This window comes from Anomaloglossus baeobatrachus, chromosome 2 (genome assembly GCF_048569485.1).
Source record: "Anomaloglossus baeobatrachus isolate aAnoBae1 chromosome 2, aAnoBae1.hap1, whole genome shotgun sequence".
NCBI classification, from domain to species: domain Eukaryota; kingdom Metazoa; phylum Chordata; class Amphibia; order Anura; family Aromobatidae; genus Anomaloglossus; species Anomaloglossus baeobatrachus.
This window is the reverse complement of record NC_134354.1, coordinates 381,926,194-382,070,372: the sequence shown is the minus strand read 5'-3', so window position 1 is coordinate 382,070,372 and position 144,179 is coordinate 381,926,194. Positions and strand designations below refer to the sequence as shown.

At 46.9% G+C, this 144,179-nt stretch overlaps 3 protein-coding genes across 6 annotated transcripts; 2 read left to right on the top strand and 1 right to left on the bottom strand.

Moving 5' to 3' along the window:
* Nucleotides 1-24,532: 24,532 nt before the first annotated feature.
* AIRIM (AFG2 interacting ribosome maturation factor) lies at nucleotides 24,533-56,822 on the bottom strand. Its single transcript, XM_075336052.1, has 5 exons — nucleotides 56,356-56,822; nucleotides 39,861-40,133; nucleotides 34,444-34,623; nucleotides 33,427-33,548; nucleotides 24,533-25,336 (listed from the first exon to the last, which is right to left on the bottom strand). The coding sequence occupies exons 2-5, from the start codon at nucleotides 40,130-40,132 to the stop codon at nucleotides 25,293-25,295; spliced, it is 618 nt and encodes a 205-aa protein (XP_075192167.1). The 5' UTR covers nucleotide 40,133; nucleotides 56,356-56,822; the 3' UTR covers nucleotides 24,533-25,292.
* Nucleotides 56,709-66,883, top strand: SNIP1 (Smad nuclear interacting protein 1). The gene is made up of 4 exons (XM_075336051.1): nucleotides 56,709-57,135; nucleotides 59,779-59,884; nucleotides 63,066-63,577; nucleotides 66,341-66,883. The coding sequence occupies exons 1-4, from the start codon at nucleotides 56,966-56,968 to the stop codon at nucleotides 66,609-66,611; spliced, it is 1,059 nt and encodes a 352-aa protein (XP_075192166.1). The 5' UTR covers nucleotides 56,709-56,965; the 3' UTR covers nucleotides 66,612-66,883.
* A 15,915-nt stretch (nucleotides 66,884-82,798) lies between these two features.
* On the top strand, nucleotides 82,799-143,955 carry MEAF6 (MYST/Esa1 associated factor 6). Of its 4 annotated transcripts, XR_012750218.1 has the most exons (9): nucleotides 82,799-83,007; nucleotides 92,072-92,187; nucleotides 94,012-94,099; nucleotides 94,468-94,513; nucleotides 114,899-115,091; nucleotides 120,455-120,484; nucleotides 128,878-128,931; nucleotides 129,569-129,602; nucleotides 142,153-143,955. XR_012750218.1 is itself a non-coding variant. In XM_075334077.1 (8 exons), the coding sequence occupies exons 1-8, from the start codon at nucleotides 82,918-82,920 to the stop codon at nucleotides 142,159-142,161; spliced, it is 606 nt and encodes a 201-aa protein (XP_075190192.1). In that variant the 5' UTR covers nucleotides 82,801-82,917; the 3' UTR covers nucleotides 142,162-143,955. The 4 variants fall into 4 exon arrangements, 2 of the variants coding, with proteins under 2 accessions (XP_075190192.1, XP_075190193.1); XR_012750219.1 differs by lacking the exon at nucleotides 120,455-120,484 and having other exon boundaries at nucleotides 82,800-83,007; XM_075334077.1 differs by lacking the exon at nucleotides 128,878-128,931 and having other exon boundaries at nucleotides 82,801-83,007.
* The last annotated feature ends 224 nt before the right edge of the window (nucleotides 143,956-144,179 follow it).

Below are 144,179 nucleotides of genomic sequence, written 5' to 3'. Positions count from 1 at the left end.
TTGTCTGGGTCTCCCAATGGAGCGACAAAGAAAGTAAAGATGAATAACTTCAGCTAGAGACATCCCTGGTAAGTCAGTGTATTACATGTACATACACACTATACACTGTATACACAGCTCCAGTGTATAATGTCACTAATTAATGTCACTGGTAATCACTGTTTTACATTTACACTGACACTATATACAAAGCTCCTGTGTATAATGTCACTGATGGTAATATTAGTGATATTAGTATTGTGGTTTTTATTCATGATCATTATTGTAGTATTATTCGGACACTGTGTGGTGGTAATATGTGGTCTGGTCACAGTGTGGTGGTATTTCTCTATTGTTTGTGGTATTATTTGGTCATTTATGTGGTCTGGTCATAGTGTTGAGGTATTTCTCCGTTGTATGTGGTAATATTTGGTCACTATGTGCTCTGACTATGGTGTGGCAGTATTTCTTTCTTTTATGTGGTTCTATTCGGTTACTATGTGGTGGTAATATGTTATTGGTCACGGTGTGGCAGTATTTCTCCCTCGTATGTGGTATTATTGGTCTTGGCACAGTGGATTGTGTTGTGTCGGGAGGTCACTTTTTCTCTCTATCAATAAAGGGAAGATTATTTCCAGTAGAGATTAAATACTTGAATGTTTAACCCCCCCCCCCCTCCTGCGACTATTACACTGTAGCAAATATGCTAAGTAATCGTCTATTCTAAGGCCATGTGCCCATGTTGAGTATTTGGTCAGTGTCTTACCTCAGTATTTGTAGTCAAAACCAGGAGTGGTAAAATCAGAGGGAAAGTATAATAGAAACACCTCTGCATTTCTCACCCACTCCTAGTTTTGGCTTAGAAATACTGATGTAAGATACTGACCAAATACTGAACGTATGACCGTGGCCTAAGGATAAGTGATAACTTATTCATCTGTGGGGACCGATTGCTTAGACCTGCACCGATCGTACAACTTTTATCCCCTTGAAAGTGGAGCTCATGTCTCGTCCCCTGATCCATTCATTTAATAAGTGATCACCTACCAAACCTGTGGATCGCTGATCACTTGTTTTCACCAAAGATCCAATTACTGCAAACTACTGTAATTGTACATCAGTTATTGTATGCACAGGAGATGTGCAGGAGCTGCCTGTGCTTCACAGTCAGCGCGCCACTATAATCGGGATAACAGCTAACAGGTATTTGCATATCGCTGTAGGGTGGGCCCCTGGAGTCAATTCCTCTGGTGGGCCCCAGACACCCAAGTCCGACTCTGCGTGCATTTGTATTCCACCCCTTGTAGTTTGATACCCATAAATAAAATCCTGAGTGACCAATTTTCCCCAGAAGTCACCTAATTAGTAAATTGAGTCCACCTGTTTGTCATTTATTCTCAGTATAACTACAGCAGCTATTCTGTGATGACCTCAGAGGTTTGTTTCAGAACATTAAGGATCAAACCACATCATGAAAACCAATGAAGACACCAAATAGGTCAGGGATAAAGTTGTGGAAAAAAGCAGGGTTAGGGTATAAAAAAAATAGCTCAAGCTCTGAACATCTCACAGAGCACTGTACAATCCATCATCCAAAAATGGAAAGAAAACCTACCAAGACATGGCTGTCCACCTATACTGACAACTGACAAGAATAGCACTAATTAGAGAAGCAGGTATGAGACCCATGCTGTGGGGATGTATTCCTCATCAGTAACAGAGAGGCTGGTCAGTGTTAATGGGAAGATGGATGGCACTCAATAGAGGGAAATCCTGGAAAAAAAACTGTAAAAGGCTGCAAAAGACAAGAGACTAAGGTGTAGGTTCATCTACCAGCAGAGCAACAACACTAAACATATTGTCAAAGTAACAATACCGTGTTGTATTAATTAATGAAAGTCTAAAGAACCCCTATGGGATCAATGCTGGTGCCCTGTCTGTTGAGAGTAAAGAATGTTCGGTTAAAAAACATTCTTTGGTGTGTCGTTTCCTGACTCTGAGAGAGAATGTGGTGTAGTATGGAAGACACAGAAATCTCCCTTTATTTGGAGCAGAGACTGGGAAGCAAAGGGTTAACCGCCTGCCGTGCTGCGGCCTGGTAACCCCATACGGCCACTACTACCTGCCAGTCTGGCTCCAACATCTGAATCCATTCTAAATTCTCTTGGCCTGACAGTGCCTAGTATAGCGTCATTATTCTACTATATATGTACCTAACATTATTTTGACAGTCCAGAACTCCTTTGGAGAAAGGAAAGCATACCAGGAGAGCCCGGTATGAGCAGACACAACTGTTCCCTTCACTCTGTATCAGGTGAGATATGATGAAGGTGAGCATCCCCTTATTAGGTAGGTACCTCTGCTCTACATAATGATTTGATGAATCGTATCACAAAAGGCGCTGTCCTTTTTCATTTTTGACTAATATAACCCAGTCATGGAGTGAATAGATGGTGTATTACAGACTAATGCAATTCGCTTATGTAGTAAAAATGTCATAAATGTTTAAGGCTTACAAACTTTGTTGTTTTTTTTTTTAATTCTTGATCACTTTTTTTTTAAGAAAGGCATCCCGACTAGCTGATGTTTGGGCATCCCACGACTTAGACCAGCAGTCATCAGGGAAATCCTGCTGTATGTGTCTAGTTGGAACCATTACAGATATTCCCATAAAGATGTCCATGTACTGTGTTTCCCTGAAAATACGCGCTACCCGGAAAATAAGCTCTAGCAGGAATTTTCAGCATTTTTGGAGTAGGGCTTAAATACCATATTTTTCGCTTTATAAGATGCACTTTTGTTCCCCCAAATTTTGGGGGAAAGTAGGGGGTGCGTCTTATAAACCGAATATATGGGGGGTGTATATTTTTATACACTGCAGGGTCCGCTCTGGAGCGCTGCTGGGGGCAGGTTAACGCTGCGGGCGGCAGCGTTAGATCTCCTGCTCCCGCTCATATAATATGCACAGGCGCTGTCCATCACCATGGTGCTGAAATCGCACTGCAGTGACGGGCTGGGGGAGCGGTGCATATTATATGAGCCTGCACCCCCCTGTGATCGCACATGCCCCCCCTGTGTTAGACATGGCCCCCATGCTGCTGCTCATCCTAAAATAAAAAAGCTTTACTTACCTCCTCCAGCGTTTCTCCCCGGTGTCCCTGCTTCCACTATGATCAGGCAGGCACGCAGAGATGAGATCACTCTGCTGTGCCGATCACATGACCGGCACCAAGAACCAGGAAGTGGAGGAACAGAAGCACGGAGGGAGACAGGAGGGAGATCAGCGCTGCAGGAAGTAAGGAAAGAGTGTTTTATTTTACTATGGGCAGCAGCATGGGGGCGATATCTAACACAGGGGAACGTGTGTAATCCATAGGGGGCCATAGGCAGCACAGGGGAACGTATGCAATCCATAGGGGGCCATAGGCAGCAAAGGGGAATGTGTGCAATCCATAGGGGGCCATAGGCAGCACAGGGGAATGTATGCAATCCATAGGGGGCCATAGGCAGCACAGGGGAACGTGTGCAATCCATAGGGGGCCATAGGCAGCACAGGGGAACATGTGCAATCCATAGGGGGCCATAGGCAGCACAGAGGGATGTGTGCAATCCATAGGGGGCCATAGGCAGCACAGGGGAACGTGTGCCAGCACAAGGGGGCTATATTCAATATAAGGGGGCCATATCCAGATTAAGGGGGCTAATTTTAGGATGGGGGGGCTATGAGGGACATATACCCTATATGATTTGTTAGACAGACACTGGCATTATAAGATGGACCCCATTTAACATAAAAAAACCTTCTCTTTTCCTTCACCAAATTTGGGGGGGTGTCTTATAATCAGGTGCGTCTTATAAAGTGAAAAATACGGTATAAGCCCTATTCTGAAAATAAGCCTTTCAATAATGAAGCGTCCATGTCACTAGAAAAGTTAACGCATATTGCAGGACATTTTATTATAGAAAGCAGACACACCAAAAGAGAGAAGAAAGAAGACATAAGACCCTGCAATCACAAACACCAGACACCAAAGGGAAGGACCTGCAGTGGAATGTGTGACGCCCTGGACTAGCCAGGTAGTCACAGATAGACCCCCGCACTACACCTGTCCCCCAATAAGGTGTCATCAGCCAACCATTAAAACCTAATCACCTCCCTCAGTGCTTGATGGACACACAAGGGGGCGGAGCCAGGTGGTTGGCCATGCCCACTGAGGAGTTCAGAGAGCCTGAGGCAGGAAACACAGTCAGTTGTCAGTTGAGTTGGGAGTTGAGTTTTAGTGTGGAGCAGTGGAAGAGGTCAGGCCTGTAGGACAGGCCTATGGGGAGATAAGGTATGCACACCAGTGGCTATGTAAGGGGAATACATGAAATAGCAGAAACTGCTGTGTGAATACTGACTTGAAAAATCCAATAGCTATATGTAAGAGTGAAAATGTGAAAAATGGAATCTGCATTACTGCCATGAACATATGAATCAAGAGAAATTTAGCTACTGAATTGATCAATGCAATAGAGCCTCAACACTACGCCAAAGTATTTCTCTACGTTGGGGTCCCTAGCTTGTGTGTGTCCTCTCATGCAGTTAAAAAACTTACCGTGTATGGGAAGCTAAGACCCAGGCTATTTATGCGTATGATATGGATTGGCAATAGGTGTGGTTGGGGAGGGTTCACAAACGAAAAACTACTAACAATAAGGAATAACGTTTGGAACACCATTCTAAGTCTGAACTGGGTGCAAAAACCTAAAAAAAAACAAAACATCACTATCGGGAGATAAGGTATGCACACCAGTGGCTATGTAAGGGGAATACATGAAATAGCAGAAACTGCTGTGTGTTTTTTTTTTTAGGTTTTTGCACCCAGTTCAGACTTAGAATGGTGTTCCAAACGTTATTCCTTATTGTAGGACAGGCCTGTGACAGTCTGACAGTTGCCAGGGTTGGAGCCCGGGCACCTTTGGCTAGGAGGCATACAGTGGCCTTAGACTGCAGGAGTCGGGAAGACGGCTCGGTGGAACTGTGGTGGACTGGGACAGGGTAGTGGCCCGCCAGTAGCGACCCGGGGAACCGACTCGGAAACCGGAGCACACAGTGGGGTACTCAGACCCTGAAACGAGGTCCAGAATCCACTGGACTGAGTTAATTAACTGATTGCGGTCTGGACTATAGGTCCTTTCCCACCCAAGTCCCGACTGAAGACAACAGCCCACTGAGGGGGAAAGAAAGCCACCGCACAGGCAGAGAGATCCCACGGGCCAGCATCTGTGGGCAAAAGGGCTCTCCCGACATCTACCAAGCCGGGGAGCGGACTCCCGTCACTGAAGCGCAGGCAGTCCACAGATACACAACACGGTGCAGGAGAAAGGCCAAGACCACCGACCCGGTTGGGGGGACTAGACGCAGCCGGCTGTGGGCACCGACCACCATCAACTTGGTTTACCAGAGACTTGTGTGTGTCAATAATCGTGAGTACAACAGTGCCATCCGGCCTCGCACTGCCCTGCACTGCCCAGCTATCCCCAATGGGTCCCGGGGCCATCACCCCTACCCATGGAGGGGTTAACATCTTGCTGCACCACCATCTCCCCCGGGTGCCTAGTAATCGCAGCGGTGGTGTCCAACTTCACCACAACCCGTGGGTGGCGTGACGAACTCAAGCGCGGCTCCGGCCGTGCACCTACCTAACCCCCACCAAAAGCGCCAGCACCCCCTTCCAAAGCGAAGTGACCCCGGGTCCGGAGGCGCTCGAGCCACCCACCAACGAGTCTGGATCCAAATACAAATGCATCAAGGGCCTGCGGTTGAACGCACACCCACACACATTAGATCGCACACACACATTAGATCGCACATCGCGCTCCACTGCACTGCATCCCAGGTTTCCCTGCCGGCAAGAAGCAATGAATTTCGACTAATGTGGTGTGTGTGTGCGATGTGATGTGTGTGCAATCTGATGTATGTGAGTGTCAGCCAGAAGCAGGGGAGGTCGGCATGCAGCATACTTGCTGGGAGCGCCCGCCGAAAATCGTAGGAGGACCTGGGAGCAATGCAGACATGCGGGGTCTGGTAAGTATGATTCTCATGGAAAGGGGGTCCTGATTTTTTTTTTGGAGGGGGGGGGGAATCCCGAGAATAAGCCCTACCCCAAAAATAAGCCCTAGCACATTTTTCGGGGCAAAAAATAATATGACAGTGTCTTATTTTCGGGGAAAAACAGTAGACACAGAAATGTTGTGCCCACCAGTAAGACATTCTATACAGCTGTCTCCACGCTGCCTTATAAATCAGGAGGGACCCAGTTACAATATGATGATGTCATGTCAGACTTGTACGCGGCTGACAGCGCATCACCGGCACAGCCGCAGACTTCTGACAGGAACATGCATGTGTTTCTGAAAGACATGCATGTTCACCATACTAACCCGCAGACACTTGTACTGCTTTCCCCACCCACCGGCCATCCTGCCGCCTGTGATTGCTTGCAGTCAGCTGCCACGCTGCCACTCAGCGCATCTAGCTGCAACCAATTAAACACGCTGGTAAGTGGGCAAAACAATGAATATTGAATTGTCGGCTCCGGAAGGGAAAACCGCGACCGCCACGACAAAGCCCTGGGCGAGTACACCTCGCGCGCTCCTTCCCCCCTATCCCTTCCACAAACATTTTTAATATCTGGATTCTGGTCCCCATGGACTTATATGGGTGCCGGAATTCGGAGCGGATCCAGATTTTTTTTTTCAATCCGGCAGGGATCCGCCGATCCCGGATTTTGGTGGATTCGATCAACTCTACTCATCAGCCGTTTTCAGCACTGTTCTGATGTGTAACAGAGCTGAACAGCAAAGAGCAGTCCAATTGTTCAATGACCACTGTTGGGTATTGTAGATCCTCCACTCTTTATTTTAAAACTTGGTCTGCAGTGCCCACTAAACAGTTGGCAGAGCTGTGCTGTTCTGTATGTGGTTCCATCCAACCACTGTTGGGGCTCAGAACAGCAGATCATGGCGGTGCTGAGACCAGCTGATCATGGCGGTGCTGAAACCAGCTGATCATGGCGGTGCTGAGACCAGCTGATCATGGCGGTACTGAGACCAGCTGATCATGGCGGTGCTGAGACCAGCTGATCATGGCGGTGCTGAGACCAGCTGATCATGGCGGTGCTGAGACCAGCTGATCATGGCGGTGCTGAGACCAGCTGATCATGGCGGTGCTGAGACCAGCTGATCATGGCGGTGCTGAGACCAGCTGATCATGGCGGTGCTGGGTGTTTGACTTCCATTGATCTAATTTTGATGACCTATAGAAAGGATGCATAGTGGAACAACCCTTTAATAATATATTTATTAAACAATACATATTTTATTGTTATTGGTCTTTGAAAACATACAATTGACCTTTAGTTTTGCAAAAACTAATGTTCTCTTTCAAGGGAAGATATTGCCTATTTGTAATTATTGTTTATTGTCATCTTGCGTTTTAAAACTGTACAATAAAACATATTAAATTACATTATTCAACACAGACAATGTTATGTCTTCACATTTCTGGGTTTAATAAATTGATTGCAGTCATGCTGTACCCTTGGCCCGGGTTAAAAGGAATGTTATCCGCACAGTGCAGTGAAATAGTGCTCCCATAATCAATGCACTGTAATAGGGCCGTGCTCAGCTTTGCAGTGCATTCCCCTATGTATACGCATTTTCTGATGCTAGCACATGACCTTGTAGACCTGTTCCAGCTTTGGGCCGACAACTCCATTGTAATGTCTGGAATTAATTCTTGTCAAGCCACATTTTATAAATCAAAGAAATAAAATGTCAGCCAAGGCATCCAAGTTCACACTCACTCCATTACAGCTTTATTTTAAACAAAGAGCTTTAAACAAAAGGCTTTTATTAAAAATACACATTTTTAATTAGTGAAGCCATAAGCGGCTAACATAAAAAAGCTGCAGTTTATATTTGGGAGTGTTTGATAATGAAATGTCCGCAACGTCATATTTACATAGCTGTGAATGCTTTTCATTTTTTATTATATATATTTTTGAACTTTACTGGAAATTCAATTACAATGCACAATTCGTTTTAGCTTTTGTACTGTAAAACTACACATATATTATATATCTCTTTTGTGAAATCATCATAAAAATGATAAAGGGAATCTGTCACCAGGTTCCTGCAACATAATCTGAGAGCAGCATAATGTAGAGGTAGCGATGTGTCACTGCCTCGGCTGTTTGGTATAGTATTAATAAAATCAGTGTTTTATCAGCAGGAAATTATCACTAGAGGACTAGTCAACCTGCTGCCATGCAGTCCAATCATGAGCTCTTTATAACCCCACCTCCACTATTGATTGGCAGCTTTCTGCCTATATACAGTGTGCCTAAAAAGTTGGTAATCAGTGGTGTGGGCGGGATTATGCAAAGCTAAGTATTCAGAGAACTGGTAGATCTGCTGCAGAAAAATCAGTGATTTTTACCAAAACTACCATAAGCAGCCCAGTAAGTGAAAGTACTGGAATCAGGGCCTGTCTCTACATTATGCTGTTCTTAGATTTGGTAGAAAAATCGTGCTGACAGATTCCCTTTAAGCATTTTAAATATTTTGATTCACATTTTATGCAGATAGAAAAACTTAAGGCCCCATTACACGCAACGACATCGCTATTGAGATGTCGTTGGGGTCACGGAATTCGTGATGCACATCCGGCCTCGTTAGCGAAGTCGTTGCGTGTGACACATACGAGCGACCGCTAACGATGCAAAACTTTTACCAAATCGTTCATTGTTGACACGTCATCCGTTTCCCAAATTTCGTTGATGTTGCAGGACGCAGGTTGTTCGTCGTTCCTGAAGCAGCACACATCGCTACGTGTGACACCCCAGGAACGATGAACAACACCGTACCTGCGTCCTCCGGCAACAAGGTGGGTGTGACTTTCATGCGGCTACTCTCTGACCCTCCGCTTCTATTGGACGGCTGCCATGTGACGTCGCTGTGACGCCGCACGAACCGCCCCCTTAGAAAAGAGGCTTTTTGCCGGGCACAGCGACGTCGCTAAGAAGGTAAGTTGGTGTGACGGGTACTAGCGATATTGTGTGTCACGGGCAGCGATTTGCCCGTGACGCACAAATGACGAGGGTGGGTGCTTCGTTGCATGTAAAGCCCCTTTTAAAGTGAATATTCACATAATTGAATTACAAATGAAAGTTTTGCACATAGGATGGGATTTGCTGCACAACAGTTCTAACCACTGAGCTGAAGTGTTGCCCACTCGGAATTAATTTTACGAGAGCAGCTTAAGCCTTTAAAGGGGATTTCCCATGAACTAAGTTCATTTTAGTCAATAGATGTTGGGACAATAATAAGTTCCTCACTTGGATGTGTTTAAAAAAATGTTACTATGCTGAGATAATCTTACATATGTGTCCCTGCTATGTACTGTGTAATGGCTGTGTCTGACCGCATAGGGACTTGGTCTTGTAAGACCTTCCCACTCCCATTGTACTGGGTCTACACTTGCTGGTGAAACATAATCTTGTAGTGGATTGTCAATCCAGAGAAATTGTGGAGTTGGGAAACTGTTTTGATAATTGTCTGAACATTTCTCTCTGCGGTATCTACGGAGACCTTACCTGGCTTTTCTGGTTTTGAGGATGTATTTTCAGAGAGGGGGTATCAGGCTTTGCCTCCCATCATGTATGTAACTGTCCCATTAATCTGCTTCCTTTAGCAAAACTTTCCAAGTCCAGACTGTATAATCTTTCTGGCCCAGAGAGACAGGCCATGCATGATTACATTGCTGAAAGTCTGGAGAACGGACATATCAGACCCTCCTCTTCACCCATGGTGGCAGGGTTCTTCTTCATTAATAAGAAAGACAGGGGTCTCCACTCTTGTTTGGATTTTCAGAAATTGAATCAGATTACTGTGCAAGACCCTCTGCAAGACCTCTCCCTCTGATTCCAGATCTATTCAACCAGATTGTGTGAGCTAAATGGTACTCCTAGTTGGACTTAAGGGGGTTTACAATCTGGTTAGAATCAGAGAAGGGGATGAATGGAAAATCGCTTTCAATACACCTGAGGGTAACTTTGAAAGGCTGGTCATGCCATTTGGTCTCACTAATGCCCCTGCCATTTTCCAGCAGTTTGTGAAAGATATTTTTCACCATTTGGTGGGCAGATTTGTGGTAGTTTATGTGGACAATATTTTCATCTACTCACTCGATATGGAGAAACATCAGGTACACATGAAACAGGTATTACAGATCTTGAGAGATGACAAACTGTATGCCCACCTGGAGAAGTGTGTTTTCACTGTCAAGAGGTGCAATTTTTGGGATACTTGTCTGCTTTAGGTTTTCGGATGGACCCTGAGAAGGTTCGTCCGTTACTTGACTGGGATGGTCCAAAAAACCTGAAAGTTTACCAGCGCTTTATAGGGTTTACCAATTTTTACCAGAAGTGTATTCAGAACTATTCGGTAATTGTAAAACCTCTCACTGACAAGACAAAGAAAGGGATGGATTTCTCTAAATGGTCGGACTCCACCCAGCAGGCTTTTTCCTCTTTAAAAAGATGTTTTTCCACTGCACCTATACTCAGGCAGCCTGCTGTTTCGAAGCCTTTTATCGTGAAGGTTGATGCATCTGAGGTGGGGGTTGAGGCTGTGTTGTCACAATGTCCGACTCCTGGTAAATGGTATCCATGTGCTTTTTTTTCCAAAAAACTGTACTCGACCAAGATAAACTATGATGTTGCAATAGAGATCTCTTGGAAATTAAGATAGCTTTTGAGAAATGGCGCCATTGGCTGGAGCGGGCAAGTCATCCCATTACGGTAATCACAGACCATAAAACCCTGTCATATCTCGAGTCTGCCAAAGATCTCAATCCCAAGCAGGCTAGTTGGTCTTTGTTTTTTACCAGGTTTAATTTTACTGTTACCGTCCAGGGATTAAAAACATCAAGGCAGATGCATTATCCCGGAGCTTCCCTGGTGGTAGTGCTCATGTGAACCTGGTATCCATTTTGCTGAGGGGGTGGTCATCTCAGCCTTGTGCCCAGACCTGGAGGAGGAGGTGTTGGAGCCTCAGGGGGACACCCTGGCCTCTTGCCTCTTGCCCTTCAGGGAGGTTGCTTGTTCCACCAAATTTCTTCCATAAACTAATTGGGGAACATCACAATTTTGTACTTGCGGGTCATCCAGGTAGTAAAGTAACCTTGGACCTTTTTACTTGCCGTTTTTGGTGGCATCACAATATGGTTAACTATGTGTCTGCGTGTAGTATTTGAGCACATTCCAAGGTAATGCATACTCGTCCATCGGGATCTCTCCTGCCATTGGCTATGCTGAATAGACCTTGGATGCATTTATTCATGCATTTTATTACTGATCTACCTTTGTTTTTGAGAAAGACTGTGGTTTGTGTGGTTGTGGATAGGTTCAGTAAGACGCATTTCATCGTGTTGCCGGCTCTTCTGAATGCCAAGACTCCAGCTCAGGTGTTCATCAATGAGATTGTAAAGCTTCACGGGATTCCATCTGATGTGCTCTCAGATTGCAAACCCAGTTTGTATTTTGTAATTTTGGAAAGCTATTTGTGCTTGGTTGGGGGAGCAGTTGTCTCTCTTCGGCCTTCCATCCTCAGTCAATGGGCAGACTGAGTGCATTAATCAAAATTTTGAAACTTACCTCAGGTGTTTTGTCTCCGAAAACCAGGAAGATCGGGCATCTTATTTACCACTGGCCGAATTTGATAAAAATAATCGTCACCAGGAGTTTACTGGCAAGTCACCATTCTTTGGTGCATATGTTTTTTATCCACAATTTGGCACCTTTAGTGGTAAAAGGGCTTCGGGAGTTTCTGAGGAGTGTTTTGCCACATTGCTCTCTTCTGAATGGGAAGGGGTTGAGTAATTTCAGGCTGATGGGAGACATATACAAACATATAGCTGACAAAAAACGCTTGTCATGTCCGGACATGTGAAGTGTGAATGACTATGTGTGGTTGTCTACCAGGAACATAAAGCTGAAAATTGCTTCCTGGAAGCTGGGACCTAGGTTTATTGGCACTATAAAATAATCACCATCATTAACTCAGTAGCATTTTCTCTGGAGTTACCTCAGGCCAGACCTGGGCAAGGGGCGGCCCGCGGGCCACATCCGGCCCGCCTACTGTCTGTGACCGGCCTGTCCGTCTTCAGCCGGTGCAGTGGAGTCGGACCTGCTGCGTGCTGGGCAGGGAGAGATCCTGCAGCTCCGCACAGTGTAGGCAGCGGAACGCAGGAATCTCTCCTCTGTTCTCTACCTGGCACCTTTCTCTGTGACACACGCGAGCTCTGATGTTGTCAGTATGGCGCGCGTGTGTCATTTCAAAAGTTCCCGCCCGGCAGGAGAAGAAGCTGCAGTAGCTGGGGCCTGAAGAGAAGCAGTGGCGGGGGCCCGTACAAAAACAGCATCGGCGCAACCAGGGCCAGTACAAGAGAAGGAGCCGCTCAGCGGGGGGCCTGTACGGAGGTGCCTGAGGACGGGGACCATAAGAAGGGAGATGTAAGTAGTGACTAATAAGCTGAGGAAGGGACAATGGGGGGGTGTGGACTGGTGACTAATACCGGGCGTGTAGTGGTGTAGTTTTACAGGTGTGGTATATGGTGTTGTGTATATAGTGGTGTAGTATATAGTGATGTAGTATATCGGGTGTAGCGATGTGGTACTGTATATTACAGATGTAGTATATAGGGGTATAGTGGTGTACAGTAGTTTATTACAGGTGTAGTTTACAGTATATAGGGGTGTAGTGATGTAGTTTATTACAGGTGTAAATAGGGGTGTAGTGATGTAGTATATTACAGATGTAGTATATAGGTGTGTAGTGGTATACAGTAGTTTATTACAGGTGTATATAGGGGTGTAGTGATGTAGTATATTACAGGTGTATATAGGGGTGTAGTGATGTAGTTTATTACAGGTGTATATAGGGGTGTAGTGATGTAGTATATTACAGGTGTATATAGGGGTGTAGTGATGTAGTTTATTACAGGTGTAAATAGGGGTGTAGTGATTTTATTACAGGTGTAGTATATAGGGGTGTAGTGGTGTACAGTAGTTTATTACAGGTGTAGTATATAGGGATGAAGTGATGTAAGGCTGGACCATATATGACAAGCTTTTCTCCCCCCATTCACCTTTTGTGTCTCCCCTATTTCCTCATAGACTGTAAGCTTACGAGCAGGGCCCTCACTCCTCCTGGTATCTTAATTTTATTTTGTATTGTCTCATATTGTCTGTACATGTCCCCTCTTAATTGTAAAGCGCTGTGGAATATGTTGGTGTCGCGGGCGGAGGAGGGGATGCTGCGCTCACCCACTGCTCGGGTCCGGCCGCTGCTGCTGCTGCTCGGTGGTGGCTCGAGCGGTGGGCCGGATCCCGGGGACTCGAGCGGCGCTCCTCGCCCGTGAGTGAAAGGGGGTGGTTTGGGTTCAGGGATATTGTCCGTGACGCCACCCACGGTTGTGGTGAGATTGGTGACACCACCGCTGCTCTGGACGGGGATCCCGGGAGCGATGACAGGGAGCAGCTTGGATGTTGGTTCTCCCCTCCGTGGGTAGGGGGGTGGTTGTCCCGGGGCCCGGTGAGGGGTAGGGATGTATGGCAGGCGGGTTACGGGGCCTGGTGAGGTGCAGGGTCGCGGGGGCAGCGCTGTGCCGCACGGCACGGTGGTACTCACTCAGCCAATGACGAATGCAAAGTCTCCGGTAAAACAAACGGCTGGATGGACGGGTCCCACAGACGGCTGCGGTGTTTCTCCTCCCGGCAGGTTGATGGTGACTGCCTTTCCCTGCACCTGTGTAGTGTGTACGGTTCCAATGGGTTCCCACCGGTAACCCGTTCCCCATCTTGGATGGGTGCTGAAGGAGCCCCTTTTGCCCGCAGGCTCTGGCCTGGGAACTGTAGCCTTGGCGGTGACTGTGTTTCCCTTTACCGTTTGAGCTATCGCCTTCAATCGGGTCTTGACTGCTGGGAAACCCCGGAGGTTCCCTCCGCTAACGGATTTGACAAATTCAACGGCGACTCCTAGCCTTGTCGGGGTCCGTAAGCCCTGCCGGATGGTGCTGGCTTCCCTTTGTTCACCGGTCCGGTACCGCCGGGCCACCGCCCGTCCACGGTCCTTACGGCTCACTCTAATCAGCCTCTCCTGCAGACGGTCACCACTGTCTGCCAACCTTGCTGTTTGTGCCCGGGCCACACACCCGGACCACCTTCAGACTGCTCCACTACCACTTTACTCTTCGACCTCCAAAACTAATCTGACTACCTTTTCCCGCCTCCAGGACCAGAACCCCTTGGTGGGCGGGACCAACCGCCTGGCCCACCCCCTGGTGTGGACCTCAGCACCTGGAGGAAGGCAACAAGGATTTTGTGTTTGGCTTTGGTGTGCCTAGCCGGGGTGTGGGGTGTGTTGGTGTTGTTCTGTGACGACCTGGCTTGTCCAGGGCGCCACATTGGCGCTATAGAAATAAAACTTATTATTATTATTATGTAATATATTGCAGGTGTATATAGGGGTGTAGTGATGTAGTATATTACATGTGTATATAGGGGTGTAGTGATGTAGTATATTACAGGTGTAGTATATAGGGGTGTAGTGATGTAGTATTTTATAGATGTAGTATATGGGTGGTGTAGTGATGTAGTATATTACAGGTGTAGTATATGAAGGGGGTGTAGTAATGTAGTATATTGGGTAGAACTGAGTTAATTATATTAATCCGGCCCTCTAAAATCATGCCAACTTCTCATTCGGCCCCATGGGAAAATTAATTGCCCACCCCTGCATCAGCCTCTTGGGATCCACAATGTGTTCCACAGCGCACTGCTCAAAAAGTATATGATACCTTTGGAGCCAAACCACTTACTGCCGGCCCCAATCATGGTTGATGGTAATGTGGAGTTTCAAATAGCTAAGATTGTTGATTCTCCCTTCCTACATCATTCCCTTCAATGTTTGGTGCATTGGAAGGGTTGCAGACTGGAGGAGAGAATCTGGGTCCCAGCATCAAATCTAAATGCCACAAGATAAGTTGATTCATTTCATGCTACCCATCCACATAGGCCTAGTCTTCAGACCACTCGTAGAATGGGGTACTGCCACAGGTGTGTCATGGGTGAAAGACAGTCTTGTGGTGTCCGGCAATAGAAGGTCACAACATTTGGCTGCACAAACTGCTCCCTGACTTTCTATTATTCCTGCTGTCAGTATTCACTGAATTAGGTATCTCCTCTGCTGGATTTTCATCCTTTTCCTTTAGGACCCAGGGGAGCTCCTCTTGCATTCAGCTGCTAATCATCTGTATTTCCCCTTGGGTTTAAATATTTAAATACTCTCATTTTCTCTGGAATTGTGCTGGTGATATTCAGTTCCTTCACAAGCTCTGGATGCAAGCAGGTGACTTGCACTCATCAGTAGCATTGTTGCTGCTGTTTACTGAACTTCTTACTGAGTCATCTAGTTATGCTTCTTCCCCCTGGAAGAAGCATAATGCGAAATGTGCATAGGGGTACTTCTTTTGACTCCCTGGTTGCCACTTTTATCTGGGCTCACATATATCTTCCATAGGTACAACTTTCAGTTGTTTCCTTTTGTCCTATAGTCGGTCTTTTGCATTTTTCATTTGTTAAATGCCATTTTGGTGTACCCATTTGGGAAAGATCACCTCTATTAATGCTTTGACCATTATCATTATATTTTCCTGGGAACAACCAAATTCTTATTTTTCAGTTGAATTGTTTTTCTTGTCCTCACCCTCTTCTTTTGGATGTCTATCTTATATTTTTTTACACAGGATAAATCATTTTTTTGAACATTATAACATCCCCTTTCTACCTACGGTTGTGAAGGACGTGACTTTTCCAGCTTCCCTGTGGAATATATCTTTATATATGGGTTCTGGCATTACTTGTCTTATTTAGGGCAATATCATCCTTCTGCCTCCTGTGGGCAATATAAATCTAGCCCTTCTGATAACAAGAAGTGTCTGTCCTTGGATGGGTGCTTGTTTAGTGGCACCAAAATATTTTTTTGTGTCCTATAATTATTTACAATCTTTTCCCTAGTATATATTATGCAGAATTTATGAATTTATTATGTGCACCATGCTTGGATTGGCAATAATATCCTTCTATGATTACATTCTGGATTACTTTTTTTGTCTCTTTTGGTCTTCTCTTTCCACGTGCGCCTAGATACTGTAAAATATTTATGTATTACTTATCATTGGAACAAGTATTTGTGTTTTGACACCCTTGGACTTTCTGTTAGTGTCCTCTTCTTTTTAAGTTCTTTTAAAACAAACAAATGTTCAAATAAAGATTTTTTTCTTTTATTGTATTATTTATCTGGCTCCCTATACTCAGTTCGCATTATAAGTTATTATTATTTTGAGTAGAGCCTTCATCTTTATGCTCTGGGTCTTATATAGGTTTTCATCTAGAGATCAGTAGTTTGCCTTTGTTAGCCCTGTGTGTCCTATAGTGCCTAGTGGGGTTGATGAAGAGCTCATTCCATATGCTCCCTATCTATAGCCCAGATCAGGGTCAGTCTAGGGTCAGGTATCCGGCTCAGCACATAGGTGCAAAAACTATCTAGGGCAGTGAGGGAACCCAGGAGCCAGCAGTAGGCTTAGTCGGGGGTCACAATCTCCCGTTTCCTAGACACAGGGTTTTCCTTTCCTTCCCTTTTGCCATCCTTCTTTGGATGAGGAGAACCACTGTGCCTCCATTCTTTTGAGTGCTCTTTGTTTTCAGGGTCATACAAATAAATCCAGGTCTCATCCATAGTGACCAGTCAATCTAGGAAGTTCTTAACAGTCCGGAAACGCTGACTAATGGACCGGGAATTTTTCACTCGCATGCTTCTCTGATCTGTTGTCAAACATTTGGGGACCCACTTTGCAGATAGCTTCTTCATGTTCAAATGTTCGTGGATAATGACACAAACACGTTCACGGGAAATCCCCATGATGTCTGCTATTGCTTTAGCTGAAATTCATCGATTCTCCAGTATGAGGTTGTGCACAGCATCGACGATCTCCAGAACAACAACAACCACTCTCGGTAGTCCAGGACTTTCCTCTTCATTGGTGCTAAAGTGGCCCATTTTAAAATTGGCCATCCAGTTTTTAACTTTGGAATATGAAGGGCATTGATCCCCCAATGTCTGTGACATATCACCATGAATATACTTCATTGACTTTTCTTGCAGAAACAACAATTTTATCACTCCTCTGCTCTGAGTTGCTGTGCATATCGCATTAGACTCCGCCATTTTGTTTTCCCGCGTGCGTAGAACACTGTTGCCATAAGCAACAAACACAAAATTTTGAGAACCTATATTAGACACATAAGGCTTTCATGTGATGTAACATTCATTACCATAGAAACAAAAAAAGATCACAAAGCCAAAGATTTATCAGCAGCCCCTCATAAAACGAGGAGCACTACTACTACTTGTGGGAAATAATGACATAACTTCTTGACAAACATTTTTCAAAAAACATCACAGAAAAAGAAATAGCCTGATCAACACAAGGTCTAATCACCAATGCACTTGCAGGAAGCAAGAGAACACAATGATAAAGGTGGAAACAGCAAAGGTAGAAAAAAATACTGATCAAACAACCTCTCACAACCTACTAATTCATGGAGGGAGGGTTGCCTATTATAAATACATACAGATAAGGCTTCCATAGAGCACCAGTCACACAGGTATGTGTGAAGCACAATGTCTGACTTACAGCCTATTGATGAGGCCCATACTATTTGATCAGGTGACTTCCCAGCACTATATAAGTGCACCCCACAAAAACAGACATAACAATTCACCCAACTACGACTAAAGGACTTGACTGCATCCTGCATCAAATTGAAAAGATGTGCAACAAAAAGGTGAATTATGTATAAAACACACCAGGTACTGGTCGATATTTTGGCCGAAATATGCAAGTTGACAACCCTTGTTGAGGGTCCTCATAATACACTAAATTAAAAAATTCATGTTTTTTTCAGCAAAGATAGACTAATACATGAGCCCTTTGATGTCCAACATAAAGTCCTCTAGTCTGTGGTATTAAATAGTGTCTGTCAGCCAAACTTTGGAGAGCATATAGCACTTCTAAAAATTGCACCTTTTGTAGGACCGCTCAGGGAAGCCAGCACTGTCAATGATGAGTGAGGGAGGTGTGGGCAGAACGGTCTACAGATTCTTTTGGCCACACCAAGGGTCCATCGAGCAACCTAATAAAAATATTTGATTAAACTTCAGTGTCTGCAGGATGAAGACAACAATTATGGGCTTTATAGTATGGCTTAATAGTATGGCTTGATTACCTCAACTGTAGTATCAGATTCCCGTTGCATCACTTGACCTTTTGAACACCAAATGCAGACTTCCAAGGTAGACCCATGGTTTGTTGGATTTGTGTCTTTTTACTATGGCCAAAGTGGCTCTATTCTACTAGTGCCTGAGTGGAACTCAGGAAGGTCAAAAAGGATTGAGAAGCATGGCTGACTTTTTCTCATTGGGCTCATGCAGACAACTGTAATTTCAGAGAAAATACAGTTGCGTGATCCTAGCCTAACAGGACAAAAACATTTGTGTAATGAACTGCAATCAATGAATGATGAACCCCCAAAAACTCCAATTGAGCTGAGCTGAAATATCCCGCAGCCAACAAGTAAAAGAAATATTTTCGGAATGAATGAAGGTGTGAATGTGCCAATCTTCCAGAGTAAAGATGGTTTTATGATTTGTGAATTTGTCAGCTGATTCAGACACTGACTGCCTTATTGCATTTGGGTAAATCTTACCCTTTAATGCTGCTGTTTCAGAGAATACACAATTGGAAAACCTGCCTTAGGACAAAGCATCTCTTACATGGGCTCTCTCAGACGTCATCCACCGAACTTGCTCAGGCGGGTTTGAATTAGAGCCGAGCCGGATCCTATCTCCTCCCCAGTACATATGAGACCTTCAGACACAAAGAGAGGTCAGTCAGGAAGGCTTGGATCCATGCATGAGGTCATCTTCCTGTTGGTGGATGGCTTATACTTTTTGATCAAAAATAGTTAGCTAAGTATCTAACAATTTTATGTGTAGCAATACTCAGCGCAAGATGTCCAGTGTAACTATTACATATATTTTCCCTTCATGTGTTGCTTATAAAGAAGTTTAGAAATGGACACCATTTCAACATCCCAAACAAGCACCTATTTGTCTTCCAAGATGTTTCTTCTTCTTTAGGAGTAGGCAGATTGCTGTTCTGTAAAGCTGGCTGCCTCATACTAAGCCATAGCAAAAGCAGTTTGGGTTACCGACCAGGTAACTGTGTGTATTAAGTTCTTGTCTTAGACTGTTGAATATTTCTCTCTCCACTAAACCAGTATAGAAGCCTCAATATATCAGCAATCATAGGTGACCAGAGCTTTTCCTAAGCTTCTCTACTCCAGGTAAGATGCTTGTACTCAGTAGTGTGATGTTATGGTCGGTCCTACTGTCAACCTCTACATGCATAATAAAGAATATTGCTCTATTTCTCTGGCAGAACCACAAACTACATGTTATGGCCTATGTTCTATGGGTGCTAACTGCTGGGTTTGAAGAATTGGGTGAAAACAGAAGTTATGATTTATGTACAGTATCTGGGAAGACGAGATTACACTCCACAGGCATTTCATCACATCGAATGTTCTTCCAAAATCACATCATAAAACTGCTGCCGGAGAAAACAGCGCAAACCAGCTGATAAAAAGGAGCCCATAACATGCAGGTCGGAGTGCCTGGCATTACGTTAACAATTAGTCTGTGATCTGTGACTCATACAGCACATTAACAAGTGGTAAAATGAAGATCATATACCGTCCTTAGAGCCGCTATCTATTCTGACAGATTGCCACTAAACTCATTATTTCAGAATATTACAAAATGAGAGCGTGTAGAGAATAAATAACTGCAGATCCCGTAGGATGAAAGCACCAAGACCTGTAGTCATCAGATCAGCAGTGCTTGTCCAGTTGGAAAAACTCAAAGCAAGTAAATATTCACATGTACTAAATCTGGTTACAGATCATGAAATGTAGAACAAAAGATATCTTTATGATTATGTCTTTTGCTATAAATGCATAGTTGTAAAGTACCGGTCAAAAGTATAGACACACCTGTTCATACAATGGCTTGTCTTTATTAGAATGTGCATAATATAGATTCAGACTGAAGGCAGCAAAACTACAAATGAACAGACATGGAAACAAGGAATGAAGAAACACAAGTGAAACTAACCAATTCCTCAAAGTACCCCCCTTCTACTCTGATGATGGTTTTACACAGCCTTTGCATTCTCTGTAGCAGCTTTATCAGGAAATAACCTGGAATGGCGTCCAATGAACTGCTATGCCTTTACAAGAGTTCATTTATGGAATACATGGTCTTCAGAAACAATTTGCTATCTTCAGGTGTGTTGGTGCACTGTTCCATGCAGTGCTGAGCCCTATTCCACAACTTTACTGCTTTTACTTTAGCATCTTGTATACCCCCTTCTCATTGAGCTGGGCATTTCATCTATAGTTCTGTCCACAGCTGGGTGTCCATAGTCGGGACCCAGTCACTGTCTGTCCTTATTCACATTGAGGTCTGTTCTGACATATGGTAATGTTTTAATATTAGAGAGTGTAGGTACCATCCCGATTTGGGTACACCTTGTCGTGCTGGGATGGCTTTACTCTTTTTTTTTAATCAAAATAGTGTTTACTTAGTGTCCTATGTTTACTTATATGCACTTGTGTTTTACTTATTTACAGTACAGTATACTGTATGTCCCTCTTATTTTTATCTTGAGTTTTGCTTGATAGGTTTAGGCCTGATGGGCAAAGACTTATGACACATAGCTGCCAGTATAAAATTTGTGGCATTACTGTCATGGGAAAACTGCTGGAACCTGGAAAGGAACCTGAGGTAATGCCATGATGACAGACCAAATTGTAGGCGATTATGTGTCTCTGTAGCAGCCAAACCTTAAGGGAGAGATTTTACATTTTTTATTTGCCGATAGATATTTGTCCATGAGCATGGGGATCTAGTGCTCTACATGCATAAATCTTATTCCCATACATTTTACTTTTTTTTTTGTAGAATTTACATTCTATATTTTAAAGCTTAAAGTGGCTGTCCACCTAGTGCATGCCGATTCTTAACAGTGCGTAATGTATACAATGTTAAGAATCAGCTCTGCTTGCCGGTTCGAGTCATCATCACGTAACAAAAGAAATGTAATTTGCAATTTTGGATCACATGCCGACTAACTTCTCTTAGTGTTCTATTGAGTAAAGAGAATGAGAATGTAGTCGGTATGTGTGCACATCGCATACATGTTGTTACACGCCGAGGTGCTGCCGCGTCTCTGGCGCCACCTTCCGTTGCTCCTTCTCCCGATCCTAATCGGCGGCATTCTAGTCGTCTTGCAACAGCGCATTCTGTGGGTAGAACATTTTACAGTTCTGGGACTAAGGTTTTTTAATTAGAAAATTATTTTTTCAGTAGTCGCCGTAATATAAACGGTAACCTCCTAATTTGCATATTCTAATTTTGGGTTGTCACTGTGCGTTAACAGTGACATTCTTACTCCTGCACTTCTCCACTGTGAAGTAACAGTGGCAAGTTAATTTAGTGGATACTACTGGTGTGACAGATAACACCATATTAGTATCTTATACTCTCTGGTATCTGCCATTAACCCAGCAGCGGTAATACTATCTCCGCACAGTGGACCCTAACTGTCTATTTGAATTACTAACATCTTTATCAAATAGACAGTCCTACCGTAACACACATAGCCACAAAATGACTGCTGGAAACTTCCAGCAGAAGCAGATTCTTGACATTGTGTATAATACGCACTGTTAGGAATCAGCAAGCTGAGGGACTTGCCGGAAATTTGCCCAGGGCTGAATAACCGATTTAATTAAATAAATGTAATATTGTTGTGTCTTTGCACATTTAATGATAATAGATATGTTTATATTTATACTGTACATCTTCCATATAAGAATACATTTTACCTTTAATAGTTTTCATGTAGCAAAAAATAAAAATGCTATTGCTAATAGAAGTATATATCGCCATGGCCATGACAGATTAGTATGCTGCAGTACACGTGAAGCTAACCGGCAGGATACTTTAGGACTAACCTTGGAAGGATTATAGAATTAACATTGTATTTTCAATAGCATTATATAAAACTTGTAATGTTGTTTGTCACACAAATCACTTTTAAGATTAGAAAAAGAATGAAATGTATATTCATAAAAACATGCATGGAATACATTTCTAGATTTATGGGTAGCTACGCATAGAGGTAGGAACACAAAACAATAGCATCACCTGCTGGTCAGTTTGTAAGTTGCAGATATTGCCAAATATTTAATAGTTTTATGTCAATGTGGCATAAGCTATTGGTGAGATGTAAAAATTATATAGTCCTGCCCGCTGATTGTGCACCCCTCTCCCATTAGCCACAGGTGACTATTCTCTATAGCAGGTTTCTACATGCCCATACACATGGAGGTTTTTAACCCATAGAAAGGCTTATGTGTAGGTTCCCAGTAATATGAGATTGCCTTGACAAGGCGACTGGGCAGATATAGAAGTGGCTATTTTTTATGCTAATTATCTCATTTTTTTCTTAGATTTTCTTTAGCAGTAATGCAGGTTTATATTCTTACATTCACGGTTTCCATGTTTTAGCATTTCAGAGTGTAGCTGTCTCTTTTTGTTGTTCAGATGTAGTTATCCTGCATACTAATACACAGGAGTGGACTCAAAGCTGACGTGCCGTATCGGCCACTAAATAATGTGAAAGAGCAGTTCCGCGCCGTACAGTTTACATATGGCGTAGCTTGTAATAGCTTATCGATGGGTGTACTGGATCTAATGAATAACCCATCCTACATGCCCACGATCAGGAATACCAGCGTTTTGGAAGCAGCATGTTCTTGCTGGGTCCAAGACACAGCGTTCTCCAGTACAAGCACAGTGGATGTAGTTTATAGAAATTCCATGCCCACTGTCTTCTTTTCTACGCTCCGTAATCTGACATGTGGCGCGGTTTCCCAAGCTGCAGCATATCAATTTATGCTTGCGGAGATGCGAGTGTTCTCAGTGGGAAAAAACAGTGAAAATCCAGCGGAGAACACTGGCGTCTCTGCAAGGGGGATGACACTGCATCTAGAACAGTGTCTTCCTGATCGTGTGCACATACCCTAAGCCCAAAACAACACAAAAGGTTAAAGGGAACCTGTCACCACTTTTTTGGCCTATAAGCTGCAGCCACCACCAGGCACTTATATACAGTATTCTAACATGCTGCATATAAGAGCCCAGGCCAGGAGTAGAACATAAAAAACACCTTATAATACTTACCTAACGGTTGCGCAGTGGGCCTTATGGGCGTCTCCATTGTCCGGTGTCGGCACCTCCTCTTTCGGCCATCTTCGTCCTCTTTCTGAAGCCTTGGTGCATGACATGGTTATGTCATACACGCTCGCCGGTCCTGCACAGCCACACTACAATACTTTGATCAGGACCTGAATGCCGGCGAGTATGTATGACGTCGGACCCGTCATACACCGCGGCTAGAGAAGGAGCACAAAGATGGCCAAAAGAGGTGGTGCCGGCACTGAACAACAGAGACGCCCATAAGGCCCACCGCGCGACCGTTAGGTAAGTATAGACTGTAAGCTTACGAGCAGGGCCCTCACTCCTCCTGGTATCTTAATTTTGTTATTTTGTATTGTCTCATATTGTCTGTATATGTCCCCTCTTAATTGTAAAGCGCTGTGAAATATGTTGGCGCTATAGAAATAAAACGTATTATTATTATTATAAAGTGTTTTTTTATGTTATACCCCCGGACTGGGCTCTTATATACAGCATGTTAGAATGCTGTATATAAGAGCCCAGTGGTGGTGGCCGCAGCTTATAGGCCAAAAAAGTGGTGACAGGTTCCCTTTAAGACAACACAAGCAAAATGTTAACAAAAAGAGATGCTACTATAACTAAACCTTTATTAATATTGTTGCTGGTCATCAAGGTTCATCTAATTTTTTTCTTGTCTTCTGTAGTTATTTATTATGCTTTGCTTATATAGTACTATCATATTCCACAGCGGTTTGCAGCCGTGATCATCACTGTCCCCATTGGGGCTCACAATCTAAATTTCCTATCTGTGTCTCTTTGGAATGTGGAAGGAAACTGGAGAACCCGGAGGAAACCCATGTAAACATGGGGAAAACATACAAACTCCTTGCAGATTTTGTCCATGGCGGGATCTGAACCTAGGACCACAACGCTGCAAAAAAACAATGCTAATCACGCAGTCCAGTGCCAGAAACAGGAGCTGGACCACTACTGTAGAATATCCAAAGTTCTATTAATAAAAATGTCTGCGCATGTCGAACTCTAACTGTAAATAGATTGACAATGTAATTGAAAAAGCTTCATTCTGTATCAGATTTTTATTTCACAGATCAAGTTTTGAGTATAGATAAAGCAAGGAAACATCACCTGAAAAGTAGAATTCATAGCAAGCTAAGGCTACGTACACACACTGTTGTGAGCGTTATCATCCGTGATAAATGGACCTTTTTTATCTCAGGTTTCCGAGGTGTCCTAGTTGCATCCGTTTCTTTCTCATCCAAACGTGCTTGTTCTGAAGCCAAAAAAAGACGTCTGGAAGATATTTTTTATTTAAATCATATTCAAGTTGATCACTAAACAATGGATCTGTGAGACAGAGAAGCAAATGGGAAACATTCTGATTTTGTGTTTCACAGACCCCCATTGACTTGTAAGGCTCACAGCAAAGTCAGATCAAAATAGGACGTTTCGAGCCTTCCCCACCTCACACTCAGGTCTGTGATTTTGACAGGTGTTTGTATAGATCCATTAATTCAGCTGCCTCCTTTTTTTGGGAACCCATTTTCTTCATCTGTAGCAGTCCTCAGTGTTCCCCTTATTTAGCATTTATCTTCTACACAGATAATAGTGCAAAAATATTAATATAAGAACCCTTCTATAATGAGATTTATTAAGCTGAAGGAATCCTACAAACTCCGTAGACCGGTCAGGAAGTACATCCAGTACTTCCGCTTCTCTGGTGAGCTGTACTGACCATCGTTACGATTCTTCATACTGACCAAAAGAATAAACCTCTGGAAACAACTGGCAATGCCAATATTAAGTCTTTGTGTATGACTCTAGTTTGTGGCTTCTCGGAAGAAAGCTACGTTCAGCAACATATCTGTAGGTAGAGAAAGGAATTATTAAAATGTAAGTTCAGTAGAACAGAGTAAAAAGTATATCTAATATATAAAGCTGAGTATGTAAGTACTGTATGTCCGCTAAAGGAATCCGAACCGTCGCATGTACAATCACAAAATTGTGCACAGACATTTGATTCAGGGAACATCATAGACTACCGTTTTGAGGGGAAATTTTAACCCCATGCTTTAGTTATTTGCCAAAAAATTGCCTCCATTAAAGTCAATAGAACTGGGAGCCACAATGCAGCCAGAACTTCAGAAGAATGTTGGTGTGTCATAATGCAGACAGGGAGAGAGACAGTCAGGGAAAGAGACAGGGAAAGAGAAAGAGAGACAAGGAAAGAGACAGACAAAGAGAGAGAGAGAGAGACAGACAGAGACTGGGTGGGAGAGACAGTTACTATCCACACACATCGGGCGGCACGGTGGCTCAGTGGTTAGCACTGCAGCCTTGCAGCGCTGGGGTCCTGGGTTCTAGTCCCACTAAAGACAACATCTGCAAGGAGTTTGTATGTTCTCCCCGTGTTTGCGTGGGTTTCCTCCGGGTACTCCGGTTTCCTCCCACACTCCAAAAAAACCCAAAAACATACTTCTAGGGAATTTAGATTGTGAGCCCCAATGGGGACAGTGTTGGCAATGTATGTAAAGCGCTGCGGAATATGTTAGCGCTATATAAATGAATAAATATTAATTTGAGGTGAAGTCACTGAGTTCACAGACTTGCATCTCCATGTTTTTCTGCCAGGAGTTGCAAATTTGGTGCTGAAATGTCTGCACCAGAGTTTAGCACCAAATTTACACCTCCTGGCAGAAAACCACTCCGAAACTGCATCAAAAGCATTTTTTGGGGGGTTTTTTTGCCAAGAGATGCAGATTTGGTGCTGAAATTTATACACCAAAATTCCTGCACCAAATCTGCATCTCCTGGCAAAAACAGTTTTGATGCCATTTTGGAGCAGTTTTCAGGAAGGAAGTCCAAATATGGTGTTAAGATCTGGTGCAGACATTTCAGTATCAAGTTTGCATCTTCTGTTAGAAAACCGTGGTTTTCTACCAGGAGATGCAGGTCTGTGAATTCACCGACCTCATCTGAGTTTAATGAGTTCACATGAGGTCAGTTTACCTGCGGTCAAAGTTGGGGTACCGTGTGAACCTCCCAACTATAAACTATAAATAAAAAGCTGTCAGCTTTCTCATGGCTGGTATTAAAATTGGGGAGGACTGCATGCTTGTTTTTTTAATTATTTATTTAAATCATTTTTTAAAAAGTCAAATGCGGTCCCACTTATTTTGATACACAGCCAAGATAAGTATACGGCTGGGGGCTGCAGCCTGTCACAGTATGCTTTATCTGTGCTGGGTAACATAAAATGGGGGGACTCTACACCAGTTTCTTTATTTTTACACTATAGACACAGACAAAGCGACTGTGATTGAAAGCAGTCGGACATGCTATCATAGCACAGCATCGGGGCGCACCTGCTGCAACCTGAGATGCCGGAACTGCAGTTGGGTAGGGGAAGCAGTGCATATGTATGAGGTTAATGAGCAGCCCCGGAAGTAATGTGAGAGACCCGGAAGCAGTGTTACAGCCATGCGGGAGACTCAGATACTATAACGCGCCTGTTTTCCTCCTTTTTTTTCTTCATTTAATTACCCAAGTTTCCGGATCGTTACTTGGTGCTTCTTGAGAACTCTGGGCTCGGGGTTAGTGTTCGAGTACTTTTGAATCCGCGCGGATCCAGACTTTTACAGTCCGGGTCTGCCCATCCCAGCAGTATTATTGGTAATGCTGATCCTGTAATAAATATGGATTTCCTCTACAGTCCCTGACAGAAGTTCTGTTGCTTATCCATGTTATGTAAATAAAAGTTTATAACCTGACTTTAAATTAATCCATTGGTTTTATAAATTACTCTTTTGAAAACTGAAACCCTCCTAAATTTGGCTTAGGTTATGAAAATAAAGTTGCTGCAAAGCTGAAATATTGATCATTTAATGAACACAGAAAGGTCAGATTTTGGCAAGACAAAAGTTTTGTCGCCTTGTGATATAATGCGCCCGATCCTAGTTTACATCCTCACCTGTGCTCACTAAACGATCGGTTAATTAGTGGGCGTGTATAGAAAGAAACCCAGCACCCCAGACCTTCAGTTGAACTGCAACTTGACCTCTAACAACATGCCAAAAATCCACCCTGCGACCAAAGCTTTGATTATCAAGAGGCTGAAGAACAGATCCACTGCAGAGGTGGCTGGCACCTTTAATGTGTCTCAGCGTCAAGTACAAAGAATTAAAAAAAGATTTGAAGAGACTGGAGATGTTTTTGACAAACCCAGGTCCGGCAGACCCCGCAAGATAACTGCTCAAGAGGAACATTTGTTAGAAAATCCAAAGCCAGCCCCTTTTCCACTGCAGCAGAGCTCCAAAAGGCCTGGTCACCTCAAGTCCCTGTGTCAACTAGAACAGTTTGTAGAATTCTGTCTCGAAATGCCGTCCATGGTCGAATCAGTGCCCAGAAGCCAGCACTAAACAAAAGCAATTAAAAAAAACTGTGTGGCATTTGCCAAATTCCACAGCCTGCTAAAGAGATGGACGCTGGAAAAGTGGCAGAAGGTGGATTTCTCTGATGAATCTTCAGTTGAATTACACCACAGCCGCCGCAAATACTGCAGGACACTTACTGGAGCCCGTATGGATCCAGAAAACAGTTACGTTTGGTGGTGGAAAGATCATGGTCTGGGGTTACATTCAGTATGGGGGTGTGCGAAACATTTGCAAGGTGGAAGGCAATATCAATAGCCTGAAATATCAAGAAGTATTATCTACCTCTTACATTCCCAATCATAAAAGGGGTCAAATTCTGCATGAGGATGGTGCTCCATCTCATACATCCATCTCTACAACAAAGTTCCTCCTGGCAATGAAGATCAATGTGCTCAAGGACTAGCCAGCCCAGTCACCAGACATGAGCATCATTGAGCATGTTTGGTGTAGGATGAAAGAGATAGCTTGGAAGACAAAACCAAAGAATCTAGATGAACTCTAGGAGACATGTAAGATTGCATTCTTTGCTATTCCTGATGATTTCATCAATAAATTGTATATATCATTGTTGAATCGCATGGATGCAGTCCTTCAAGCTCATGGAAGTCACACAAAATATTAAATATGGCTCTAATAGCACAACTTCATTCACCAATGTTATGCAACATATCTTTGTAGTAGAAGTTAATTATTTCTTTGAATTTCACATTACTTTCTGTGGGCGACAAAACTTTTGTTTTGCAAAATCTGACCTTTCTGTGTTCATTAAATGATCAATATTTCAGCTTTGCAGCAACTTTATTTTCATAACCTAAGCCAAATTTAGGAGGGTTTCAGTTTTCAAAAGAGTAATTTATAAAACCAATGGATTAATTTAAAGTCAGGTTATAAGCTTTTATTTACATAACATGGAAAAGCGACAGAACTTTTGTCAGGGACTGTAGACAGGGTAATATTTGAATTAAAGACCAGCCATATATGCAGAAGGGGGAGACAGAATGAGCGTCATGTGCATGTGTGCTTTCAAATTCCAGGACTAAACTTCAGGATCATATAAATAGAAACTTACCATATTTTTCGCTTTATAAGACGCACCTGATAATAAGACACCCCCCCAAATTTGGTGAAGGAAAAGAGAATTTATTTTTTTTTTAATGTTAAATGGGGTCCATCTTATAATGCCAGTGTCCCTCTAACAAATCATATAGGGTATATGTCCCTCATAGCCCCCATCCTAAAATTAGCCCCCCTTAATCTGGATATGGCCCCCTTATATTGAATATAGCCCCCTTGTGATGGCACACGTTCCTCTGTGCTGCCCATAGCCCCTATAGATCACACAAGTCCCCCTGTGTTAGATATCGCCCCCATGATGCTGCCCATGGCCCCTATATAGATTGCACAAGTCCCCCTGTGTTAGATATCACCCTCAGGCTGCTGCCCATAGTAAAATAAAACACTCTTTCCTTACCTCCTGCAGCGCTGATCTCCCTCCTGTCTCCCTCTGTGCTTCTCTTCCTTACTTCCTGGTTCTAGTGCCGGTCATGTGATCGGCACAGCAGACTGAGATCTCTGCGTGCCTGATCACAGTGGAAGCAGGGACACCGGGGAGAAACGCTGGAGGGGGTAAATAAAGCTTTTTTATTTTAGAATGAGTAGTAGCATGGAGCATATCTAACACAGGGGGGTGCATGTGCCATCACAGGGGGGCGCAGGGACATATAATATGCACCGCTCCCCCAGCCCGTCACTGTGGTGTGATTTCAGAACCACCGGAGATGGACAGCGGCTGTGCATATTATATGAGCGGGAGCAGGAGATCAAACACTGCCGCCGCAGCGTTCACCTGCCCCCAGCAGCGCCCCCACCTCCCCTGGACCCTGCAGTGTAATATATATATATATATATATATATATATATATATATATATATATATATTATATATATATATATACCCCCCCGTATATTCGGCTTATAAGACGCACCCCCTACTTTCCCCCAAAATTTGGGGGAACAAAAGTACGTCTTATAAAGCGAAAAATACGGTAACTATAATATCTATCTGACTATAAGGAAAAAACAAATACCTAAATTCAAAGCTATATTGTTAGATTTAATCCTGCAATCAATTTCCAGATACGGAGTTGATGGAAAGATCAAATCGGAAGGCATTCTCACAGATGCCATATGCATACATATAGCCAAAAGTAATGTGCATGAGTACTCACATTTCACAATACTTTATTTTGTTATCCAAAGAAAATAACAGATCTCCCTTTGCTGAGCCAGGCATGACCATGTGTTAAATGAACACCCATTAATTTACAGTGTTAAGTAAAAGGGTAACAATGCTTTGAACTTTTGATTTTCAGGATGCATATCTCACCATCCACTACTGCTTTGGGCGTAAGATTACCTTCAATTCATAGACAATCATCTTGGCTATCTCACACATAAATTTGACTTGCAACTACTTAGCATATGATTCATTATGTAGATTCTTGTCATGTCACTGCATTGTTACTGTTTTGCTCCTAAAAATCTAAATTAAATTTGTATTATTTTATTAGTATTTTGTAAATCTACTTTTAACTTTCAACAATGCCTGAATCCTTCTAGGCATGCTCTCAATCCAATCCAAGCGAGTCTGGACTGAAAACTAATCCTGGGTCTTTGCTACACATTCCAAATGTTGGTACATACTAATTGACTCACTTGGGTATGCATACACTTTTCTTCAACTCTGTCTATAAGTGTTCGATTGGGTTGAGGTCTATGGACTGTGATGGCCAATCCAGTACCTCTACTTAATTTTCATTGATCATTTTTGTCACCCCAATCTCGACGTATGCTTTGGGTTGTTGTCCTGCTGGATCACTTTGCTGTTCTTTTCATACTCATAGTACTTGAGTGTACAAAGTAACTTGGCTTGTAAGATAATGACATATAGCTTAGCATTGAGATCATCATTGATTCAAGTCATGTATCCAATGCCTTTGGCTGTGAAACAACCCCATGTCATTAGGCTTCCTTCACCGAACTTGACAGTTTCTTCGATTTCTTGATCCATTAGCCTTTTTTTCCCTTGTTTCTTCCAGACCCATTTGCCCCTATCAGAGCCATTGACTTTCGTCTGATCACTCCAAATCATCCGATTACAATCTTCTACTGTTTACGTTCGTACTTCAGTGTAAAGTCGAGACGATGATTCTTATGATATTTAAGTTGAGGCTTCGTCACCTTTTTTCAGGCCACCATTCCAGAGTTACAAATATCCAAAAAACTGACCCGCACATCCAACAAATGTGAACAGGTGCTAGCCGAAAAAATATAGTAAACTATAAAATGCATACAGCTGCACAATGAAAAGCCAAAAATGTACAAGGGAAAATATGGCACTGCATTACTGCAAGAGAGAGATATTTAGTTTATGTATTGGCTAATGCATGTAAGCCCGGAAACCAACGGGAAGGTATATCTCTGTATTCCGGGAACCTAACTTAAATGCCACTATCTAGGTTAAAAACATCCGTGTCTGGGCAAATGCCATTCCAGAGTTGTGTAATGTGCGTTGCACGGTGCTTACATCCACGTCTGTGATCTCACTATTATGAAGCATACAAGCCACCTCTACTGCCGAGTTTGTCATGCCAGAACTGATAGATTTTGTGATGGGCTGACTTGTTGACGCCAATATTTTGCCTAGACGTCCACCTCTGGGCTTTTGAGTGCATGAACAGACTTCATTTCGTATTCTTTCAACTGTCATGGCACTCACATGATGCAGTTTGGCAATTTTCTTGGCCGAGAGATCGCGATCGATGAGCTGGATGATGCGATTACTCTTTTCTTGGGAAAACTTCTTCATAGCTGCTTCTAGATTCGAACCAGTGACCTTTCGCTTGGGAAGCAACCTAATAGACAAGGAGCTATTACGGAATATGACAACAGGTTGGTATTTGTAGTACAGGCAGAAAAAAAAAATTCAAACACCAGGAGCAAAACAGTAACAATGCAGTGACATGACAAGAATTTGCATATCTAATGCTAAAATACTGTTTTTCCAAAAGTAAGACACTGTCTTATACTTTTTTTTCCCCCAAAAACAGCACTAGGGGTTATTTTTGGAAGAGGTCTTATTCTTGGAGAAACACGGTTGGGGGCAAGTTTATCCCCCTAAAAAGCAGACCCCCCCCAACTTCCCAGGAGACTCATACTTACCAGACCCGGACATCTGCGTGGCTCACAGGTCCTCCCTGTGATCTCCGGTGGGTGCTGCACGCCGTCCTCCCCGGCTTCTGGCTGACACGCAGCAGATTGCAGATCACACACACACACATCACATCCAGCGTTACAGAATGCTTCCGGCCACAGGGAATGATGGGAGGAAGTCACGTGTGTCCGCAGGTCTTGTAAGCTAGAATTGCAGCAGGTCCTTGTGCTCCACTGCACAGCCTCTCAGGATTCTGCCAGCGAGAAGAGATCAGTGTCGCTGGATTGGTGAGTATGTGTGCGATCTGATGTGTGTGTGTGATCCGATCTTTGTGTGTGTGATTTGATGTTTATGGGTGTGATCCGATGTTTGTGTGTGCGAGATCGGATGTGTGCGATCGCTGCAGGTCCTCTGCTCGGCGTCAGGTGAGTGTGATTATGGGGTGCTGCTGTCTATAAAGAAATGTCCTGAAGTATTCTTTAACTTTTTTAGCTGCACGGACACTTCATTATTGAACCGCGACTAGGGCTTATTTTCGGGGGGAGGGCTTCTTTTAAGCCTTGCTCTGCAAATGCTGAAAATCCCTGCTAGGGCTTATTTTTGGGGGAGGTCTTATTTTTGGAAAAACACGGTAGTTAAAAGTCAAATGTATGTATGAGATTATGTATGAGTAAAGCCTGCTTTACACGTTTCAATATGTCGTGCCATTGCACCCGCCCCCATCGTTTGTGCGGCACTGGCAATTTGTTGCCCGTGTCGCACAATGCTGTAACCCCCATCACAAGTACTTACCTTCCAAACGACCTCGCTGTGGGCGGCAAACATACACTTCCTGAATGGGGAGGGACGTTCGGCATCACAGCGACGTCACACAGCGGCTGGCCAATAGAAGCGGAGGGGCGGAGATGAGCGGGACGTAAACATCCCGCCCACCTCCTTCCTTCAGCATTGCCGGCGGGACGCAGGTAAGCTGTATTCATCGTTCCCGAGGTGTCACACGGAGCGATGTGTGTTGTCTTGGGAACATTGAACAACCGGACGTTCGATTTTTAGAAAATGAGCGACGTGTCAACGATGTACGAGAAGGTGAGTATTTCTGCTCGTTCATAGCTGTCACACGCTACGATATCACTAACGATGCCGGATGTGCATCACTTACGACGTGACCCCGCCGACATCTCGTTAGATATATGCCCGCTTTACCCTTTTGCTCGTCAGTGTATTAGGTGCTCTTCAGAAACACATATCCATTGCTTTAGTGCTAGACTCCTGTGTTCAATAATATATATTCAGTCATTTATACAATACCTTCAACAAGTTGTTGCTTTGTTGTGCCTTTATCATTTAATCTTTCCCATGAATTAGATAAATCTTTGATATCTGACAATCCATTATCCTGTACATGTAGGAGAAGCTTCCTTTGTAGGTATCTATCACATAGTTAAGGCACATTTTTTAAATTACTATTTTTTTCCTCAAATTTTTTTAAACCTTTGAAGTCCCTTCACCATGACCAGCTGTGTGCTCAACTAATGAAGGATGCTGAGGATATCCACCATAGAAAATATGTGCAGATCAGTTTTCCCTAATATTGTATCTCATCATTACCGGCTTATACCTTTTCTGATTTTCCTCACTAGTCCTCTACCTCTCCAATCTGCCAATGCCTTCACTGGCTGCCAATCCATAGTGAATCAAGTATAAACTACTAAAACTAACCATTATAATCGGTCTCCACCATCTCCGATCAATCCTCAAAAGACCTCCTTCTCTCCTCCACTTTCATAGTTTTTAACCCAATGGCCTTTAAAACTTTTTCTGGACATTTCGCATCCTCTGGAAGTTTGTGCCCCAACACCGTTTGATTATCTCCCACATTTGGAACCTTCAGATAGAACCTAAAAACGTATTAATTCAATAACTACAGCCTGTAATAGTCCCGCTGCCACCTCAGTAACACCGGAGCAGCTGCAACCCCGCAACCTGTAGTCTCCTTACCCAACACCAATATTAAGTAGACTGTAAGCCTAGAGAGAAGAGTCCTCTCTCCTTCTGTACCTAACAGTGTGTTTATTTAATTTTTTTACATGTTTATGTATCTAACTCCTTTTTACATGTACAGCACCCTGGAATTACGGGTACTTCAAAAATAAATAATAATACCTACTGAGAGCTGAAAAAGACCATCTGCAGTCTCTGCTATATCAGTCACATATGGAAACCATCTGAGCACCGCAGACTCAGAGTCCATGCCAGATGGTACAACCTGGTGTACACAGGTGTGATTCTCCTTAAAACAGTAAAAATCGAATTTAGAAAGGATACTGGTTTCTGTAATATTTTTCGGTGTCTTGCAGCCACTCTAACATATCGGCTATAGACGGGCTGTGAGAAGTGCGCTCCAGGGATGCTTCGAGGCTGAGCTTCTCCATGTTCACCTCATAAACATTGAGGACCGATCCCACCTGGTGGCTCACAGAGTCCCTTGCTCCTTGTAGAATACACCTGCAAGAATAAACCTGTCCTATCACACTGCATGTATCTTATCTTCCTGATTTAATTGGTAGATTACAATACGTCTAACATATGACTTACACTTCCACATACATATAAAAACTCCCCATAATATTTATACATTAAACCGCTGAGCCTCGGTGACATGATACCTGTCCTCTGTGAGACTGCTTTGTTGGTTGGGCAGCATGATGCTGGGAATCATTGCCCACCTGTTCTATAGGAGAGACTATGCTGATGTCTGAATGTAACATGCCCTATAATATAAAACACCTTCTAGGCTTCATTATGAAATATTATACCGTAGTGACAGCCATTTCCAGTGGACCCTCCTTTGAAATTAGCGATTCGATCAATAGAAATGGTCAGCACTAGGGGGTGATCGAATACCTCAAATATTCGGCTTCGCGAAAATTTGCCAAATAGGTCGCCACTATTCGCGAATATTCGATGCTTAATGTAAGTCTACGGGAAACCCGAATAACAACTATTCTGAACTATTCGGGCTTCCCATAGACTTACATTGTGCATCGAATATTCGCATAGTGGCGACCTATTCTTCGGATATTCGTGAAGCCCAATATTTGAGGTACCGTATTCGATCATCCCTAGTCAGCACTATTCTCCCCCGACTGAAGAGAAATGTTTTCTCAATGAATCGGTATCCTGGCTATTGTGTTGTATAGTATAACAAATTTCAGTCCTCCATTCATACATTTTCAGGTTTCTGAATGTACTGACCCCAAGCTAATGGCACCTGCTAATGACTGACATTATAGATGTTCATCTAAAACATTTTTACTTTCATCCTTCTGTTGTAAAACTTTCCAAACCTTTTTCTAGTAGTTGCCCACACCTACCCAAATACCACTTTGAGATTTTAATAGGATTTTCTTACTTTTCCTCTGTTAAGTTCACACACACTCTTTTTGTAAAGCAATTTTTCCATAAATAATGGCCCAAATTCATCAAGACGACCGACTTTTCCAGAACCAGTCCTGATGAGGAGGTACTGAAGTTAGATGCTCCAGATTCATTAAAGAAGCATTCCCATTAAAGTTTTATCCTCTTAATACACTGCACAAGCATATAAATCAACACTTGTTTTTCTCCCATTTTTCATGAGCTGAACTGAAAGATCCAAGACTTTTTCAATGTACACAAAATGCCTTTTTCTGTCCAATATTGTACACATATGTGTCTAAAGGCCCTGTCACACACAGAGATAAATATGTGGCAGATCTGTGGTTGCAGTGAAATTGTGGACAATCAGTGCCAGGTTTGTGGCTGTGTACAAATGGAACAATATGTCCATGATTTCACTGCAACCACAGATCTGCCAAAGATTTATCTCTGTGTGTGACAGGGCCTTTAATCCGTTACTGAACTCTTCTCCATTGATGGGATAATCCATTCACCTCACAGGTGTGGCATATCAAGATGCAGATTATACAGCATGATTATTACACAGGTGTGCCTTAGGGGTACTTTACACGCTGCGACATCGCTGCCGATATATCGTCGGGGGTCACATCATTAGTGACACACATCAGACGCCGGTAGCGACATAGCAGCGTGTAACGCAAATGAGCGACGATCAACGAGCGCAAAAACGTGCAAAATCGTTGCTCGTTGACACGTCGTCCATTTCCATAATATCAGTGCTGCTGCAGGTACGATGTTGGTCGTTCCTGCGGCAGCACACATCGCTATGTATGACGCCGCTGGAACGACAAACATCACCTTACCTGCGTCCACCGGAAAAGGAGGAAGGAAGGAGGTGGGCGGCATGTTCCGGCCGTTGATCTCCTCCCCTCCTTTTCTATTGGGCTGCGGTTCAGTGACGCTGCTGTGACGCTGAACGAACCGCCCCCTTAGAAAGGAGGCGGTTTGACGGTCACAGCGACGTCACAGAGCAGGCAAGTGCGTGTGACGCTGCCTTAGCGATAATGTTCTTTACGTCAGCGATCACCACATATCGGCCGTGCGTCGGGGGCGGGTACTATTGCGCTCGACATCGCTACCGATGTCGCAGCATGTAAAGCACCCCTTAGTCTGGCCACAATAAAAGATCATTCTAATATGTGCAGTTTTATCACACAGCACAATGCCACAGATATTGCAGGTTTTGAAGGAGCGTACAATTGCCATGCTGACTGCAGTAATGTCTAGCATTGAATGTTCATTTCTCTACCATAAGACATCTCCAATTATGTTTTAGAGAATTTTGCAGCGCATCCAATCGCCCTGACAACCACAGACCACGTGTACCCACTCCAGCTCAGGACCTCAACATCCAGCATCTTCACCTCCAAGATTGTCTGAGTCTGGCCTCCCGGACAGCGGCTTGTTTGCATCATTTCTGCAGAAAATGACAGAACTCATCTCAGGGAAGCTCATCTGCTGCTCGTGATCCTCATCGGGGTCTCCATCTGGCTGCAGTTTGTCGGTGTAACAGACTTCAGTGGGCAAATGCTCACATTTTATGGCGCCTGGCACACTGGAGGTGTTCTCTTCATGGATAAATCCTGGTTTTCACTGTACAGGGCACATGGCAGACTGCGTGTTTTGCTTTGTGTCAGTAAGTTTGCAGTTGTAAATGTTGTGAATTGAGTGGCCAATCGTGGCAGTCGGGTTATGGTAGGGGTAGACGTAAGCTATGGACAGCGAACATGGGTGCATTTTATTAATGCCACTTTGAATGCACAGAGATACTGTGATGAGATCCTGAGGCTCATTGTTGTGCCACGACCATCATCTCATATGGCTGCATGATAATGGATGCTCCCATGCTGCAAGGATCTGTACACAATTCCTGGAAGCTGAAAACATAACAGTTCTTCCATGGCCGGCATACTCACCACCGGACATGAGGAAACTTACTAATGTTTACTGCCCATCCACTGTCAGAAGGCTCAGCTGTTGATGTAGATGAAAAGGGATGTTCCTCCATTGCTTGTATGCTTGGGCACATTGAAAGTTGTTTCTTTTGTCCCAAATCCCCAGCCTAGAAATCCTGTGTCATTGCTGCTAAACAAGGTAACATGTATGTGCCCATGTGTCTAATATGTGAGTAGTGTGCATGTACTGCATATGTCTGATATGTGAACAGTAAGCATATGCTTAATGTGTCTGTTATGTAAGTGATGTGCTGCAGGTGTCTGATGCGTGAGCGGTGTGTGTGTGTGAGCTGCATGTGTCTGATGCGTTAGCGGTGTGTGTGCGAGCTGCATGTGTCTGATGCGTGAGCGGTGTGTGTGTGAGCTGCAGGTGTCTGATGCGTTAGCAATATGTGTGCGAGCTGCATGTGTCTGATGCGTGAGCGGTGTGTGTGTGTGAGCTGCATGTGTCTGATGCGTGAGCGGTGTGTGTGTGTGAGCTGCATGTGTCTGATGCGTGAGCTGTGTGTGTGTGAGCTGCATGTGTCTGATGCGTGAGCGGTGTGTGTGTGTGAGCTGCATGTGTCTGATGCGTGAGCGGTGTGTGTGTGTGAGCTGCATGTGTCTGATGCGTGAGCGGTGTGTGTGTCTGATGCGTGAGCGGTGTGTGTGTGTGAGCTGCATGTGTCTGATGCGTGAGCTGTGTGTGTGCGAGCTGCATGTGTCTGATGCGTGAGCTGTGTGTGTGCGAGCTGCATGTGTCTGATGTGTGAGCGGTGTGTGTGAGCTGCATGTGTCTGATGCGTGAGCTGTGAGTGTGCGAGCTGCATGTGTCTGATGTGTGAGCAGTGTGTGTGTGAGCTGCATGTGTCTGATGCGTGAGCGGTGTGTGTGTGAGAGCTGCATGTGTGATGCGTGAGCGGTGTGTGTGTCTGTGTGAGCTGCATGTGTCTGATGCGTGAGCTGTGTGTGTCTGATGCATGAGCGGTGTGTGTGTGTGAGCTGCATGTGTCTGATGCGTGAGCGGTGTGTGTGTGTGTGTGAGCTGCATGTGTCTGATGCGTGAGCGGTGTGTGTGTGTGAGCTGCATGTGTCTGATGCGTGAGCGGTGTGTGTGTGTGAGCTGCATGTGTCTGATGCGTGAGCGGTGTGTGTGTGAGAGCTGCATGTGTGATGCGTGAGCGGTGTGTGTGTCTGTGTGAGCTGCATGTGTCTGATGCGTGAGCTGTGTGTGTCTGATGCATGAGCGGTGTGTGTGTGTGTGTGAGCTGCATGTGTCTGATGCGTGAGCGGTGTGTGTGTGAGAGCTGCATGTGTGATGCGTGAGCGGTGTGTGTGTCTGTGTGAGCTGCATGTGTCTGATGCGTGAGCTGTGTGTGTCTGATGCATGAGCGGTGTGTGTGTGTGTGTGTGAGCTGCATGTGTCTGATGCGTGTGCCTTGTGTGTGTGTGTGAGCTGCATGTGTCTGATGCGTGAGCGGTGTGTGTGTGTGTGAGCTGCATGTGTCTGATGCGTGAGCGGTGTGTGTGTGAGCTGCAGGTGTCTGATGCGTGAGCGGTGTGTGTGTGAGCTGCAGGTGTCTGATGCGTGAGCGGTGTGTGAGCTGCATGTGTCTGATGCGTGAGCGGTGTGTGTGTGTGTGAGCTGCAGGTGTCTGATGCGTGGATGGTGTGTGTGTGAGCTGCATGTGTCTGATGCATGGATGGTGTGTGTGTGAGCTGCATGTGTCTGATGCGTGGGTGGTGTGTGCTGGATATTGTTTGATATGTGAGTGCCCTACATGTGTCTGATATGTGTGCTTGCATGTGTCTGATATGTGAGTGCCCTACATGTGTCTGATATGTGTGCTTGCATGTGTCTGATATGTGAGTGCCCTACATGTGTCTGATATGTGCGCTTGCATGTGTCTGATATGTGTGCTTGCATGTGTCTGATAAGTAAAAAAAAAAAAAAAAAGATGACAATGCGGCGCTCAAACTAAAAAAGGTTGTGCACCACTGGTCTAATGTATGTAGTTAGGTTTCTTATATTATTGGTTCCAAGACACAGTCATCTTTTGTTTTTGTGTTTTCATTTTTCCTACCATTTTTCACAAGCCATTACTATTTTTTACCTTCATCATAGAATTAGAGTGCTTGTTATTTGCAGGACGACTTGTGGTGTTAAATAACATCAATTTACCACATAGCGTACTGAATGGAGGACAAAAAAGTCCTAATGAAAAAACAGCCCTGTGTGGAGTGGGCTCATCTCCTACTACATATAAAATACATTTGTCATGAAAGGGTTAATAATAAACACACATTTCAGACCCGGCACCAAATCTAAAAACTTGAATTTTGACATACATGTTCTCATTGAGCTTCTGAAGAGTTAGGTCAACTGCAGCCTCAAGCTTATAACGAAGGCGATCTTGTAGATCAGGAAAGGCGCAAAGGGGGGTCTTTGAAAAGGCAACCTTCTGGCAAGACTGCAGCTGCTCCGCCAGGTTACTCAGTGAGCTCACCAACGGGGCGCACTGCAGTGTAGCACGGCTCCATTCCTTATGTTGCTGTTCTATAGCATCAAAGCACCGTCTAAGGGACTGCTGGACAGCGAGCAGGGCGGCATCGTCTGGCATTCTAGAATGGAAACAGAAAGTCAGGAGTAATCAATAGATAATATAGAAGTGGTTGCAATCCAGAATAAAGGTACCGTCACACTAAGCAACATCGCTAGCAACATCGCTGCTGAGGCACGACTTGCTAGCGATGTTGCGGTGTGTGACATCCAGCAACAACCTGGCCCCTGCTGTGAGGTCGCTGGTTGTTGCTGAATGTCCTGGGCCATTTTTTAGTTGTTGCTCTCCCGCTGTGAAGCACACATCGCTGTGTGTGACAGCGACAGAGCAACAACTGAATGTGCAGGGAGCAGGAGCCGGCTTCTGCGGACGCTGGTAACCAATGTAAATATCGGGTAACCAAGAAGCCCTTACCTTGGTTACCCGATATTTACCTTCGTTACCAGCGTCCGCCGCTCTCAGCTGTCAGTGCCGGCTCCTGCTCCTTGCACACATAGCCAGACTACACATCGGGTAATTAATCCGATGTGTACTGTGGCTAGGAGTGCAGGGAGCAGGAGCCGGCACTCACAGCTGAGAGTGGCGGACGCTGGTAACGAAGGTAAATATCGGGTAACCAAGGTAAGGGCTTCTTGGTTACCCGATGTTTACCGTGGTTACCAGCGTCCGCAGAAGCTGGCTCCTGCTGCCTGCACACGTAGCAGAGTACACATCGGGTAATTAACCAGATGTGTACTGTGGCTAGGTGTGCAGGGAGCTAGCGCTAAGCGGTGTGCGCTGGTAACCAAGGTAAATATCGGGTTGGTTACCCGATATTTACATTAGTTACCAAGCGCAGCATGCTTCCACGTGTAGCGACGCACCAGCGATCCCTGCCAGGTCAGGTTGCTGGTGGGATCGCTAGAGCGTCGCTTAGTGTGACATCTCACCAGCGACCTCCTAGCAACTTACCAGCAATCCCTATCAGGTTGTATCGTTGTTGGGATCGCTGGTAAGTTGTTTAGTGTGACTGGGCCTTAAGTGAGGGTGGAGATTGTTATCTAAGGCTGGAAAGACATCTATGCAAGTAAAATCGGTCTGAGTTGGTTGAAAAAAACTCGGCTGATTTTAGTTCACGTTAGGTCCGAGTGCAATGCAAGTGCGATGCTTTTTCTGAATAAATTAATGATTTTACTAGCGTGTGTACTGCGTATTTTTTACTATGTCATCTACCATTCAGCTCTGCTACATGGCCGCTGACAGCAGACACAGACAGCCATGTAGCAGAGCTGAATGGCAGATGACAGCAGACACAGACAGAGCCGCACAATCAGAATGAACTCGGGTTAACTTCACCCGACTTCATTGTCATGCTGCGGCTCTGTCTGTGCCGCGTCCTGATTAGCGGTCACCAGTGAAGCACTCACCGGTGACCGCTAATCCCCTGAGTGACTGAAGTTAGCAGCCCTCTCTCATACTCACCGATCCCCGATGCGGCGCTGCACGGCATTCACACTGCTCCGGCGGCTTTTACTATTTTGAAAAAGCCGGCCGCTCATTAAACAATCTCGTATTCCCTGCTTTATCCGCCCACAGGCGCCTAGGATTGGTTGCAGTGAGACACGCCCCCACGCTGAGTGACAGCTGTCTGACTGCACCCAATCACAGCAGTCGGTGGGCGTGTCTATACTGTGCAGTGAAATAAATAATTAAATAATTAAAAAAAACGGCGTGCGGTCCCCCCCAATTTCAAAACCAGCTAGATAAAGCCATACGGCTGACGGCTGGTATTCTCAGGATGGGGAGCTCAACGTTATGGGGAGCCCCCCAGCCTAACAATATCAGCCAGCAGCCGCCCAGAATTGCCACATACATTAGATGCGACAGTTCTGGGACTGTACCCGGCTCTTCCCGATTTGCCCTGGTGCGTTGGCAAATCGGGGTAATAAGGAGTTAATGGCAGCCCATAGATGCCACTAAATCCTAGATTAATCATGTCAGGCGTCTCCACGAGATACCTTCCATGATTAATCTGTAAATTACAGTAAATAAACACACACACACCCGAAAAAATCCTTTATTAGAAATAAAAAACACTAACAAATTCCCTGGTTCACCACTTTAATAAGCCCGAAAAAGTCCTCCATGTCCGGCGTAATCCAGGATGGTCCAGCATCGCTTCCAGCTCTACTGCATGGAGGTGACCGGAGCTGCAGAATACACAGCCGCTCCTGTCAGCTCCACGCAGCAACTGAGGTGAGTATCGCGATCAGCTGAGCTGCCACTGAGCTTACCCGCTGTCACTGTTGGAGGATCCAGCGGTGGCCGCTGGTAACCTCAGTGACAGCTCAGTCTTCTGCAGCTCCTGCCACCTTCATGCAGCAGAGCTGGAAGCGACGCTGGAGCATCCTGGATTACGCCGGACATGGAGGGCTTTTTGGGGCTTATTAAATTGTTGAACCAGGGAATTTGTTAGTGTTTTTTATTTCTAATAAATGATTTTTTCATGTGTGTGTGTGTTTATTTACTGTAACTTACAGATTAATCATGGAAGGTATCTCGGGGAGACGCCTGACATGATTAATCTAGGATTTAGTGGCAACTATGGGCTGCCAATAACTACTTATTACCCCGATTTGCCAACGCACCAGGGCAAATCGGGAAGAGCCGGGTACAGTCCCAGAACTGTCGCATCTAATGTATGCGGCAATTCTGGGCGGCTGCTGACTGATATTGTTAGGCTGGGGGGCTCCCCATAACGTGGAGCTCCCCATCCTGAGAATACCAGCCTTCAGCCGTATGGCTTTATCTGGCTGGTATTAAAATTGGGGGGGACCGCACGCCGTTTTTTTTTAATTATTTAATTATTTATTTCACTGCACAGTATAGACACGCCCACCGGCTGCTGTGATTGGGTGCAGTGAGACAGCTGTCACTCAGCGTGGGGGCGTGTCTCACTGCAACCAATCATAGGCGCCTGTTTGTGGGGAAAGCAGGGAATACGAGATTGTTTAATGAGCGGCCGGCTTTTTCAAAATAGTAAAAGCCGCCGGAGCAGTGTGAATGCCGTGCAGCGCCGCGCCGGAGATCGGGGATCGGTGAGTATGAGAGAGGAGGGGAAAATGACTGACAGACTGTGAGAGAGGGACAGAGATAGTGACGGACCGACAGAGAGAGAATAGAGACCGAGAGGGAGAGACCGACTGACAGAGAATAGTGAATGACAGACATTGTGAGACATTACTCGTTTGGAGTGTTTTAGGAAACATGCGATAAATGTATTTAGAAAATTGCATGTCAATAGGATGGTGTGAGTGCCGTCCCGTGACATCCGATTATTTACACGCTCCCATAGACTTGCAATGGAGAGACTCGCAGTAGAAACTCGCAAAAAAGCAGCATGCTGCGATTTTTTTCTCAGTCCGATTTGGACTGAGAAAAAGAAGGGAATTTTGTTTACTTACCGTAAATTCCTTTTCTTCTAGCTCCTATTGGGAGACCCAGACAATTGGGTGTATAGCTTCTGCCTCCGGAGGCCACACAAAGTATTACACTTTAAAAAGTGTAACCCCTCCCCTCTGCCTATACACTCTCCCGTGCATCACGGGCTCCTCAGTTTTGGTGCAAAAGCAGGAAGGAGGAAACTTATAAATTGGTCTAAGGTAAATTCAATCCGAAGGATGTTCGGAGAACTGAAACCATGAACCAAAAGAACAATTCAACATGAACAACATGTGTACAGAAAAGAACAACAGCCCGAAGGGAACAGGGGCGGGTGCTGGGTCTCCCAATAGGAGCTAGAAGAAAAGGAATTTACGGTAAGTAAACAAAATTCCCTTCTTCTTTGTCGCTCCATTGGGAGACCCAGACAATTGGGACGTCCAAAAGCAGTCCCTGGGTGGGTAAAAGAATACCTTAATAAAAAGAGCCGAAACGGCCCCCTCTTACAGGTGGGCAACCGCCACCTGAAGGACTCGCCTACCTAGACTGGCGTCTGCCGAAGCATAGGTATGCACCTGATAGTGTTTTGTGAAAGTGTGCAGACTAGACCAGGTAGCTGCCTGACACACCTGCTGAGCCGTAGCCCGGTGCCGCAATGCCCAGGACGCACCCACGGCTCTGGTAGAATGGGCTTTCAGCCCCAAAGGAAGCGGAAGCCCAGAAGAACGGTAGACTTCAAGAATCGGTTCCTTGATCCACCGAGCCAAGGTTGACTTGGAAGCCTGCGAACCCTTACGCTGGCCAGCGACAAGGACAAAGAGCGCATCAGAACGGCGCAGGGGCGCCGTGCGAGACACGTAGAGCCGGAGTGCTCTCACCAGATCTAACGAGTGCAAATCCTTTTCACATTGGTGAACTGGATGAGGGCAAAATGAAGGTAAGGAGATATCCTGATTGCGATGAAAAGGGGATACTACCTTAGGGAGAAATTCCGGGACTGGACGCAGAACCACCTTATCCTGGTGAAAAACCAGGAAGGGGGCTTTGCATGACAACGCTGCTAGCTCCGACACTCTACGGAGCGATGTAACTGCCACTAGAAATGCCACCTTCTGCGAAAGACGTGATAAAGAGACATCCCGCAGCGGCTCGAAAGGTGGTTTCTGAAGAGCCCTTAGCACCCTGTTAAGATCCCAGGGTTCCAGCGGCCGCTTGTAAGGTGGGACTATGTGGCAAACTCCTTGCAGGAACGTGCGGACCTGCGGAAGCCTGGCTAGACGCTTTTGAAAAAATACGGATAGCGCCGATACTTGTCCCTTGAGAGAGCCGAGAGACAAACCCTTGTCCATTCCGGATTGAAGGAAGGAAAGAAAAGTGGGTAAGGCAAACCCTGAGGACGCTAGGAGCCAGGACTCAATGGCCACACAGTCAGGTTGAGGGCCGCAGAATTCAGATGGAAAAATGGCCCTTGAGACAGCAAGTCTGGTTAATCTGGGAGCGCCCACGGTTGACCCACCATGAGGTGCCACAGATCCGGGTACCACGACCGCCTCGGCCAATCTGGAGCGACGAGAATGGCGCGACAACAGTCGGACCTGACTTTGCGCAGCACTCTGGGCAGCATCGCCAGAGGGGGAAATACATAAGGCAGTCGAAACTGCGACCAATCCTGAACTAATGCGTCCGCCGCCAGAGCTCTGTGATCTTGAGACCGTGCCATGAATGCCGGGACTTTGTTGTTGTGCCGTGACGCCATGAGATCGACGTCCGGCGTTCCCCAGCGGCGACAGATCTCTCGAAACACGTCTGGGTGAAGAGACCATTCCCCCGCGTCCATGCCCTGGCGACTGAGAAAGTCTGCTTCCCAGTTTTCTACGCCCGGGATGTGAACTGCGGAGATGGTGGAGGCTGTGGCCTCCGCCCACAGCAGAATCCGCCGAACTTCCTGGAAGGCTTGACGGCTGCGCGTGCCGCCCTGGTGGTTGATGTACGCGACCGCCGTGGCGTTGTCCGACTGTATGCGGATCTGCCTGCCCTTCAGCCACCGATGGAACGCCTTTAGGGCTAGATACACTGCCCTTATCTCCAGAACATTGATCTGAAGGGAGGACTCTGTCGGAGTCCAGGTTCCCTGAGCCCTGTGGTGGAGAAAAACCGCTCCCCACCCTGACAGACTCGCGTCCGTCGTGACCACAGCCCAGGATGGGGGCAGGAAGGATTTTCCCTGCGACAGAGAAGTGGGAAGAAGCCACCACTGAAGAGAGGTTTTGGCTGCCAGGGAAAGAGAGATGTTCCTGTCTAGGGACGTCGACCTCCTGTCCCATTGGCGGAGAATGTCCCATTGGAGTGGACGCAGATGAAACTGCGCAAAGGGAACTGCCTCCATTGCTGCCACCATCTTCCCCAGGAAGTGCATGAGGCGCCTCAAGGGGTGTGACTGGCCCCGAAGAAGAGAGTGCACCCCTGTCTGCAGCGAAAGCTGTTTGTCCAGCGGTAGCTTGACTATCGCTGAGAGAGTATGAAACTCCATCCCGAGGTAAGTCAGTGATTGGGTCGGTGTCAATTTGGACTTTGGGAAATTGATGATCCACCCGAACCTCTGGAGAGTCTCCAGAGCGACGGTCAGGCTGTGTTGACATGCCACCCGGGAGGGTGCCTTGACTAGGAGATCGTCTAAGTAAGGGATCACCGAGTGGCCCTGAGAGTGTAGGACCGCCACAACGGATGCCATGACCTTGGTGAAGACCCGTGGGGCTGTCGCCAGGCCGAAAGGCAGTGCCACAAACTGAAGGTGTTCGTCCCCGATGGCGAAACGCAGGAAGCGTTGATGCTCGGGTGCGATCGGCACATGGAGATAAGCATCCCTGATGTCGATTGATGCTAGGAAGTCTCCTTGAGACATCGAAGCGATGACTGAGCGGAGAGATTCCATCCGAAACCGTCTGGTTCTCACGTGTCTGTTGAGCAGTTTGAGGTCCAGAACGGGACGGAATGATCCGTCCTTTTTTGGCACCACGAACAAGTTGGAGTAAAAACCGCGACCACGTTCCTGAAGGGGAACGGGGATCACAACTCCTTCTGTCTTCAGAGTGTTCACCGCCTGAAAAAGTGCATCGGCTCGCTCGGGGGCGGAGATGTTCTGAAGAAACGAGTCGGAGGACGAGAGCTGAACTCTATCCTGTAACCGTGAGACAGAATGTCTCTCACCCATCGGTCTTGGACATGTGGCCACCAGGCGTCGCAAAAGCGGGAGAGCCTGCCACCGACCGAGGATGCGGTTTGGAGAGGCCGAAAGTCATGAGGAGGCCGCCTTGGAGGCAGTGCCTCCGGCGGTTTTTTGGGGACATGACTTAGACCGCCACGCATAAGAGTTCCTCTGGCCCTTCTGTGGCCTGTTGGACGAGGAGGATTGGGACTTGGCTGAGGGCCGAAAGGACCGAAACCTCGATTGAATTTTCCGTTGCTGAGGTCTGTTTGGTTTGGACTGGGGTAAGGACGAGTCCTTTCCCTTGGATTGCTTAATAATTTCATCCAATCGCTCGCCAAACAATCGGTCGCCAGAAAATGGCAAACCGGTTAACAACTTCTTGGAAGCAGAGTCTGCCTTCCATTCGCGTAGCCACATGGCCCTGCGGACTGCCACCGAATTAGCGGATGCTACCGCTGTACGGCTAGCAGAGTCCAGGACGGCGTTCATGGCGTAGGACGAAAAAAACGACGCCTGAGAAGTCAAAGACGCAACTTGCGGAGCAGAGGTACGTGTGACCGCATTAATCTCAGACAGACAAGCTGAGATAGCTTGGAGTGCCCACACGGCTGCAAAGGCCGGGGCAAAAGACGCGCCTGTGGCTTCATAGATGGATTTGATCAGGAGCTCTATCTGCCTGTCAGTGGCATCCTTGAGCGATGAGCCATCTGCCACTGATACTACAGATCTAGCCGCCAGTCTAGAGACTGGAGGATCCACCTTGGGACATTGAGCCCAACCCTTAACTACGTCAGAGGGGAAGGGGTAACGTGTGTCAATAAGGCGCTTAGTAAAGCGCTTGTCCGGAAATGCTCTGTGCTTCTGGACAGCATCTCTCTGTTGTCTCCTAGGAGAGTGATCACTGAGGGTATATAGCCAAAAGCAAAACAATTCGGCCGAACAGAGAAAATGTATACAAATATATATATACATATACACTTCGGCACCCTAGGGGGACCAGCACCGGGTGACCGGTGTGGCTTACCGACCGCCCAAAGTGGTGTGTGTGTCCACCAGATTCCCTGCCTTGGGCCTCCCAGAGCTGCAGAGCTCGTTCCTGAAATCCTCCACCGGCAGAATGTGATTGTAAAAATGGCTGCCGGAGCTCTCAGGGGAGGAGGGAGCCGTGGGCGGCGACTAGTAAAGTGCGGGAATCTGGTGCCCCACAGTGATCAGTGAGGGGGGGGGAGGAAACCTAAAGTATGCTCCAGCCCTCACTGTCGACGTCAGGTCGACCGTCCCGCCCTTACCCCTGACTGGCAGGTCCGGGGGCGGGAGTTATGGTACTAGGCCGCATGAAGCCGGGGACTAAATTTAATACCGCGGCCGGCAAACAGGCGCGGTCGGCGCGGAAGTCTTGGTCGTCACAAAACCAGCAGCAGCTGCAGCGTTTGTGAAACAGCGCTCCATGCACCGTCCCCATGGGGACACAGAGTACCTTTAGATGCAGGGCCCTGTCCCTGTTGATACCAAGTCTCCTGTCCGGCAGATTCCCACAGGGGCTGCGGAGGGAGCCCGATCCCAGTGAATGGATGACCGGTTAGGATTCCACTTCTCCCAGAGCCTCTAAGGGATGGAGAAGGAAAACGGCATGTGGCTCCAGCCTTTGTACCCGCAATGGGTACCTCAACCTTAACAGCACCGCCGACTTAGTGGGGTGAGAAGGGAGCATGCCGGGGGCCCTGTGGGGGCCCTCTTTTCTTCCAACCGATAAAATCAGCAGCTGCTGCTGACTAAAATGGGAGCATGAGTGGATGTGTGCCTCCTTCCACACAAAGCATAAAAACTGAGGAGCCCGTGATGCACGGGAGGGTGTATAGGCAGAGGGGAGGGGTTACACTTTTTAAAGTGGTATACTTTGTGTGGCCTCCGGAGGCAGAAGCTATACACCCAATTGTCTGGGTCTCCCAATGGAGCAACAAAGAAAAAACACAAATGCGAGCTGAATCATTCACTAACATGTGTCCGATTCCAATGCGAGATTTTCTCGCATTGCTCTACTGCGGGAAACTCGCAAGTGAGAAGCAGCCCTTACAAGAATGTACAAACAGCGGTAGTGAGCCCAAAAGATGAAGATTAGCTGTCAGAGTTCCGGGATTTCCAGTTCTCTTTTGAAAGAGCTTGCCCTTTGTTAACATGGAGTTTGCTGTTCTGTTGCCCTACTTCCTGTCCATCTGTTTAAAAGGCCGCTCCTAAGCTTAGTCCAGTGCCTGAGTATACTGCTTGCTGTGTACTCCTGCTTTGCTGCTCTTGGTTCCTGATTGACATTTGGATCCTCCTGAAAAACAACCGACACCGACTCTGGACTTCACCTGGTCTCATCAAGCTGTGCCCGGACTCCGTCTGCTGTCTTTGTTCAGCACTTCTGCCCGGTTCCTTCCGGTTCGTAACCACTCTGGACTCTCATCTCGTACGGACATTTTTGGACTATACCTATTGCCCTTTGTGTCCCGGCTGCTGCGCATTTAGGCCTTCTGGGGTGATTGCCAGACAGTCCCTGTATAGGGGTTCGCTCTTGGTGGTCTCCCTGGGGGAGTCCGGTGCGTGGCCCCGGGAATTCCCCTTCGCTCCGATCCTGGAAGGTATTTCCTGTGTTTTATGTTCTACTGTGTTTTGTTCCGTTTATGTACATCTTGTTGGTTACATATTATAAACATCTTTGCACCAAGAACTCGTCTCTGGTTGTCATTGCCCTAACGCAATCGAAATCCTCAGTACATACAATAGTATTACATTAGCTTTAAAGGAAGCGATGATCAGATGACCTAATGATTAAATCAAGACATTGGGTTAAAAGTTATGATGGTGGGATAGGGTGTAACTGTGTATCATGCTGTGTAGGTTCCTATTTTACGCATGGTTCACTGTCCATTATTTGTATTGCTTGTGTGTACATTGTATTGTCTGTAGGTAATTACCCCCTATAGTGTTCCTGTCCTAAGTCTGGGGGAGGGGGCCTGGGATCCACCTACTGTAAACGCTCTGCTTACCTGGGGGATTTGTCAGTCTGGCTGAGCAGGAGAAGAGAGAAGGATGAAGATTGATCCTCTGAGTAGAGGCTGACACCCTCTGTGTGGTGGATTATTTGATGGACATTCTGGATTGCATGGAATAAACATGCTTTGGATTGCTCACTCATCTCTCGCTCTGTTGATTGTGTGATATCGGAGAAGGACCCCGTCACAAAACTATTTTAGAAAAACTCATGGTAATGTGTTTTTTTTTACATATCACAATCTATCATAAAAAAGGAGCAATTTTCACACTGGCCACTGGGGCATTTAGACTTCAGAGCATTACACATGTACACTGTGCCAATGGTCTGATCCTGACCTTATATTTGGCATTGAAGTGTCAGGTGTCACCCATCGCGAGTGGGGGGTCTTGTGTTATCATCATGTGGTGTTACATGTCATTGGAATCCGGCCTATGATGATAAGAAAACTGCTGTAAAGGCTTCCTGAAAGGATAGAAGGTTTGAGTCTAAAAATGCCCCAGTGGCCAGAGTGAAAATTGCAAGTTTTATTTTAGAAAGAAAGAAAAAAAAAAAAGAAGATTGTGATATGGGAAAAAATGGCCATGTTTTTCCACATACATATAACACAAAAACCTGATTTAAACAATAGATCCCTCTTTGATAATAGACCCTCTCTAATGATACAAGTTGCCCAATCCGCAGGCAGAATGTTATCGGGCACATTTGTAACTATGAAATGCTGCATTTAAACCCCTGTGGACTGAGTCACTCCGGACACGGAGAAGCTGCTGGAGACCCGCCTGTCCATCTAGACTCCCATGCGGCATCTTCCTGCCCGCTGCCACTGACTGACAAGTCTCCCTTTGTGAGCTTGTAGGCAGAAACCTGTCACTCCAGACACGGAGAAGCTGCTGGAGACCCGCCTGTCCATCTAGACTCCCATGCGGCTTCTTCCTGCCCGCTGCCACTGACTGACAAGTCTCCCTTTGTGAGCTTGTAGGCAGAAACCTGTCACTCCGGACACGGAGAAGCTGCTGGAGACCCGCCTGTCCATCTAGACTTCCATGCGGCTTCTTCCTGCCCGCTGCCACTGACTGACAAGTCTCCCTTTGTGAGCTTGTAGGCAGAAACCTGTCACTCCGGACACGGAGAAGCTGCTGGAGACCCGCCTGTCCATCTAGACTCCCATGCAGCTTCTTCCTGCCCAGAAAATTGATGTAGTAATTGCTTTTCAGAGGTGCTGGGAGTCATGGCAGTGTGAGCCGGGGGTGCCTGTTAGCTATGTCTATGGTGTCTATGGAGTGTCACACTGAGGCTCCATAGACTCTGCTCATTGTTTTTTCTCTTATTTATTTTTTTTAATAGCTGTAATATCTATCGTCTATCGATGCACATTATTAACACATGAAAACCATTCATTTCAGTAACGTGCATTTTTTTCCCCCGGCACATTTTACATGGATGGCATACACATACACACACAGACGTCACACGGACGGCACACACAGACGTCACACGGACGGGACACACGTACACACAGACGTCACACGGACGGGACACACGTACACACAGACGTCACACGGACGGGACACACGTACACACAGACGTCACACGGACGGGACACACGCACACACAGACGTCACACGAATGGAACACACGCGCACACACAGACTTCACACGGACGGAACACACGAACACACAGACGTCACACGGACGGGACACACGCACACACAGACGTCACACGGACGGGACACACGTACACACAGACGTCACACGGACGGGACACACGCACACACAGACGTCACACGAATGGAACACACGCGCACACACAGACTTCACACGGACGGAACACACGAACACACAGACGTCACACGGACGGGACACACGTACACACAGACGTCACACGGACGGGACACACGTACACACAGACGTCACACGGACGGGACACACGTACACACAGACGTCACACGGACGGGACACACGTACACACAGACGTCACACGGACGGAACACACGCGCACACACAGACGTCACACGGACGGGACACACGCACACACAGACGTCACACGGACGGGACACACGCGCACACACAGACGTCACACGGACGGGACACACGCGCACACACAGACGTCACACGGACGGGACACACGCGCACACACAGACGTCACACGGACGGGACACACGCGCACACACAGACGTCACACGGACGGGACACACGCGCACACACAGACGTCACACGGACGGGACACACGCGCACACACAGACGTCACACGGACGGGACACGTCACTCGGAGGGCACACACGTATACACAGATGTCACATGGACAGTACACACGTACACACAGATGTCACATGGATGGAACACACGCGCACACACAGACTTCACACGGACGGAACACACGCACACACGGACGGCACACACGCACACACAGACGTCACACACGCACACACAGACGTCACACGGACGGCACACACGCACACACAGACGTCACACGGACGGCACACACAGACGTCACACGGACGGCACACACGTCACACGGACGGGACACACGCGCACACACAGACGTCACACGGACGGGACACACGCACACACAGACGTCACACGGACGGGACACGTCACTCGGAGGGCACACACGTATACACAGATGTCACATGGATGGAACACACGCGCACACACAGACTTCACACTGACGGAACACACGCACACACGGACGGCACACACGCACACACAGACGTCACACGGACGGGACACACGCACACACAGACGTCACACGGACGGGACACACGCACACACAGACGTCACACGGACGGGACACACGCACACACAGACGTCACACGGACGGGACACACGCACACACAGACGTCACACGGACGGGACACACGCACACACAGACGTCACACGGACGGGACACACGCACACACAGACGTCACACGGACGGGACACACGCACACACAGACGTCACACGGACGGGACACACGCACACACAGACGTCACACGGACGGGACACACGCACACACAGACGTCACACGGACGGGACACACGCACACACAGACGTCACACGGACGGGACACACGCACACACAGACGTCACACGGACGGGACACACGCACACACAGACGTCACACGGACGGGACACACGCACACACAGACGTCACACGGACGGGACACACGCACACACAGACGTCACACGGACGGGACACACGCACACACAGACGTCACACGGACGGGACACACGCACACACAGACGTCACACGGACGGGACACACGTACACACAGATGTCACACGGACGGCACACACACGGCACACACAGATGTCACAGGGACGGCACACGTCACTCGGAGGGCACACACGTATACACAGATGTCACATGGACAGTACACACGTACACACAGATGTCACATGGACGGGACACACGTACACACAGATGTCACACGGACGGGACACACGTACACACAGACGTCACACGGACGGGACACACGTACACACAGACGCCACACGGACGGGACACACGTACACACAGACGCCACACGGACGGGACACACGTACACACAGACGTCACACGGACGGGACACACGCACACACAGACGTCACACGAATGGAACACACGCGCACACACAGACTTCACACGGACGGAACACACGCACACACAGACGTCACACGGATGGAACACACAGACGTCACACGGACGGGACACACGCACACACAGACGTCACACGGACGGGACACACGCACACACAGACGTCACACGGACGGGACACACGCACACACAGACGTCACACGGACGGGACACACGCACACACAGACGTCACACGGACGGGACACACGCACACACAGACGTCACACGGACGGGACACACGCACACACAGACGTCACACGGACGGGACACACGCACACACAGACGTCACACGGACGGGACACACGCACACACAGACGTCACACGGACGGGACACACGCACACACAGACGTCACACGGACGGGACACACGTACACACAGACGTCACACGGACGGGACACACGTACACACAGACGTCACACGGACGGGACACACGCGCACACACAGACGTCACACGGACGGGACACACGCGCACACACAGACGTCACACGGACGGGACACGTCACTCGGAGGGCACACACGTATACACAGATGTCACATGGACAGTACACACGTACACACAGATGTCACATGGATGGAACACACGCGCACACACAGACTTCACACGGACGGAACACACGCACACACGGACGGCACACACGCACACACAGACGTCACACACGCACACACAGACGTCACACGGATGGCACACACGTCACACGGATGGGACACACGCGCACACACAGACGTCACACGGACGGGACACACGCACACACAGACGTCACACGGACGGGACACGTCACTCGGAGGGCACACACGTATACACAGATGTCACATGGACAGTACACACGTACACACAGATGTCACATGGATGGAACACACGCGCACACACAGACTTCACACGGACGGAACACACGCACACACGGACGGCACACACGCACACACAGATGTCACACGGACGGGACACACGCACACACAGACGTCACACGGACGGGACACACGCACACACAGACGTCACACGGACGGGACACACGCACACACAGACGTCACACGGACGGGACACACGCACACACAGACGTCACACGGACGGGACACACGCACACACAGACGTCACACGGACGGGACACACGCACACACAGACGTCACACGGACGGGACACACGCACACACAGACGTCACACGGACGGGACACACGCACACACAGACGTCACACGGACGGGACACACGCACACACAGACGTCACACGGACGGGACACACGCACACACAGACGTCACACGGACGGGACACACGCACACACAGACGTCACACGGACGGGACACACGCACACACAGACGTCACACGGACGGGACACACGCACACACAGACGTCACACGGACGGGACACACGCACACACAGACGTCACACGGACGGGACACACGCACACACAGACGTCACACGGACGGGACACACGCACACACAGACGTCACACGGACGGGACACACGCACACACAGACGTCACACGGACGGGACACACGCACACACAGACGTCACACGGACGGGACACACGCACACACAGACGTCACACGGACGGGACACACGCACACACAGACGTCACACGGACGGGACACACGCACACACAGACGTCACACGGACGGGACACACGCACACACAGATGTCACACGGACGGCACACACACGGCACACACAGATGTCACAGGGACGGCACACGTCACTCGGAGGGCACACACGTATACACAGATGTCACATGGACAGTACACACGTACACACAGATGTCACACGGACGGGACACGCGCACACACAGACGTCACACGGACGGGACACACGCACACACAGACGTCACACGGACGGGACACACGCACACACAGACGTCACACGGACGGGACACACGCACACACAGACGTCACACGGACGGGACACACGCACACACAGACGTCACACGGACGGGACACACGCACACACAGACGTCACACGGACGGGACACACGCACACACAGACGTCACACGGACGGGACACACGCACACACAGACGTCACACGGACGGGACACACGCACACACAGACGTCACACGGACGGGACACACGCACACACAGACGTCACACGGACGGGACACACGCACACACAGACGTCACACGGACGGGACACACGCACACACAGACGTCACACGGACGGGACACACGCACACACAGACGTCACACGGACGGGACACACGCACACACAGACGTCACACGGACGGGACACACGCACACACAGACGTCACACGGACGGGACACACGCACACACAGACGTCACACGGACGGGACACACGCACACACAGACGGGACACACGCACACACAGACGTCACACGGACGGGACACACGCACACACAGACGTCACACGGACGGGACACACGCACACACAGACGTCACACGGACGGGACACACGCACACACAGACGTCACACGGACGGGACACACGCACACACAGACGTCACACGGACGGGACACACGCACACACAGACATCACACGGACGGGACACACGCACACACAGACGTCACACGGACGGGACACACGTACACACAGACGTCACACGGACGGGACACACGTACACACAGATGTCACACGGACGGCACACACACGGCACACACAGATGTCACAGGGACGGCACACGTCACTCGGAGGGCACACACAGATGTCACACACTGATGGACAATACACGTGCCACGTGTGCTTTATGCCCATGTGAGTGTATTTCTGCACTTGTCTCCACACTGAATAAATCAGGATGTTTGATAATGTCGCTTCCAGCTCATCACTATTTCCAGCTCACTATCAGTCCATCCCCCCTGAGATCCTATTATTCCTTCTCAGTGTAGATTTATCAGTCACATGTGATCAAAGCCCGCGGTGTCTGATGGGGGTACACCCCGTACAAGCGTATGTGCAGGGATCAGAGACCGCCATGGCTAATTTCCTCACCACAGTGCAGCCGAGCTGCTTTCTACTGTGTAAACGGCTGCAATAGGCAACAATAGAGGGCACTACACGCTAACGGAGGGAACCACACGAGTACCTGTAGATGCTAGACTGTATGCGCTCCTTCCAGGCATGACGTCATTTCAGTCACGTGATAGTGGCGTGTTCGATGTTTCCAGACGGAATAAACATTATTGTTTGAAGTCCACGTGGTCATTGAGTTGTTTATAATGGAAGCCGGGGTCTGGGGGTAAGACCCCCGGGACGAGGGGGGCGGATGCATCGTTATAGTGGACGGGAGGAAACATCGCCACGCCCACAAACCAAGCCGGTCACGCCTACTATCCTGTAAGGAGCCCATACATTTTTGGCTGAACCGAGGGACTTGATAATGATGGGTACGAAAGGGCGGAGGGCACGCCCCTACGTCATCACTGTGCTTCGTCAACAAGCTTTATTAAAACATCCAAGAACAAGCGAGCAGTGCACTGCGTTCTGACAAGTGCATCTGTCGTACGGCTTGTTATCTGGTGACGTCCGGGTATGTCACTGGGTTATGGTGTTAACTAGTTAGCTACCGAAAACATCTGTGCGTGTGCTAACAACCACCAACCGGAAGCTGCTACTCCCAGAATCCTCTGGTGTTTCCGGCCTTGTAGACGATTCTACCCTTAGCAGTTCTGGGAAGCGGGGTGGATAATAGAACGATGAAGGAGGCCAAGGAAGACGGACGGCATAAGAAGAGGAGGCCGCACAGCCCGGGCTCCATTCATGTAAAGGAGGAAAGGGGGATCTCGGACAGACGGCACCGGAAACGGCGGAGTCCAAGCTCCGAGTGCACTGACGGGGGCTCCCCGGCGGCCGGAAGAAGAAGCAGGTACGGTACACGGCGGGTCACACCATAGAGGGCGGCCGGGAGAAGGAGCAGGTACGGTACACGGCGGGTCACACCATATAGGGCGGCCGGGAGAAGGAGCAGGTACGGTACACGGCGGGTCACACCATACAGGGCGGCCGGGAGAAGGAGCAGGTACGGTACACGGCGAGTCACACCATAGAGGGCGGCCGGAAGAAGAAGCAGGTACGGTACACGGCGGGTCACACCATAGAGGGCGGCCGGGAGAAGGAGCAGGTACGGTACACGGCGGGTCACACCATATAGGGCGGCCGGGAGAAGGAGCAGGTACGGTACACGGCGGGTCACACCATAGAGGGCGGCCGGGAGAAGGAGCAGGTACGGTACACGGCGGGTCACACCATAGAGGGCGGCCGGGAGAAGGAGCAGGTACGGTACACGGCGGGTCACACCATAGAGGGCGGCCGGGAGAAGGAGCAGGTACGGTACACGGCGGGTCACACCATAGAGGGCGGCCGGAAGAAGAAGCAGGTACGGTACACGGCGGGTCACACCATAGAGGGCGGCCGGGAGAAGGAGCAGGTACGGTACACGGCGGGTCACACCATAGAGGGCGGCCGGGAGAAGGAGCAGGTACGGTACACGGCGGGTCACACCATATAGGGCGGCCGGGAGAAGGGGCAGGTACGGTACACGGCGGGTCACACCATACAGGGCGGCCGGGAGAAGGAGCAGGTACGGTACACGGCGGGTCACACCATATAGGGCGGCCGGGAGAAGGAGCAGGTACGGTACACGGCGGGTCACACCATACAGGGCGGCCGGGAGAAGGACCAGGTACGGTACACGGCGGGTCACACCATAGAGGGCGGCCGGGAGAAGGAGCAGGTACGGTACACGGCGGGTCACACCATACAGGGCGGCTGGGAGAAGGAGCAGGTACGGTACACGGCGGGTCACACCATAGAGGGCGGCCGGGAGAAGGAGCAGGTACGGTACACGGCGGGTCACACCATAGAGGGCGGCCGGGAGAAGGAGCAGGTACGGTACACGGCGGGTCACACCATAGAGGGCGGCCGGGAGAAGGAGCAGGTACGGTACACGGCGGGTCACACCATATAGGGCGGCCGGGAGAAGGAGCAGGTACGGTACATGGCGGGTCACGCCATACAGGGCGGCCGGGAGAAGGAGCAGGTATGGTACACGGCGGGTCACACCATAGAGGGCGGCCGGGAGAAGGAGCAGGTACGGTACACGGCGGGTCACACCATATAGGGCGGCCGGGAGAAGGAGCAGGTACGGTACACGGCGGGTCACACCATATAGGGCGGCCAGGAGAAGGAGCAGGTACGGTACACGGCGGGTCACACCATATAGGGCGGCCGGGAGAAGGAGCAGGTACGGTACACGGCGGGTCACACCATATAGGGCGGCCGGGAGAAGGAGCAGGTACGGTACACGTACACGGCGGGTCACACCATACAGGGCGGCCGGGAGACAAGGGAGCAGGTACGGTACACGGTGGGTCACACCATAGAGGGAGACGGGAGCAGGTACGGTACACGGCGGGTCACACCATACAGGGCGGCCGGGAGACAAGGGAGCAGGTACGGTACATGGGGCAGTCACACCATAGAGGGCGGCCGGGAGACAGGGGAGCAGGTACGGTACACAGCGGGTCACACCATACAAGGTGGCCGGGAGACAGGTGAGCAGGTACGGTACACGGCGGGTCACACCATAGAGGGCGGCGGGGAGACGGGAGCAGGTACGGTACACGGCGGGTCACACCATAGAGGGCGGACGGGAGCAGGTACGGTACACGGCGGGTCAAACCATAGAGGGCGGCTGGGAGACAGGGGAGCAGGTACGGTACACGGCGGGTCACACCATAGAGGGCGGCCGGGAGACAGGGGAGCAGGTACGGTACACGGCGGGTCACACCATAGAGGGCGGCCTGGAGACAGGAGAGCATGTATGGTACACGGCGGGGCACACCATAGAGGGCGGCTGGGAGACAGGAGAGCATGTATGGTACACGGCGGGGCACACCATAGAGGGCGGCTGGGAGACAGGGGAGCAGGTACGGTACACGGCGGGGCACACCATAGAGGGCGGCCGGGAGACAGGGGAGCAGGTACGGTACACGGCGGGTCACACCATAGAGGGCGGCCTGGAGACAGGAGAGCATGTATGGTACACGGCGGGGCACACCATAGAGGGCGGCTGGGAGACAGGAGAGCATGTATGGTACACGGCGGGGCACACCATAGAGGGCGGCTGGGAGACAGGAGAGCAGGTACGGTACACGGCGGGGCACACCATAGAGGGCGGCTGGGAGACAGAGGAGCAGGTGCGGTACACGGTGGGGCACACTGGGGGATGAGGGGATAGGTACGGTATACCGCGGGTCGCTTCTTTTTGCTGGTGAGGATTTGGCTCTGGGCACAATAGGCAGTTAGATGGCATCTACCTGCCTGTTATTGCTAGGGCACTTTTTTTGTTTTGTTTTTACAAAGCCGTGAATATTCCCTTTAAAGGTACCAAGGGCCTTACATTACCTACATGCCAATATATGCAGTTTGAGGGCTCTATCTTACTGATAGATTCCCTTTACATTTGTCTATTTTACTTTTATGTACTAAACATTTGTTTTCTGTGTAGGTCACCAGGAAAACGGAAAAAGTCCTCTATAAGACGAAGCAGATCTCCAAGGAATAGGAGACCAAGAAGTGAAAGTCCTCCACACTTTCCTGTGAAAATAAAGCAGGTACATATGCATTTTCCAGGCAAACTGAAATCTGTATGTTTGTAACTATCAAGTCTGGAAACACCGTTTTATACGATGGTTTTCCTTGGTCTTACTGGAATCTGCACATTGTTGATTCACACTGAAGGCAGCAACACCACAGAGGAACGCATGGCAACAAGGAGTAAAGAAACCAGAGTGTATTAAACCTTAGATTCCTCAGAGTACCCCACTTTAACTCTTACAAATTCACATACCTTTAGCAATCTGAGGTACTCCCATTAAGTTTTTTTCATTAATTAAATATGGATGTAATGTACAGTGGAACCTTGCTTAACGAGAACAATCTGTTCTGTCATGTGCTTGTTAACCAAGTTACTCGTTAGGCAAAACAAAATTTCCCATAGGAAATCATTGCAATGCAAACAATTCGTTCCACAACGTGTTAAATATCCCATCCTGGTCCCCTATTCTGTCATTCCACACATGCACAAACTCACACACACACACATTATGCTCACCTTAACTTCTGTTCCATCACCGATCTCCTGGGACTTGCTGTTCTCTGGTACGGGGCCGGGCTGTGTATCGCGTTACCATAACGACGAGGGAGGAACTTCCTGGTCAGAGCGCTGATGTCAAAGGCAGAGCCGCTTGCCTCTGATTGGCCAGTGCGCTGCCTTTGAGTAGCGGTGACAGGAGGTTCCTGCCTCGTCGCTATGGATGCCGATGCACAGCTTGGAGCGGAGTGGTGAACTACAGCACCCAGGAGACCGGCGATGAAACGAAAGGTACACATATTATGTTATATTATATACTCACCTTACCTTCCGTTCCATCTCAGGCCTCCTGGGTCTTGTAGTTCGCCGCAAGGACGTCGCAATGTACCCGGGAACTACAAGAACCATGAGGCAGACGGTGGAACGGAAGGTAAGGTGAGCATAATACTGTATGTGTGTGTTTGTGTGGACTGCAAGTGCTGGTTAGAGCGCGGTGGATGGACGGAACCGGAAGTGTGTTCGGTGAGTGTTTTGCTTGTACAGCAAAGCTTTCTCGTAAAGTAGGTTACAAATTTACAGAAAGCTTTACTTGTTAAGCGAAATTCTCGTTAAGTGGGTTACTCGTTAAGCGAGGTTCCACTGTAGTATTAATATTCTCACCTACCGCTGCTCTTTGGTGTCCAGCACCATTCTGCTCCTCTTCTCAGTGATGTCACCACAAATGCTACTAACAGACACTCTATGCTCCATGTGTGAGCAGGAAGGCTTGTTTTTTTTTTTTTTTGTTTTTGTTTTTTTGTTTTACACTCTAAGCTTATGAAGCCTCCATTCTGACTCTCCATAGACTTGCATTGTAAAAGCCACTTCTGGGTCACAGCTTGACCTAGAGATTCTGCAGAGTGGTGACGTTACTGACTGAAGGGGAACAATGCTGGACACTGTACAGTACACCGTATAGTAATACACTAACACTGCGCTACGTGTGTGTATGTATGAGATAGATATAATATCTCTATCTCTTTTTTTTTTTTTTTTTTTTTTTTAAATCACTAGCCTTTAGAAAGAGTCTGCGACAATCAGGTTTGTTCTGCAGTGCTACTGCGGCGGGGGTGTCCGGCAGATTGCGGGGCGGGGAGCAGCACGCTAGGATCAGTTACGGTACAATCACTGCTGCCCAGCATTGGTACTCACTCCATCCATCCCGGCGGGTGACAGGGGGAAAGTGGTGCACACAGCATACACTGTGAGCTCCACAGAGATGGTGCTGATCTCCTACCCCTGCTGTGATCTGGACAGCCTAGGGGGCGCGTCCATTTTACAGCAGACGCCTTCTCTCGGAATCCGACCACGGTCTTCTATGCCCAGGAAGCTGCCTTAAAGGAGGTAAGTAAATGTCGTTACACCAAATCCAAGATGGCCCACTGCTTCAATAAAACTAGAATTGCATAAAAACTAAATAAACAGTGAGTTTAATTTTGTATTAAAGATACTTTATTTCATAATCACTATTATTAATTAAAGGGAACCTGTCACCACTTTTTTGGCCTATAAGCTGCGGCCACCACCACCGGACTCTTATATACAGCATTCTAACATACTGTATATAAGAGCCCAGGCCGCAGTGAGTACATAAAAACACTTTATAATACTTACCTGTCGCGCGGTGGGCCTAATGGGCATCTCCGGTGCCGGCGCCGCCTCTTTCGGCCATCTTCATCCTCTTTCTGAAGCCTGTGTGCATGACGCGTCTGTTGCTGCTTTCGGTCTGAATTTACAATGTGCATGTACTAATAAGAACAAGCAATGTGATTGCATGATCAGGTATGCCCGCACCTTTGTCCAGAAGTGCATGTATCTACTTTCAGACCTTGTTTTATCCATTAGTTAGGCTTCCTCTGAGGAAAGCAATTGGGTGAGCCATCCATTAATGCTACTACTTTCCCTCTATACTGCTTGCATTGTTGTAGAACAGATCACTATTGTGCTGAGAAATGGTTGTCAAGTTACTTATGTTTCCTGTGTAACTAGTGAATTAAAGGAGTTGTCCATTTGCATTACTAGGCTGCCGGTCAGAATGTCTCCCTTTCTGATCAGGGCTGTAGCTGTTGCTCCTTGTCTGGCAGACTCGCTGCGAGCATATATCACATGCTTAGCTATTAGTTTACCTGCACCCTATGTAATACTAGGGCTACATTGCTGTGGACATGACACTTTTCACCATAGTGCTTTATCTGATGCTTGCTTTTATTTAATTTTACAGTGTATGAAAATAGATATCTTTTATCAGTGATTAAAGGTAGATTAAGGCTATGTGCCCACGCTGCGGAAAATGCGCGGATTTTGCCGAAAATCTGCAGCTCAGGCACTTCCCAGCCATTTCTATGGCATTTTGGAAATGCTGTGCCCACGCTGCGGATTTTTCCGCAGCGGATTTCGTGCGGATTTTGATCCGGAAAAATCTGCAACATGTCAATTATTGTTGCGGATTTTCATCCGGATTTTGGCTTTAAAATTGGGGGGAAAAAAAAAATCTGCACCAAAATCTGCATCAAATCCGCACCTTTTGAAAAGGTGCAGATTTTGCGGGAAAGCTGCGGATTTTGATGCAGAAAAATCCGCAGCTACATTCTCCCGTGGACACATAGCCTTAGAGCCTAAAATATTACTGACCATTTATCATATGTGTACGATTGTTTCCAAAGGAAAGAGACGATCACTCACACAGAATACACGATGACCGTCAGCCCACGCACAGGAGCAGACATAGAGACCAAGCTGATAGAAGCCGGAACAACCTGCACAGACACAGAGAAAGGGAGCGGGAGGACAATAACTTAAAGGAGCAAAAAGCAGCTAGGGACTTCCACAATGAGCGGAGGAGAGAAAGAAGGCAGAGAGAGGAGCAAGAAGAGGAGCAGACAAATGAGCCTGACAGCACTACTAACAAGAAGGAAGCACCAAACTTTGAACTCTCTGGAGCCTTGCTTGAAGACACAAATACCTTCCGAGGTGTGGTAATAAAGTACAGTGAGCCGCCTGAAGCACGTGTCCCAAAGAAGCGTTGGCGATTGTACCCCTTCAAGAATGACGAGTCTCTCCCAGTCATGTACATCCACAGACAGAGTGCATACCTGCTGGGCAGGCAAAGGCGCATCGCTGATATTCCCATCGACCATCCTTCCTGCTCCAAACAACATGCCGTCTTGCAGTACAGGTAACAGTAATATCTACTGCACTGCAAATTCATTTATTGTTCTTGGTTATATTCTAGGGCTAGTGACCTTGATGAATGTAATTAATGATATACTGTAAGGTATACACCTTTCAGGATTTGATCACTGAGGTCCTTGTATGTTCTGATGCACTACCTAGTGGTAAATTGCATGCATTTGTATTTTAGGATGCTTAACCCTTGCCCACAACTGGTCAGTTAATGAGGTCCACCTATGCTTTACACAGTGCCCATGATCAGTCCCTTATTCATGTATTCCATTATTGTTTTATAGAACTGCATATATTTGAGTAAAATGAATTTATATACCGCACCTCCTTGTATGCTAATAAGTTAGGACTATTCCGATGAGGCGTTACTCACCCACTGGATGTGATTGACAGTGCGTTCCTCCCACATCTTTCCCACTCACAGCTTTACTAATGGCCCACTGTAGAGCTATGCCAGGGGATACAAGCCAGGAGACTGGCTCTCCTATGCCAGGGGATACAAGCCAGGAGACTGGCTCTCCTATGCCAGGGGATACAAGCCAGGAGACTGGCTCTCCTATGCCAGGGGATACAAGCCAGGAGACTGACTCTCCTATGCCAGGAGATACAAGCCAGGAGACTGACTCTCCTATGCCAGGAGATACAAGCCAGGAGACTGGCTCTCCTATGCCAGGGGATACAAGCCAGGAGACTGGCTCTCCTATGCCAGGGGATACAAGGCAGGAGACTGGCTCTCCTATGCCAGGGGATACAAGGCAGGAGACTGGCTCTCCTATGCCAGGGGATACAAGGCAGGAGACTGGCTCTCCTATGCCAGGGGATACAAGGCAGGAGACTGGCTCTCCTATGCCAGGGGATACAAGGCAGGAGACTGGCTCTCCTATGCCAGGGAATACAAGGCAGGAGACTGGCTCTCCTATGCCAGGGGATACAAGCCAGGAGACTGGATCTCAGCAGCGACTGTCACTCATGTGTAGGGGTGTGACTGCAGATGCTGAACCTGAATTAGTCAATGAATAAATATCTCACTGACTAGTCCTGGATATTAGATACTTCTACTCCAAATATATGCAGTGTATACAAGATTGGTATTGCTGTATTACAATGACTTGAAGAACCAAAAAAAACCCCTGAAATATACCTCAATAGGGAAGGGGGCGGGAGTTGGAAGCATCAGGTTCCCTTTAAATAAGTATTCCCTATCTGTAATACAATCTAATATATAAGTGTGTGTGTGTGTGTCCACTAAAGGAATCCGCATCGTTGCATGTACAATCAAAACATTTTGCACAGAAACCCCATGTGACTCAGTGAACGTCATAGACTATGTTTTGGCAAGAAAATTTAACCTCCCGCTTTAGTTACACTCCAAAAAACATGCCTCCATTAAAGTGAATGGAGCTGTGAGCTACAGGCTATGAATAGCAACTGTGATTGGTTGCTATAGGAACAAAGGACATTCATAGTATAAAGGCTGCTTTACACGAGTCAATCCATCGTGCGATTTATTTGGCAAAGTCTGTTTTTTTGTTTGTATCGCTGATAGGTAGTTGTCCATGTGTCACACGTTGAGTGTTGTCAAACGACCACAAAGCGCTCATCGATATATTGATTGGCCATGGCGGACGTCCAAAAGGCTTCACACATGTTTTCCTTTGGTCAATCTGTCTTTTGTATGGGCGTAATTAGGCAAACTATACAGCCCTCCGTGACGTTGTCTGGATTGTTGCACGCCCTGAATTCTTCTGACCTGCTCAATCCAGTTCTGCTAATGTGGTTGGTTACATACCATATATATAGTTTCGCTACAGCGCCGTCTTTTATAACAGTAATAACCTATCACAACGCATCTGCTACAACCAATCAGATTAGATTAGGCGTGATTATTTAAAACCACAAATACGCCCTGAATGTTTACTGACGTCACAAACAACTACGAGGATGGCCGATTACACGGTGTCACACTTTGCAATGTGTCGTTCATTAAGACTAAACTGACCGATTTTATGGAATTAAACGATGAGTACACGATGGCCGAATTTCAAACGATTAGGCATCGGTTGAACTCGCAAGGAGCGGTCACATGAGGAGATGTCGTTACGAATGACGGAAGTGCGTCACAAAATCCGTGACCCCAACGATGCATCGCACAATAGATCGACTCGTGTAAAGCAGCCTTTAGAAGCTTATGTGTGAGGTAATGATGTCGGTGGAGAGACAGACACGCAGATAGAGAGACAGAGAAAGAGGCACACATGGAAAGAGACGGAGACAAGCAGAGACACACAAAGAGACAGGAAAAAAAAAAGCCAGACAGAAAGAGACACATGGGGAAGGAGGCAGACAGGGAAAAAGACAGACAGAGGCAGACACTGGGAGAGAGAGGCACTATCCTGGGCAACGCCCGGGTACTACAGCTAGTATACTATAGTTGTCTAATCGATGTGGGTCATCTCCATGTAGTGTGACATGGTGACTCATTCATAGTCTTGTTGCTTTTGCTTTTGTACTGAAAACTGATGTTTTTGAGAATTTCGGTTTTTAATTTCTGCCCCCAAAACTGTTGAAACTCAGTGTGCACATATGTTTAGGTGAAAACAATGCACTCGTCCCACACACAGCACAAGCCATGTCTGTGGAAATAGAAGTTATTTCTCCAAATGCAGGATCCTAAACACTAAAATGAAGACCTTTTTAAATGAATGGCACATTGCCTGGATGTAATAATTAATTTTCCAGGATTTTGTCTCTCTAGAATGGTGGAGTTTACCCGCGCAGATGGAACGACAGGTAGACGGGTCAGACCGTACATCATTGATCTGGGGTCTGGAAATGGGACTTATCTGAACAACCAAAGAATTGAGTCACAGCGGTACTATGAACTGAAAGAAAAGGATGTACTGAAATTTGGCTTCAGCAGCAGGGAGTATGTAGTGCTACACGAATCATCAGATACTTCAGAAGTGGACAAGAAGCAGGATGACGACGAGGTTGATGAGGAGGAAGATGAGGGGACAGATAGCTAACAAGCTTACCCCATGGACCAGTCCTGTCTGGTGTGATGTATGGCTTTGTGGGGAGTATTTCTGTCATTAAGATCATACAGGACTAGTGGCATTGGTGTGCATAGTCTCCAATCCTCAGGTGCCCTATGACCTCTCAGAGACATCGTCTTTGTAACACTGCTGTTTATATTCTGTACATTTGTAACTATATGTTTCACTTTCTCTTTATGGACTAATGTCATCCATGTGAAGGTATCGCATACTAGAATAAAGGTACCGTTCTGCCTCCCGAATAGTTCATTTGATGAATTTGCAAAGAAACACTAGAATAGTGTGGTTAGTAGCAGGCTAACAAGGCCTAACTTATAAAGGCTGAATGCCATACAAATTATCAAGCTGCATTAGAGATCTAAACAAACGTTTTCTATGGGATGTCTCCATTATGTCGGCCTGTAGCCTCTTTCCACCTGCAGCAGGTGAATATTGAGGGATATGTGTAACACAACATGCTCGGCAAACCCTTGCATCCTAGAAAATGCCTACAAATCTCCTCCAGGGCTTATTCTCTAACCTGCAAAATGGGAAGAAGCCAAAACATTTCAATGAAAGAGGCACTTTTGGAAAATACATAATATATATTCTTTTTTTTTTTTTCCTTTTTTATATTCATCTAATTGGGGCTAAACATTTTTACAATTGGGTTTAATAATTTTGCACAGTTTAACCCTAAAACGCATACCTGGGGCCTCGCAGGCCTGTTAGGTTACTTGTTTTCTATGGTTGATTTTTATGGTTGCGCATTCTAGGGTTAACTTTTATAGCTTCTGTGTTAGCTGAAAAATGAGTCCATCAGTCAGCCTGCTATGACGTTTTGGGAGGAGTAAATACATTTTGTCTTTTTCAGAGCTCTATAAAAGCCATGCAGTGCAAAATTTGTATTGACACTCAACTACAAAAAAAATCTTTAGCCCCATATATATGCTTTTCAGGAAAAGTCCCTAGCGTTGGCCGGTCTTTTTTTTTTTTTTTTTTTTTTAAGGCATGTGCCTACTGTGGGGAATTGAAAACCTTGAAAACGTACTTAATGCCATGGGGGAAGTAGGGAGGGAGGGAGGGCGATGGTGAAGTACCAGGCTACCTCGTATTATGTTACCTATCTGTATACAGAGGACTGAGATTAAGGCATCTTTTACAAAACCAGGAGTAGAAGTAAGCACTACTTTCCATGGTTTGGCTGACTAATACTGGTCAAAATGCTCCAATTCTAAGTGGCCTGAGTATATTTGATAGGCTCCAGATGCCACCCAAATGTCAGACACCTTTAACCCCTTCACGACCTGTCGATTTTCCAAGAGACGTAACTTTTTTTTTTTTTTTTTTATTTTTCAGTCAATATGGTCATATAAGGGCTCGTTTTTTGTGGAATGAGCTGTACTTTTAAATTAAACCATGAGTTTTACCATATAATGTACTGGAAAACAGCGGAAAAAAAATCCAAATGTGGAAAAAGTTAAAAAAAAGTGTGATTTTTATTTACAGTTCACTATATGGTAAAACTGATGTGTGGGTGTGATGCCTCAGGTCAGTACGAGTTTGTAAACACCAAATATGAATAGGTTTAGGGCGGCACGGTGGCTCAGTGGTTAGCACTGCAGTCTTGCAGCGCTGGGCTTCTGGGTTCAAATCCCACCAAGGACACAATCTGCAAGGAGTTTGTATGTTCTCCCCGTGTTTGCGTGGGTTTTTTTCCAGGTCCTCTGATTTCCTCCCACACTCCAAAAATAAACTCATAGGGAACCTAGATTGTGAGCCCCAATGGGGACAGTGTTGCCATTGCATGTAAAGCGCTGTGGAATTAACAGCGCTATATAAACAAATAAATATTATGTTTACTTTTATCTAAGGGGTTAAAAAAAATTCAAATGTTTGTCCGAAAAAAGTGGAGTACGTTTTACGCCATATTCCGTGACCATGCAGCATTCTCAATTTTCGTGATCTATTACTCAGTGATGGCTTATTTTTGCGTCTCAAGCTGATGTTTTTAATGGTATCATTTTTGCGTAGATGCTATGTTTTGATTGCCTGTTATTGCATTTAGCGCAAAATTTTTGGCGACCAAAAAAACGTAATTTTGGAGTTTTTTTGCCGCTACGCCGTTTGCTGATCAGATTAATTGATTGTATATTTTGATCAGGCGTTTCTGAACGCAGCGATACCAAATGTGTGTGTATTTATGTTTTTAACACTTTAATTATCAATGGGGTGAAAGGGGTGTGATTTGAACTTAACTTAAATTTTTTTTTTTTTTTTTAAACTAGATCCCCTTAGGGGATTATATGGATCAGCAATCTGATCGCTCTTACATATCTGCTGATCACAGCTACACAGCTGTGATCAGCAGCTATTCTCATTTCCGGTCTAGGCCAGGTGAAACAGTGAGTCATGTGCGCTACAGGAGTCATCACATGACCCTGTGCTACCATTACAACCACTAGAAGTCACGTGATCACGTCACGTGACTTCCAGTGTTTGCCGCAATCGCGATTATAATGGCGCTGTCACTTATTGACAGCGCAATTTAAGGGGTTAAACGGCACTGGCGGATAACTATTCTGCTCATGCCTAGCAGGCACATCTCAGCCATATAAATCAGCTGAGATGTGCGCCGATCTCCCGCTGCTGCATGCGGAGGCAACAGGAGATTAACACTGATTGCTAAGATGTAATTTTCCGCTTGCGGTCTTTGAGGGGGTTAATATCACAGTGCTGCATGGATTTAGGATAAATGGCTGCAGATGCCTTTAGGCAAACAGTTAATGGAAACAACTCTATGGTAAAGTCTTCTGTGTAGTCCAGTGTACCCCAACTCCAGCCCTCCAGAGCCACCAACAGATGTTTTCCATATGGGATTGTCACCTGCGCAATACTCTAAAATCCAGAACGCATGATCTGCTTATGGTTCTTGAGGACTGGCATTGGGGAGCACAGGTGTAGTCCTGCTATTAACACCTCCACACAATACTCTAGAATAGTATTTTTTTTTTTTATATATGTATCTAGTGCCATCATATCCCTAACAATTGGGGAAGTGACCATGTGACATGGCTGCATACAACCTAGAATGGCCATGTTCTTAGGGGCAGAGACTAGTGATTTGCATGTATCTATAGGAAAGTGACAAAGGCAAAATTGAGTTTGGAGTGCAGGAGGGAAACCCATTGTGGATGGCTTCTCTACAAATGGTCCAAATGATGCTGTGTGATTCTCAGATCCTTATTAGAGCTTGGTTGCTCAGTGGTTAGCACTGTTACTTAGCTAAACTGCGGTCCTGGGTTCAAATCCCACCAAGGACAACATTTACAAGGAGTTTGTATGTTCTCCCCCACACTCCAAAGACATACTGAGAGGGAATGTAGATTGTCGCGACAATGGGGACAGGGCCTGTGTCTGTAAAGATCTGTAGAATATGATGATGCTATATAAGCAAAGCATAATAAACAATAGACTGGCTGTCAATACATACCCAGTAACATAAAGTGCAACATGAGGTCTTGTAAAGGTCTGGAAACAACACAACGATCAAGTGTAGTGTACTGGATGCCATTGGGTCCATCTTTGTTACTCTATATATGACTTATATTGTGTGGTGCCATACATAATGTTTTGTATTGTAAATATTCCAAAAATATGAAATAAAGTCTAATTTACATATTACTCAAAGTCATTGCTGCATGCCACCTAAAGTGATACTCCGGTGCATTTCTTATTTTCTTAACCCTTCCCTGTACTGCAGGGTAATCTGTCGGCCACATCCATCCTTCCTTTGGCTGTGCCTGTGCGGTCTGCAGGTAGAGACTGGAATGCAGTGCTCCATCGGTGCTAGCAGTGTTACGGAGCGTCTATCGCTGTGCTCAGCTCACCTGCATAGACATGCAGCTCAGATGAGCACAGCACGCCAGGTGCGCACCACTGCACACAGTGGATTAATCCCTGTACTGCCAAATGCAGCTGAAGGAATCCATCTCCATTACACTCCTGTGCAGCAGATATGAAAAAACCTGACATCCTAATTAAGGCATGTCCAAGGTTAGAAGAGAGAAAGCTACTGGGCCTAATACACATACATAAGGCCCTATATCATATCTTATTAAATGTTAAAGTGGTTGTCTAGGCTTGGGATTAAAGTCTGCAGTCACTGAAAGTGTAGACTTTTGAATTATCGCTCGATTCTCCAAGTGAACCAGTATACAGTCTGTCCATCGCCATTGAGAACGGCGGCAGCTATAGGCATAGAAGTGGTGTCTAGGTATAGTAAAGTAGCCATGCAATGAAACAATCTATAGTGCCACCTGGAGTTAGCATTTTTATCTCAAACGGAATGGAAAAATTGTAGGGCATCATCAAATCAATACGAATCGACACCTTGCATACAGAAATGCTATGATATGAAACCCATGACCCCCCCCAACATTGAATGCTGGTCATGCATATGGCGCTCATTTAACTTTGCTGCTCAAAGTGGCCACCGTCAGCTGCAATGCACATCTGGGCTCTGGACAGCATACTGTATCTTGCTGCACGTTGTGCAATATGGTAGGTGACACGTTTGCACAAGCATCTGTGATACGTCGTCGTAGGTCCTGCAATGTTCGGGGAGGGGTCGCATACACCCGCTGTTCGATGTGACCTCACAGAAGGAAGTCCAATGGGGTCAGGTCAGGTGAGCATGGAGGCCACTCCACGCAGCCACCATACCCAATGACTTGTAGGAAGGTCTCCATGAGGTATCGCTTCACGTCCGCAGCCTTGTGAGTTTTACATGTACTAATCATAGCATTTCTGTATGCAAACTGTCGATTTGTATTGAATTGATGATGCCCTACAACTTTGTAATTCACTTTTTTTTTCTCTATCTCATTCCGTTTTCAAAATAAAAATGCTAGAGACCACTTCTATGCCTATAGCTCCTGCGTTCTCAATGGCAGTGGACAGGATATGGGTGGAGATACACCGTATAAAAGATTCTCAGCCTAAGAACATTATCTTTAACACATCAAATTGTGGAAATTATTATTAAAAGCTTTATTGATTAAAATTAACTTTGTTCGTGGGAAAACCCTTTGAAGTACAGCTTTCTCCTTCCGATTCAAGGGTTCCGATGAGAGGTATTTAGGAGTCAGAAGCTCACTCACTGGCGTGAGATTTCTGGCATAATGAGCACCATAGCTCATTGTGAATCACACAAGCATTGGTGGCAAGGCCCAGCTCTACACATTTTGGAAACTAGCGCCAACATTTCGAAACTTTTCACAGCTTTTGCGCCCCTTTTTTTGGCATAAAAGCTTTGATGAATCAGGCCCATGGTGTTGATAGCAGAACCAGGTGTCCGGTATAATTAGTGGTACTACACTGGAGATCAAAATTAGAGAACAACACGCAACTTCCTAAATGTTGCGTCGTCCTATGTGATTATATCCTAACATGAGTAAACTAGTAGTATTTTAAGCTTATTTCATAAATTGAATTTATTGTAAAGCACATAATAAAAATGGAAATGAGATAAATGAAAAAGAACACTGATGACAATTAGAGAAGACTTTCAGATACCTGCAAGTTATTGGGGTTAATTTGGCACCTGCTGCTAATTTCCTTTCTGATAAACCCTATGTAAGGCATGTTTCACACGTCAGTGAAAAACAGACGTTTTTTCACTGACGTGTTAAAAACACCTGTGTCCCTCTGTGTGCCATGATTCACGGCACACGTGGGTTGTCCATGTGCAATCTGTGAGATGTGATCCGTACTCCGTGATTGCACATGGAGATAGTCACCTGTCCCCGTTCCTGCAGTCTGGGGTGCTGAAGTCTCCGGCTCTCCTGCATCCGGCCGCCGGTGTCTCTCATCTCTGAAGCTACTTCCGGGTCGGCTGTGGCTGCATACATGAATATGCATGCCATAATGAGTCGACCAGGAAGAAGCAGAGAGCAGCTGCCAAACACAGCATCGCTGGAGACGGGGGAGTTGAAAATGCTTTTTATTTTCAATGTCCGTGTTTTTCTGGTACATGTTTCACGGACCACACCATAGTATGGTCCATGGGATATCGGTGATGCCAGAAAAAACCGGACATGTCTCTGTACGGCAATCACTGACACGCATGTACGCCGCACGGAGACACGGTCAGTGAAAAAACACTGATGTGTGCAGAGACCCATTGATTATAATGGGTCTACATATGTCAGTGATTCTGGTACGTATAAAAACTAGCACATGCGTACCAGAATCACTGATGTCTGAAACAGGCCACTTTCCAGTTAGCACTGACTTTGCAAAAATGGTGTGCCATTCCAAAGTGACTGAAACCTTCCAGAATCAGGTTGTCATGATGAAGGCCAAAGGAGTGACCCTATCAGCCATAGCAAGAAAAGTTGGTTGTTTCAAATCTGTGATTTTGAGAATATTGCTTCTTTACAACATCACAAACTCTTTCAAGTCCTCCAAGAAGGCTGCTCGCTCTCCAAAGGCAAATGCAAGAGAGGACAGGATAATGCGGAGAATCTTCATGGGTAATCGTTTCAACATTGTAGCTGGAATTGATCGCCAGTTCAGCACTGAACAGGGTAAGGATTTGTCTCCTCATATAGTGTCATAACATTTAAGAGTATTTGGACTGAAAACTCCCTCTGCAGTGACCAAACCTCTAATTAGCAGAAAGGATCAAAAGGAGCATGTTGTGTGGACAAAGAAGTAGTCCACAGTTCATTTTAGTGGTTAAGTTTAATTTACAACCCCTGGCAAAAATTATGGAATCACCTGGCTCTGAGCATGTTCATTCATAAATAATAATAAGAAGAATCTTTATTTCTATAGCGCCAACATATTCTGCAGCACTTTACAATTCAGGAGGATCATATACAAGCAAGTAATAGTTATAGAAATACAATAATTCTAGGCAAAAAAACGACAACACTGCTCGTGAGAGCTTACAATCTACAATGTGATGGGGGGGGAAGGTACAAGGTATTTACAATGACAATCAAGCCATCTCAAGGAAATGGGGGATAGATAATGGATGCCTGGACCAGTTGGCCAGAACCTTGAGATGCATTTGGGTGCCATGGAATTTGATGTGGGGTTATGTTCTCAGACGTTGTGGAGGGACTATGTGAATTTAGTTTGACTAGGGAGTGTGATAGGCTGCCCTAAAAAGAGGTGCTTTAGGGTGTGTCTGAAGCTGAGTAAGTTGTGATTCGTCCTAGCTTCTTTGGGTAGAGTGATCCAGAGGATTGGTGCAGCTCGGAAGAAGTCTGGGAGTGGGAGGTTCAAATTAGTGTTGATGTTAGTCAAAAGTAATTTGCAGAGTGTAGAGAACAACTGGGGTGATAGACAGAAACGAGGGCGAAGATGTAGGGGGGTGCCGCACTGTGGAGAGCTTTGTGGGTGAGAACAAGCAGTTTGAATTGGATCCTGTGATATATGGGCAGCCAGTGCAATGACTGGCACAGAGCAGAGGCATCTGAGTAGCGGTTAGCTAGATAGGTGACCCTGGCTGCTGCATTAAGGATGGACTGTAGAGGAGAGAGTCTAGTTAGGGGGAGACCAATTAATAGAGAGTTACAGTAGTCAAGGCGGGAATGGATCAGGGCCACGGTGATGGGTTTTGTCGTTTCCATTGTGAGAAATGGGCGGATTCTAGAGATGTTCTCAAGGTGCAAGCAGCAGGAGCGGGCAAGATATTGTATGTGGGAGGTGAAGGAGATATCAGTGTCAAGTATAACACCCAGACAGCGGGCCTGCTGCCTTGGTCTTATCGTTGTGCCAGAGTTCATTCAGTTGTTTATTTTTGGTTTACAAAAAAGTAGATCACAGACATGGCACAAAACTAAAGTCATTTCAAATGGCAACTTTCTGGCTTTAAGAAACACTAAAAAAAAAAAAATCATGAATACATAATGTGATAGCCAGTAACGGTTACTTTTCAAGACCAAACGGGGAAAAATTATGGAGTCACTCAATTATGAGGTAAAAATAATGGAATCACTCTGTAAATTTTCATTCCCAAGACTAACACCTTCATCAAATAAGATATGCTCGTTAGTCTGCATCTAAAAAGGAATGATCACACCTTGGAGAGATGTTGCACCAAGGGAACTGACATGAATCATGGCTCCAACACGAGAGACGTCAATTGAAACAAAGGAGAGGATTATCAAACACTTAAAAGAGGGAAAATTAGCACACAATGTTGCAAAAGATGTTGGTTGTTCACAGTCAGCTGTGTAAAATCTGGACCAAATACAATCAACATGGGAAGGTTGTTACAGGCAAACATACTGGTAGACCAAGGAAGACATTAAAGCATCAAGACAGGAAACTTAAAGGAATATGTTTCCAAAACAGAAAATGCACAACAACACAAATGAGGTACGAATGGGAGGAAACTGAAGTCAATGTCTGTGACCGAACTGTAAGAAACCGCCTAAAGGAATTGGGATTTACATACAGAAAAGCTAAACAACAAAAAGATGCCTGCCTAGAGAGAACATGTAAATTTCCACAGTCATTGATGATATGGGGCTGCATGTCAGGTAAAGGCACTGGGGAGCTGTCATTACATCTTCAATAAATGCCCAAGTTTACATTGACATTTTGGACACTTTTCTTATTCCATCAATTGAAAGGATGTTTGGGGATGCTGAAATCATTTATCGAGATGATAATGCATCCTGCCATAGAGCAAAAACTGTGAAAACATTCAGTGAAAGAAGACACATAAGGTCAATGTCATGGCCTGCAAATAGTCCGGATCTCAATCCAATTGAAAATCTTTGGTTGAAGTCCATGGTCCATGACAAGGCTCCAACCTGCAAAGCTGATCTGGCAACAGCAATCAGAGAAAGTTGGAGCCACATTAATGAAGAGCACTGTGTCACTCATTAAGTCCATGCCTCAGAGACTGCAAGCTGTTATAAAAGCCAGAGGTGGTGCAACAAAATACTAGTGATGTACTGGAGTGTTCTTTTGTTTGTTTGTTTTTCATGATTCCATAATTTTTTCCTCATAATTGAGTGATTCCATAATTTTCCCCCCTGTTTGGTCTTGAGAAGTAACCGTTACTGGCTAGCACATTATGTTTTCATGATATTTTTTTAGGGTTTCTTAAAGCCAGAACGTTCCCATTTGAAATGACTTTAGTTTTGTGCCATGTCTGTGATCTGCTTTTTTAACCCCTTCACGACCATGGACGGAAAGATCCGTCATGGGGCCCTGGGCCTTAACGACCAAAGACGGATCTTTCCGTCATGGCGTAATCGCGGCACCGGAGCCTCCGGTGACTGCGATCGGTTAACATAAACCGCAGATTCGGGGAGGAGGGGACCTGTTCCTGACCTCAGGAGGGGTGGTGCCTCCTCCCCGGACCTACGGAGGCTGTGATTGGCTGACGAACGCCGCTCAACCAATCACAGCCACTGTAATGTTCCAGCCACTTAAAGTGACTGAAACATTGAAAGCCAGCCCTGGCCAGTGCAGCTATAGCACTGGCCATTGGCTGAAGCTGGGTGACCTCACTGGATCACCCTCCCCCAGCTCCAGTAGCTCTGATTGGAGAGATCGGCCTTGTGACCGCTGTCTCCAATCACAGTGGACCTGTTGCCGGTGACCGCCCCCGTCATCGTCCCTGCAGCACGCCAGCACAGTGAGTGTACACAGTGCAATGGCAGGGCGACAAGCTCCGGTCCCATGCTGTTATGAGACCGGAGCATGGGACCCGGAAGTTGCCGCGCCGCCATTGCACTGTATGAAACCGGCCTCCCGATCCGCTGCCCTCCGCGATCTGCCACCCGCACCCCAACCCCTCGTATCTGCTGCCCGCACACTCACCCCCACACCTCCCGATCCGCCGCCCTCCGCGATCTGCCACCCGCACCCCCACCCCTTGTATCTGCTGCCCGCACCCCCACACCTCCCGATCCGCCTCTGCCCTCCGCGATCTGCCACCCGATCTGCTGCCCGCACCCCCACCCCTCGTATCTGCTGCCCGCACCCTCACCCCCACACCTCCCGATCCGCCGCCCTCCATCTGCCACAGTGCCACCGGTCCCCATCGATCTGCTGCCCGGCCCCTTTCCCTCGTGATCGGCTGCTCGTCCCCTCACCTCCATGATGTGCTGCCAGCCCCCTCCACTCGAGATCGGCTGCCCGCTTCCGCCTCCGTTATGTGCTGTCCGGCCCCGCCCCCTCTCCGTTATGTGCTGCCCGGCCCCACCCCCTCTCCTCCGTTATGTGCTGCGCGCCCCCTCTCCGTTATGTGCTGCCCGTCCCCTCCCCTCCGTTATATGCTGCGTGCCCCCTCTCCTTAGTTATGTGCTGCCCGCTCCCCCCCACCTCTCACCCCCGTGATCGGCTACTCGCCCCCTACTTGTCACCGCCGTGATGTGCGCTCCCTCCCCTGTCACCGCCGTGATGTGCGCTCCCTCCCCTGTCACCGCCGTGATGTGCGCTCCCTCCCCTGTCACCCCCGTGATGTGGGCTCCCTCCCGTCACCCCCGTGATGTGCGCTCCCTCCCCTGTCACCCCGTGATCTGTGCTCCCTCACCTGTCACCCCGTGATCTGTGCTCCCTCACCTGTCACCCCGTGATCTGTGCTCCCTCACCTGTCACCCCCGTGATCTGTGCTCCCTCACCTGTCACCCCCGTGATCTGTGCTCTGCTCACCTGTCTCCTCCGTGATCTGCGCTGCGCTCCCTCCCCCACCTCTCACCCTCCCCGATCTGCTGCCTCCTTCATCTCCTGTGATCCAGCTGCCTAGATCCATCCTGTAGGGTAACTATCCCCAATCTCACCTCCCACTCCCCTTCCCACCCATCCCCCCATCCTCTGCCGCTCCTGCATCCACTGCGCCCTCTCCCATCTGCCCCCACCCTATCCCAGCCGCCGTCTCACAAATCACAGATGCTCCCTTTATATGCCGCTGCCCCCCCATCTGCCGCCGCCCCCCCCATCTGCCGCCCCCCCCCCATCTGCCGCTGTTTTTTTTTTCTATGCCATGGGGGTCTAGTTTCCAAAATGGGGTCACATGTGGGGGAGCTCCACTGTTTCGGCACCTCAGGGGGTCTCCAAACGCAACATGGAATACGCTAATTATCCCAGACAATTTTGCGTTTGAAACGTCAAATGACGCTCCTTGCCTTCCGAGCCCTGCTGTGTGCCCAAACATTTTATTTCCACCACATATGAGGTGTCTGTGTACTCAGGAGAAATTGCACAATACATTTTATGGTGCAATTTTTCCTGATACCCTTGTGAAAAAAAAGCTACCTGGTTGAAGTAACAATTTTGTGGTAAAAAATTTTTTTTTTATTTTCACAGCTCAACTCTATTAACTTTTGTGAAGCCCCCAGAGGCTCAAAGTGCTCAATAAACATCTAGATAAATTCCATGAGGGGTCTAGTTTCCAAAATGGGGTCACATGTGGGGGAGCTCCCCTGTTTCGGCACCTCAGGGGCTCTCCAAACGCAACATGGTGCGGCTAACGATTCCAGCTAATTTTCTGTTCAAAAAAGTCAAATGGCGCTCCTTCTCTTCCGAGTCCTGCCGTGCGCCCAAACAGTGGTTTTTCGCCACATATGAGATATCTGCGTATTCAGTAGAAATTGCCCAACAAATTTTGGGGGTTCATTTAATCCTACTACCCTTGTGAATATGCAATATTTGAGGCTAAATTAACATTTTTGTAGCAAAAAGTAAAATGTTCATTTTTTCCTTCCACATTGCTTTAGTTACTGTGAAGCACCTGAAGGGTTAATAACCTTCTTGAATGTGGTTTTGAGTAGCCTGAGGGGTGCCGTTTTTGGAATGGTGTCACTTTTGGGTGTTCTGTGTCATGTAGACCTTTCAAAATCACTTCAAATGTGATGTGGTCCCTAAAAAAGTGGCTTTGTAAATTTTGTTGTAAAAATGAGAATTGCTCATAAACTTTGAACCCCTATAACTTCCTTAAATTTTTTTTTTCCCCCAAAATTGTTCTGATGTAAAGTAGACATGTGGGAAATGTTATTTATTAATTATTTTGTGTCATATGTCTCGCTGGTTTTAGAGCATAAAAATTCAAAGTTTGAAAATTACAAAATTTCAAAATTTTCGCGAAATTTCCGTTTTTTTCACAAAGAAACGCAAAAAAAAAAAAAAAATCGGCCTAAATTTACCACTAACATGAAGCCCAGTATGTCACGAAAAAACAATCTCAGGATCACCGGGATCCGCTGAAGCGTTCCAGAGTTATAACCTCATAAAGTGACACTGGTCAGAATTGCAAAAAATGGCCTGGTCTTTAGGGTCAAAATAGGCTTGGGGCTGAAGGGGTTAAACAAAAGTAAACAACTGAATGAACATCCTGAGAGCCAGGGGAGTCCATAATTTTTGCCAGGGGTTGTATTTTGGTGTGATGGGAAATGTTATGTTCATTGACAAATTGGAGAAAGACTGAATCCAAGGTGTGTTAAGAAGTCAGTGAAAAGGTGGTAGAAGTGTCATGGTTTGAGGATTGATTTCTGCAGCAGGAGTTGGACCTCTCATACAGCTACATGACAGAGTGAATGTAAAGCGGGCCTTACACGCTGCGATCTCGCAAGCGATCGTACCCGCCCCCGTCGGTTGTGCGACACGGGCATATCGCTGCCAGTCGCGCACAACCTAACTTACCCCGTCACATGGACTTACCAGTCCTGCGACGTCGTTCTGGCCGGCGAACCACCTCCTTCCTAAGGGGGCGGGTCGTGCGGCGTCACAGCGACATCACACGGCAGGTGGCCAATAGAAGCGGAGGGGCGGAGATGAGCGGGACGTAACATCCCGCCCACCTCCTTCCTTCCGCATTGGTGGTGGAGGCAGGTAAGGAGATGTTCGTCGCTCCTGCGGTGTCACACACAGTGATGGGTGCTGCCACAGGAACGAGGAACAACATCGCTAATGAGAGGAAAACGATTTTTTGTTTCAGGACGACCTCTCCGCGGCAAACGATTTTGGCCGCTTTTGCGATTGTTTAAGGTCGCACATAAGTGTTACACGCTGCGATATCTTTAATGACGCCGGATGTGCGTCACAAACACCGTGACCCCGACGATAAATCATTAACAATATCGCAGCTTGTAAAGCCCGCTTAAGTGTGTATCAAAACCTTCTTCAACAACACGTGGTTCCTTACTTTCATTCATCATTCAATCAGCCAGCAGTTTTCATACAGGACAATGCCCCCGGTCACACAGCAAAACGGGGAAAGCAGCTCCTTGAAACAGAAAACATTGAAACAATGAAATGGCCGCCCAGAGTCCTGATCTAAATCCAATAGAAAACCTCTGGAAAATCCTTGGTGACAAAGTTATGTCCAAGAAACCCACAGCAGTCAATGAACTGTGAAAGAGGCTGGAAAAAGAGTGGACCAAAATCACACCAGAGCAGTGTGAGAGACTAGTGATGCTCTGTGGCTGCAGATGTGCTGTAGTCCTTCAAAGCAAAGGCCTGTACACGTTCTACTGATTGGTGACTGTTGTTACCTTCAGAAAATGTAGTCATATTCTTTCTCTGAGCTACAGTCATTGCTGTTCTCTAATTATGATCATCACGTTTTAGGCAAAACAAAGGTTTTATGGTAACAAACTGGATCTTTTGTAAACCCTGTTCTAGTGGCATGGTGTACCCCTTATACAAAACGATGGTGATAAAAGCAGGGTGAGTGACTGCAGCGCCGCCACAGCTCCTATCATCGCTCTGAATTGAATTCTTTAGGGGATGGTGATAGAAGCTGGATGAGTGACTGCAGCGCCTCCACAGCTTCTATCACCGCTCTCAAATTGTCATTAGGGGATGGTGATAGAAGCAGGGTGAGTGACTGCAGCACCTCCACAGCGTCTATCACTGTCCTCTAATTGTCAGTAGGGGATGGTGATAGAAGCAGGGTGACTGCAGCGCCTCCACACAGCTTCTATCACCGTCCTCTAATAAATTGTCATTAGGGGATGGTGATAGAAGCAGGGTGAGTGACTGCATCGCCTCCACAGCTTCTATCACCGTCCTCTAATAAATTGTCATTAGGGGATGGTGATAGAAGCAGGGTGAGTGACTGCAGCGCCTCCACAGCTTCTATCACCGACCTCTAATAAATTGTCATTAGGGGATGGTGATAGCAGCAGGATGAGTGACTGCAGCGCCTCCACAGCTTCTATCACCGTCCTCTAATAAATTGTCATTAGGGGATGGTGATAGAAGCAGGGTGAGTGACTGCAGCGCCTCCACAGCTTCTATCACCGACCTCTAATAAATTGTCATTAGGGGATGGTGATAGCAGCAGGATGAGTGACTGCAGCGCCTCCACAGCTTCTATCACCGTCCTCTAATAAATTGTCATTAGGGGATGGTGATAGAAGCAGGGTGAGTGACTGCAGCGCCTCCACAGCTTCTATCACCGTCCTCTAATAAATTGTCATTAGGGGATGGTGATAGCAGCAGGATGAGTGACTGCAGCGCCTCCACAGCTTCTATCACCGTCCTCTAATAAATTGTCATTAGGGGATGGTGATAGAAGCAGGGTGAGTGACTGCAGCGCCTCCACAGCTTCTATCACCGTCCTCTAATAAATTGTCATTAGGGGATGGTGATAGCAGCAGGATGAGTGACTGCAGCGCCTCCACAGCTTCTATCACCGTCCTCTAATAAATTGTCATTAGGGGATGGTGATAGCAGCAGGGTGAGTGACTGCAGCGCCTCCACAGCTTCTATCACCGACCTCTAATAAATTGTCATTAGGGGATGGTGATAGAAGCAGGGTGAGTGACTGCAGCGCCTCCACAGCTTCTATCACCGTCCTCTAATAAATTGTCATTAGGGGATGGTGATAGCAGCAGGGTGAGTGACTGCAGCGCCTCCACAGCTTCTATCACCGTCCTCTAATAAATTGTCATTAGGGGATGGTGATAGAAGCAGGGTGAGTGACTGCAGCGCCTCCACAGCTTCTATCACCGTCCTCTAATAAATTGTCATTAGGGGATGGTGATAGCAGCAGGATGAGTGACTGCAGCGCCTCCACAGCTTCTATCACCGTCCTCTAATAAATTGTCATTAGGGGATGGTGATAGAAGCAGGGTGAGTGACTGCAGCGCCTCCACAGCTTCTATCACCGTCCTCTAATAAATTGTCATTAGGGGATGGTGATAGCAGCAGGATGAGTGACTGCAGCGCCTCCACAGCTTCTATCACCGTCCTCTAATAAATTGTCATTAGGGGATGGTGATAGCAGCAGGATGAGTGACTGCAGCGCCTCCACAGCTTCTATCACCGTCCTCTAATAAATTGTCATTAGGGGATGGTGATAGCAGCAGGGTGAGTGACTGCAGCGCCTCCACAGCTTCTATCACCGACCTCTAATAAATTGTCATTAGGGGATGGTGATAGAAGCAGGGTGAGTGACTGCAGCGCCTCCACAGCTTCTATCACCGTCCTCTAATAAATTGTCATTAGGGGATGGTGATAGCAGCAGGGTGAGTGACTGCAGCGCCTCCACAGCTTCTATCACCGTCCTCTAATAAATTGTCATTAGGGGATGGTGATAGAAGCAGGGTGAGTGACTGCAGCGCCTCCACAGCTTCTATCACCGTCCTCTAATAAATTGTCATTAGGGGATGGTGATAGCAGCAGGGTGAGTGACTGCAGCGCCTCCACAGCTTCTATCACCGTCCTCTAATAAATTGTCATTAGGGGATGGTGATAGAAGCAGGGTGAGTGACTGCAGCGCCTCCACCACCGCCCTCGAATGAATTGTCTTTGAGGTTGCCATATATCACAGAAAAAAAAAGATGAAAAATTATTTGAATATTTGGACACGAAAATATATTAGTTCTCTATACAGAAAAAATACCTGTGCCTGGTCAGAAGCTGAGGGATACGACCGACCTATTCTTTAGCTGGTTTAAAAAATGAGTTGCGATTTAAACGTCTGTAAACCCGTCGGTGTGTACACCGCCCAACATTCCCCTATACTACTGCAAGAAAATGGGAACAGAAACGCCCGGCAAATGCTGTCCTCGGGAGAATGGAGAGCAGCCAATCAGAAGCCCGCTTTCTTTCTGTACACTACAGCTGAGCCATGGTAAGCGTGATCTGATTGGTTAGGTGGAGCGGGCAGCAGTACCGTGATAACGCCTGATGCGCTGGTGCTGCTCACACACGGGCGCGCTGACTGCTGCATACAAGGTGGGCCAGGCTTATATATCCGCTCGTGGCCGCCGCCTCCCCTAGTCCCTCCTTCCCTACGCGCAGTGCCGCGCACTCCATCATGGCGATGCATAACAAGGCCACAGCGCCACAGATCCCAGATACGCGCCGGGAGCTAGCCGAGCTGGTGAAGAGGAAGCAAGAGCTAGCGGTAATGTCCGATCCCTCCACTGCTCCGTACAGCACCGAGCCGCTCGTTATGTGTCCCCCTCATTCCTCACACCACCCGCAGTTTCACCATACGCTGCTTACGTAAATGGCGTAACTCAACCGTTTAATTACTCTGTAACGTGCATTGCGTGACGTAGTGGTGTGCGGGAATGGCACTTGTGCGCGTTATTCGATACGACCATTCGGCAGATGCTACGTAGTGACGTATCCGCCCCCCGGGCCGATGAGCGGTGTGTGCTGTGCAGGGCGCCGGTACAGGACGCCGGGAGTGGCGGGAAAGCGGAGGGGCTGGCGGCGGTGACGGCTCGGGACAGAGGCGTTATTGCGCCTGCTAGTTAACCCTTCACCACCGGCCGTGTTTAAGCCTTAGAGGGGATGTGCATAGCCACTAAGAAAAATAAATGTAGTAATAGTTTTTTTTTTCTCTGCATTTTGTGAGGCATGACTTTGGTGACAATCCTATAGGGCTTGTATTTTACTTTATTTTGGGGTAAATGTGTGCCATTGTGGGGTACATGGGACTCTATTAAAGGGATTGTCTGGACTCCTTTATTGTGCTATGGTCCTAAGGACCAAAGTGTAGGTAGGTATTGTATCCCTGGTGAGTGTGACCCACCTGTGCTCTGCTGCTGGTGACTCCGCAGCTCTGTCATGGGGTGAGGGCTAACGTCTCACTGACTGACAGCCGGACCCCACAGGTCAGTAGGGGGAGCTGGCTGTCAGTCACCTGCTGCTCTGGCGGAGTGATGTCAGTGGAAGCCGCTGGAGCCATCCATGTCTGCCCTGAGCCAGAAGACCAGCAGCGGAGACAGCAGCTAGGACGTCCGGCCCGTAGTGAAGAGACAAAATAGTCTCTGGTAACCACTTTAAAGCTTTGGGAAGCAAAACCGAACCAAAAACATGAGTTCTATTAGCCTAAAAGGACCATGTGCCCACGCTGCGGATTTTGCCGCGGATTTGCCGAAAATCTGCAGCAGCGGCACTTCCAAGCCATTTCTATGGCATTTTGGAAATGCTGTGCCCATGCTGCGTTTTTTTCCGCGGCGGATTTTGATCCGGAAAAATCTGCAGCGTGTCAATTATTATTGCGGATTTTGTTGCGGATTTTTCCCATGCAAGTCAATGCAAGATGTAAAATCCGCAAGAAATCCGCAGGTCTGTTCCCACAGGCTCTTTTTCCTGCGGATTTGGTGCGGATCTCGCAAACAAATCCGCAGGAAGTGATGTAGGGATAGTTCAGGAAGAGGAAGTTTCACCATTTTGTAGTGTAGAGTAGTGGCAGTGTAGTCGTGTTGTGTCCGGACTCTGGATTGCCAGCTAAAAGCAGCTAGTTACAGGCTGCTTGCTTTTAGCTGGCAAAACAGGATCCCAGGTTTTTTTTCACAATTCTTTTTAAAAAAAAAAAAATGTGCTCCGCTGTATTTTCACTGTCCAGCCCGATGCAAGCAAGCAAGCAACTGAGGGCTGTGCTTCTCAGCGGGATAAGGCTGAAGCATTCTCTGCCCCTCCCGCTGAGAAACACAGTCCTCAGCTGCCCCTGAAAATGGCGGCTCCGTTGTGAAGCGCCATTCTCAGGTGCTGTACCGAGGCTCATCCAGCTGCCCTGATGCATTGGCTGGCTGGGTAATACGGGGTTAATGCCAGTTTTCTGCAAACTGGCACTAAGCCCGAGGTTCATAATGTCATGCCTGTGTAGACACGGCCATTATGAACCTCCGTTTAGTAATAAATAAAAGAAAACACTTTTTTAAAAAATTTTATTTGAAAGAAAAACACATACATCCCTGATTGCCATCTTTATTACTCCCTGAATCCCCCGACGATAATCCATGACAACTCCGATGTGCACCCGGCTGACCCGGGCACTGACGTCAGCCGGTGACAGCAGCCGTCAGTGTATTAAATGCTGCACAGCTCTCTTCCGGCAGCTGGGAACGTCTGACGTCAGAGCCCTGGTCAGCTGACTTAATTCGCGAGCGCGGGCGGGTCAGCTGACTGCACACCGACCAGCTGATGTGCCGGGCTCCGATGTGCACTCATGTGACCCGGGCACGGACGTCAGCCGGTACCAGCAGCCGGAAAAGAGCTGTGCAGCATTTAATAATACACTGACGGCTGCTGTCACCGGCTGACGTCAGTGCCCGGGTCAGCCGGGTGCACATCGGAGCCCGGCTCGGAGTTGTCATGGATTATCGTCGGGGGATTCAGGGAGTAATAAAGATGGCAATCAGGGATGTGTGTGTGTTTTTCTTTCAAATAAAATTTTTTAAAAAAGTGTTTTCTTTTATTTATTACCAAACGGAGGTTCATAATGGCCGTGTCTACACAGGCATGACATTATGAACCTTGGGCTTAGTGCCAGTTTGCAGAAAACTGGCATTAACCCCGTATTACCCAGCCAGTCAATGCATCAGGGCAGCTGGATGAGCCTCGGTACAGCACCTGTGAATGGCGCTTCACAACGGAGCCGCCATTTTCAGGGGCAGCTGAGGACTGTTTTTCTCAGCGGGAGGGGCAGAGAATGCTTCAGCCTTATCCCGCTGAGAAGCACAGCCCTCAGTTGCTTGCTTGCATCGGGCTGGACAGTGAAAATACAGCGGAGCACTTTTTTTTTTTTTTTTTTTTTTTAAAATACCAGTAAAAGGGAACATGGCACCACATTTTTTGGCTGTAAGCTGCGGCCACCACCACTGGGTTATTATATACAGCCTGTTAAAATGCTGTATATAAGCACAGTGGTGTTGGCCGCAGCTTTTTACAAAAAAATTGGCGACAGGTTCCCTTTAAACATTTCTGCCCCTTTATTACAAAATTGATAATGGAGAAGAAAGGAGGGTTGGGACAGGAAATGACATAAAGAGCCTTTTTTTCCCTTCAAAACAGACTAAGCTTTATTCAGAAACACAATAGAGTACAATGGACAAAATCCGCATCAAAATCCGCGTCAAATCCGCACCTATGCTAAGGTGCGGATTCCGGGAGAATGCTGCGGATTTTGATGCAGAAAAATCCGCAGGTACATTCTACCGTGGACACATAGCACTCCATTCACTGTTCCATCCACCTCACAGGTGTCAAGATGCTGATTGCACAGTTATTGCACAGGTGTGGCATGTCCAAGATGCTGAGTGCACAGTTATTGCACAGGTGTGGCATGTCCAAGATGCTGATTCCACAGTCGTTATTGCACAGGTGTGGCATGTCCAAGATGCTGATTGCACAGGTGGGGCATATCAAGATGCTGATTGCACAGTCGTTATTGCACAGGTGGGGCATATCAAGATGCTGATTGCACAGGTGGGGCATATCAAGATGCTGATTGCACAGGTGGGGCATATCAAGATGCTGATTGCACAGTCGTTATTGCACAGGTGGGCCATATAAAGATGCTGATTGCACAGGTGGGGCATATCAAGATGCTGATTGCACAGTAAATATTGCACAGGTGTGGCATACCAAGATGCTAACTAGACAGCATCATTGTTACACAGGTGTGCTTTTGGCTGGTCACAATAAAAGGCCACTCTAAAATGTGCAGTTTACGGGTGGGTGCACACAGCAGATCGCCTTCTGCAGACATGCGAGTGCTCTCAGCAGGAGACAGTGCCCACGATCAGGCATCGAGCCGCTGTAGACTTTCACTGTGTTCTCCCTGCGGGGAAAGCCGCACTGCAGGTCAGTTTACGCTGCGGAAAACAGCACAGTGGGCATGGGATTCCTATAAATCTATCCACTGTAATTGTACTGAAAAACACAGCATTTCGGACTCAGGGAAAGCACTCTGTGTCTACAATGCTGCAGACCCTGATCGTGTGCACTCACCTTTACAGTATTAGGGGGTTAGAAAACAGTCGGTATCTGGTGTGACCACCATTTGCCAGTGTGCCATCTGCCCTGTACAGTGAAAAGGAAGATTCATCCATAAAGAGAACACCTCTCCGTGTCAGACCACCACATGTAAACATTTGCCCACTCAATATAGTTCTGACGACAAACTGCAGTCATGTAGAGAGCGATGAGGATGACGAGCAGCAGATGAGCTTCCCGTGATTGATTCTGACAGTTAGTGCAGACATTATGCACCAAGTGTTCCAGCCGCTGTCCGGGTGGCCGGTCTCAGACTATCTTGGAGGTGAAGATGCTGGATGTGGAGGTCCTGAGCTGGACTGGGTACACGTGGTTGTGATACCAGTTGGATGTTCTGCCAAATTCTCTGAAACACTTTTGGAGACCTCTTATGATAGAGAAATTAACATTCCATTCATGGACAACATTACTGTGATGCATATTCAGTTATAGACGACGCCACGACCCGGAAGTAGCTGCAGCGGGGATGGAAACACAGCAGAGCCGAAGAGTTCAGCACCACAGACAGCAGGAGCAGGGACAGTTGAGTTTATCGCCATGTGCAATTACAGATGACAGATCACGGATTGCACATGGATAACTCGCGTGTGCTGTGAATCACGGCACACGGAGGGACATATGCGTTAACACGTCAGTAAAGAACGTCTGTTTTTCACGGACGTGTGAAACTGGCCTTAGCCAAATTTGTGATTAATATTTGAGAGAAAAAAGGCCTTTTGTGTACATAGGAAAAGTCTTAGATCTTTGAGTTCAGCAATTAGAGAAAATATAAGTGTTGCATCAATATTTTTTTTCACTGTATATTTATGTACTATTTATACTATTTGTTCCGTGCCTTGCGAAAGTATTCAACCTTGAATTTTTCAACCTTTCCCCACATTTCAGGCTTCAAACATAAAGATAATTTAATGTTATCGTGAAGAAACAACAAGTGGGACACATTTGTGAAGTTGAACGAAATTTATTGCTTATTTTAAACTTTTGTAAAAAAGAATAAACTGAAAATTGGGCGTGCAATATTATTCATCCCCTTTACTTTCAGTGCAGCAAACTCACTCAAGAAGTTCATTGAGGATCTCTGAATGATCCAATGTTGTCCTAAATGACTGATGATGATAAATATAAGCCACCTGTGTGTAATCAAGTCTCCGTATAAATGCACCTGCTCTGTGATAGTCTCAGTGTTCTGTTTAAAGCACAGAAGGCATCATGAAGACCAAGGAACACAACAGGCAGGTCCGTGATACTGTTGTGGAGAAGTTTAAAGCCGGATTTGGTTACAAAAAAGATCTCAACAACTTTAAACATCCCAAGAAGCACTGTGCAAGCGATCATATTGAAATGGAAGGAGTATCATACCGCTGCAAATCTACCAAGACCCGGCTGTCCATCCAAACTTTCATCTCAAACAAGGAGAAGACTGATCAGAGATGCAGCCAAGAAGCCCATGATCACTCTGGATGAACTGCAGAGACCTACAGCTGAGGTGGGAGAGTCTGTCCATAGGACAACAAACAGTCGTACACTACACAAATCTGGCCTGGAAGAGTGGTAAGGAGAAAGCCATTTCTCAAAGATATCCATAAAAAGTGTTGTTTAAAGTTTGCCACAAGCCACCTGGGAGACACGCCAAACGTGTGGAAGAAGGTGCTCTGGTCAGATGAAACCAAAATCAAACTTTTTAAGCACAATGCCAAATAATGTTTGTCGTAAAAGCAACTCGGCTCATCACCCTGAACACACCATCCCCACTGTCAAACATGGTGGTGGCAGCATCATGGTTAGGGCCTGCTCTTCTTCAGCAGGGACAGGGAAGTTGGTTAAAATTGATGGGAAGATGGATGGAGCCAAATACAGGAACATTCTTGAAGAAAACCTCTTGGAGTCTCTAAAAGACCTGAGACTGGGATGGAGATTTGTCTTCCAACAAGACAAATGATCCCAACCATAAAGCAAAATCTACAATGGAATGGTTCACAAATGAACGTATCCAGGTGTTAGAATGGCCAAGTCACAGTCCAGACCTGAATCCAATCGAGAATCTATAGAAAGAGCTGAAAACTGCTGTTCACAATCGCTCTCCATCCAACCTCACTCAGCTTGAGCTGTTTTCAAAGGAAGAATGGGCAAGAATTTCAGTCTCTCGATGTGCAAAACTGATAGAGACATACCCCAAGCGACTTGTGCTGTAATCGCAGCAAAAGGTGGCGCTATAAAGTATTAACTTAAAGGGGATGAATAATACTGCACTGCCTAATTGTCAGTTTATTTTTTTACAAAAGTTTAAAATCGGCAATAAATTTAATTCAGCTTCACAATTGTGTCCCACCTGTTGTTGATTCTTCACCATTGAAGCCTGAAATGTGGGAAAAGGTTGATAAATTCAAAGGGGACGAATACTTTCGCAAAGCACTGCATATTCTCAGGTGCTCCGTACTCGTAACTAGTGATGAGGGAGCAATAACATGCTAGAGTACTCATAAGGTGCCGTTGAACTCTTCGATGGGCTCCACTTGAGTCCCCAAGTATAATGGAAGTGGAGAACTCAAGCATTTTTCCGTGAAGATCTTCCGATAACATACTATTTTCCCATTAAGTTCCATTACACTCTTTTTACTTGAGTCGAGCCTGTCCAAGTGTCTGACCTGCTTGATTTGAGTACTGAGCATGGTAGTGCTCGCTCATCACCAATACTGACAAGTTCTATTTGTCAAACTCTTCACATGCCACTCACTATTGACCCCAGCATCTGAAGGGTTAGTGCTAAGATCAGCTAGATCCAGTCTGCACATATAGAGGGATTCTCTTGTCTCTGATTGGTGCCATTCTCCCATGCTCTGTTCTGAATCCCCTGCAGTCTCCTGATATACACTTCACTTGTGATCAGAAAGGGGGACGGGGCAACGAGCGCTGCTGGTTAGGGCAATGCATACTTTTTTTTAATTTTTAACTTTTTTTATTTGTTCCTTTCTTTCTTAAAATGTGTGTAACACCCTTGAAGCTGTTAATTAAGTATTGTCAAATAGTAGCTGACCCCGCTTTATGGATATGCCCATTTTTCTTTCATCATGGCATTCCAAAAGTCATGCACCTTTTTCTGTCACTGTATAAGGTGGAAATTTAATAGTACCATATTGAGGTTACAGTTAACTTAATTTAATCCTTTTTAGAGGGTTTTTTTTTTTTTTTTTAAAAGAATTGATGATGCAAAAAAAAAAAAAACAGGTCTGATACCTGATGAGGCTGGTATACCTTGTTTGAAAATCCATATTGGAATGTCTGTATAATCCAGATATAAAGTCTCCATGCCCAAAATGAAAATGTTTCTTTAAAGGATTGTTCAACAGTTTTTAGATACCTTTTGATATGTATATTATTTATTTTATTTTAGAGCCGGGATCACAGTAGCGTATAGCATTTGATGCAATATGCTAGTGACACTCTGCTGCAAGCGTGATCCGAGTCATTCTACTGTGATCTGATGCTCTTGCAGGCGAGAATAGGAGCAGAGGTTAGCAGAAGAGAACAATTTCTCCATTGCCTGTCTCTGCGTATTTCAGACTGCACTCGGATGTTATCAGTGCAGTCCAAAGTTTCACATGCACCCATAGACTTGTATGGGACTGCTGCTCCATTCTACCACCACACTCCCTGCGCGCTCTTGGCTTCCTTTTCCTCAATGCTAGGAAGACATGACCATATCCGTTGCAGTCTTGACATTGTATCAATGAAAGTACACGAGATTCATAAAGTCTGAGATCTATTGCGTATGTGGTTTATATGTTGATGGGACAGATTTGCCTTTATGAAGGCCCCGTCACATCTGACATGTGTCTAATTTAGTAAATACTTGAAATGTTCCTATTATGAATGGATTTGACATCTGGGTGTTAGATGTGTTCCTCTGAAATCTGACATTGTCCTATCAGGGCACTCACTATCTGTCGGCTGGCTATTAGTTTCTCCATTACCAGGAGGAATACCAGCATAACACTGAATGAAGTGTCAAGAGAAAAGATGCTTTAGAATATGGAGGAGTGCAAGTATTTAGTAAAACACACGACATTAGAGCGGAGTGGTCCTCTGTAATTCCTTACCTACGCTGTGTATTTACAGCAGGTGTTAGGCCTAAGCCACACGGCATTAAAATCGGTGCGAGTGGAGTGTGATGAAAAATCTCGTTCCACTCGGACCAATTCTAGCCTGTGTGTCAGCGCACATGAGCGATTATTTTCTCAGCCCTAATTGGACTGAGAAAACAATCGCAGCATGCTGCGGGTGTAATGCGATGATTGTTTGGCTATGTGCAAACGTTGCCTATTTGCGTGCAGTTCCGCTGCGTATTGCACTGCAGCGTAACTGCCTGCGTCCCCAGCACAATCTATGAAGATTGTGCATAATCCATGCTAACGTTACATTTGAGAGCGCAGCGATTTGGATGCTGAAATTTTGATCCAAGTCGCGGCGCTCAAAAAAAGCAACATGCCACTTATTTTGTGCGCTTTGGATGCTGCTCCCACTCTGTCTATGGGAGAGGCAGCATCCAGAGCGCATGAAATCGACATCTATTCTGCAGATATACTGCATCCATTACGCAGTGTTTCTGCATGGACACTATGCAACGTGCGCACATAGCCTTTCTCTCTCACCTATTCAAGTGTATGGGGCGAGAGAAAAATCGCACTTTACTCGCATTACACCAGTGTACTGCGAGTGCAGTGAGAATGGCAATAGCCGGCAACGGAGGAGAGAGGGAGAGAAATCCCTCCCCTCTGCAGCAGCGGCCCACCCCTCGCAGCTGAGGTCCGCTTGCACAATCGTACCTCAGTCGCAGGGACACTCGCATGACACTCGGGTCTGCTGTACTGCCAGCGTGAGCCGAGTGTCATGCGAGGGGATCGCAGTAATCCCCGTGTGGCCCAGCCTTACGGATAGTGTATGAATGTACAAGCTTATACCTACTACAGTGACTGGGAGAGGAGAGAACTCTGATCCCATGAACGTAGGATGCCATTGTTCTTGGCAGCTCATATTCTGTTCAAAGGATAATGTGCTGCCAAGACCGCTGATTTATAATCGCACATAACTATAAGGGTTCACTGTAGTACAGAGTACAGCCTTCTTGTAAAATACTAAATCTGTTTTTGTTTTTTTGTTTTTTTTTTTCTTTTTTATAGGAAACGTTGGCAAATCTAGAACGCCAGATCTATGCATTTGAAGGAAGTTACCTGGAAGATACACAGATGTATGGAAATATTATCAGAGGTTGGGACCGTTACTTAACAAACCAAAAGTAAGTTGTTACCCCTGTGCCTTTTTCATGTATTGCTCCTAGGCCATATTTTTATACCCAGGTAAAGGGGGGGGGGGGGGGACGTAACAAAAATGTCCTAATGACCTCATGGATGTGGTTGTATTTGGGCACTATATAGCATTGATCCTTTGTATGGTACATATAGCATTCCATGGCTCCACACTGTACCATCCTTCTGCTTATGACTTTATTCAGGTTTTTCTTCTGCGATTCTATGAGTGGAAAAAAGCTTCATACCAAGTCATGTTATTTTTTTCTTTTGCTCAAAATGTACTGCCATTGTAGTTTTTGCATATCCATGTGGCTTTGCTGTATACGTCCAGCCACATTCCGACTAGACTTGTCCAGCCTTGTTCAATTCACTTGTATTGAGCAAGCATGTACACGTCTAGTCGGCACTAGACCTCGTGTATACAAATTGTATACTTGCAGTCACACACCTGGTATCAGCATTGGAGAATCCTGACAACATTGTGAGGATTCACAAGTCTACAGTCACAAAGCCTGGACAGCCCCTTTAAACGTATTCTCTGGAATCTTGTTTAGGGTGGGGCAAAAATGTTTAATTATTGAAGAAATCCACTTCTAAGCCTTATGGCAATCAGTACATTGAAGGGCACAAGGTACTCCCAGGAGTTATTTTTTATTTATCTTAATTATAATCCCTTACAAAAGCATGTTCATGCAAGGTTTTTCTCATGTGTCACTTTTTCAAGCTGAAGTCACTTCAGGAAACTCTCCTTTTCTCTGGTGTTTAGTAAACCTTAATTATTTTATTTTTTTTAACGCCACTCAATAATAAAGAAACAATTAGCGGCTGTTGATACAAGAATGTTGTCAAAATTGCCAAAAGGGGACTGGGTGTCATGCTGCACTATGAGAAGCTGAAGTTACAAGCCATGTAACTTCACAGTGCAGTTAGCAGGTAAACCACCAGAGGGCAATAGAGTAGTCAGAAGACCGGGTCAGCAGCAGGAGATCTCATCAATAGCACAGAGATGGACAAATCGTGGTCAGGTGATGGCCGAGAAGTCACAAATACAACCAAAGGGAGAGACTGAGGTTGGGGTCAGGTTCGTGGATACAGGTAAGATGCCGGGAAGTCAAAGTACAAACAAAGGAGGAGGACAAACAGGTCAGGACTGGGATAAGACAGACAGTGAAGGATACACAGTAGAGGGTAGTCAGGGACTGGGACGAACGGAGGAGGGTACGGATCAGAAACAGCAGGGAAGGAGGACAGATCATGGAACTCACCAGAGCCAGTAATATACGCTGCAGAGTAAAAACCATCACTGGCCCTGAACAGGAGGTGCAGCACCAGGATATAGTGTCCCGGAAACCGGAGTGAGGTAGGGAGGAGTTAACTCCTGGACATGACCAGGCTGGAGCTGGGTGAAACCACAGCGGCAGATACTGGCCTAGATCATGACACTGGGCATCTTTTCGGCTTCCCTTTTCACTTCTGTATTGGAAAGTGCAGAGCATCTTCAGAGCCATAGACTCCTGAATTGTCCATTCACCTCTTCTAACAGTTCATCATCTTTCCTCTTGAAGGAAAAAAAAAAATGTGTAAGCATACCTTACTGATGGTTTAATTGTGGAATAGCTATAAAAGTCTCCACGGTGCATGTGTAATTGGGAGAGCATTGAAAAGTCTGAAGTTTTCAGTGTTCTATCATAAAAGAATTGATCAGAGCAAGGGTACAATCCTGTGTGTGTGTGTGTGTGTGTGTGTGTGTGTGTGTGTGTGGCCAATGTTACATGATTACACTGTAGACTTTGTTTTTATTTTCTTTTAAGGAACTCTAACAGTAAAAATGATAGAAGAAATAGAAAATTCAAAGAAGCAGAAAGACTCTTCAGTAAATCTTCAGTCACTTCTGCGGCAGTAAGTATTCTATATAATCTCGTCTGTTATCTTTAGGATATTTGGGCCGAATTCCTTCTTTGCATAAATCTCAGTGAACTTCGGTTCTGTTTATCTGAATGGGGTCATTTTAGACCAATAGGACAGTGACGGACGTTTCTGCAACAAAATCGGATTAACTCCTATTCGCCACCAATGTGTTGGACGTGTTCTTTCTTACTTTCTATACTACCTTTTTTTTTGTATAATGGGCAATAATTGGTTTATTAAATTATGAAAAACTTGACCAATTTAGGATTAAATTGCCTATTAGTTAAGGGAAATGAGCATTGTGGCCTATAATTCACTCAAAGTGAGTAAATGTAAACTCTTGTGTCTTTCCATTTTAGGCAGTAAGTGCATTGGCTGGAGTACAGGATCAAATGATTGACAAACGTGAGTTGATCCATGATCTACTTTATGAAATCTTTTTGACTTAAAAATTTCTTTTGTACTTTATATGTTGTGTTCAGCTGGCCATATCTAGTGCTGAGGACGTTTAAGTTCCTATGGTGAGGTTTTTAATGCATATTTTCACTCGGGGGGAGGGGGGGGGGAAACAAAGTGTAGTATCTTACAGTTCAAGTAAAGCGGACTGGATTTATAGAGATTTCATGCCATCTATTTGGAGTTTGTTTTTTTTTTTTTTTTGGTATTCTAATTTTTTATTTTTACCACTTCATAAGTCAACCTGTGTTGCCTGTTTGAAATCTGCACTTTCATTGCGGGTGTGCTGAGTTGTGTGCACACTTTCGCCCTAAAATTGCATTAGATGTGGTTAAAAAAAAATAATTATTATTCATATGCGTAGGTTAAAGGGAATCTGTCAGCAGACTTTTGCTTTGTAATCTGAGGGCAGCATAATGTAGGGTCCGATTACTTATTAGGCTCTGTGCTGTTATTTCAATATAGTGAGTGTTTTATTAGCATTAGATTATCAGTGCTGGATTAAGCAGCCCCGTGCATTTTGGTCCAACCACACCCCTTGCACTGATCATACAGTATACAGTGCTGCTAATCAGGGGTGCAGTGGAGGCAGCTTTCTGAGCTTTGGTACATCTAAAAACTGTGGCACAACTGCTGCTCCCAGTAATCTAAGTGATACATCTTTGGAATCTGAATCTTTTACTACATTATACTGCACTCAGATGAGAGCGCAAAATAGCTGCTGACAAGTTTAAATACAGGTCGATAAATGTCATTCATTAAATCTATGTACCTAAGGATCACATGGGTGAAAATGTTTATATTTTTATTTTATCCATAAACTATTGCTTTAATCCCTTGAATGACTCTGGTAAGGTAGCCACACACGTTTTAACATTGTGAATCGGAAAGGAGACAGCACCAAATTCTATTTTTATTTTTTTCCAGAATCCTATACCGCCCCTAATCTTGTCCTGCCTCTTTTTGTGCTGACTTTTGTTGTATCTTTCTGTGTGGTTTATATACATACCCACCTGGTTCAACACGGATCATTGATCTAGTAACCCCAACTAACAGAGTGCCTATGATGCTAAATCGGAGCACCAGATCATTGCTCTGTAGTCACATATACTTCACAACTGCAAATTTTTCTCAGTTCTCTTCTGCTTGCCTTTCCAAATGGCAAATTTCAGGACATATTTATCTTTTGTCATCAGACTGGTCTGAGCGACTTTGAAACGTCTAAAGAGATGTATGTATAGATAGAGAGAGAGAGAGAGATATATGTATGTGTGTGTGTGTATATATGTATATAAATAAAAGTACATATAAAGCTCAGTGTATATATGTGTGTATGTCCGCTAAAGGTATCCGCACCGTCGCATGTACAATCACGAAATTTTGCACAGACACTCCATGTGACTCAGGGAATGTCATAGACTATGTTTGGGCGGGAAAATGTAACCCCGTGCTTTCCAGTTACTGTACAAAAATCCTGCAGCCATTAAACTGAATGGAGCTGGGAGCTGCAGGCTATAAATAGCAACTGTCAGTGGTTGCTATAGGAACAAAATAAACTGTTAGCATATGAAGCTTATGTGTGAGGTATAAAGTTGTTGGTGGTGAGACCGATAGAGAAAGACAGACAAACCGGGCAAAGAGACAGACAGACAGACACAGAGTTAGAGAGAGAGAGAGACAGACAGACAGCAGAGATAGCGAGACAGAGACACAGAGTGACAGACTGATACAAAGAAAAAGACAAAGAGATAGAAACACAGACAAGGAAAGAGACACACAGACAACGACACACAGACAGAGATATATACATATACACACACGTACATGTACATATAATATATATATATATTATATTATATTATTGAGCCATTTATTCCATGGCGCTTTACAAGTGAAAGAGGGTATACGTACAACAATCATTAACAGTACAAAACAGACTGGTATAGGAGGAGAGAGGACACTGCCCGCGAGGGCTCACAGTCTACAGGGAATGGGTGATGGTACAATAGGTGAGGACAGAGCTGGTTGCGCAGTGGTCTACTGGACTGAGGGCTATTGTTGGTTGTAGGCTTGTTGGAAGAGGTGGGTCTTGAGGTTCCTCTTGAAGCTTTCCACGGTAGGTGAGAGTCTGATGTGCTGAGGTAGAGCATTCCAGAGTATGGGGGATGCACGGGAGAAATCTTGTACGCGATTGTGGGAAGAGGAGATAAGAGAGGAGCAGAGAAGGAGATCTTGTGAGGATCTGAGGCTGCGTGTAGGTAGGTACCGGGAGACTAGGTCACAGATTTAGGGGGGGGGACAGGTTGTACATGGCTTTGTATGTCATTGTTAATGTTTTGAACTGGAGTCGGGTGATGGGAAGCCTGTGGAGGGATTGGCAGAGTGGCGAGGCTGGGGAGTAGCGAGGGGAGAGGTGGATTAGGCGAGCCGCAGAGTTTAAGATAGATTGGAGGGGTGCAAGAGTGTTGGAAGGGAGGCCAGAGAGCAGGAGGTTGCAGTAGTCGAGGCGGGAGATGATGAGGGCATGCACTAATGTTTTTGCTGATTCTTGGTTAAGTAAAGCACGGATCCGGGAGATATTTTTGAGTTGTAATCGGCATGAGTTGAAGAGGGCTTGGATGTGTGGCTTAAAGGATAGAGAAGAGTCGAGGGTTACTCCAAGGCAACGAGCTTGTGAGACTGGGGAGAGTGAGCAACCATCAAGTTTGATGGAAAGGCTTGTTGGAGGAGATAAATGAGGAGGGGGAAAGACAATGAACTCTGTTTTGTCCATGTTAAGTTTTGGGAATCGCGCAGAGAAGGATGAAATAGCAGACAGACATTGTGGGATTTTGGTTAGTAGAGAGGTAATGTCAGGTCCAGAGAGGTAGGTCTCTGTGTCATCGGCATAGAGATGATACTGGAAGCCGTGGGACTCTATGAGCTGTCCCAGGCCGAAGGTGTAGATTGAGAACAGCAGGGGTCCAAGAACTGATCCTTGGGGGACACCGACAGATAGGGGGTGAGATGAGGAAGTGGTGTGAGAATGGGAGACGCTGAAAGTTCGGTCGGTTAGGTATGAAGAAATCCAAGATAGGGCCAAGTCTGTGATTCCCAGAGAGGAGAGAATCTGTAGTAGGAGGGAATGGTCTACTGTGTCGAAGGCAGAGGACAGGTCCAGTAGGAGGAGGATAGAGTAGTGTCACTTGGCTTTGGCGGTTAGTAGGTCATTAGTAACTTTAGTTAGGGCAGTTTCAGTGGAATGATGTGGTCGGAAGCTAGATTGTAGCTGGTCAAAGAGGGAGCAGGATGAGAGGTATGAGGACAGTTCAAGATGGCCATGCTGTTCTAGTAGTTTTGAGGCATAGGGGAGAAGGGATATGGGGCGATAGTTTGACGCAGAGGATGGGTCAAGACAGGGCTTTTTTGAGGATGGGTGTAATAGAGGCATGTTTAAAGCATGAAGGGAATACACCAGTTGTTAGTGATAGGTTGAAGAGATGGGTTAGGGCTGAGATGAGGACTGCGGTGATGTTGAGGATGAGGTGAGATGGGAGCGGGTCCAGTGCACAGGTTTAGATGTGATCTTGAGAGTAGAGTGGAAAGATTGTTTTCTGTCATGGCGGAGAAGCTGGATTTGGAGGAAGGCTGAGTAGTTGTGAGAAGTGGCTATAGTGATTGTTGGACCAATCTTCTGCTTGAAGAAAGAGGCAAAGTCTTCAGCTGAGAGGAGAGGGAGGTGGTGCTGGAGGACGGAGGAGAGAATTGAAAGTGTTGAATAGCTGTTTAGGGTTGTGAGAGAGAGAGGATATGAGGGATGAGAAGTAAGTTTGTTTTGCAGCAGTGAGTGTGGACTTGAAAGTGGTCAGGGACTCTTTATATGCAATGAAGTGCTCAGTGGAATGAGACCTTTTCCATCTGCACTCAGCAATTCTGGAAGCCCGTCTTAGTTCTTTAGTCTGCCTTGTGTGCCAGGGTTACCTGTTGATTGTGAGGGTTTTGGTGTGTGTGTGAGGGGGGGCCGCTGACTCAAGAGCTGCAGAGATTGTAGTGTTGTATAAAGTTGCAGCAGCATCTGCATCGTGTAAAAATGCAATGTCTGAGAGGGAGAAGGGACAGAGTGCGTGTAAATCAATGTGTTTGATATTTCTGTGAGGGTGTGAAAGTTTGTGGAGGGGGGGTAGCGTACTTGGAGAAGAGAGGGAAGAGAATGTGAGTAGGTTGTGGGCAGACAGATGGAGAGGCGAGTTAGAGAGGTTAGATAGGGAACCGAGGCGAGTGAAGATGAGGTCCAGCGTTTGGTCATCTTTGTGAGTAGCTGCAGAAGACCATTGGGTGAGGCCGAAGGAGGAAGCGAGTGTTAGAAGTTTGGAGACAGATGAGTGGGAAGTGTCAATGGGGATATTGAAATCACCCATAATGATAGTGGGGATGTCGGTGGTAAGGAAGTGTAGTAGCCAGGTGGTGAAATGATCAAAAAAGGTAGTGGCTGGCCCTGGAGGGTGATAAATGACAGCCAGTTGAAGGTTGGAGGGGGCGTAGATGCGTACGGAGTGCACCTCAAAAGATGGGAGAGTAACAGAGGGTGGTAGTGGAATTGGTGCAAAGGAGCATTGGTCGGACAGGAGCAAACAAACTCCTCCACCATGCTTGTTACTGGGGCGGGGGGGTGTGAGAGTTGGAGACCGCCATAAGACAGTACAGCAGGAGAGGCTGTGTCAGAGGGGGTGAGCCATGTTTCAGTGATGGCGAGGAAGGAGAGTTTATTAGTGATGAGAAGATCATGAATGTAGGATAGTTTGTTGCAGACAGAGCGAGCGTTCCATAGAGCTCCTGTTAGTGGGACTGGGGGAGCGGGGGCTGGGTGAATGGGTATGAGGTTTGAGAGGGTACGGAAATCTGTGTTAGGTTGTGGATGAGGGTTTGAAGTGACAATAGGGATGTGGTGAGGAGGACCAGGATTTGGAGAGCTATCTCCAGCCGTGAGGAGAAGCAGTGAGAGTGTTAGTTAGGCTGGTTTCACACTACGTCTTTTTAACATCCGTCCTTAACGTTATTTTAGCGGACAAGCGGATCCAGTGCAAATGCGTTTTCATTTCAATGCATTTGCAATGGACTCGCGTTAACATCCGTTCACCTGCGTTTGCCTGCGTTATAGTGAGGATCCAGCGACTTGCAGTTTTTTAACATGTTTCAAAAACGCTACTTGTAGCGTTTTTGAGCTCCGTCCAAATACTGCAAATTGCTGGATCCTGACTATAACGCACGCAAACGCAGGTGAACGCTGGCGTGCTGATAGACAGGATCCTGCTTTTGTACTGAGCATGCCCAGAAAGTACTGAGCATGCCCAGAACCAGTCTCGCGTGATCTGTCTATCTCTCTACTCCCTCCCTCACCCTCTCTCTCTCTGTCTTTCCCCCTTCCTCTCCTCCCTCTCTCCCACCTGAGAGCTGCGGACACTCGTAACCAAGGTAAATATCGCGTAACCACTTCTCTTAGTTACCCGATGTTTACGTTGGTTACGTGTGCAGGCAGCCCTGCTCCTAGCAGCTGCAGACACTCGTAACCAAGATAAATATCGGGTATCCAAGGCCGATGTTTACCTTGGTTACCAGCGTTTGCAGCTGTCAGAAGCCTCCTCCCAGTCTAGTTCCCCTCACTCCCGATCACATGACTCCAATGCCCGCCCCTAAACATCCAGTGCAGGATCCTGCAAAATAACATATGCGTTTGCATACGTTATTTGCTGTAAAAGCAGGATCCGTACTTCCGCTAAAAAAACGTTTTCAGCGGATGTTAAAAAGACGTAGTGTGAAACTAACCTAAGTGGGAGCAGGAGAAGGCCGTGAGGTGGCCGTGTGTTCTGCAGACACTGGGTGAAATGTGGAAGAAAATATGTGAGGGGAAGGTGAGATGGGTGGGGAGGATGGAGGGAGAGATGAAAAATTCTTTATTTGGTTTAGGGATCAGAGGGTGCAGTAGAAAGTGAAGTATTATAGAGGTAACAGTGAAGACAAACACAAACATGGTTTACAGTGACTATGTAAGCTGTTACCTTCCGGTCACTTCCGGCTGCTCAATTCTGGCCTAATTCAATGCATCATACTTATATGGTGCAGACAAAGTCTGGGGCAGACTTTTAGTGGGCCCAGTATATACACATACAAGTGCAATCAGCTGTGAAGGGGTGGGGTGCAACAAAAACCCCTTGATCACTCAGATTGCCAGATGCAGCTTCACATAGGCAAAATAAACAAAGGTCATAAAAGTAAGGTGGGGAACAGGGGGTGAGAGATCACCGTGAGATGCTGCAGCATGCCAGGGAGATATTGAAGCAAAGAGGGAACAGGTCAGATATATTGGAAAAGTTGGATGGATGAATTGACATACCATGTATTAAAACACACATATATAATTTTATTGGTAATTCCTCCCAACTGGCAAGTAAACTGTGTGCTGTCCACCATCTCGTATCCCATGTTTGGCAGCCCATGACTCTCATTCTTCAGCTGCTGGTGAATCTTTTACTGCATTACTGCAAAAGAGAGATATTTAGTTTACTAGAAGGTGGCCCGATTCTAACGCATCGGGTATTCTAGAATTTACGTATTGTGTAGTTAATGTATGCTTTTTGTTATATAGATATATAGATGTTGTGTGTAGTTACCAAGTGTTTTTGTAGGGCGCTGTAAATGTTATGGGTGTTGTCTGGGTGTGGGGGTGTGTGAGAGTGGTGGTGTATGTGTGTTGCGTTGTTTGTGGAACGCTGTCTGCAGCGTTCTGTGTGTGTGGTGCTGTGTGTGTTGTGCGGTGCACGTGTGGCTGTGTGTGTTTTGGGGGGAGGTGTGCACCCCCATCGTGCTCCATCCCCCATGCTGAGGCCGCCGGGAGCAGGTCCGAGCGTGGCAACGTGTGCCGGGGGCGGGACTGAGCGGGCGAGGCGTCAGCGTATGCCGGCTCCCTGCACATGTGTACCGGGAGCCGGTGTACGCTGGAGCAGGCGATGCGTGCGGAGGGCCAGGGCGAGCGGGTAATCCATGCGGGAGGCGGGGCGGGGCCAGGCCGAGCCCAGAGCGGCCAATCCGACAGTTGTCACTTTTATGACACTGTCACGGTGACACAATTTTGGAGACATACAGACAGAATAAGGCAATTATATATAGACCAGAAGGTGGTCCGATTCTACGCATCGGGTATTCTATAATTTACGTATTGTGTAGTTCATGTATGATTTTTGTGATATATATATATATATATATATATATATATATATATATATATAATTAGATGTTGTTGTGTGTAGTTACCAAGTGTTTGTGTAGGGCGCTGTACATGTTCTGGGTGTGGCGGAGGGTGAGAGCGGTGTTGTATGTGTGTTGCGTGTGTTGCGTTGTTTGTGGAGCGCTGTGTGTCTGTAGCGTTGTGTGTGTGTGTTGTGCGGTTTGTGTGTATGGTGTGTTTTGGGGGGAGGTATGTTTTGAGCAATGTGTGTGTTGTGCGGTATGTGCGTATATTTGTGTGTGCTGCGGTGTTTGTGTGTTGGGTGTTGTGTGTGTGCAGCGTTGTCTGTGTGTGTGTGGGTGTCTGTGTAGGGCGTTGTTTGTGGTTCCCAGTGTGTGTGTGTGTGTGTGTGTGTTGTGCAGTGCGCGTGTGTGTGTGTGTGTGTTGGGGGGAGGTGTGCACTCCCCATCGTGCTGCATCCCCCATGCTGCGCACTCCCCATCGTGCTGCATCCCCCATGCTGCGCACTCCCAAACGTGGTCCATCCGCCATGCTGCGCACTCCCAAACGTGGTCCATCCGCCATGCTGCGCACTCCCAAACGTGCTCCATCCGCCATACTGCGCACTCCCCATCGTGCTCTATCCGCCATGCTGCGCACTCCCTATCGTGCTCTATCCGCCATGCTGCGCACTCCCAAACGTGCTCCATCCGCCATACTGCGCACTCCCCATCGTGCACCATCCGTCATGCTGCGCACTCCCAAACGTGCTCCATCCGTCATGCTGCGCACTCCCAAACGTGCTCCATCCGTCATGCTGCGCACTCCCAAACGTGCTCCATCCGTCATGCTGCGCACTCCCAAACGTGCTCCATCCGTCATGCTGCGCACTCCCAAACGTGCTCCATCCGCGATGCTGCGCACTCCCAAACGTGGTCCATCCGCCATGCTGCGCACTCCCAAACGTGGTCCATCCGCCATGCTGCGCACTCCCAAACGTGGTCCATCCGCCATGCTGCGCACTCCCAAACGTGGTCCATCCGCCATGCTGCGCACTCCCAAACGTGGTCCATCCGCCATGCTGCGCACTCCCAAACGTGGTCCATCCGCCATGCTGCGCACTCCCAAACGTGGTCCATCCGCCATGCTGCGCACTCCCAAACGTGGTCCATCCGCCATGCTGCGCACTCCCAAACGTGGTCCATCCGCCATGCTGCGCACTCCCAAACGTGGTCCATCCGCCATGCTGCGCACTCCCAAACGTGCTCCATCCGCCATGCTGCGCACTCCCAAACGTGCTCCATCCGCCATGCTGCGCACTCCCAAACGTGCTCCATCCCCCATGCTGCGCACTCCCAAACGTGCTCCATCCCCCATGCTGCGCACTCCCAAACGTGCTCCATCCCCCATGCTGCGCACTCCCAAACGTGCTCCATCCCCCATGCTGCGCACTTCCAAACGTGCTCCATCCCCCATGCTGCGCACTTCCAAACGTGCTCCATCCCCCATGCTGCGCACTCCCAAACGTGCTCCATCCCCCATGCTGCGCACTCCCAAACGTGCTCCATCCCCCATGCTGCACCAGCATCAGCCTCTCTGCCCGCAGCATCAGCCTCTCTGCCCGCAGCATCAGCCTCTCTGCCCGCAGCATCAGCCTCTCTGCCCGCAGCATCAGCCTCTCTGCCCGCAGCATCAGCCTCTCTGCCCGCAGCATCAGCCTCTCTGCCCGCAGCATCAGCCTCTCTGCCCGCAGCATCAGCCTCTCTGCCCGCAGCATCAGCCTCTCTGCCCGCAGCATCAGCCTCTCTGCCCGCAGCATCAGCCTCTCTGCCCGCAGCATCAGCCTCTCTGCCCGCAGCATCAGCCTCTCTGCCCGCAGCATCAGCCTCTCTGCCCGCAGCATCAGCCTCTCTGCCCGCAGCATCAGCCTCTCTGCCCGCAGCATCAGCCTCTCTGCCCGCAGCAGCAGCCTCTCTGCCCGCAGCAGCAGCCTCTCTGCCCGCAGCAGCAGCCTCTCTGCCCGCAGCAGCAGCCTCTCTGCCCGCAGCAGCAGCCTCTCTGCCCGCAGCAGCAGCCTCTCTGCCCGCAGCAGCAGCCTCTCTGCCCGCAGCAGCAGCCTCTCTGCCCGCAGCAGCAGCCTCTCTGCCCGCAGCAGCAGCCTCTCTGCCCGCAGCAGCAGCCTCTCTGCCCGCAGCAGCAGCCTCTCTGCCCGCAGCAGCAGCCTCTCTCATCCCAGCCTCCTTCAGCCTCAGCCTTCCCCTCCCAGTCTCCCCCAGCATCAGCCTTCCCCTCCCAGTCTCCCCCAGCATCAGCCTTCCCCTCCCAGTCTCCCCCAGCATCAGCCTCCCACTCCCAGCCTTCCCCAAGATCAGCCTCTCTGCTCCCAGCCTCCTCCAGCACGCCGTGCTCCTCTGCCGACACTCACACACACAACCGATCGCATACACTCACACACACAACCGATCGCATACACTCACACACACAACCGATCGCATACACTCACGCCCACAACCGATCTCATACACTCACGCCCACACCCGATCGCATACACTCACGCACACACCCGATCGCATACACTCACGCACACAGACACTGACGAAATCGCACATACGCGCTGATACTCACAACATCCGGAGATACCACATGCTTCTGGCCATGTGATCCTCCGTCAGGTCCTGGAAGGTCACAGCAGCACAGTATCGAGGCCGAGAAGCAAGCGATATCGCCGGATGCTGTGTGTGTGGATGCGATGTGTGTGTGAGGTGTTTGTGAGAGTGAGTGTGATCTGATATGTGTGTGTGTGTGTGTGTGTGTGTGTGTGCTGTTATGTGTGTGCGTGTGGATCTTCCGCCGCTGCAGGACCTTGATGTGCTGGTAACTATGCTACCATGGTTACCAGCGCATTTCGTCCCCCACTCGCACGGGAGCCCACACCAGCATACGGCGGCAAGGCCAGCAATGCGAGGGTAAGTGTTGGCGGCGTACGCTGATGTGGGCTCCCGTTGGGGGGGTTGTACAGTACTCACCTGGGAGCCGTGACCGTGTCAGTTCGGGGAATGAGGGGGGGGGTTGGGGGCAGAGCTAACATCCATTGCGTGAGGGGGGCGGGGCGTGGCCGAGTTGCCAATGCCTGCAGGGTGCCGGGGCGAGAGGCCAATCTGTGGGGGGGGCGGAGCCTGGGCGAGCGGCTGGCCAATCCGTGTGGGGGCGCAGCCTGGGCGAGCGGCCAATCGGTGTGGGGGGGCGGGGCCATGGCGAGCCCAGCGGCCAATCAGCTTTGTGTCACCGTAAGGACACAATGTCACCGGAAGGACACAATTTTGAAGACAGACAGACAGACAGACGCAATTATATATATATAGATAGATGTACACTGTGTGCAGAATTATTAGGCAAATGAGTATTTTGATCACATGATAACTTTAATACATGTTGCCCTACTCCAAGCTGTATAGGCTTGACAGCCTACTACCAATTCACTAAATCAGGTGATATTCAACTCTGTAATGAGGAGGGGTGGGGTGCAATGACATAAACACCCTATATAAGGTGGCCTAAATTATTAGGCAACTTTCCTTTGGCAAAATCGGTCAGAAAAGAGATTTGACGGGCTCTGAAAAGTTCAAAATTGTGAGATGTCTTGCAGAGGGATGCAGCAGTCTTGAAATTGCCAAGCTTTTGAAGCGTGATCACCGAACAATCAAGCGTTTAATGGCAAATAGTCAACAGGGTCACAAGAAGCGTGTTGGGCAAAAAAGACGCAAAATAACTGCCCTTGAATTGAGGAAAATCAAGCGTGAAGCTGCCAAGATGCCATTTGCCACCAGTTTGGCCATATTTCACAGCTGCAACGTTACTGGAGTATCAAAAAGCACAAGGTGTGCCATACTCAGGGACATGGCCAAGGTAAGAGAGGCTGAAAAACCACCACCTCTAAACAAGAAACAGAAGATAAAACGTCAAGACTGGGCCAAAAAATATCTTAAGACTGATTGTTCAAAGGTTTTATGGACTGATGAAATGAGTGACTCTTGATGGGCCAGATGGATGGGCCAGAGGCTGGATCAGTAAAGAGCAGAGAGCTCCACTCTAACTCAGACACCAGCAAGGTGGAAGTGGGGTACTGGTATGGGCTGGTATCATCAAAGATGAACTTGTGGGACCTTTTCGGATTGAGGATGTAGTGAAGCTCAACTCCCAGACCTACTGCCAGTTTCTGGAAGACAACTTTTTCAAGCAGTGGTACAGGAAAAAGTCGGTATCGTTCAAGAAAACCATAATTTCATGCAGGACAATGCTCCATCACATGCATCCAACTACTCCACAGCATGGCTGGCCAGTAAAGGTCTAAAAGATGAAAAAATAATGACATGGCCCCCTTGTTCACCTGATCTGAACCCCATAGAGAACCTCTGGTCCCTCATAAAATGTGAGATCTACAGGGAGGGAAAACAGTACATCTCTCGGAACAGTGTCTGGGAGGCTGTGGTGGCTTCTGCACGCAATGTTAATTGTAAACAGATCAAGCAACTGACAGAATCTATGGATGGTAGGCTGTTGAGTGTCATTATAAAGTAAGGTGGCTATATTGGTCACTAATTTTTTGGGGTTTTGTTTTTGCATGTCAGAAATGCTTATTTCTAAATTTTGTGCAGTTATATTGGTTTACCTGGTGAAAATAAACAAGTGAGATGGGAATATATTTGTTTTTATTAAGTTGCCTAATAATTCTACACAGTAATAGTTAGGCTGCTTTCACACTACGTTTTTTTTTTAACATGCGTCATGAACGTTTTTTTTTTTTGTTTTTTTTTTGCTGTAAAAGTGGATTCTGTTTTTACAAAGAAAAACGCATGCAAACGCATGTGTTATTTTGCAGGATCCTGCCCCTTGAAGTTTATGGGCAGGCATTGAAGTCATGTGATCGGGAGTGAGAGGAACTGAACGTGATAGCCTGGGAGCCGGCATCTGACAGCTGCAGACGCTGGTAACCAAGGTAAACATCGGGTAACTAAGCGAAGTACTTTGCTTGGATACCCAATATTTGCCTTGGTTATGAGCGTCCGTAGCTGCTAGGAACCGGGCTGCCTGCTCCCTTCACACATAACCAAGGTAAACATCGGGTAACTAAGCGAAACGCTTTGCTTGGTTACCTGATATTTACCTTGCTTACGAGCATCCGCCGCTCTCAGGAGGGGGAGAGAGGGAGGGGGAGAGAGAGACTGATCACGCCAGGCTGGTTCCTGGGCATGCTCAGTAGAGCAAGCAGGATCCTGTCTATCAGCATGCCAGAGTTCACATGCGTTTGCGTGCAGTATAGTCAGGATCCAGTGAAAAACAGTATTTGGACGCAGCTCAAAAACGCTACAAGTAGCGTTTTTGAAAAAAGTTAAACTGCAAGTTGCTGGATAATTACTAGAACGCACGCAAACGCATGTGAACGCATGTTGACACGAGTCCATGGCAAATACATTGAAATGAAAACGCATTTGCACTGGATCCGTTTTTGCCTTAAAAGTTCATGACGCATGTTAAAAAAACGTAGTGTGAAAGCAGCCTTACCTGCACAAACAGACATCCTCCTAAGATAGCCAAATCTAAAAAAAACCCACTCCAGCTTCCAAAAATATTAAGTTTTGATATGAGTCTTTTGGCTTGATTAACAACATAGTTGTTGATCAATAATTAATTAAAAAACAATCCTCTAAAATACAACTTGCCTAATAATTCTGCACACAGTGTATTGGGCAATGCATTTAAGCCCAAAAACCAACAGCAAGGTAATCTCTGCAACCCGGGAACCTTACTTAAATGCCACTATCTAGGTTAAAAACATCCATGTCTGGGCAAATGCCATTCCAGTGGAACCTTGGTTAACGAGAACAATCCGTTCTGTCATGTGCTTGTTAACCAAGGTACTCGTTTAGCACAGCAAGATTTCCCATAGGAAATCATTGCAATGTAGACAATTCCTTCCACAACTTGTTAAATGTCCCATCCTGGTCCCCTATTCTGTCATTCCACACATGCACAAACACACAAGCATGCACGCACACGCACATATTATATACTCACCTTACATTCCGTTCCATCGTCTGCCTCCTGGATCTTGTAGTTCGCCGCAAGGATTCCTCCCTCGTCGCGATGTACAGGCGGACTACAAGATCCATGAGACTGGCGATGGAACTGAAGGTAAGGTGAGCATAATACTGTGTGTGTGCGTGCATGCGTGTTTGTTTGTGTGTGCTTGTGTTTTGTGTGGACTGCAAGAGTGGGTCAGAGCGCGGTGGATGTACGGAACCGGAATACAGCAAAGCTTTCTCGTAAACAGAGTTACAAATTTACAGAAAGCTTTACTTGTTAAGCGAAATTCTTGTTAACTGGGTTACTCGTTAAGCGAGGTTCCACTGTGGACTACAAACCTCCATGTTTGGCCAGATGGGCTCCTGCTATAAAGGTTATGAACACAGAAAGGTCAATACATAAACTAAATATCTCTCTTTTGCAGTAATGCAGTGCCATATTTTCCCTTGTACATTTTTGGCTTTTCAGTGTGCAGCTGTATGCATTTTATAGTTACTATGTTTTTTCAGCTAGAACCTGTTCACATTTGTTGGATGTGCGGGTCAGTTTTATACGCAGTCCATGGCACAGCTTAAAACCTAATCTTAGTGTTGTGTTCTTTCTAATAACTTGAATAAGGCTATGTGCGCACACTTTGGATTTGTTTTTCCAACGAAAAATGAACCTACCTGTGGAAAAACTGCACCAAAAAACGCGGTTTTACTGCTTTTTGCTGCGGATTTACTGCTTTTTTTGCCTGCGGTTTTGTCCCTGCAGTTTTTTTTAACATTGTCAATGGCAAAACACAGGAAAAATGCAGGAAAGAAGGGACATGCTACTTTCTTTGTCGCTCCATTGGGAGACCCAGACAATTGGGTGTATAGGCTATGCCTCCGGAGGCCGCACAAAGTATTACACTAAAAGTGTAAAGCCCCTCCCCTTCTGCCTATACACCCCCCGTGCTCCCACGGGCTCCTCAGTTTTTTGCTTTGTGCGAAGGAGGCAGACATGCACGCACAGCTCCACAGATTGGTCAGCAGCAGCTGCTGACTATATCGGATGGAAGAAAAGTGGGCCCATATAGGGCCCCCAGCATGCTCCCTTCTCACCCCACTCTTGTCGACGGTGTTGTTAAGGTTGAGGTATCCATTGCGGGTACGGAGGCTGGAGCCCACATGCTGTTTTCCTTCCCCATCCCCCTTAGGGCTCTGGGTGAAGTGGGATCCTATCGGTCTCCAGGCACTGAGACCGTGCTTCATCCACAACTCCTGTGGAGCCTGCTGGATAGGAGCCGGGTATCGTTCAGGGACATGGCCCTGCTACTTGGAGGTACTCTGTATCCCTGTGGGGACAGCGCACAGCAACACTCCAGCTTTGCTGGGTGTGCTAGTGCACCGGGGACCGCGGCGCTGACCGGGTTAATATGTGCCATTACACACTCAGCGTTGCTGAGTGTGTTTTATGTATAGGGACTGCCGCACTGACCGCCGCTGCCATGGAAACACCGCGGCGCGGCTGGGACTTGTAGTGCGCCGGGGACTTCCACGCCGGCCGCGCTTTTACGGCGGCCACGTTCATTACTAGAGTCCCCGGCTTTTTGCGGCCTAGTTTCTTTTCTTCCCACCCCCAGCCCTGACAGGCAGGGGAAGGGCGGGACGCTGCACAGAATGAGCAGCACTGAGGGCTGGAGCATGCTTTGCATACTCCACCCCCCTCACTGCACAGTGCGGGCACCAGTTCCCGCACTTTCTGGGTCACGCCCACGGCTCCCTCCTCTCCTCAGGACGCCGGCAGCCATTCCTGTCAGCTCCTCGGACGCTGCAGAGGGGGACAAAGTCTGGGAGACCCAGGCAGGGACGCGGGTGGTAAGCAGCACCTGTGGTGCTAGCCCCATTGTCCAGTAGTGTAACATTATATGTTTATGGTATATATATTTTACACTGTATGGTGCACAGTTGATTTCTGGCTATATACCCTATTGTGTTGCTCAGGGAAGATAATAGCATGGCGCCCACGAAAGGCAGGGGTGCCAAAACACAGGCTTTTTATGCTGCCTACGCCGCATGTACGACCCCGCTACCGGCAGGTTCCACTGACCCCCATTGTGTCTGTTCGGCCCCTGTGGCACTTACTCAGCCAGAGCCTCTGCTAAGAGGGGCCCAGGGGGAGCCACCTGCTGACACTGTCCAGGTGACGGGGACGGAGTTTGCAAAACTCTCTGAGACTATGGCTAAGATACTAGAAGCCTTGCAGTCCAGGCCGGTATCTCAGCACAGGGACTCTGTTGAATCTTTGTTCCCTGGCCCACCTCAGTTGGACCAACAATGTCCTCCCGGGGTATCTCATAGGTCCCAGGCTGAGGGTTCTGACACAGACCCCAGCCCCAGACCGACTAAGCGAGCTCGCTTAGAATTTCCCTCGACATCATCATATTGTTCAGGGTCTCAGAGGGGGGAATCTCTGGTTGATGAAGCGGAGACAGTTGATCAGGATTCTGATCCTGAGGCCGCTCTCAATCTTGATACTCCTGACGGGGACGCCATAGTGAACGATCTTATTGCGTCCATCAATCGTATGCTGGATATTTCTCCCTCAGCTCCTCCGGCGGAGGAGTCGGCTTCTCAGCAGGAGAAATTCCGTTTCAGGTTTCCCAAGCGTACACAGAGTATGTTTCTGGACCACTCTGATTTCAGAGAGGCAGTCCAGAATCACCATGCTTGTCCAGATAAGCGTTTTTCTAAGCGCCTTAAGGATACACGTTATCCCTTTCCCCCTGACGTGGTCAAAAGTTGGGCTCAGTGTCCCAAAGGGGATCCTCCAATCTCCAGACTGGCAGCTAGATCCATACTTGCAGTGGAAGATGGGGCTTCACTCAAAGATGCCACTGACAGGCAGATGGAGCTCTGGTTGAAATCCATCTATGAAGCTATCGGCGCTTCTTTTGCCCCAGCATTCGCAGCCGTATGGGCGCCACAAGCTATCTCAGCAGGTCAAGCGCAAATTGACGCAGCCACACGCACGTCCGCGCCACAGGTGGCGTCCATAACCACTCAGACGTCGGCATTTGCGTCTTACGCTATTAATGCTGTCCTGGACTCTGCGAGCCGTACGGCGGTTGCAGCCGCCAATTCGGTGGTACTACGCAGGGCCTTGTGGCTACGGGAATGGAAGGCAGATTCTGCTTCCAAAAAGCGCTTAACCAGTTTGCCAATTTCTGGCAACCGATTGTTTGGCGAGCGTTTGGATGAAATCATCAAACAATCCAAGGGAAAGGATACATCCTTACCCCAGCCCAAACCGAACATACCCCAACAGAGGAGGGGGCAGTCGAGGTTTCGGTCCTTTCGGGGCGCGGGCAGGTCCCAATTCTCCTCGTCCAAAAGGCCTCAGAAAGATCAAAGGAACTCTGATGCATGGCGGTCTAAGTCACGTCCTAAAAAGACCACCGGAGGTGCCGCTACCAAAGCGGCTTCCTCATGACTTTCGGCCTCCTCACTCCGCATCCTCGGTCGGTGGCAGGCTCTCCCGCTTTTGCGACACCTGGCTGCCACGGGTAAAAGACCGTTGGGTGAGAGACATTCTGTCTCACGGTTACAAGATAGAGTTCACCTCTCGTCCCCCGACTCGATTCTTCAGGTCATCCCCGCCTCCCGAGCGAGCCGAGGCTCTTCTGCAGGCGCTGGGCACTCTGAAGGCAGAAGGAGTGGTGGTCCCTGTTCCTCTTCAGCAACAGGGCCACGGTTTTTACTCCAACTTGTTTGTGGTCCCAAAGAAGGACGGGTCTTTCCGTCCTGTCCTGGACCTGAAACTTCTCAACAAACACGTAAAGACCAGGCGGTTCCGGATGGAATCCCTCCGCTCCGTCATCGCCTCAATGTCCCAAGGAGATTTCCTTGCATCGATCGATATCAAAGATGCTTATCTCCACGTACCGATTGCTCCAGAGCACCAGTGCTTCTTGCGCTTCGCCATAGAAAACGAACACCTGCAGTTCGTGGCACTGCCGTTCGGCCTGGCAACAGCCCCACGGGTTTTCACCAAGGTTATGGCTACTGTAGTAGCGGTCCTCCACTCTCAGGGTCACTCGGTGATCCCGTACTTGGACGATCTGTTGATCAAGGCACCCTCTCAAGAGGCATGCCAACACAGCCTCGACGCTACCCTGGAGACTCTCCAGAGTTTCGGGTGGATCATCAATTTTCCAAAGTCAAATCTGACACCGGCCCAATCGCTGACATACCTTGGCATGGAGTTTCATACCCTCTCAGCGATAGTGAAGCTTCCGCTGATCAAGCAGCGATCACTACAGAAAGGGGTACAATCTCTCCTTCAAGGCCAGTCACACCCTTTGAGGTGCCTCATGCACTTCCTGGGGAAGATGGTGGCAGCAATGGAGGCAGTCCCTTTCGCGCAGTTTCACCTGCGTCCTCTTCAATGGGACATCCTACGCAAATGGGACAGGAAGCCGACGTCCCTCGACAGGAACGTCTCCCTCTCTCAGGCGACCAAAGCTTCCCTTCGGTGGTGGCTTCTTCCCACTTCATTATCGAAGGGGAAATCCTTCCTACCCCCATCCTGGGAGGTGGTCACGACGGACGCGAGTCTGTCAGGGTGGGGAGCGGTTTTTCTCCACCACAGGGCTCAGGGTACGTGGACCCAGCAAGAGTCCTTGCTTCAGATCAATGTTCTGGAAATACGGGCAGTGTATCTTGCCCTGAAAGCGTTCCAGCAGGGGCTGGAAGTCAAGCAGATCCGAATTCAGTCGGACAATTCCACAGCGGTGGCATACATCAACCACCAAGGCGGCACACGCAGTCGGCAAGCCTTCCAGGAAGTCCGGCGGATTTTGATGTGGGTGGAAGCCACGGCCTCCACCATCTCTGCAGTTCACATCCCAGGCGTGGAAAACTGGGAAGCAGATTATCTCAGTCGCCAGGGCATGGACGCAGGGGAATGGTCCCTTCACCCGGACGTGTTTCAGGAGATCTGTTGCCGCTGGGGGGTGCCGGACGTCGACCTCATGGCGTCCCGGCACAACAACAAGGTACCGACGTTCATGGCACGGTCTCAAGATCCCAGAGCTCTGGCGGCAGACGCCTTAATTCAGGATTGGTCGCAGTTTCAGCTCCCTTATGTGTTTCCTCCGTTGGCACTGTTGCCCAGAGTGTTACGCAAGATCAGGGCCGACTGCCGCCGCGTCATCCTCGTCGCTCCAGACTGGCCGAGGCGGTCATGGTACCCGGATCTGTGGAATCTCACGGTCGGCCAACCGTGGGCACTACCAGACCGACCAGACTTGCTATCTCAAGGGCCGTTTTTCCATCTGAATTCTGCGGCCCTCAACCTGACTGTGTGGCCATTGAGTCCTGGATCTTAGCGTCTTCAGGGTTATCTCAAGACATTGCCACTATGAGACAGGCTAGGAAACCAACGTCCGCCAAGATCTACCACAGGACGTGGAAAATTTTCCTGTCGTGGTGCTCTGCTCAGGGTTTTTCTCCCTGGCCTTTTGCCTTTCCCACTTTTCTGTCCTTCCTTCAATCTGGACTGGAAAAGGGTTTGTCGCTCGGCTCCCTTAAGGGACAAGTCTCAGCGCTCTCTGTGTTTTTCTAGAAGCGCCTAGCCAGACTTCCACAGGTACGCACGTTCCTGCAGGGGGTTTGTCACATCGTTCCTCCTTACAAGCGGCCGTTAGAACCCTGGGATCTGAACAAGGTGCTGATGGTTCTTCAGAAACCACCATTCGAGCCAATGAGAGATATTCCTCTCTCACGCCTTTCGCAGAAAGTGGTTTTTCTAGTAGCAGTCACTTCACTTCGGAGAGTGTCTAAGCTAGCAGCGCTGTCATGCAAAGCCCCTTTCCTGGTGTTTCACCAGGACAAGGTGGTTCTGCGTCCGGTTCCGGAATTTCTCCCTAAAGTGGTATCCCCCTTTCATCTCAATCAGGATATCTCCTTACCTTCTTTTTGTCCTCATCCGGTTCACCAATGTGAAAAGGATTTGCACTTGTTAGATCTGGTGAGAGCACTCAGGCTCTACATTTCTCGGACGGCGCCCCTGCGCCGCTCGGATGCACTCTTTGTCCTTGTCGCTGGCCAGCGTAAAGGGTCACAGGCTTCCAAATCAACCCTGGCTCGGTGGATCAAGGAACCAATTCTCGAAGCTTATCGTTCCTCGGGGCTTCCGGTTCCCTTAGGGCTGAAGGCCCATTCTACCAGGGCCGTGGGAGCGTCCTGGGCCTTGCGGCACCAGGCTACGGCTCAGCAGGTGTGTCAGGCAGCTACCTGGTCGAGCCTGCACACTTTCACGAAACACTATCAGGTGCATACCTATGCTTCGGCGGATGCCAGCCTAGGTAGACGAGTCCTTCAGGCGGCGGTTGCCCACCTGTAGGAAGGGGCCGTTTTACGGCTCTATCACGAGGTATTATTTTACCCACCCAGGGACTGCTTTTGGACGTCCCAATTGTCTGGGTCTCCCAATGGAGCGACAAAGAAGAAGGGAATTTTGTTTACTTACCGTAAATTCCTTTTCTTCTAGCTCCAATTGGGAGACCCAGCACCCGCCCCTGTTTTTTTGTGTGTACACATGTTGTTCATGTTGAATGGTTTTCAGTTCTCCGATATTCCTTCGGATTGAATTTACTTTAAACCAGTTTATAATTCTTTTCCTCCTTCTTGCTTTTGCACCAAAACTGAGGAGCCCGTGGGAGCACGGGGGGTGTATAGGCAGAAGGGGAGGGGCTTTACACTTTTAGTGTAATACTTTGTGCGGCCTCCGGAGGCATAGCCTATACACCCAATTGTCTGGGTCTCCCAATTGGAGCTAGAAGAAAAGGAATTTACGGTAAGTAAACAAAATTCCCTTCTTTTGCTGCAGATATTCTGTAGCAAAACCTGTAAGGAAAAAAAAAAGCAATGTGCGCACTGCATTTTGGATTTCTCATAGACTTTGTTGGGGAAGGACTGCATGAAGCTTATAAATAAAAACCGCAGCAAATCCAATGAAAAAAACGCAGTGTGCACACAGGGTCTTAAGTAGGTTTTCTCAGTAGCTGTCATGTTTTACAGGAGAACCAGGCAGCGGCACAGAAAGTGACAACTCTCCAGACTTTCAAAATCAGGAAAATGAACCCAGCCAAGATGATGCTGAAGATCTAGATGGCTCCCTGTCTGGTGTGAAACCTCAGAAAGCGGCCTCATCCACAAACTCCGCAGGACATCACAGCAGCCATAAGAAACGCAAGAATAAAAACAGGCACAGGTTTGTTTTTCTGTTTTAACGCAGTTTAAGGGTTGTGTATTTTGTTTGTTTTTTCCCTTTGCCCTAAAAATTCCTCCTTTTTGGCCACACGACTATATATGTGTAGTATAACGTGAGAAAAACCTAAAATAATCTACTATTCTCAACATGAAAAATGTATTCAGTAAAAAGGGGTTAATGCTGCTTGCTTTTATTCCTATTGTAGCACAGCATTCTTGGCACCTTTTTTCTGCAAACGTTTGTAGGAGGGTGTTTAGATGTGACATTCTGGTCAGTTTTTTGTTTTGAGGCTGTGCAGTCAGTTAAATGTTCTGTTTTTATTAATTTAATGCCGCTACCTACAGTTTTACTACCTTAAATTTGTGGCTACTAATTCCTTACTATACATGAGACATTTATGAGGTAGTCAGAATCTTGGCTGACTAACGCTGCAGTCTTGCTTGTTTTGGGCATTTGTATTGATGCTTGTATGGAAAGAGAGCAGCTTAAAGGGAACCTGTCAGGTGCAATATCCACCCAGAATCACGAGCAGTTCTGGGTGTATATTGCTATTTCCTGCCTAACCGTTCCTGTATACACTAGCACAGATAAAGAGATCTTTAGAAAAAGTGTTTTTAAAGATCCTTTATGATATGCTAATGAACACTGGGACTCGTCGCAAGGGCATTAGTTCCTGCGTTCATTGCGCCCTCTTAGCATGTTAGTACACCCACAGGGGCGTGCTAACATACTATTCAATACAGCATCACCAGCAGTAACTTGCGTACCTGTGTCCGCTGTAACCGCTAATCCCAAGTCCTGGAAATTCCGGTCATGGACACTAGACCTCTCTGAAGCCGGGACGTGTACACCCAGCTTCATACTGCGCTTGACCACAAGTGCCCGGCATTCAGATCAGCGGTCACAGGAGACACAGGTACGCACGTTACCGCTGGTGAGGCTGCCTTGAATAGCATGTTAGCACGCCCCTGTAGGCATGCTAAGAGGGCGGAATAAGCGCAGAAACTAACGCCCATGCGACTAGTCCCTGCACTCATTAGGATATCCTAAAAAATATTTACAAATACTTTTTTTTTAAAGCTCTTTGTTTGCTACTAGATGCAGGGATTAGTGATATGCACGCAGAACTGCTCGTGGTCCTGTGTTCATATTGCACCTGACAGGTTCACTTTAATGTAGGTAGAGACCCTGATTCCACTGATGTATTACTTAGTTTACTGGCTGCAGCAGTTTTGCCACAATTGGCGTTTTTAGCTGTAGCAGAGATCAGAAAGCTAACCCTGCACACAGCACAGCTTTCTGTGTACATTTTATAGTAAGTGACTTGCCAATCTTAACTGGAGGAGTTTGTGGACCAGATCTCATGAAGGGACCTGGCCTGGGCAGTGATGATCTCCTTCAGTTAAAACACTCATTGAAACAGCATAGTTTAATAAGTGACACATCCCTGAAATTAGTGTCTTAACCCCTCAGATTACATCGCAAAAACTTGCTGACAGATTCTCTTTAACGAGATTAACACCTTAACGCTCCATAAAGAAAATATAAATAAGCATTTAAAAAAAAAATCCTGCAGTTGATGATTGCCAGGGTTTAGGCAGCATGAATCGCATCATGAAAACAAAGGAATATTGTATACTGCTGCATCTGTAAAAGTCCAGACTGTCAGAATACAAATGATTAATCCGTGTGGTAAATGTAGAGGGGGAAAGGCTGCACCTCCCACACAAAAAAAGCAATTAAGAGTTCTCAAAATATGGCCTGCTCCAGAGTGATATCAATGAAAGCCCCCAGCTCCCCACAGAAAAGCACAACCTTCCCCCAACTTCATTGACCGCAAAATGAAAATGGCTTGGAAAATGGGAACACGGCAATTTGTCTTTTTGCCTCCTACAATAGTATATACGTTTCCAGGTTTTTACTGAACTGGACAACTCACAACTAGAGCAGTAACATGAAACTAAAGCATTTCTTTCCCACACTTGTATTTTGTCTATTTTCCTGTATACTGTACAGTAAAAATAATGGTGCCTTGCAAAACTACACCGAAGCCCCCTATACGGGTATGTTGACAGAAATTAAAAAAGATAGCTTTTTCATAATGGGCTACTATGTGCAAGAATGTACAGTTTATACGCCAACAATTTGGTGAAGGGTATTTGCCTCTGGCAACTAGTTTTCATCAGTTTTTGAATGGAAACAAGATGATGTCTGTTTTCTGAATATATTATTTAGGGCTGTTCTCCACTTGCGATTTCTATGTGCGAGTGCGATCTGATAGAAAATCGGATCGCACTCGCACCAGTGTTAATCAATGAGGCCGTGTCCTCTTGCTAAATGTTTTACAGAATGTCTCGTGCTCTCGGTGAAATCGCAGCATGCTGCGATTTCAGAGTCTCAGCTCTCGCACCCCCATGCAATCCTATGGGAGCGAGAAAAAAAAAATCAGAATCCGGGTGGCATACGCATGTCACATGGATCCTTGACACTTGCATACCGCGTCAGACTGTCTACCGGAGGAATCTCCAGTAATACCAGGCCTGGCCACGGTTACATGCACTGAACTCCGGAGCTGTCACCTGAGCTCCGGAGTGCAGCCTGGACTGAACAGCGAGAGCCGAGTGATTGATTCCTCGGCGATTGCTGTTCAGTTCAGCACAGCTGTAAACAGACTGGGCTGATTTCTGGAGCTCAGGTGACAGATCCGGTGTTCAGTGCAGGTAACCGTGGCCAGGCCTGGTATTACTGGAGATTCCTCCGGTAGCCAGTCTGACGTGGTATGCATAAAAACTCACATAGCACCCGCATGACGCTCTCATGTCATACGGATGCTATGTGAGGAAAAAAAACACACACCGTACGCAGACCACACGCAGGACACTCGACTCACATTTGTAGCCGAGTGTCGCTGTGAATTTGTAAACGCAAGTGGAGAAGAGCCCTTATAAGGAGGAATGAACATGTTGTTATATGTTGCTTTACCCTTTTTTTTTTTTTTTTTTTTTACTACAATGGATGAGCTATGTCTATAAAGCTTCAAATCCTCTGAGTAATGCAGCTTGTCTGACCACGCAGGGAAAGACTGTCATAGCAGAGCAGCACATAAAGCAATGAATGCTGCTGGGGTCCAGGGGTTCTGTCTGTCCTGGTGTTTTTGGGAATTGCGCAATCTTATTCTTTACTGCAGCTCAGGAAGTCAGTAGGGGCCATCTGGCTTCAGTATGTAGCCGTTATGGCTCCGCTATAAGCAAATCTATGGCAATCATATGGCTGCACCAGTAAGGCTACTTTCACACATCAGTTTTTTGCCGTTAGGCACAATCCAGTTTGTGCCTGATGTGACGGATCCGTCGCAGATTGTGGGAAAACTGATGTGACGGATCTGATAAAAAAAACGGCTCTGTCTTAGCATTTTTCTTTACTATGCATTTTAAAGGTGCAACCCATCTCGGATGGGGGGAGAGAGAGATTTTTCTGTCCAGAACTGAATTTTACACAAGTTGTGGGCATGCCCAGAAACAAAAAAATGGATCCGGCGCCCATAGGCTTTCATTGTAAAACAAGATGGATGGCGCCAGATCCATCTCCTTCTGTTTTTTTTTCGCTGGTCACAAAAAACGTTTCTTGGGACGTTCCTTCCAGCGGCCGCACAGAAAAATTTTGCCAGATCCGCGAACCGAGAGGCCATGCGGCACAATCTGGCGCGAATACAAGTCTGAGGAAAAAACTGATCCGGCGCCGGATCAGTTTTATTCGCAATTCGCCAGATTGTGCCTGATGGCAAAAAAAACGGATGTGTGAAAGAGGCCTAAGCGTTTCTGCTGCAAAAAATCACTTACATTTTCTTGGTTAAATTGATAAAACTAAAAGGCTTCAATTTTACAAAACTTCAGAGAAAAAGTATTTCCTTCTGCTTGAAAAATGGATGTTTTTTGACTGGAAAATGAGAACGTGAACATACCCATATAATGTCACATCTTCAAAAGAGAAGAGTTCTAATGTCTTAGGCCATGTGCACATGTTCAGTATTTGGTGAGGTTTTTTTTTTACCTCTGTATTTTTTACCCTTTCAAATACTGAAGTGATGCCCATGTTTCTATTAAAATTTTTCCTCTGACTGTTCAACTCCTGGATTTGGCGTACAAATGTTGAGATAAAAAAAAAAAACCTCACCAGATACTTAATGTCTGCAGATGACCTTACAAATACTGAGGTAAAAACCTCACCAAATACCCAACGTGTGCACATGGCCTTACAAATGCTGAGGTAAAAACCTCACCAAATACCCAACGTGTGCACATGGCCTTACAAATACTGAGGTAAAAATCTTACCAAATACCCAACATATGCTCATGGCCTTCCTTACAAATACTCAGGTAAACTCGTCAAATGCTAAACCTCAGCATGTGGCCTTGGAGAAAGTATTAGGGGTACTTTTCACATAGCGAGATCGCTAGCAAGATCGCTGCGGTTTTGTGACGTACCAGCGATCTCGCTATGTGTGACACTAAGCAGCGATCTGGCCCCTGCTGTGAAATCGTTGATCGTTACACACCGTGCTGGTTCATTTTTTGCTCGTTGCTCTCCCGCTGTGAAGCACACATTGCGGTGTTTGACAGTGAGAGAGCAACGATCTGAATGTGCAGAGAGTAGGGAGCCGGCTTCTGGAAGCTGCGGACGCTGGAACCAAGGTACCCATCGGGTAACCAAGCGAAGCGCTTTGCTTGGTTACCAGATATTTACCTTGGTTACTAGCGTATGCCGCTCTCAGGCTGCCAGTGCTGGCTCCATGTATTCGTATCCAGAGTACACATCGGGTAACTATGCTTTGCTTAGTAACCCGATGTGTATCCTGGCTACGAGTGCAGGGAGCCAGCGCTAAGCTGTGTGCGCTGGTAACCAGGGTAAATATCGGGTAACCAAGCAAAGCATTTTGCTTAGTTACCCGATATTTACATTGGTTACCAAGCGCAGCATCGTTTCCACAAGTCGCTGGTGGCTGGTCGTTGGTGAGATCTGCCTGATTGACAGCTCACCAGCGACCATGTACCGACGCACCAGCGATCCTGACCAGGTCATATCATGGTCAGAATCGCTGGTACGTCGTTTAGTGAGACTGTACCCTTAGACCATATCTTATGGCTGTTCCCACGGAGTTCTGATTTGTATGTAAGCAATCTTTTTCCTCATATATCTAACCACTTGTTTGATATTCTGCTTTCTCCTAATCAAGCACAATTGATGATTTTTTTTTTTTTTTTTTTTCCTTTTTGGATTAGCATTGTGTTTTGTGCTAATCACTCAGTTCCGCTAATCGTTGCATTAACTCCTATTGCTTTCTTTTCTCTTAATGCTTCCTCCAGTCCATCTGGCATGTATGATTATGACTTCGAGTAAGTGTGATTCTTCAGCCTGTACAACTGCTTCTGTTCAGATAACGCTAATTCTGTTTTATGACCTGCTTGCAGTCTGTAAACATATGCTTTAGAATAGAATTGATCTGTGAAATAGCGTAGGTTGGTAAGGGAAGCCTAAACTGGCCAGTCTTTTGTCCCATTTTCTCCATGTTTAGTAATCAAACTCTTCTGAAAGCTTGGAGGGAAAAGTGAAAAGATCTAATTTGGGGACACTGATCTCGAAATTCCACTGATTTCCAAAATTGTAGGGCTGTTAAAAGCTAAACTGATGGTGTAATTCCCAAACTTGTCTAGCTGGCCTGTGTTATGCAGTTTGGCTATATTAATACAGACAGGCACTCCCAAGAGGGGGGTAGTGTTGAAGGAACGTTTGACTACTGGTCTAAGCCGTGGGCACTGTTTGCTTGCTCTTTTGCTGGTTCTGTATTCTGTAGGACATAGCGGTTGACACTTTGTTGGGTGCGCTGCTCAATAGAAAGATTTGTGATGACTTCAGTGTGCACCTAGTATCTAAACTTTAGAGACAGTTATTCGAGCTTACATACAGTTCTTGGAGCTTTCACACACGTAATGAAAGAAGGCACCACCCAGAAACTGTACACCACATCTCCACTACTGAACCCAAAGCTTCTGCGTAGCTAATAAAAGTAAAATGTCATTCCAGTGTACAATATTTACAAAAGTCGTAATTGTATTTGTAACTCAACCACCCCCACCTCCTATATTGTGCAAAAGTACCAAAGCATTGGAAAAATCTATACCTATCCCAAGTGGTATCATGATGACCCATAGAATAGAGTGGACGTTATTTTCATCAGAGGTGGAAAAGAAAAATGGTGGCATTGCCACTTTCCTAATACACTCCCTGCTACTGTAGGAAATTGTGTTGAATTTACATTCACTTTTATTATGTAATCCAGGGGTCCCCAACCTTTCTAACCTTGACAAGCCACATTCTGCTCTGAAAGAGGGTCAAGAGCCCCATTTGGCTTCCACCTCTCACAGTAGTGGCACCCAGAGCCCCCATTACAGTATGACAGCCAAAGATTTTCCACAGAAATCATACCGAGGCAGTATGCCAAGATCCAGGGATTCCTACCTTTTTAGATCAGTCCCACATGCAGACCTGCTCTTCATAGCAGTTTGATAGACCTGGTGCTTATGCATAAGCTAGAGGACTCAAGAAGACACACATCACGGGCCTGCAAGCCACATATGGCTCCTGAGCCACAGGTTAGGGACCCCTCATGTAATCGATAAGTTAATATAAGCTAAAAAAATTACACTAACAAAATTACAACTTGTTCTACAAAAATTTAGTTTTCAAGATTTCTATTAATGGTGTGTAAAAGAAAAATGTGGGCTCTTCAAATGCGACAACCAAAACAAATCCTTAGCTTTTAAGGTCCAAAACAACTGCAAGCCTAACTGGTTATGTTTTATGGTCTCTTGAAGTTGCACATCCTGACAGACCTTTTTAATATTTTTAGAATCTTTACAAATAACCTCTGAATATTGTTTTAAAGAGGGATCTAAAGGGGTTCAGGCTTCCAGAAGGAAGGGAGATCAATAATTTTGGAAATCAATGAAGATTCGTGATCAGACTTGACCATGTGCTTTTGCACGAATTAATGACATATCCAAAGATGGTTTTGACTAATTTCTAGTGATGAGTGAGCACTACCATGCTTGGGTGTTTGGTGGTCAGATGAGTGTGTCTCAAGTACCCTAGTATAATGGAAGTCAATGGGGAACGGTAGCATTGTTTGCAGAAGATTTCCTGGACAAAATGCTTGCGTTCCCCATTGACTTCCATTATTCTTGGGTATCGCGCCCATCCAAGCATCCAGCTGCTTATTTCAAGTACTGCGCACTCTACCACCATCTTGGAGGAAATTAGTTGTGATGACTGACTGCTAGGTCAATTCAATCCTGTATGGTCTTTAACTTCATATTGGCAATAGTATATTTTCTTAATATAAAGGTTTACAAACTGCACAAGATGTGCCCACAATATAGCCCTGCTAATGTATATGGTTATTAACCGGTATAGTCTATCCAAAAGCTATAAAAGTGCATCTCAATAAATTAGAATATCCTCAAAGTTAATTTATTTCAGTAATTCAATACAAAAAGAAAAACACATATATTGTCATTACACAGAATGATCTATTTCAAGTGTTTATTTCTGTTAATGTTGATGATTATAACAGAGAGTAATAGAGGAAGGGTCTAAAATCTGCGCCAAGGACTCAATGGATCCAATGAAGAGATTAATGCTTCTTTTAATATCATGCACAGGTCTACGCGTTTCAGGAGTCGCAACTCCCTTCAGGACAACAGGCAGAAAAACATCAAATCTCTCAGGGATTTGATGTTTTTCTGCCTGTTGTCCTGAAGAAGGGAGCTGCGACTCCTGAAACGCGTAGACCTGTGCATGATATTAAAAGAAGCATTAATCTCTTCATTGGATCCATTGAGTCCTTGGCGTGGATTTTAGACCCTTCTTCTATTACTCTGTTATCAGCTTTCCTTGGGGCAGCTGCCTGGACCCGGATTCTTACATGCTTATATAGTGGTGGTGACTGGCACAACCATCAGAGGTGAGTGTGATACTCCTTTACCCCCCTCCATTGTTGGGGTAAGACCCTATTGCGCTTTGTTTTTCCACAGTTTCCTATCCAATGTTAATGATTATGGCTTACAGCCAAACCCAAAAGTCATTATCTCAGAAAATTAGAATATTATATAAGACCAACTTAAAAAAAATGATTTTAAACTCAAATGTTGGCCTAGTGAAAAGTGTGTACAGTAAATGCACTGAATAGTTGATCGGGGTCCCTTTTGCATGAATTATTGCATCAATGTGGCGTGGCATGGAGGTGATCATCCTGTGTCATTGCTTGCTTAGGTGTTATGGAAGCCCAGGTTGCTCGGATAGCAGCCTTCAGCTCATCTGCATTGTTGGGTCTGGTGTCTGTCATCTTCCTCTTGACAATACCATATAAAAACTCTATGGTGTTTAGGTCAGGCGATTTTGCTGGCCAATCAACCCCAGTGATACTGTGGATATAAACCAGGCATTGGTACTTTTGGTAGTGTGGACAGGTACCAAGTCCTGCTGGAAAATGAAATTTCCACCTCCAAAAATGCTGGTGGACAGAGGGAACATAAAGTGCTCTAAGGCTATGTGCGCACTAGAGATGTGAAGTTTCTCGAGAAAATCTTCTCGAGAAACTTCTGGGAGTGAAAGATTTGCTGACCTCCGGAAAAAATCCGCGGCAAAACCGTATGCGGATTAGCCGCGGATTTACCGCGGATTTGCCGCGATTTTCCTGCGGATTTTTGCAGTCTGTACTGCAGAAATCCGCGGGATACCTGCGGATAATGGACATGTTCATTTTCTCAAGAAACTTTCTCGAGAAACTTTTCTCAAGAAACTTTCTTGAGAAAAATCCGCACCAGTGCGCACAGCTTTTTTTTTTTCTCATAGAATTTCATGGGAAATGTCTGCACAAAGATTGCAGACATTTCTCAAGAAATTTCCGCGGCAAATCCGCGGGTAAATCCGCGGGTATTTTGCTCTAGTGCGCACATAGCCTTAAACTTCCCTGGTAGACGGCTGCACTGACTTTGGTCTTGATTAAAACAATGGACCTACACCAGCAGATGACATGGCTCCCCAAACCATCACTGATTTTGGAAACTTCACACTAGACCTCAAGCAGCTTAGATTGTGGCCTCTCCACTCTTCCTCCAGACTCTGGCCTTTCCTTTCCAAATGAAATGCATAATTTTACTTTTCATCTGAAAACACCTTGGACCACCGAGCAACAGTCCAGTTCTTTTCTTTTTCTCCTTGGCCCAGGTAACCCGTTTCTGTCTATTAGTCATGAGTGGCTTGACACAAGGAATGCAACAGTTGTAGCCCATGTCCTGGATACGTTTGTGTGTGTTACTCTTGAAGCACTGACTCCAGCAGCAATCCACTCCTTGTGAATCTCCCCCAAATTTTTCAATGTCCTTTTCTTAACAATCCTATTAAAGGGAACCTGTCAGCAAAATTTTCCAATTAAACTAAAAGATTCCCAATCTGCAGCTCCTAGGCTGCATTCTAGAAAGGTTACTCTTGCTATTGTGCCCCCTTTGACCTAAATACTTTACAAAAAGGTAAGAATTTATATGCAAATATGTTTTTATGGTCACGGGGGCGGGCTGTTTTTCGTCCGTTATTCCCCCTCCTGCCGCTGTACGCAGTCTCCCATTGCTCATTTACATACACAAGGATGCCCTCCTCATGTAACTGTCCTCCCGAGGTCTCGCGCATGCCCAGTGGCACTCTCGCGGGACTGAGCACTGTGCAGTGTGAACGCTGGTGAGGTGATTGCACCGGCGCGAGATTATGGGTGGCGCTGTGATTGTCATCAGCAGCGTCATCCAAGTAACCACCCATAATCTCGTGCCCGCGCTTTTCCCTCTGCTTCCACTGTTATGCGCAAGCGCTGGCCATATGAACCACGTTACCTATTACCGCGGGCACGAGATTATGGGCGGGTACTTGGATGACGCTGCTGATGACAATCACAGCGCCGCCCATAATCTCGCGCCTGCGCAATCACCTCACCAGCGTTCACACTGCAGTGCTCAGTCCCGCAAGAGTGCCACTGGGCATGCACGAGACCTCAGGAGGACAGTTACATGAGGAGGGCGTCCTCGTGTATGTAAATGAGCAATGGGGGACGGCGTACAGCGGCAGGAGGGGGAATAACGGACGAAAAATAGCCCGCCCCCGTGACCATAAAAACACATTTGCATACAAAAAGGTAAGAATTTATAAAGTATTTAAGTCTCAAATGGGGCACAATAGAAACAGGAACCTTTCTAGAATGCAGCCCAGGAGCTTCAGAAGGGGAATCTTTTAGTTTAATTGCGAAAATTCTGCTGACAGGTTCCCTTTAAGTCTACAGTTATCCCGGTTGCTTGTGCACTTTTTTCTACCACACTTTTTTCCTTCTACTCAAACTTTCCATTAATATGTTTGGATACAGCAGTCTGTGAGCACCCAGCTTCTTTAACCCCTTAACGACCGCGGGCAGTAAAATTACGTCCTAAATGACATGATGTTACTGCCCGCGTTCCTCCGGCGGCAGCATGCCGCGATCGGCACACATCTCAGCTGATTTTCACAGCTGAGATGTGTGCCTGCTAGGCACGAGCAGAATTGTTATCGTGCCGATTAACCCCTTATATGGCGCTGTCAATATGTGACAGCGCCATTATAAGCGCGATTGCGGTAAAGTTATACTTACCGCCCGATACCGGAAGTCACGTGACGCAATCACGTGACTTCCGATAGTTGTCATGGTAGCACAGGGTCATGTGGTGACTCCTGTACTACACCTGACTTGCTTTCACTTTCGCTGTGCCCGGGGCACAGCAAAAGAGAGAGAGAGGGTATCTGCTGTTTACAGCCTAGTAGCTGTGATCAGCAGATACTGCAGAGCGATCAGAATGCTGATCGCAATAGCCCCCTAGGGGGACTAGTAAAATAAAAAAAAAAGTTAAAAAAAAGTTTTAAAAAATTAAAAAAACAAAAAAACCTAAAAGTTCAAATCGCCCCCCATTCGCCCCATTGAAAATTTAAAGGGTTAAAAAACTAAAAAATATACACACATTTGGTATCGCCGCCCGATCTATCAAAATATAAAATCAATTAATCTGATCAGTATACGGCGTAGCGGCAAAAAAATTCCAAACGCCAAAACGACGTTTTTTTGTCGCCACAACTTTTGCGCAAAATGCAATAAGAGGCGATCAAAACGTAGCATCTGCGCAAAAATGGTACCGTTAAAAACGTCAGCTTGAGACGCAAAAAATAAGCGGTCACTGAGCCATAGATCCCGAAAAATGAGAACTCTACGGGTGACGGAATATGGCGTAAAACGTGCGCCACTTTTTTCGAACAAACTTCCGATTTTTTTTTTTTTTTTAACCCCTTAAAAGTAAACCTATACATGTTTGGTGTCTACGAACTCGCACTGACCTGAGGCATCACACCCACACATCCGTTTTACCATATAGTGAACACAGTGAATAAAATATCTCAAAAACCATAGTGCTATCGCACTTTTTTTGCAATTTTTCTGCATTTGGAATTTTTTTGCCGTTTTCCAGTACACTATATGGTAAAACTGATGGTTTCATTTAAAAGTAAAACTCGTTCCGCAAAAAGAGCCCTCACATGACCATATTGACTGAAAAATAAAAAAGTTACGTCTCAGAAAAAGAATGGCGATCACTACGTTCTGGACATCTGTCAAGTCAGCAGTCTTCCCCCTCCCCCCCCCATGATTGTGTAGCCTACTGAATCAGAGTAAAGCTGGGTTCACACTAAGCGACAGCGACAACGACGTCGCTGTTACGTCACCATTTTCGGTGACGTAACAGCGACCTTGTAAGTCGCTGTTATGATCGCTGCTTAGCTGTCAAACACAGCAGAAGCAGCGATCATAACGTCGCTACATGTGCAGAGAGCAGGGAGCCGCGCTTAGCGCCGGCTCCTTGCTCTCCTAGGTACAGTACACATCGGGTTAATTAACCCGATGTGTGCTGCAGCTACATGTCAGTGCAGAGAGCAGGGAGCCGCGCGCACTGCTTAGCGCTGGCTCCTTGCTCTCCTTGCTACAGTATACATTGGGTTAATTACCCGATGTGTACTGCAGCCACATGTCACAGTGCAGGAGCCGGCACTGGCAGCAAGAGCGGAGGCTGGTAACCAGCGTAAACATCGGGTAACCAGGGAAAGGTCTTCCCTTGGTTACCCGATGTTTACGCTGGTTACAGCCAGGGCTGTGGAGTCGGAGTCGTGGAGTCTGAGTCGGAGTCGGAGCTCATTTTGGTGGAGTCGGAGTCGGTATAAAATGCACCGACTCCGACTCCTAAAATATATAATAAATTGGGGACAGGAGTGCAATGCAGAATGTGCTGAATATTTTACTAAATAATAACATTTAGTATAATGCTTATATTTAAGTGAAAAATTTATTGTAGTACAATGTGAACATCAGACATTTAATTGTTTTTATGATACAATAATCAAGATATTTGGATAGAACATAAAATATTTATTGGAATACAACTTTAGAACACAAAAAACTAATAAATTGTAAATATGTAATATATATACACACAGTGTATATACACACAAGATATATATGTAATCTACTGTATATTACATAGTGTATTACATATTTACAATTTATTACAGTTTTTTGTGTTCTAAAGTTGTATTCCAATAAATATATTTTATGTTCTATCCAAATATCTTGATTATCGTATCATAAAAATTATTAAATGTCTGATGTTCACATACACATATTCATGTACTACAATAAATTTTTCACCTAACTAAGCAATATATGTAGGAGCCGGAGTCGGAGCCGGAGTCGGAGTCGGTGCAAGAGAATTTGAGGAGTCGGAGTCGAAGGTTTGGCTTACCGACTCCACAGCCCTGGTTACAGCTTACCGCAGCTGCCAGTGCCGGCTCCTGATCGCTTCATTTCGTCGCTCTCTCGCTGTCACACACAGCGATGTGTGTGTTACAGCGGGAGAGTGACGACCAAAAAATGAAGCTGGACATTCAGCAACGACCGGCGACCTCACAGCAGGGGCCAGGTCGTTGCTGGATGTCACACACAGCGACCGCGACGGGACGTCGCTGCAACGTCACAGAAAATGGTGACGTAGAAGCGACGTCGTTGTTGTTGTCGCTGTGTGTGACACCAGCTTAAGGGACTATTTAAGTGCTTAGGAAGCCTTTGCAGGTGTTTTGTGGCAATTATTGTAATTTACTGAGATAAGGACTTTTGGGTTTCATTCGCTGTAAGCCATAATCCTCAACATTAACAGAAATAAACACTTGCAATAGATCACTCTGCCTGTAATGACTGTATAACATATGCATTTCCCTTTTTGTATTGGATTACTGGCATAAAGTAACTTTTTGATGATATTCTAAATTATTGAGATGCACTTGTATTCTGCACATCATTTTTACCTGTATCCAGGATATGTGCTTACTGCACTGCAATATAATGGATCATCTCTGGCTCTTGACACATGGGGAGGGGGTGGTGTCAACATCTTTTACTTAAACTTACTGATTATATATAAAGACACTTAAATTTTTAAACTTAAATTTTTTTTTTTTAAAAGAAAGTGTTGTACATGTTTCTTTTTACTAAATCATATATCATGGGACACTGTCACAAAAAGTAACTTCAGGCATATTATTGTGCCCTTACATGAATCTGTCAGTATGGCTTTAATTCTATTTCCTGTGTGTTGAAGACAATCTACTCTATTTTCAGTCTCAATATCTCCCGGTCAAGCACAGAATGACGCCTGCGCTTCCTTACTTATGTGTAAGTGGCTTCTAGAAGTAATGTGCTGACTTTCAAATGCCAGCTTATACTGGAAATGTTAGCGGGTTTCCGGTCTAAGAAGCAGTCTTAACTGCAGACTGGCAAATCATGATGGTGTCACGATTCCTCCCAAGTCACGATTTCCCTGCATTCCTTGTATGAGTGCATGGTCATGTGAACACGTGTATGCAATTTGTATGTTTTATCACTCGCCTGCCACTCTCATCTGTCTTTTCTGAATAATAGAGAATTCAGAGTCTAGTAGGCACGTGACTGGATACAATTTGCATACTTGTGGTCATGAGACCGCCCATCTGCATAGGGAATACAGGGGAATCCTTACAGTGTGTGAATCACACAAGGTCACGGTTCGACAGTCTGCAGTCGCTTCTTAGACAGGACAACCCCTTAAAGTAAAAGTTATGTTTTTGTGACTGTCCCTTTCTAATAGGATATTTTCCTTTTTTGCTAAACTTTTTTTTTTTTTTCTTCTATTTTTGTATCAAACTGTACTTGCAAAATGACATGCCATCTTGTTAAATGGCTAAACTTGATGGTATATGTTTTTAATATAAACTTTTGTTTTGTATTCGTCCTTTTACTCTTTTTTTTTTTTTTTTTTTTAATTTGATTGTAGGATTGACCTCAAGCTGAACAAGAAGCCAAGATCAGTAAGTATTAATAGTTAAAATTCACTTGAATTAGTTTGATATTGTATTAATAATTATTATTTATTTTTATTATTTTTTATCAATACTACTAATAATAATAGTATTATTAGTATATTTTTTTTTTTTTTGTGTAAAGGTTCAAACATTTTTAGCAGCTGAGGTGTTGCAATACTCGGCCTGTTGAAAAAAATCATTATTATTTACTTTGAGAGCCAGATAAAAATAGGAAGGGCATCGATGCATTTTTTTTTTTTTTCTCCAGCCACAACATGTGAGGTTAGTATCACTTTCATTACAACATCAAGTTTACTCAAATTAGTTGATGCAATAATTGAATACATTCCACATCAAAAACTTCAGTGGCGACCAAAAGTTTTGCAATTTATTTTTATTTATTTTTTTTTCTTGTGTGATTACTCCTGTCTGGTTGTTGTGATTTTCTCCTGGTGATTTTTAGTAAAGCGGAAGCAAATGGTTTGACATTGTTTTATCCCCTGGTATCCATAAAAATCCTGTACAGATTTCACATGAAATGAACAAAATATGTGGTCAAAGGGAGTTTCCAAACTGTGGTGCAACAGCTAAGAGCCGTAGGCTTGAATGCACGACGTCCAGTTAAGATACCTTTCATCTCTGCAAATAACCGGAAGGTCCAACTTGAGTTTGCCAAAGAACACAGCCAATAAAAAGAGACAGATTAATCTAATGTGTTGTGCGCAGATTAATCCAGGTTCCGTCTGTTTGGTAGTGATGGCAAGCACTATATTTACCGCCCAATTAGAAAACTTAATGATGTAAGGTACCAAACACCTACAGTGAAACATGGTGGTGGCAATGTCATGGTTTGGGGCTGCTTCTCTGCATCTGCCATTGGCCTTCTGCATAGAATTAATGGAAATATGAATTCTACCATGTACAATGATATATTGTAGAATGTAATGCTGCCATATTCTAAAAGCAAAGTAGGCAGAGGCTAGAAATTCCAGCAAGGCAATGATCCTAAGCACACATCCAATTTAGTGAAGAAAAAAAAAAAGCTAGCAAAGAAAAATTACGATGAATTAACAAGATCTCTTAAGATGTTTTGAATACCCTAGCGACTTTAATGTCCTGTCGGTGTAGTGCAGTCATTAAAGCAAGAGGTTATACTACAAAATACTAAGTTATGGCATTGTAAACCGTTAATTCCTCTCTCTGTTGTGATCAGTACATAGCATGTGCAAAACTTTTGCAGTCAGTGTTTTTTTTAATGAAATGACCAGACCTATATTGAAAAGAATGTTGGTTAAAATTAACGTCTTGCCTGATGACCACTTCATACACTTTGAATTCACCAAGAAAATGGTATCACAACAACCAGACATAAGTAATCACACTTTTACAATTTAAATACAAAAACGTTTGGTCACTACTGTACATTTTAGTATTTTGTATGACCTCCATGATTTTTAAGGACCGCACCAAGTCTTCTAGACATGGAATGAATAAGTTGGTGACCTTTTGTAACCTCTTTCTAGTCTTCAAGTACGATCTCTTTTAAAGCTGAATGCTGGATGGAGAGTGACCACTTACCGTATTTTTCGCTTTATAAGACGCACCTGATTTATAAGACGCACCCCCAAATTTGGTGAAGGAAAAGAATTTTTTTTTATTCTTAATGTTAAATGGGGTCCGTCTTATGATGCCAGTGTCTGCCTAACAAATAATATAGGGTATTGTCCCTCATAGCCCCTAATCCTAAAATTAGACCCCTTAATCTGGATATGGCCCCTTTATATTGAATATAGCCCCCTATTGCGGGCAAACACGTCCCCTATTGCGGGCAAACACGTCCCCTATTGCGGGCAAACACGTCCCCTATTGCGGGCAAACACGTCCCCTATTGCGGGCAAACACGTCCCCTATGCTGCCCATAGTAAAATAAAAAACGCTTTACTTACCTTCTCCAGCACTGTCCTCCCTCGTGTCTCCCTCCGTGCTCCTAAGCTCCTGCATTTCCTGGTTCTTGCTGCCGGTCATGTGATCAGCACAGCAGAGTGACATCTCTGCGTACCTAATCACAGCGGCAGCAGGGAGACAGGGGAGACACGCTGGAGGAGGTAAGTAAATTTTTTTGTTTTTATTTTACTATGGGCAGCAGCATGGGGGGCCATATCTAACACAGGGGGTGGCATGTGCCATCAAAGGGGGGCGCAGTCACATATAATATGCGCCGCTTCCTCAGCCAATCACCGCGGTGCGGTTTCAGCACCACGGTGATCGGCAGCGCATATTATATGAGCGGGAGCAGGAGATCTCCTGCTGCCTCCTGCAGCCTTCACCAGCCTCCAGCACCGCTCCAGAGCTGCCCCCACCTCCCCTGGGCCCTGCAGTATATAATCCCTATATTCGGATTAGAAGACGCACCCCCTACTTTCCCCCAAAATTTGGGGGAACAAAAGTGCGTCTTTTAAAGCGAAAAATACGGTATATCTTCACAATTCCCCATAAATGTTTGGCTTCCGATCAGGAGACATACTTGGCCACTGAATCACTTTCACAGAAATTCTTCAGAAATGTAACATTGGCCTTAGAATAGTGTTTTGAATCAATTTTATGTCTTTAAATGTGTAAATCTAGCAAGGGAGTTGATGGTAGAATCTTCCCTTACAATGTAGAGCATCACATCTCTGAATTCATGATGCCATCTATGAAATACCTTATTTGACCTATCGCATTTACCGTATTTTTCGGACCATAAGACGCACTTTTTTTTCCCCCAAATGTTGGGGGAAAGTTGGGGGTGCGTCTTATGGTCTGACTATAGGGCTGCGGCTGGGAATGAGGGTGCTGCAGGTCATCGGGGGCACGAGCAGGCAGCAGCAGCGCCTGCCGTGACCACGTGGGCCCGCTCATTACATATCCACGCCCATCCTCCCGCCCATCTCTCAGCGCTGAAGCCGGCACTGACAGGTGGGCGGAAGGATGAGCGGGGACGCGCGCATAGTAAAGAGCCGGCCGCATGATCACCCCTGGCAATTACAGCCTGGAGTGATCATGTGCGGCTGTATTCACTGCCCCCCGCGCGTCATTACCAGCGCGGGGTGCAGTGAATCAGTACACTCACCCGTCCCCGTGTGTGGAGCTGTCCCCCTGCTGCACGCGATGTCTTCCTGTCTGTGCCGGTCAGCTGATCTGTGCTGGTCAGCTGATCGGCACAGACAGGAAGACATCGCGATGCAGCAGGGGAACGGCCACACACACACACACACACACACACACACACACACACACACACACACACACACACACACACGTCAGTGGCGCACAGAGGAAGATGATCGGCTGCAGGGAGTGAGGAAAAGGTGAGTATAAACGTTTATTTTTTTTTCTCTGTGCTATAGGATACAGGCCATATAGCAGGATGGGAGTATATGAGCAGGCTGGATGGGGGGGTATGTGAACAGGCTGGATGGGGGGGGGTATGTGAACAGGCTGGATGGGGGGGGTATGTGAACAGGCTGGATGGGGGGGGTATGTGAACAGGCTGGATGGGGGGGGTATGTGAACAGGCTGGATGGGGGGGGTATGTGAACAGGCTGGATGGGGGGGGGGTATGTGAACAGGCTGGATGGGGGGGGGTATGTGAACAGGCTGGATGGGGGGGTATGTGAACAGGCTGGATGGGGGGGGGGTATGTGAACAGGCTGGATGGGGGGGGGTATGTGAACAGGCTGGATGGGGGGGGGGTATGTGAACAGGCTGGATGGGGGGGGGGGTATGTGAACAGGCTGGATGGGGGGGGGGGTATGTGAACAGGCTGGATGGGGGGGGGGTATGTGAACAGGCTGGATGGGGGGGTATGTGAACAGGCTGGATGGGGGGGGTATGTGAACAGGCTGGATGGGGGGGGGGGGGGGTATGTGAACAGGCTGGATGGGGGGGGTATGTGAACAGGCTGGATGGGGGGGGGGTATGTGAACAGGCTGGATGGGGGGGGGGTATGTGAACAGGCTGGATGGGGGGGGGGGTATGTGAACAGGCTGGATGGGGGGGGGGTATGTGAACAGGCTGGATGGGGGGGGGGTATGTGAACAGGCTGGATGGGGGGGGGGTATGTGAACAGGCTGGATGGGGGGGGGTATGTGAACAGGCTGGATGGGGGGGGGGTATGTGAACAGGCTGGATGGGGGGGGTATGTGAACAGGCTGGATGGGGGGGGGGGGGGGTATGTGAACAGGCTGGATGGGGGGGGGGGTATGTGAACAGGCTGGATGGGGGGGGGTATGTGAACAGGCTGGATGGGGGGGGGTATGTGAACAGGCTGGATGGGGGGGGGGGGGTATGTGAACAGGCTGGATGGGGGGGGGGGGTATGTGAACAGGCTGGATGGGGGGGGTATGTGAACAGGCTGGATGGGGGGGGTATGTGAACAGGCTGGATGGGGGGGGTATGTGAACAGGCTGGATGGGGGGGGTATGTGAACAGGCTGGATGGGGGGGGTATGTGAACAGGCTGGATGGGGGGGGGGGGGGTATGTGAACAGGCTGGATGGGGGGGGGTATGTGAACAGGCTGGATGGGGGGGTATGTGAACAGGCTGGATGGGGGGGGGTATGTGAACAGGCTGGATGGGGGGGGGGTATGTGAACAGGCTGGATGGGGGGGGGGTATGTGAACAGGCTGGATGGGGGGGGATATGTGAACAGGCTGGATGGGGGGGGGGTATGTGAACAGGCTGGATGGGGGGGGGGGTATGTGAACAGGCTGGATGGGGGGGGGGTATGTGAACAGGCTGGATGGGGGGGGGGGTATGTGAACAGGCTGGATGGGGGGGGGGGTATGTGAACAGGCTGGATGGGGGGGGGTATGTGAACAGGCTGGATGGGGGGGGGTATGTGAACAGGCTGGATGGGGGGGGGTATGTGAACAGGCTGGATGGGGGGGGGGTATGTGAACAGGCTGGATGGGGGGGGTATGTGAACAGGCTGGATGGGGGGGGTATGTGAACAGGCTGGATGGGGGGGGTATGTGAACAGGCTGGATGGGGGGGGTATGTGAACAGGCTGGATGGGGGGGGTATGTGAACAGGCTGGATGGGGGGGGTATGTGAACAGGCTGGATGGGGGGGGGGGGTATGTGAACAGGCTGGATGGGGGGGGGGGGGTATGTGAACAGGCTGGATGGGGGGGGTATGTGAACAGGCTGGATGGGGGGGGGGGGTATGTGAACAGGCTGGATGGGGGGGGGTATGTGAACAGGCTGGATGGGGGGGGGGTATGTGAACAGGCTGGATGGGGGGGGGTATGTGAACAGGCTGGATGGGGGGGGGGTATGTGAACAGGCTGGATGGGGGGGGGGTATGTGAACAGGCTGGATGGGGGGGGGGGTATGTGAACAGGCTGGATGGGGGGGGGTATGTGAACAGGCTGGATGGGGGGGTATGTGAACAGGCTGGATGGGGGGGGTATGTGAACAGGCTGGATGGGGGGGGGGGGGTATGTGAACAGGCTGGATGGGGGGGGGGGGTATGTGAACAGGCTGGATGGGGGGGGGGTATGTGAACAGGCTGGATGGGGGGGGGTATGTGAACAGGCTGGATGGGGGGGGGGGGGTATGTGAACAGGCTGGATGGGGGGGGGGGGGTATGTGAACAGGCTGGATGGGGGGGGGTATGTGAACAGGCTGGATGGGGGGGGTATGTGAACAGGCTGGATGGGGGGGGTATGTGAACAGGCTGGATGGGGGGGGTATGTGAACAGGCTGGATGGGGGGGGTGGGGTATGTGAACAGGCTGGATGGGGGGGGTATGTGAACAGGCTGGATGGGGGGGTATGTGAACAGGCTGGATGGGGGGGGGGGTATGTGAACAGGCTGGATGGGGGGGGGGTATGTGAACAGGCTGGATGGGGGGGGGTATGTGAACAGGCTGGATGGGGGGGGGGTATGTGAACAGGCTGGATGGGGGGGGGGTATGTGAACAGGCTGGATGGGGGGGGGGTATGTGAACAGGCTGGATGGGGGGGGGGTATGTGAACAGGCTGGATGGGGGGGGGTATGTGAACAGGCTGGATGGGGGGGGGTATGTGAACAGGCTGGATGGGGGGGGGGTATGTGAACAGGCTGGATGGGGGGGGGGTATGTGAACAGGCTGGATGGGGGGGGGTATGTGAACAGGCTGGATGGGGGGGGTATGTGAACAGGCTGGATGGGGGGGGGGGGGGTATGTGAACAGGCTGGATGGGGGGGGGGGGGGTATGTGAACAGGCTGGATGGGGGGGGGGGTATGTGAACAGGCTGGATGGGGGGGGGGGGGTGTATGTGAACAGGATGGATGGGGGTTTATAGCAGGATCATATACAAGGCAGGAGGATCATTACCAGGATGGGGTACCTTAGTAGAGAATTTGGGGACATTACCCCCATAACAGTGTCAGCAGCAGATCCTCACCCCATAACAGTGTGTCATGACCACATTTTTTGCTTAAAGTTTTATTTTCCCATTTTCCTCCTCTAAAACCAGGGTGCGTCTTATAGTCCGGTGCGTCTTATAGTCCTAAAAATACGGTAACATTTATTTAAGTAATGAAGTCCAAAAATAGAAAAAAAATTATACCTTTCTGAAAGGGAATTTATTAACGGATATCTCCTATGGAGTGTTTAGACTATATAGCACTGCATATAGATACATGCCATGTAAATTAATGGAATTAATCAAATACCAAGAAATTTGTTTAATCAATTTTGTATTACATGGTAGTGCTTTAACTTTATTGGTTGACTGTACTGATTATTATGTACAAATACTGATCTACAGCCAATCATATACTGGATATGAATGCACTATATGAGAGCACTTTAATGGAGACCTGGGGATCCTTTAGTCATGTGGTGTTATTCCCAATCATGATACACTGATTGTACTCATACAGATTGTATTGACCGCACTGCCCTGTGTTCTTCCTTGTGGATGTTTTTAATAGAAGAAGCTGTGGAAAAATAAAGCGCAATAGGGTCTTACCCTTGTATGTAGGGGTATAGGATGGGGGAGCAATACTACTCACCAAATGTGGTTGTGAGAGTCCCAACCACTGTAATCTCACGTAAAATTTGACCACGGCAGCAGCAACCCAAAGCGGCAGATAACAGAGAGGTAGAAACCGGGTTCTTCAAAGCCGCGCCAATGATCACCAGCCAAAGGATCAGATCAATGAAGCTTTATTGTTGCATCAGTCTACGCGTTTCAGGAGCCCTGCTCCCTTCCTCAGGACCATCAGATACAAGCATACATCAAATCTACCTTTGATTTGATGTATGCTTGTATCTGATGGTCCTGAGGAAGGGAGCAGGGCTCCTGAAACGCGTAGACCGATGCAACAATAAAGCTTCATTGATCTGATCCTTTGGCTGGTGATCATTGTCGCGGCTTTGAAGAACCCGGTTTCTACCTCTGTTATTTGTGGATGTTTTTAGAAACACTTCTGTGCTGTGTGCACTGGCTTCGTAAATAAAAATGTATATTATTTGCATAATTTTGTGTCTATTTTTGGACTTTATTACTTTAATTGTTGAATGCTATAGGTCAAATATAGGTTATAAGATTCCAATGGGGATCTTAGTGAGTACTTATATAGCATAATAAATAATCTGGTGATTTCAATTTGCGCTTCTTTTTCTTTAGCTAAATGCAGTGAACTTGCATGTTTCGTTTTTTTTTCTGACCCTGCACATTAGCAGAAGCTTTTGCTTAGGCTAGTTTCACACATCCAGCTTTTCGCTGAATTCGGCGGACTCCAGTACAGTGATACGGTACAATGGCAGCGTGGCAACTTCCGGGTCACATGCTCCGGTCACATGACAGTATGTGACTGGCGCTTGTTGCCCTGCCATTGTACTGTTTACACTGTACCGCAGTGCGCCGAATCCGGCGAAAAGCTGGATGTGTGAAACTAGCCTAAGGTGTTTTACTTCCATGGTTGGCCTGGACATCTGTTAGATGGTTGCAGTTGTTTCTTAGTTACATTTTTTTTTTTTATCTGACTTTCGCTACAGTTTTCTGACTGATAAGTAAAGCTTTGTTGATCTTTTTGTAGCCTGCACCTTTCTTGTGTAAGGCCCTGTGCGCACTAGAAAATGGAATTTTCTTAAAATTCCGCAGGCTCTGAAAGATTACCGCACCCGCGGAAAAAAACGCACCGAAATCCGCATGCGTTTTGGTGCGGTTTTTCCGCGGGTTGGTACATATGTTTTAATGCATTCAATGCAATAAAGCACATAGAAGGAAAAAAAGATGGATAGATGATAGATAGATAGATGGATAGACAGACAAATAATTATAATGGATAGATAAATAGAAGGATAGATAGCTAGATAATGGATGGATGGAGAGATGGCTGGATGATAGATAAATAAATAGATTATGGATGGATAGATAGATAATCAATAGATGAAGGACAGATCAGTCAATAGAGTCCCTGTGAGGACACAGTGCATTTCTCCCGAGCAGTAGTGTGTTCACATTACCGACCATGAGAAATGACCTGTAATTACCTCTGCAGGCTCGTAACGAGCCTGCATTGAGTATGTCAGTCGCGGCTGGATGCAAGAGTCGTGGGACGCCAGAGCTGTGTTGGGAGGGATTAATAGTGTTTTTTTGTTTTATTTTTTCAGGGGGTGTGTTTATTCACTATACTTACGGGTTAATCATGAAAGCTGTCTCAGACTCTGCCATGATTAAAGGGAACCTGTCATCAGAAATTTCGCCCAAAAGCTAAAAGATTCCCCCTCTGCAGCTCCTGGGCTGCATTCTAGGAAGGTCCCTGTTATTATTGTGCCCCCTGTGAGACCAAAATAAAGCCTTTATAAAGTTCTACCTTTTTGTATGCAGCTTCTGTAAATCCGTCACGGGGGCGGGCTTTCTGCCGTCCGTTATTCTGCCTCCTGGTCCTGTATGCCGCCCCCATCGCTCCTTTCCATATCTGATGCACCGCCCACTGCTCCAGCCATCCCCGCGCATGCCCAGTGCCAGTCTCACGGGACTGAGCAGTGTGACCGCTGGTGACGTGTGCACAGGCAAGTGATTATGGACGGGGCTGTGACTGTTATCAGCAAGTACCCGGCCATAATCTCGTGAGCGCGCAAACCTCTCCAGCATTCACACTGAACTCAGTGTAGATGCTAGACTGTATGGGCTGCTTCCAGGGATGACGTCCCTTTGTCATGTGATAGGGGCGTGTTCGAAAAACTATCACATGACAAAGGGACGTCATCCCTGGAAGCAGCCCATACAGTCTAGCATCTACACTGAGTTCAGTGTGAATGCTGGTGAGGTTTGCGCGCTCAAGAGATTATGGCCGGGTACTTGCTGATAACAGTCACAGCCCCGTCCATAATCACTTGCCTGTGCACACGTCACCAGCGGTCAAACTGCTCAGTCCTGTGAGACTGGCACTGGGCATGCGCGGGGATGGCTGGAGCAGTGGGCGGTGCATCAGATATGGAAAGGAGCGATGGGGGCGGCATACAGGACCAGGAGGCAGAATAACGGACGGCAGAAAGCCCGCCCCCGTGACGGATTTACAGAAGCTGCATACAAAAAGGTAGAACTTTATAAAGGCTTTATTTTGGTCTCACAGGGGGCACAATAATAACAGGGACCTTCCTAGAATGCAGCCCAGGAGCTGCAGAGGGGGAATCTTTTAGCTTTTGGGCGAAATTTCTGATGACAGGTTCCCTTTAAGCCTGAATTTAGTGGCAGCGATCCGCTGCCGTTTGTGTCTGTGTGTTAGTGTGATTTGTGTGTGTGTGTGTTTACTCTGCTCCGCTTCCTCTTCCTGTCATAATGACATCACTTCCCTGCAAACCGCAGGGCAGCGATGAACATTATGTCCCGAAACCGCGAAATACCGCAGGTAATAACGCAGAAAAACGCAATGAACCGCACAGAATTTGCTGCCTGCGTTATTCCCTGCGGAATTTCACGATTACATTGCAGTCAGGGGAGTGAAATCCCGCAGCGACGTGCGGAAAAGAAGTGACATGCAATTGTTTTTGCTGCGGGAATCCCACAGCAAAACATGCAGCTGTCAAAATCCGCCCAGTGCGCACAGGATTTTATTTTTCCCATAGGATTTGCTGGTGAATCACAGATGTTATGAACATTTATCTTCCATGTGGTGCCATTGTTTTTAGCATGAAATTAAGGGTTTTTCTTTATTTAACATCCTTTTGATCGTGAACTCTGCTGGACACCTATTTTATGAATAATTAGACAAACCTTGGTTAAATTCTAGTTATTTAGAATATTGAAATCTAAACTTTAGCTTTGCTCCTAACATTTTCATTGGAGTGTACTTCTTTTTGCAACATGGTGTTATAGGAATATGTTAGGAAAATTTACTTTTTTGGGGAATTTTACTTTTTTGGGGTGTCCAAAATAACAATTCTTGTTTTGGGATCAATAGCCCACATTTGTGAAGTATTTTTGTAGTATGATGGCTCATAGAAAATGTTGCTTCTGAAAGGAAACCAGAGCTTTAGTGACAAATCTGTTGGGGGTATACGCATTCATGAGCATTGTTCTTACACTTTTTTTTTTGCGCTGTGTAGACTTGTGTTAGACAACTATTTTGCATTTACTTTATATGGCTAGGTTTTCTCATCAAAGACAAACACTTTAACAGAGTGGCTTATCCCAGTCACATTCATTTATAGCTGACCTCTGATACAATGGTATGTATGACCAATTGCTATGATAGCAAGGCCTTTTAATGCAATTTCCTTGGTTTTCTCAATACACTATATTAGGGCAGCTAGAGAGTCACCGTGAATGTGAATATACCCAATTATGTGATTATTCTTCATAAATCTTTTGAACTCAGATTTCGGTTGACTCAAAACAAGAAGCCAATTGACCTACTTAGTTAACGAGCTTATTACTACGTCACAGTTTCCGGGTCGTTGTTAAATCATTATGAAAATGACTGACCTCTCACCAACAGCTTTAGTAACGATGGAGCGACCTGTATAACGATCTCGATGGTCGTTGGGACCCTGTCACACAGCAGCTATGTAACAATTCTGACCTCGAATAGGGGCGTAGTGTTTGACGCTGTAAGCCACGTAGGCGTGCATATGCGTCGCCTTTTCCACACCCCTCTGCTCCTATTGGTGGCCAATACTGTGTTCTGATTAGGTGGCCGGCCTAGAAGCCAACTTTGTATCGCTTCATCCCTTGTCCCTTTTTCAGTCTTGCTTTGAGGATAGAACCTGCGACTCCACCCGGACTGATTCGTACTATGTTCCTGGTTGCTTGCTTGCTTTTCGGATTAAAGCTGCATCTGCACCCGGATTCATCCCTTCTTCATTCCTGAGTGTTTGCTTACTGTTCTCAGCGCCAACCAATCGGTGCAGCGGGGGCGCGGAAAAGGTGACGCTACTACACGCCTACGTGTCACACTTTAAGTTCTCATCTAGGTCATTAACGAGATCGTTGGTAGGTGTCAAATATACAGATCCATCCTACCCAGCAGGACTCCAACGAGCCAAAAATGGCCCAGGACATTCAGCAATGGTCTCACAACAGTGGGCGGATTGTTGGTACGTGTCAAACATAACGAGATCGCTGGTGAAGTCGTTGTTTCATCACAAACTGTGACGTAGCAGCAATGTCGTTAGCGATCTCGTTATGTGTGAATGAAGTGGCTTTTAGTGTGAGTGAGCACTGAGTGCATACATAGAATGTGCAGCTTTTTGATTAAAACCTTTAAAGGGAACTTGTCAGGTTCCTTATGCCCTCAAAGCCGTCAGCATTTACATGTCAAAATTCCCATCCTAACCAGCTTGACATGACCTAATTTTCTAAAGTCATACTTTAAAAAAAGCGTGTATTACCTGTTTTTCGCATGCTAATTAGGCCTTTGACTAGTGGAAGAAGTATTAGTTTCCCCAGACTAGTCGGCCCTCTTTCCATGTTGTTACACCCCTATGGGTGTGATAACATGATTTACAGAAGCTGGCGTCATCGCTGATCCTGGAAATCTTGTATTTTGTGCATGGGTGTGCCTCATGTCAGCAGCATTAGTGTGCCTCAGAAGCCGGGTCTACACGTCCTGTCCTCAGAGGCTCATATGGATCTGGAAAAACAGCTTTTGCATGTTCGATTATGCGCAGTTTGCCTTTCTGAGGCCGGGACGTGTATACCCGGCTCTTCAGGCACCTTAACACTGCCGACATGAGGTGCGATGACTCCAACTCCTGTAAATTATCAACCCCACTGGAGTGTAAGAACCTGGAAAATTGCCGACTAGTCTCTGGGTATCTAACGCCCCTTCCACTAGTCAAAGGCCTAATTGGGCATATGAAAAATGGAGGTAATGCTTTTTTAAGGGTTGAATTTAGAGTTATGTTATATCGGGCTGGTTAGGAAGGGAATTTTGACATGCAGATGTAAATGCTGCTGGGTTGGAGGGCATAAGAAAGAAACCTGACAGGCTTTTTTTTTTTTTTTTTTTTTTTATTTAAATTTGTTTCTAGAATTCATGAAATGTATTAATCACATTCTTCTTTATTTAGGATTATTAATGTGGCTCCATCCTGAACATAGAAAAAAGCTTCAGAAGAATAAATTATTTCTTCATTCAAGATTTCCATTACTTGTTCAAGACAGGACTAAAGAAATTTGTTTCTGTATTAAAAGAAAAAAAAAAAAAAGACTGAAGGTTCTTCAGAGACGTGGTTTTAATTCTGGATTTAAACTGTTGTTTGCAAGTATATAAGTCCCAGTTCTTCTGCAATGGTATACCTACAGTGGAAAGTCAAGTAGTGTGGCCTTGATTGATATCTGTAGGGGGTTTTCCCCAAGACTGACACTATCACCCATTCATAGGAAATAATTTATGGACCCCCCAGCGATACCAAGAACTGGGTTCTGCAAAGTCTCATCTGAATGGACCAGAAGGGGAGCAAGTGAATCTTGGTTACATTTTATTCTGACAAATGGCCAAGTACAGCCATAGCTATATCCTGCAGTGCCATACACAGTGAATGGTGCAAAGAAGTCAAACAGTAGCTTACTCCTTTTTTTTTTTTTTTTTTTTTAATGGATAAGGAGACCTTTTAGTCTTTAAGAAAATCCCTTTAAGAATGGTGAAACATTTAGAGTGATTTCAGTGTCTCTTCCATTCTCAGCCCATTGCAGAATTTCTTCATGTTTTAAAAGCATTTTCTTTCCAGGAGTGCATTGTACTCTGACTACAGCTGGTCTGCCTCTGCCCTGAAGAAGGATATAACAGAGGTGACCACAGCATTTGTACAACTAAGGCCCCATTAACATTACACAACGTCACTCCATTTAACATCTACTGTTGAAATCTCTCCAACACTAACATTAGAGGCTGTGACATATGAGTTGATATGGCATGAGGTATCCATTCAACTGATACCATTGTAGACTATGGGGCATCCATTTACAGAAACAGTACCCCATAGGCTATTATGACATCCAGTTAACTGATGCCTCATTAAACCTTATTAGATGTGGGTTTTTTTGTTGTTTTTTTTTTTTTCCTCATTGTATTCTGCAGGATGTAATAGTTTCGTCTATCACCCCATAGATATTTTTTTTTTCTTGTACTTTAGAAGCTTTACCAGCATACATTATAAATGTAAGAAAAAAAGTGTGATGTGAATAGGGCAAATGTGGATGAAATAACCCCCAACTGCTCCCACCCCTTGATATGGTCTTGCATTTCCATTCTTTAGTGATTGTTTTTTCTGGTTTCCATTACACAATATTTTCTGATTAGACTCCTCATTTGGCCAGGGCTGTGAGCATTAGAATCTGATTCCACAAAGCGGGACTAGTACTTACACTTGTACCTATCTGGCACATGTTAATGTGACGCAGTGTGAATATTTAGAGTAAATGCAGTAGGGATTCGATATTTTTTTTTTTTTTTTTTTTTTTTAATTGTGAATGTGTACATATATATATACTTTTTTTTTATTTTTTCTTGTTCATTTAGACCAATATGCTGTTTGCTAATAAAATACATTACCACAGTGACGGAATGTTGGCCAGATGAGGCTAATCAATTAATCAATAAAACGTTGACAAAGGAATTCACACTATATAAAGTGTTTTTTCTTATAAGTCTAAGTGCACACGTTCAGGATTTGCGGCTCAGAATTTGGCTGCAAATCCCGACGTGTTGGCAAGAAATATTGTAAAGGAAATGCAGCACTCCTGGAGGTAGTTGGTGTTTGGATAGGGTCCTACCTCGAGTTGAGCAAGTACCTAACTAGTTATCCTAACGAGCACTGTCTAATACTTGTGTATTCATTCTGCATAGCGTGTGCAATGCAAGTCAGTGGGGAAAACTCACAAAGTAACGAGTAACCTGAATACCGTACTATTTGCTACTCGCACGAATAGTACAGCATTTGGGTTACTTGTTACTTTGCGAGTATTCCCCCATTGACTTGCATTGTACACGCTGTTGGAAACAAATACACAAATATTAGACTGTGCTCATTACGAATACAGCAAGTAGGAATAGTTAGTTAGGTATTCGCTCTACTTTAATCCTACCCCATAGAAA

Excerpts from the sequence above, each read along its gene's own strand:
- AIRIM (XM_075336052.1), bottom strand. The coding sequence starts at position 40,132 with ATGCCAGACGATGCCGCCCTGCTCGCTGTCCAGCAGTCCCTTAGACGG. Across the intron at positions 34,624-39,860 it reads CAGAAGCTCAATGAGAACAT|GTGTATTCTACAAGGAGCAA; the intron begins GTATGTCAAAAT and ends TTATTCTTGCAG. Across the intron at positions 25,337-33,426 it reads AAAGCAACAACTTGTTGAAG|ATATGTTGCTGAACGTAGCT; the intron begins GTATTGTATAAA and ends CTCTACCTACAG.
- SNIP1 (XM_075336051.1), top strand. The coding sequence starts at position 56,966 with ATGAAGGAGGCCAAGGAAGACGGACGGCATAAGAAGAGGAGGCCGCAC. Across the intron at positions 59,885-63,065 it reads TTCCTGTGAAAATAAAGCAG|GAAAGAGACGATCACTCACA; the intron begins GTACATATGCAT and ends TTGTTTCCAAAG. Across the intron at positions 63,578-66,340 it reads CATGCCGTCTTGCAGTACAG|AATGGTGGAGTTTACCCGCG; the intron begins GTAACAGTAATA and ends TTGTCTCTCTAG.
- MEAF6 (XM_075334077.1), top strand. The coding sequence starts at position 82,918 with ATGGCGATGCATAACAAGGCCACAGCGCCACAGATCCCAGATACGCGC. Across the intron at positions 92,188-94,011 it reads CGTTACTTAACAAACCAAAA|GAACTCTAACAGTAAAAATG; the intron begins GTAAGTTGTTAC and ends TTTTCTTTTAAG. Across the intron at positions 94,100-94,467 it reads CTTCAGTCACTTCTGCGGCA|GCAGTAAGTGCATTGGCTGG; the intron begins GTAAGTATTCTA and ends TTTCCATTTTAG.